Source organism: Sylvia atricapilla, chromosome 8 (genome assembly GCF_009819655.1).
Source record: "Sylvia atricapilla isolate bSylAtr1 chromosome 8, bSylAtr1.pri, whole genome shotgun sequence".
NCBI lineage: Eukaryota > Metazoa > Chordata > Aves > Passeriformes > Sylviidae > Sylvia > Sylvia atricapilla.
The window spans coordinates 6,623,516-6,767,694 of record NC_089147.1 but is presented as its reverse complement, the minus strand read 5'-3'; the positions used below and the strand labels follow the sequence as shown (position 1 = coordinate 6,767,694).

Sequence of the window (144,179 nt, the reverse complement as noted above, 5' to 3'; positions counted from 1 at the left end):
TTCATTTTAGTCAGCAGTGCCTGAGACATCCAACAGGCCATGGTACATGGAGCTACATTTCTCTCCTATGGAGGAAAGAGGGGCAGTGAAAGATGCTTGAGAAGGTGGACAGCATCTGAGTAAAGAGGAAAGGTGTGGAATCACATTGTATTTTCGAGCTTTTTAAGCCAGCTTTCATTAATTTCTGCTGAATATGGCTAAAGGCAGTGCACGTCCCATTTGGTCAGACCTTGGTCTTTCCCTCGAAAGATGAGGTTTTTTCCCATGTATAAAAGGATTTCAGTTTCTACCTCACTTGGAAACCTTCCCACATTTCCAGCTCACTAGACGTGACTGTAAGCTGAACATTTTTACACATTAGCATTGTTTGGTGCTTGATGTTTGAAAAAAAAACAGCACAGGCACCTTGGTCAGCCAGGAGAACCCAGCTGAGTCAGGTATTCCATTTGACATAAGAGCTCAAGAGTTCGTAAACTTCATTTCCAACGCAGGGGCCACTGCTTGATCCCCCCAGTGAGAGATGCTCCCTCCCTTGAGCCCCAGCCTCCCACTGCAGCTCTCTCCTGGCTGTGGGCAAACTGCATCCTGGCACACTCTGAACAAAGGCAGGGCATCCCAAGTGCCACCTCTGCCTTTGAACACCCTTGCAGAACACCAGGGAAGCCCAGTGCACACATCCAGACCCCTGCCTGCACGACAAGGGTGCAGGGCTGCTCTGGGCATGTCCAGCTGCCTCTGGGTTTCAGCTCCAAGGAAAACACGTGCTGTCCGTCCAGGTAGTCCCTTTGATAAAAGAGAGACAGAAACAGGTTTGCTTTTTTTGCTTCCTGGGAGCTGTGGAGAGACTTGGATAAGCAATGCTCCTAAGTATTTAACACAAGAACTGGTATCTAATCCAGATTTGGTTTAGACAGGGACAGCTCTGTGCCCACAGTTACCTGTCAGCAGGATTTGTGTCATATTAAGAGATGCCCAGCAAGGCTCAGAAGCATCAGCTGCAGATTTAAGTGACTTTTTTGAGTTGTAAGTCTTTTATATTTTCAGTTACACTGCTTTTAATCAGGAATAAGAGCCTGGATTTACTTAAAAGGTCTTTACTGCAGAGGCTCAGTGTGTTAGCAGCCTCTGGGATCATTTTTGTCCACTGGGCATTACAAAGGGATGCAGTTTGGGACCTTAGCCCATGTCAGAGGTGTGTGGGAAACAAAATTCATCCTGTTTCACTGTAAGCATGACACAAGTTTTTTGCATTAATGCCATGCCCAGATAGTGGATTCTCCCCAAAACACCACTGGGCATGAGATGTTCTGAAAATATGCTCCATTGCCTGCCAGACCTGAGTGCTATATTCCTGATGAGACTGTGAATTGCTGCTGCTGGAACAGTTCTTCCTGTGCCCCTGGAGAACGAGGTGGTGCTTTGCCTCTTGGTGTTGACATTCCCTGCAATGGAGAGGGCACTGAGGCATCCCAGTGACAGCACAACAGGACAGGACAGCAAACACTGTAAAATAGTGAATCCACTCACTTGCCCAAGACTTGCTCTTCCTGATGCATAGGAACATTTTTTTCCATTGAGCTCCAATTAAAAGTCTACAGGACTCTTGCACTGAAATCCCAAAGAAACCTGATGTCATGGATCATCTAATTAATTTTTTTCCAGGGCTGTAAAAGCAATAACTCATCAGAGGGAGGTTAGAGGTACTTGAAAGTAAGGGATTCACCCTATCTCTCCATCACTGCTGCCTCTCCCTTCCTCCTGCCCATCTAAATGTGAGAAATGTGCCAGGTACCTACAGAGCTGGTCTAAAATCAGCCCACAGCCCTCAGGGAGGGCAGGGCAGACACCTCTGTGCAGCTAAGGCACTTCCTTTGGCAGCACAGACCCAACCTCACTGGAGAAGGAAGTTTTTCAGGAGGAATATACATCCATGACAACACAAGCAAGAATTCACAGCTTTCCTTTGAAACAGCACAAAAATATGTCCAAAAGATGGAGGTGCTCCTTTGCCTAATGCAAGGATCACTTCCCTCAAGATCTCTTGGAGTGACCATAACTCTTGGTTTTGCCATTCGCGTTCTTTATATACTTGGTTTCCATGCCATAACCATTGTTGATAAGTTTAGATCTACTAAACTGGAATCTTTTCTTATGGATTCAGTGTACTGGATAAAAACCTGGGCCCATGGCCACTCAGTGTTGCTCAAGTTAGACGCACGTTTTAATTTTTGAAATATAATTATGGTTACAAACAGAACAATGTTCTGAACAGATTTGTTGTGGGTTGAGTTAATAGGTGTCTCTAGCCACAATGCATTCATTTTGTTTGGGTAAATTTTAGTTTCAGTTCACTGTCCCCTTGCTCTACCTGTCTGAAGTTATTTCACCCAAAAGTGCAACTTCCAGCAATGAGCTTTTTGCCCAACTCAGATCTTTTCCATCTGGTGTGGTCTGTGCAGGATCCATTCATACTTGAGCCCTCCTGGCTATTAGCCCAATGAAGTGATCTGGCTAAGATAAAAGAAAATGGTGAATTTACATTTCCCCCTTCTGGCATTCTCACTCTCTTCTATATTTTTAGTAATAATCCTGTTTACAGAAGAGAGGTTCCTAGGGAGTTACTGTATGTTAGACAAAAAGAATAGCCGTGGGCAAAAAAGTTGACTTGAAATGTATTTCAGCAGATATTTATATTCTAGTTAACTCAAAATTTCCTCATAAAATATCCGCTTTTCTCTACTCAGGGAAGGAAGGGATCATTTGAGGAAAAAATAATTTAAATTTTCCAGCCTTTTATTTTTCTGCTAAAAATAGCCCTGGATTTGACCGAAAGAAAAATATATTTTCAACAGAACATCAGTGACCTCTCCAATACACAGATATGCAATAAAAGGATGGCATCTGGCCCAAACAGTGTGCAATCAAAGAGATCTTGAGGCATTTTTAAAGCCCTGGCTATCACAGGAGATAGTGTTGATTCAAGTTCCCTTTCATCTTTCTTTTTGTTTTTTTTTTTTTTTTTCCTATGGTTTCAGAACCCAGCTAAAGTATTATCACAGATGATTCAGGGAAGCTGGAAAGGTACATGTCATTGGGTTCTGGCAATGAACCCTTTATCACCCCAAGAAGAGCTTTTCTGGAATGTCACATTCCTACAGGAGATTAAGAACCACCAGGCAGGAGATGGGGTTAAGCCCCTGTCTCCTCCTGGAGACTTCAAGGCTTGCAGGGAGACTTGTGGTTTTCATTCTGCTTTCTGCAGCAATGCCAGCCTGGGGTCTGAGAGCTGCACATGGACCTCTCCAAGGTCAGGAAACGTGAGGATCCTGTGTTTGGGTTGGGTCTCCTCCTGCTGAAAACGTGTCATTGCCTTCAGTGGGTTGTGATCAATGTGTGTTTAATAAACCACAGGGAGGCGTGCAGCCATTCAATACCTTTCACCAAAGGCTCTGAAAGTATTTCACAAATAAATAGCTGAGTTTTGTAACCATTTCTCATTCCAGGTTTTCTAGATAGTGGGAAAGCTGATGTCCAAGTGGCTTTCCCACAATCACACATCAAAACTGCACCAACTTGTGAACAGAACTAATACATCCCAGTTCCAGCTCTGGTTTCATTCTCAAACAAGATTTGTTATTTCTGCACTTCTTATTTATCCAAAATTGCCATTACTGCTGGCCAGAGATAGACATGATCATTTACACCAATGTGCCACTTTTTTAACTTGAAACTTCTTCCCCTCTTTAACATGAATAAATGAAATGGATAAATTTGAACAATCAGAAGAGGAGGTGTGCAAGGAAGAGTAACAATAGGTTCAAACACCAGCTGCATGTCCCAAACCAGTGCTGGCTGCTCCTGACCTGGCACATCACCTCTGGAGGTGATGGCTACTGCCAGGCTGATCATAAAGCTGAGAAGAGTGGCAGGAGGGTGGAAAGCAAGAGACTGTGTGTGGAAAAGCTGGAGACAAATCCAGTCCTGGTCAAAGCAGATGTAATTTGTGATGAGAGGAGAAAAGCTGAGCACTTTCTCAGCAAAAGTAATTTTGTGGTTGTTCTCTGGGTCCTGAATTCCTGCCCTGCCATGTAAGAATGATGTCCAAGGCCAAATAGTTATTAATAATACTCATTAGTTAATAACAACAGTAGTGCTATTGGAAAATTTCAGGTCCCATACTCACAACTTGCTGCCAAAGTAGTCACTTCCCAAACTGGCTTCTAAATTAGAAACAAACAGGCCCCTTCTAAAGGCAATAAACAGCATTTTAATTGGACTAAAAGCTATAAATCTGTCAGCAGCCAGTTACCCTGGCTCGCCTGTGTGACCAGCAGCTCTGAAAGCCCTTCTGGGTCTGTTCCAGAGGGCTGTGATGCCATCTGATGTCATCACAACAAAGGTGTGACCAAACAGGGCAGTGTGGTCTGGGGGCTCTGTGCTGGCAGGGTGTCCTGGGTGAGCTGGACAGAGGTGTCACCATCCCCAGGGCACAGGGACAGCCTCGTGCTGCACAGCTCTGGCTGTGGCCTGGGGATACATGCACATGGACATGAACTGACACCTCGAGTAACTCACAGCAGGCTCACGTCAAATGCACGTTACAATTCATTCTCCTTAGCTGAACCAGCACCTTTTCATCTGTTTGTTGTGTGATGGCAGACTTTTAAAGGAATTCTCTCATGTTTCATAAAGATGCCAAGTATCAGCCTTGTGACCCATTGGGAGAAGTGATGCCCTGGTAGCATCTCCCCTGACAAGAACATGCTTATAGGGAAAAAAAAAAAAAAAACAACAAATAAATACACAAATCTGATGGGATGAGGAAACAAGCCATTTCTGATCGAGCAATACTGGAGAAAATAATCATGATGCAGTCTCCAGAACACTAGAATTAATCAGCAGTAGCTACAGACATATGCTACTGTTTGCACTTTGCTTACATTTTATTGCTATGATTATCACTCTTGAAAGAAAAATAAAATATTTCACTAAACAAGACTGAGTATTTTACTCTAAACTCCATTGGCCTGAGGCTCTCACTGAGTGCAGGAGGAGAGAGCCCTTTCCATTGCTTCCCAGCAGACACACAGCATCACCTGTCACAAGGCTGGTCACTGGGGTTGACTGGGTGTGAGCTGTGCCATTCACACCACTGCAAAGCTGATCCTCAGCTGCAGATGTGCTCAATGCCAGCCTCCAAAGGAAATAATAAATTTCAACAGCGTGCCTGTGAAAACAACTGATTCTCTGGGCCCTTGAAATACCCTGTATTTATAACAAAAGAGGGATTTAGTTTTTCTTGTCCTAGAAAAACACACTGGAACATTTCACCACCGTTTTTCTTTCACTTTAATTAGCAAGCAAAGAGGGAATGTCAAAGAGCAATATACAAAATATATACTGTGCTGATTAGGGATTTCTTTTTCTGTAGCTTGGAGAAGGCAACTTGAAGTTCACATTAAATCTCTCTCCCCCTCTAATGAGATATGCCTTATCCAACCCAGAAAGATACAATTAACTCAGGAAAGAATGGCAGCCACTTTCTCAAGGGGAAAAAAAAAACAGAAAGTGGGGAAGGAAGGATTCATGTTAAAAGGTGAAGAATGAAAGGCTGATCCTGCAGATCTGAGTGTGTATATGACTCAAAAGAAACATCCTGAGCAGCTCCAGACCTTAAATAAGCCCAGAGTTAACAAGGCCCAGTCCTGGTCCTGAACACTTGTGGGTTAGCCTAAATCACCTTCTTTCTGCCAGAAGTGGGGGGACCATCTTGCTTCCCCTGGCCCAGGTGATGGTTCTTTGGGGACCAGAAATCCAAGAATTAGGAGACTGAGCAGGGGCTGTGAGGACCCCTAAAGGCCACACCAGTGTGGGCTGTGTTCTCTGGGGACTGCACAGGCTGTGAGGGTCCTGACTGACCTACAGCAGCTCTGGGAAAACTGGGCAGGGACTCTTTTCATGGGGATGCAGTGACAGGACAAGGGGGAATGGCTTGATGCTGTAGGAGGGTAGATCTAGATTAGGTATAGGAAGAAATTCTTTACTGTGAGGGTGGTGAGGCCTGGCACAGGTTACTCGGGGAAGCTGTGGCTGCCCCATCCCTGGAAGTGTTTCAGGCCAGGCTGGGCAGGGTTTGAAGGAACCTGGGCTAGAAGAAGGTGTCCCTGCCCATGGCAGGGGGATTGGAACAAGGAAGTTTACAGTCCCTTCAACCCCAATCTCCTGTGATTCTATGACAGCCAGCCCCAGCTGCACCTGGCTACCTCACTTCCCACAGGGGATGGATGTTGCTGTGGGCTGCTCACCTCGCACCTCCGCCCAGGCTTTCTGCTCACTTGTATTACTTCGGCTGTTTTGTTTTGGTTTTTTCCCCATACAATTTGTTGTTATTTTCATTTGAAGAGGCACGGCATCCCACCCTCCCCTCGCCCCTGGCGATGGGCAGAGAGTCCCGCTGCCAGAACGGGGCTGGAGCGCGTCCTCCTGCAAACCCCTCCTCAACGAATAGCGGGGTCACAGGGAAAAAAAAAAAAAAAAATCCAGCAACAACCCAGGAGCATAAATTGGACCCAGAAGGGCAGATGCAGACTGAGCAGGAAGCGCTGGCCCGAGGCGAAATGAAACAGCTGTTGCCATTGTTCTGTCTCTGCGCGCTCCGGCCGCGCCGGCAGCTGCTGGCAATTACCGCCCATGAAAGGGGGGCACGGGATTAGGCGAGTGACGAAAAAGGCAGGGGACCGAGAGATTTATCGCCCAGGGCCCGGCAGAGCTCCGGAGCAGCTCCGGGGATGCTGTGCCCGGCTGGTGGCTCGCACGGCTGAGCGATAAGGATCCACGCCCGGGGAAGTGCCCCGGGAAGCGCAGACCCGGCATCTCCTCGGGTCCGCAGAGCCGCAGCGCATCCTTAATTCCGGTGTGATCCCCCCCAAAGCATCCCACCGGCACCGGGGAGCCACCGGGATAAACCACCGGCAGATTCCATCACCTCTCCTCGGACGAGCAGGAAAACACAAGTGAACGAGAAACGAGTTTAACATTCCTTGTGAAACTACTTCGGCTCTCCCGCATAACCAGAGTTGTAAAATAAAATGAAATAATAAAACAAACCCTCACAGCTTTCTTTTTGCAAGGGGTGATGAGCATAAGAAAGGTTTTTTGGAAGGTGGAGCATGTGTTTGCCATCTTCCCTCCTGATATGGAAACCATATGCTTAAATATACCAAACATACACAATATAACACTCTTTTTTATTAAAGGTGGTTTTATAAAAGCTATCCACCTTCCATCCACCGCTGACTCCCAAAGAGGTCACATATTCTTCATTACAACTATCAATACATATTTGGGATAAATTAAGCTCCAAATAGACTGTTTCTGATTATTACTGCCAAGGGAGCAAGAGGCCGTCTTATTTTCCCTGACTGATAAATTAAAAGAACTGTAATGGGTGATTTCTGCAACCTGTAAAAGGGCAACACCATCTGTGACTCATTTAGTGTTGCTTTAAAGAAAATTTATTTTATTAATTTGAGCAAATATAAAGAAAATATACTTTTTTTAAAAAAAAACCTCCACTGCTAAGGAGGAAGAAGCAGCAGCAGATCGCCCCACCCTTGAAAGTGTTTGCCCCATCCCTGGAAGCATTCAAAGTCAGGCTGGATGGAACTCTGATCAACTGGATCTAGTGAAAGATGTCCCTGTCCACGTGAGGGGGATTGGAACTAAGTAGTCTTTAAGGCCACTTCCAACCCAGGCTATTCTATGATTCTAGAAGAAAACCCTGACTCAGAAAAATTATTTTGCAAATGAAGCCTAAAGTGTTATTAGAAGTGCAGAAGCTCCTGGCTCCCTCTTAGGCAAACAGATCTCAACATGAGATGGCTTTGACTAAGTTCCATGCCATTGGTGAGGGAATAGATGAGAAGTAAAATGTGAAAAAATCAGAGCTGAGATTGAGGCTGCCCCATTGCTCCTCCGTTTTGGAGTCAAAAGGAACCACCAGCCATCCCCTGGTGTGATCCATACAAAGACCCATGTAAGATTATTTCCTTCAGGTTGCGCAGCCAGGAGCAGCACCACTTTGTCAAATGGTTTTTAGTTTATGCAGCACCCAAAACACCAACAAAGGGATAGGGAGAATGTAGAGGGAGAGAGGATGGCAATTTCCCCTGCTTCAAACCAGAGGTAATGGTAGCAACAACGACATGACCACCTTTGCCTGGACTGACAAGCAGGAAGTGGAGAAAAGATCAAAAGCAAGTGGAAATCAAAAGGATTAAGATATTGAAATTCTTCTGTTTTGCCACAGGCTGTCACCCTAGCTCCATGTATCACTCAGCCAGACAGGAACACTCCGTGCAAAGCAAAGAGAAATAGCTCTAGAAGTCTGGAATCTTGCTCCTCTTGAATTTAATTAGCCTGCAGTTGCCCACAACCTCAACTCCCCTGCTTGTAATTCAGAGAGTACTGAATAGTAATTATAATAAAAATTATTAAATCATGCATTAATTTTTATAAGAGATGGCAAATTCTGCGGGGCCTGCTTGTCAAGAGGGGTCTGCCTCAGCTCTGGAGTGCCAAATGATGTCTTTTCTATCAAGGTTTGCACCTGGATGAAGTTGTTGCTTGCTCTTCGACTAGGCTAAGTAGCTTTGGACTGTTTAACCCCTCTGCAAAGACTGGGCATTTTACACCTGTACTGCTCCAGGGTCAGGGCCCAGCACAGCTATGGACCTCTGAGCTTCTGGATCTCCCTTGCAATCCATGACTTATCCAATTGCAGTTTTTGTCACCATTAACATCAGCCCTGGGACAGTCCCGGAAGCTGTCCATCTTACACGCCCAGCATGCCACCTGCACCTCCTGCAGGGTTGGATCCCTGAAGGCAGGGTTGCTCACTGCTCTTTCTACATTTTGGGCTAAACCCCATTTTCCTGGTGGAAAGATTATAAAAGTAGTTATTTTCATGACTTGCTGTGGAAAATGTGGATGGACCTCCAAGTTGTAAGTGAGAAAAGAGGAAAATGTGAGTTTTTTCAGGGCATCTGAGAAACCTGACAGGTTGTAGGATCCAGGTGGGGGTCGGCCTTTCCTCCCAGGCAACCAATGACAGGACAAAAGGACACTGTCTTAAGCTGTGCCAAGAGAAGTTAAAGGTGGACATTAGGAAGAATTCCTTCTCAGAAAGGGCGATCAGACATTGGAATGGGCTGCCCAGGAGGTGGTGGAGTCTCCATCCCTGGAGGTGTTTAAGAAAAGCCTGGACGTGGCACTCAGTGCCATAGTCTGGTTGACAAGGTGATGTTGGGTCACGGGTTGGACTTGATGATCTCAGAGGTCTTTTCCAACCGAAATGATCCTGTGATCCTGTGGTTCTAAAACATAATAATGCCGTGTTTGCTCTTCTGAGAAAAGGGCAAGAACTTGTGAAATACTCATCATTCTTATGAATGAAGTGTTCACCAGCAATGAATTCTTTATTGTTGAAGATCCATTTGGTAAAATATTGCTCATCAAATATGCTGGTTTTCCTCATTAATATATTTAATTTGTGCCTAGTTTACTAACAACTTGAGCCATCATAATTTATTGAAATCATTGTTTCACTTAGTGCTCAAACTTTGACAAATGTCTGGCCTGGCTGTGACTTCTGCAAAGAAAGATTTGATGATCCCATCATGCCCTTTCTTTTCCTTTTGCCACAGAGGAGCTGCAATGTCAGGTCTGGAGCTGCTCAAACCATTCAGTTTTGGTTTTCATACACAACTTGTTCAGGTTTGGTTTGTTTCTCTAAGTGGCTTTTTACTCTGAGCTGTCCTAGTTTTGTCAAGTGGAAGCGGGGGCATAGGGAGGTGGGATTATTACTCGATGTGTTTCTCTAAACCTGATATTTAAAAATGAGTTCTGTTGGTGCAAGAGGCAACAATACACTTCATAGTCATCAGCTAAATCAAGCTTTTCAAAGTGTCTCTGGAGCTACAGGGAAAAAAAAAAAAAAAAAAAAAAAGGATTTTGACTTGACTTTGTGGTAAACTACTTTGATTTGTGAATGATACATTGTGGGTATGTTCATGGTGGCAGTACAGGCTCCTGCCCTGTGAGATAACCATGCTGTGTATTTCCTTATTTCACACTGCACATGGGGAAACCTCCTGCCTAATCTTTGCACAGTGCAGCTGTGTCTTCAGTGAAAGGCTACAGATGTCAGAATTTGCAGGTGATGTAATGGCTTGGGGAATTAAGTCTTATTTTTTCCTTCCTCTTTACCTCCCTCTATTTGCTTCATTTTGTTTTGTGCTGTGTGAGCCTTTAGTCAAATATCCCACATACACACTCATTACTGGGGCAGCTTTAAGCATAATGCATGGGCATGTCTGGGCACTGCATTAATACATCTTCCTCTTGTCTCTCTGTAGATTATCCTCTGTTAGTGTAATTTATAACTCCAGCCCTTTGTGTACATGCTTCCATTCTGAAAATGTAATATCAGTGCTAATTAAACAGTGGTTTAAGGAGTCAGCTGATAGCTCCTCGCTGCATCTAGGAATTAACCTCACTGGGAGCAAGCTGCTGGTTGAGGCTCAAGTGAAGCTTAGATAAAGGCAGGGAAAAGAAAAGACATCAAAGAACTAGTCACCATCAAAACCTCATCCTCCACAAATTCTAGGTGTGGAAACGTTTTTCAGCCATAAGGGATCCTCCCTCCACTGGATTTCCAATAACTATAATCATCAGAATTCCCTCTTTCACCTCCCTCTGGCCTGATTATCTCATCCTTCTCATTTGAACTCGCTTGTTATGAGCAATACATTCACTCCTCTCCTTTATTACTTTGATCCCAAAAAAGCCTAATTTGGCTCAGATGGTGCTAATTTAGCCATGCAGAGCTTAGGGACAGCAGTGTCCTGGTGGGCTGCTGTCACCTGTGGACAAGGTTTTTCCTAATCTAAAGATCTCCTTGGGATTTGTTTTATGTGTCCTTTCCTGGAGCTCCCTTGGAGACCATGGGTCCAAACTGGTGTATGCAAAAGATAAAGCTGTCTGACACCTGACCAGTGCTTGAAATTAATCTAAACTTTGGGAATCTAATATTCAAAAGCTTCCAACTGTTTTGTTTTGTTTTCAGATTAAATATACTTCTTAGCAGAAGACATGGTATAAACAAAGAAATTGCAACTCAAATTAGGCTCATTCTGAGTGGCCTCATGTCAAAAATCCAGATACCAAAACCACTGATCACTCTGGATGTAAATTTTAGGATGTTGACAGAGCATATATTGTGTGATAAAGAGCATAGTATGGATATACAGCTGAGATAAGGAGGTGATTTAATTCTGCAACAGATAAGCAGGGTCAATTCCAGGGGCTACACAGTGAATTCATCCACCTCTGTGGGATGGAAGTGTCACTCCTGGGTATTATTAATGCACATCAATTCTTTCTTCTCTCTCTCTCTCTTTTTTTTTTTTTTTTTTTTTTTTTGTGTGTGTGTGTGTGTGTGTTCACAATCCTTAATAATATGTTTGGAAACTGATTAAACTTTAAACTTACAAATCAAGACTTGGGGTTAAAGGCAACCCTGTCTAACTATCTTATTATTTATAAAAAGATTATCATTAAATATCTTGCAGAGAAATTCTGAACCACTGCAGAATCTGAAAGAAAAAAAAAAAAGTGCATGAAAAAAAATGGCTAATGTGTCTACTTTTTAATTAAATGTAAATATAATTTGTAAGGCTTATGGGTTTTAAACAGAGAAAATTTACTCTTCATAATTTCCTTTCTGGTTAACCTTACAGCAGAGGTGTAAGTAGGGTTATTCAGAAGAATTTTGTAGCTATTAAGCCAGTTACCAGCTCCAGATCCATTGTTGCAGATCACTTTAGACACATCCAAGGTTTCACCTGAAGTGAGAGTTCCTAATTAACAGTGACAACATGGTGATTCCGAGCATCAAACAAACTTTGTTAAACGACCTGGTTTACAGCTTGTTGGGGATGTCAGCAGATTTTTCATCTTTATTGCTGCAGACAGATAACAAGGCTCTGATCTGAGTGTACCTCATGGAATGGCTCAAACACACAAAAGTGAACTCTTGGTTATTTTAATGTGACAAGTAAATATAGCCCAGTTACAAGCACAAAGGCAGGATAAATAGGCCTGACAATACAGCAATGCCTAAATTACTGCCAGCTTAGTATTAAAAGTTCTGTCGTGGTTTCTGGTTCAAAGAGTCCCGTAAAAATCAGAGTTAATTTAAAACTTAGCCATCCATGGGCGTATTCTTATTCACACAATACAGGATCTCTGGCACAGGTCTGTTTATATGCTTCAGCTATGGAGAAATTTTCATTTTCAGTTTGACAAAGTACCCATGATCAGTCCAGCAAAGTTATTAAGCGCATGCATAACTATACACTTTATTTAAGCATGTGCCCATTACTTGTCATCATTTCACCTGTCGCAGCTTTTGAGCCAGTTGCTTCATTGTTTGCTGCTGTTTTCTTTTAAAGTAACTCATTCCTAACAAGATTGTCATACTAGATTACAGTAGATCAAATGTTGTGGAACACTACGGTTTTGTACCAGGTCATGATCCAGCCAATATGGAAGGTCCACTAAGCATCACTGCCTAGAGACACTTGAAATTCCTGACCCACCTATGGAAATCCATGTAAATCTTCCCTAATTTCATCAGGAGAGTCACCTGCCAGTCCAGATGAGTGAAGGAAGGTATTCTACCAGCAGGCAAAGGGTCACCAACCCTAAAGAGACACGCTAGGAAACTAAATGCAAAGAATTACCAGACTGATTTACAGATTTGTGGGCTGGTTGTGAACCACCAGCAGCCCAGGGACAGTGCCCTCCTGCATGGGCAGGTTTCTCAGCTCCAGAAATGGCAGATATTGTTTGATCAGCCCTGTCAGAAATGAAAGATTCTTTCACCAAAAGGACAGAACAAAACAGGCATTCCCAATCCGTATTCAGTCATGCAATTACTGGGAAAAGGGAGCTCTGGAGATCTGCAGTCTAAGCTCCACCTCAGAGTGGGGTCAATAGTGAGTTCACACCAGGTTGCTCAGGGTTTGTTCATCTCAGTCTTGAGAACTCCCAAGAATGGGGATTCATGAGCTTTCTAGGCCCTGCCCCACTGCCCAGTGAGTGCAGCAGCTTTGTGCCAGGAGCAGCACTGCTCACCCCAGGAGCAGCCAGGCTGATCCCAGCCCAGCTTCCAGCTGCTTTGTCCCAGCTCTCAGTTTCCTGCTCTTCTACAGCTGTTCCCATCGACTTCCCCAGCTTTTCCCAAAACTCTGCTGCTGTTGCTGCTTACTTGTAACTCTAGCTCACCCTCCAGAGCCCTGCAGAAGCCAAATAGTTCCTAAGTAGGAACTGCTGGCCTTTCCCACACCAGAGACCTTTCCTGGCGCGCCGTCATACGGATAACACATGCTGTGTCTACACTGCCAGGAAGCTGCAATCCAGAGCCCTGCTCCCAGCTTGATCCCCGTGGTGGGGAAGTGGCTGGAGTGTGTCTCAGAACCCCAGAGCCCTCACCCACACTGGGCTGGGAAGGGGCAGAAGGTTTGGGGATGTGCCCAAACACCCCTGGCACAGAACAGGGTGAAATGGATGTGTGTACCCAGACCAAAGAGCAGGAAATCTTTCCTACATGGCTTATTTTACTTCTCAGCTCCTGTGCCCAGAAACACCAGGGCTGGCACCAGATTAGTCAGAGGAGGAAGGGAGGTCTGGCAGGGATGGATGCTTCACCAAGTATCTCGTGATATCTGCTCCTTCTCTTACCCTGCTGGGGCTCCAGGCAGTGGGTTTTGGTGCCTTTCCCTGAAACCAGCGTCTCCTGGAATGGGATGTTTCCTCCTCAGCCTACACAAAATTGTAAGCCAGGTTCTCCAGGCTTGGTGCACCCTTTGCCTGCTGGAACGTAACTGATGGGGGGAATCCAGGATCCCCCAGCCTGGCTGAGCTCTTCATGGCAAGAGGAACTCCACAGTAGATGCTCTTTCTCCAGACCTCATTCTGCCAGGGAAAATCTCCATCCCAGGTTGCAGAAAGTATTGATAAAAGTCCTTTCTCATATTCTGCCCTCTGAAGGAAGCAAGCAGAAAACTGCTGTGAGGAGTCACCAATAGTCTCTGTCTGGCTCACAGGGGCTCTGCTGCAAAAGGAAACACCTTTTCTCTCCAAGGAGCAGGGAGCCAGGACAGAAAGGCAAGTTCCCAGCTGCTTGTCTGGAAAGACCAGCAGGGCTGTTAGGAGAAGGAGGAGGAGGGTGTGGGAGAGACAGAGGCTAGCCTGTGATCTGGGTGTGAAAGAATCCACAGTTTGAGCAGGATCAATAAAACAGTGCCAAGGCTTGTGACGAAGGGAGCAGAGAATAGGATGGTGGAGAGTAAAAGAGAAGGAGCCCCCCTACAGTTCCTGAGAAGAGAGGGGTAGGTAAAAAGGGAGCTCTGATACCACCAGGCCCACAGGAGACTCAATGGGTTGTCTCATTATTATGGTGAACAGAGAGAGCTCGTGAGCTGGGAAAGATAGGAAGCTTTTATTTATTTTTTTTTAAAGAGCACAGCCTCTAGGAGGGTTTTTGCAGCTCAAACGCTTTTATTTTGTGCCAATTACTTATACAGGGTCTGCATTATTCCAGTAATCAGTCTAAATGAAAGTCAAACATGAAAGATTCCTAACAATGAGCTAATTGGAATGCCATTACCATTTAGATTTAATAAGGTATTTGTAATAATAAACTTGCCTCAGTCTATAGAGTTGTCTTATTCCTGCTCAGATCTTGCAAGAGTGTAAGGGTTGACATTTGTCATTCGTTCTGCAAGACATTGGATATAACCTTCAAAATGTTTTAGTCTTGCAGTGCTTAGTAAATGTCAGGGACAGAAACAAAATCTATAGCCTGCTATTGTTCTGGCTGTGTCAGGCTCAGAGTTTACAGGAATTGTGCAAAAGCTCAACAGCAGATTATATCCCACATATCCTTCTTTATTTGCAGTCCAAACATCTCATGGCTTAGAACAAGTTACTCAAAGTCCTCTTATGCAGCTTCATTCATTATTTGCATTGAGGTCTTGCTGAGGAACTTCGGTCCTGTTCCAGCACTGCCAGGTACTACACAAGCACCAAGAGCCTTGCATAGCTTAAGATCTAAGTAATTAAGTCAACACAGGCTCTATCTTGAAGCCAAGATGTCCCATCTACAGAGGTAAGAGCTAATTAGAGCTCCATGCACAGCTACTTTTGAGAAGCGGCCACAAAAAAATGAAAGAAAGGAAAAAAAAAAAAAAAAATTTCTTGCTTTACGTTTCTGGGCGAGCCTTTTTCACAGAAAGCACATGTGAGCTCAAAGAGTTGGTCTCACTGTGCAGCTGGGGAAGATTTATTCAACTGTAGTTCATGCCACAAAAGCAAGGCATAATCTTGGTAGGTATTTCTTCTATTATGAAGAAAAGGAGCTTGGTACTTTATGCAGTCTGAGGGAATTCCCTTAGGAATAGACTGAAAAGGCAGAGGTTCAGCAGGTGTGTGTGTGTGTGGGAAGCATAAAGACAAAGAAAAAACAACAGAAGGCTCAAGGCAGCGTGGATGATACAGAGAAGAGGATGCCAGGGACATTCTTGAAAACCATGATATTGCTTTCCTCCCTCTTTCACCCCTGAAAGATGCTACAGGTATTTCTCCACCCCCTGAAGAGATCCAACAAGCAAACAAAGGGACAGCAGAATGCTTGAGTTCTGTTTTAACAGGAGATAAACCCCACCAAGTTTCCTGGTGGTATCTCTGCCTGAGGAAGCATTACCTATCCAATAAACCCGCAGATGAATTATGTTCTGCTGACACTCTGTGGTCCCAGAGGCAAGTCCTGAATGATCTGACTCAACAGAAAACTTTGTACAATAGCTCAAATAAACATCAAATCGTTGGAAACTGGCAAAGCTTGTGGAAATTTGGAATGTTCCTTTCTGAGGACAGTCTTTTAATACAATCTGACACTGGGGATTCAGCTGAACATTTATAACGTCCAGGAAATTCTAGGCACAGTTGGTGTGAAATGACCAATGCTCTTATAAACCTACTTCTTTATTTTCCTCAAAACTGTGTGTACTCTTTGCCAAAAGGTTTTTTCAGAAACATAAGCCAACAGTCAATGGCCTTAAGTTAACCATATGCCTGAGCACTGCTGGATTGTTGGAGAAGAGCAAGGAAGCATGAAAATCAATAGCTTCCCTGTATGTTTTCACAGAAGACAGCTTGGCTAAGAGTTAAAATCTCAACCTGAAATTCAAACTTTCTTGTTCTTGATGGTCTGGTTAAATTACTTTGCCTTTTTCTGATCCACTTCATACATTAGGAAAAAAGTGATTTTGTTACTTAGATCACAGCAATGTTGTGAAACTTAATTTTTTGAGAGGTGTTTTGGGATCCTTGTATAGGAAAAAAAAATGCTATAAATATACACATTCTTAGTACTATTTAATTTACTTCCTTTACAATTCCTTTGAGCCAGCACATGTTGCCAAAAATGCAATATTCTCCAAGATGTCTTTTCTTCTTATATCTGTCTGGAGTCCAGGACTTATCCCAGCCTTATAAAGCATCCGATATTGATGTGTCCACATGCAATGTGTATATATATAGCTAATACCATCAGATGGGTTTTTTTTTTCTCCACACAGGGACCCAGACTTGCTCAATGTACAAGCTGGACATGCTTAGCAAATGAGGCGGCTGTTCAGGTTTTATTTTTATGCTCATTGCTTGCTGTGCAGCCACATGTCTCGTGGAGTGCGTGCCATCCAACCTTTGGAGTGAATCAGACAAGGCTCCACCATAACTCACTCACTTGGAGCATCCAGCTCCACCCTGCTCCCTGTTTGACATACATTTGTGATCATGTATTCAGGAACTGGAGCATAAGAAGGTTTTGACTTTGTCGTTTCCAAACTTAATTTTTCAACATCAGAGTTGAGTTTTTTTCCCTGTGGATTTTCACTGAAAATCCCTAGTGATGTAAAACTTTGCAGTGCCAAAATAATCCCCTGAAAGTTGTGTCACACTGTGCAACAGCATCAGTGTCCTGTGGACAGGAGGACACCTGTACCTGAGCATCAGCTGGTCCCTTTTCTTGCTTTTCTGAAAGAAAGAACAAAGACATTTCCAGGGCTGGTTTGTCCTCCTGTGTCATGGAGCACGTGCCAGATATAATTTCATCTACTTGCCTAATGAAGCTTGCAGCAGATCTGCCTGTGCAAGAAGAGATTGACTTTTCAGTGTTTGGTAATAGCAATATTATGACCTGTGCAATCCCCTTTCAGGGAGAGTTAGAGGGAGATGTGTAAAGCATCACCATTTTTATATTCCCCAGGGTTTGAAGTTAAGGGGTTTCACCCTTAAAAGTCTTTGTTCCTTGCTTCTATATCTGGAGATTGTACAGACATCTTTAAAGTTCTTCAAGTTGACCTGGCTCACAAGTGAGTACTTGAATATGTCCCATAGTCCCTAAATAGAACAATGGAAATAGCTTTTACTGGTTAACCAGGAAATTTGAGACTAGACTGGAGGAATGGAGAAATTTGAGTTTAGGGGCAGCCTGGAGAAGAACAGAGAAATCACAGCACTGGATGCAGAGCTCTCTTTTACATCTTCAAACACGTACAAGGAGGTGTCAAGGAAGCAGCAATTTATGTACAGACAGAACAAGAGGCAAAGAGCTTTATCTTTCAAAGGTTTATACATACTTATCTTTAGACTTATGATTAGCTCTGTTAATTTTGGTAGTACCTTGGCTTCTGGAGGCTTCTGAGCATGCAGTACTAGACTATTTCATTAACATGCACTGTGTTAACTGCTGCAGAAAGCAAACTCTAGGAATGAACAAAATATGCTACAGAGGGTCATGGGCTCCACAATTACTGCAGGCAGTCCTGGGCAGAAAAGATAATGTTGTCCTCTTCCTGGTAAATATGATATAAATAATGTTTAACCAGGTATAGGTGGTATTTTTACATCTCAAAGTCTACAAAGTTGAAAGAGGAGCTACAAGAGAATTGGAGAGGGACTATTTACAAGGGCATGTAATGATAGGACAAGGGAGAACTGCTTCAAACTGAAAATGGGTGTGTTTAGGTTAAATATTAGGAAGAAATTATTTACTGCCAGGGTGCTGAGGCACTGGCACAGGTTGCCCAGAGAAGCTGTAGATGCCCCATTCCTGGAAGTGTTCCAGGACAGGTTGGACAGGGCTTGGAGAAATCTGGTCTGGTGAAAAATGTCTCTTTCCATGGCAGGGGGTTGGAATGAGATGAACGTTAAGGTCCCACCTAACCCAAACCATTCCATGATTCTATGGACAAGAGGAGGATGCTGGAGAAGACACGGGAGAATAGGGCAAGTCCCTCACAAGCCAGGGCAGGAAGACACCTGGAGGAGTGCATCCATGTGAGCTGAGTGAGCTGATGGATTGGAGACCACGGGAGTTAGGCAGTGCTTGTCACAGCAGCCCATCTCACCCAAGCTCAGGCTTGTCACAAAGTGGAGCACCAGGGCACGAAGAGAAGCACAGAGTGGTTTTGCAAACACTGCCACTGCTGGTCCTCTCTCCAAATTGTGAATGTGGCTTTCATGTGCCCTCTCATTGTCCCACTGCCATTCCCCAAGGCCTCCTGCCTCCTGCCACCCCGTTCCTGAGGGGATGGCACATCTCCACTCACAGCCCCTGTGCTGCCCCATCACACTGTGCACATGGCACCAAGAGGAGGAACTTCCCAGGTCTGCAGGGTCTGGATCCTGCAGTCCCCACGTCCTTAAGATGCCCCTAATCATCTGTCCTTACCTTAAGAAGCACAATGGAGCCCACTATTCTGACTGGGGCCTCTAGGATCTCTTCTAATATAAATAGTAATGACTATAATTATTAATCATTACTGTGATTATACGATTATAATTAATAATCATAATAATGAATCATCATAATTACTCTACAAAATGACAAGCCCTGCTTCCTCCACTGAGCTTCTGAAGCAGAAAGAATGAGCTGTTGTGTATATAAGGAATCTCAAACACTTCTGGCATTACAAGTCCAAGCTTCTCTGTTTGTTTTAAGGACTTCCACATTGCATTTAATTTGGAAATCTGCAGCTGCCTTGAATCGTGACCAGCTGAGTGCTGCTACCACAGACAAGGTCCTTTGCTTTAAATCCAGCAGCATTATGAACAAACAGGGGTTGGAAAGAGGAAGGAACGTGCATATGGGTATTACTTTAATGAGAATCAGATCTGCCTAATATTTAATTTTTCCATCTTAATTTATAACTGAAAATAATTAATTGAAGAGCATTTTCAGAAAGACAAAATAAAGCAGCAAATGTAAAGGCTGCAGGCACTTGACAGGCAGATGGTTTGCCATGCTCTGCCACGTCTTGGGATCATGGGCACAATTACCTTGGTGCTATAAGCTCAGGACAAGGGAGGGGAATAAATAAAAAACATATTAAGATGATTTTAAATCTCCCACTAAAGTGCAGGGTTTTTCTTCTCCCTTGATGATGTGCATGCCACAAGCCCAGGTGAGTAAGACATGCTAACTGTGAAAATATGAAATACCTGAAATCCGGTCAGGAGCACGTGGCTGCTCCGTGCCTCATGGAAGAGGGTGTGGAACAAGTGCCCTTGGGAAACTGCTGGAGTCACGGTGTGTATTGCACAGTTACCTCTGGTTACTGGGCTGCTGTGAGTCACTCCTTCCCAAGCACAGAGAAACTGATCTTGCAGAATGTAAAATCCACCCTGGAGATGTCATTGTTTAGGTTAACATCTCATTCTGACATGTTCAGAAGGGGCACTGGATGAACATAGTGACAAAGTAGAGGATTTCTCTCGTGATTTTAAGATAAAATGTTTGCTGAGGTTTAGCTGATGTGATTTGATTCACTGCTGGTGACCATAAAATCTCATTATCCTTTGTTGTAGTTGGGCACGTGTGTTGAGGCTGTGTATCTCTGAGTTATTGCAATTACTCTAATGAGAAGGGTGCAGTTAGCAAAAGAGCTGCTGTCACCACTTCCATGTGACTGAGTGCAATGACAATATGTGAAACTTTTGCATTGCCTTTTTTGTATTTTTGGTGCATTTTGGAAGGAAAGGAGTAGAAAAAGGAAAATCTCTGCTTGTGTGTCAGGACTGTCCCAGCACAGAGCTCTCCAAATTAACACTAACAGAAGGTGAGCACATACATGAATCAGCTCCTCTGTAAGCAAATTAAGGAAGAAAACAAAGCTGATGGGTAAGAACATTAAAGAGGTCATTTGGGCTACTCATAACCAGTGAAGTCTATTTTAGGTGTGTCCAATTCTGAGATCAATAGGTGGTTCTAGAATTTCTGCAATCTCCTTGCAGTGATAACCTGTCTAGAGGCTGGGGACACTCAAGGGGCAGAGGCAACTGCATCCTCAGCCACCTTGTGCAGTGGTACCAGCCATCACCCCACGAGAGGCAGGATCATTCCTGCTGCTGCTGGTGCTTCTTTTCAGAGAAGATAAAAACTCATTGGCCTTAAAAAAAACTGAAAAGATAAGTAACTAATATGGCTTAATTATCACAACAGCTCTCAGGTCTGAACTTGAAGCAGAGTTTAGCCATTACTTACCATATTCCTATTTGCAATGGCTGATAGGCACTAGATACTGTATGAAAGGAATAAAAAGGTGAAGTCGTAATCCTGAAGGGTTTTTTTTTTAGTGTCTAATTCCATCAGCTGCTGTCTAGATCAGGCTTGTGAGTTTCTTTTGAGAAAGAAGTGTTCCTTCAGGGAACAGTCCTGAGAAATCCCCAGTGAACAGCCGATAGCAGGGCTGACACCCGCTGCCCTCAGGCAGGATGGGTGCTCAAACCCCACACTCTGGGGTGGTGGGAGCACAGAGGAGATGAGGCCTGGGGCAGCCAGAGCTTCTTCAAACAAATACGTATGTGTATAAATGATTTAATTACCAGACTGTTTAGGAGAATTTCTAATCTCTCTTCAACCACTCGTACTGACATCTCTGATGTGTGACACCATTTAGATGGAAAAGAGAATCCATTTAAAGCCTAAATACTCCAATTACTTTTTTTTAGATGCCTGGGAGCAGCTCAAAGTTCAAGCACATGATGCTCTTAAAACCCTACTAAATTAGAGGCCATGGGGCGTGGGGGAGCAAAAGAATGTTAAAGTACTTATATTTTGAAGTATGTGGTTTTCAAGCTGACATGAACGAGTTTTTAACTAGAAGTGTAACCTAATATGGGTCAAGGTTTCCAAACTGAGGTGTGGATTGTGCCAGATACATGCAAGAAAAAAAACAACAAAAAACCAAAAAAGTGGGGCAGTCCAGCTCTGACCCTCACTGTGAGACAGCCTCCTGTGAACATCTGGCAGTTCCTTGCAGGAACCAGGAGGTCCCAAATCTCAGCTTGCCTTCAAAAATGAGGCTTGCCAAGCACTGTGGGCTGCTAGTCAGCACACACAGAGGTGACTTTGCCTGCAATTGCAGCCTGAATACACAGTGGAGGGAAGAAGACTTTCAGACTGATTCTTACACATCACTGGAAGCTGCCAGTTAGGTTTAGTGATTCACAAATTTGCTGTCTTGTTATAAACAAACATTTCTTTTCATGGTAGTGTCACGAGGACTGAGCTTGAGAGCCTCCCTGTATTTTTTTTTTCCTTTATTCTTGGCATATCAGTACAGTTGAAAGACACACACTCTTGCCTCCTTATACTTCTTGCCAAGCCACAACCACAAACCATCCTTACAACCCCAAAGCGCTTTTGGCAGTTGTGACACAGAACGTATGGCTCATGTGGTAAAATGTGCTGGCAAGTTCCCTGCAGGCCCCATCCAGCCATCACTTATGTGAGAATTTGATGCCAGATAGCAGCTGTTGTGTTGAGGCTGCTCAGTATCACGCTAATCAGTCCTGTCTCATCCTTTCTTTCCACTTCCCTGTCTCCACCTGCTGTTTTCTTTTCCTTTTCATTTTATTTCCCTTTTTCGCATCTTAGATTAAGAATAGAAGTGCTCTGGGGTGGGGACCATCATTTTATTCTGCATTGCTGTCTCTTGCCGCGAGTTTGCTTGCCTGGCACAACAGTAATGCAAAGAATAATGCCAAATAATACAGCTGATGCCCAGCGATCCCTGGCAGGTTAGATGGTGAGTGACTGAAAACTGACTGCTGTGGGTAAAAAACACAGCTCCGGGGGAGCTTTTAATGAACTTTTTGAAGGCAACATGGCACTGCTTTACCTATCTGGAAGTATTTGCACAGCAGGGGCCTGACCAGTCACTTATCCTGCTCTGCCTGCGTGTGCTGTACATTTTGTTTGGTAGCTGCTAATGCTCCCGCTCTGCATCGCAGGACACGTTTATGGCTGAGGAAAGTTGCCCAGCAGAAAGCCTTAAGGGAGCAGTTTGCTGGGAAATGATGACACTCCGCATCCTCCCCGAAAGACGCCTGACAGCAGGAGCCGCGCTCGGGGCTGGAGGCGGAGCTCGCCCGGCTTTGGGCGCAGCCTCCAGTCGGATACAGCCAGAGAGGAAGGACAGCTTGGGGTGGATGTGTCCCTGCAAGCACTTCATCTTTTCATTCACATCACTGGGCTTCCCTGGCCGCTGGCAGGTTTTGATTACGGTGGAGGAGGAAGCTGCATTCCTCACGCCTTCTCTGAGATTCTCCGGCTTAAGGATAACAAATGAATCAGTGTCTGGTGGAAAAGCTGGAAAAATCGAGGCACCCATCTAAATACATCTGTGTATCATCTGATGTGACTGATTTCCTCTGAGGTGTCAGTTTTCTTTCTTCATTTTGTCTGCAGATACAGGTTATAAAGCATCATAGTCAGAAAAGGAATTTAGTGGCAAGCTCTCTCCTCTGAACTCACATGGCCATTTTTTTATGACTTGGTAACTATTTAATTGTTCTAAGTATGAAAGATTTTCCATAGGAAGTATTAGCAAGGCATTTTTCACAGTGATGCAGAAGCTCAGAGAGAAGTTTCAATGTAATTCCTAAACTACATACACAAAACACCTTCACTGTGGCTGCACATCCTGCTTCTACAGCCCCTCCTGTGATTTGATTTTTGACCTTCTTGGTGGCTCTGCCTCTGGATAATGTGCAATGCTGTGTGACAATGCACATGTTCCAGCTGGGGAAAAAAAAAAAAAAAAAAAAAAAAAAAAAAAAAAAAAAAAAAAAAAAAAAAAAAAGAGAAATACTGTTTGAGAGCTATGTACAATCATTGTATCATCATGCAATGTGGTTTCATTTTGCACTCTGAATACCAAGAGACAGTTTACCACTGGCTTTGTCCAGAGTAGAAAACAGCTCATAATCATGCACTGGAATTAGGAGCGTCCTTTTGTCCTCAGCTTCACCATTTCTTACCTATTATTTACTGTAGTGTTGATTCTTTCTTTTCTGGCTTTTTCAAGGCACAGACACTTGTTTTGCCCTCTTACTGAGACTACTGTGCCAAGGGTCATCATCCGTGTACTGAAGAAGAGCCTGGCACAACCGATCCTCAGTCCGTGACAGCTAAATATTACTGCAAAGCAAACAAGTTATCCATAACCAAACCCTTCTCCAGAGAAGTTTTTAGATGCCAAAGTTCAGAGCTCTCTGAACTGAACCTGACTGCAGCGACCAGTGAGATTCATGAGATTCATGAGATTCATGAGAGCTGGTGTTCTTCAAGCGTCTTCCTGACGTTCATATGCAGCTCTAACGCAGTGTGAGCAACAGAGCTGCCAGTAATTCCCCTCCTTTCTCCCTCTCTGTCCTATTTGGGGTGCCCAAAGCAAGCAAGAACCAGTTCTGGACAAGACAAACACCGCGTTTTCAAGGAGTTTCCTGCCCATCAGGATTCTTTACCTCCTCTGCTCCGAGCGAGCTCAGCCACCAGTGGGCACTGTCCGGCCGCGGCTCCCCGGGCGGGCACGGCCCCCGGCGGCCCGGGCAGCTCGGGGAGAAGGGATTGATCTGCCTCTGCCCTGGGCAGAGCTCTCCACACCGACTAAACCAACGCTTCGAGGGCGGCCAGTTTCCGTTCACGCTTTGCAAAGCGTATTTTTTACGTGAATGTCCCGCCCACGGTGGCAGCGATAGCGAAATGGGTATTTGAACAAAAATGATGCTCGTTCCTTTGTCAGTTTGAAAAGCAGTTGTTTCTGGATTTGCTTCTCTCGAGCACACACCCTGTGTGCTCCGTTTGGACGGGCTCTGCCTTTATCCTGACTTCCTTCCAAGTGCTCACTGCTCTGCAATCCCAAGTGTGTCACCTGAAGCTGAAGCTTCTGTTGGAGTCTGTCCATACAGGCTTCACCGTATTTTGGATGTCTCCCGTTTACCAAAACTGTAATATTTTCGCTAATACCTAGCATTTCTAGCAATTAAAGCTGCCTCACAGTTTATTCAGAGACATGATTGTGCTATTTGCTGCTGCCTCCCATTAGGAAATTTGTTGCCTAAAACTTTCCGTGCTGTCCAGCAGAGTGGAATGGGCTTGTTGACGGCGATGCCCTATTTTATTATTATTATTATTATTTTTAACTGCACTGGGATAGAAATGGGTTTGGTAGAATATTTTCACACTGAATTGCAAATGATCCCATGCAGCTATTCTTTTCTTCTCTGCAAATATTTTCCATCTCTGGTCTCCAAACAGTTAAATGAAACACAGCCAGTAAAATGGAAATCTCTTTAATCCTGGGATAGGCAACTGCAAAGACAATAGAGGACACCAGCCTCTTTTATTTCCCATTTAGGATCGGGAGGTGAAAAGTCAATATTCGTCTGCGAGATGCGTCCAGCCAAACAGATGCTGAACGGCATGTGCTCGGTTTTAGTCCACTCGGCAAGTTTATGGAGAGCAGAATATTTACACACCGAAACAAGTCCTCACTTCTCCCAGCCACAAACTTGACTTCCACCCAGGCGACTTCAGTGCGTGGTGCCTGGCCCGCTTTCAAGCGTGTTTACGTGTCCGGCCGGAGCCCAGCCCTGCTGCACGACCCCCCGGCTTCCCCCGGCTCCGGGCTCTGCACAGGCGGCCAGGGCCCGGGCATCGTGAGGCCGGAGGGAGCTCAAATCGACAATTTTGCAAAATGTCTCTTCTGCTGGCGGGGCAAAGCCTCCTATTGAGGTGTTCGCGGCGGCCAAGCGGCCGCGGTGTTTCTGTGGGCCGGACGGAGCTGGGGCTGCGGGAGCGGAGGCGGGGGGCTGAGGGCTGAGGGGCTGAGTGGCTGAGGGCTGAGGGGCTGAGGGGGTGAGGGGCTGAGGGGCTGAGGGCTGAGGGGCTGAGGGGCTGAGGGGCTGAGGGCTGAGGGGCTGAGGGGCTGAGGGCTGAGGGGCTGAGGGGGCTGAGGGCTGAGGGGCTGAGGTTGAGGGCTGAGGGGGAGGCTGAGGGGGCTGAGGGGCTGAGGGGCTGAGGGGCTGAGGGGCTGCTCCGGGGGGATCCCGCCTTGCTCTCGGAACCCCGGCCCCGCAGCCCGGCCCGGCTCCAATCGGCCGCACACGACCCCACAAAGGGCTGGAGCACCCGCAGCCACCAGGTCCCCGCCGGGAAATGCGTTTTGGCCTCGGGGACCTTGTCGGGGACAGCTCGTAAGTCACCGCGGGGACAGAGGGTACGCTTAATCCCAAGGGTTTTATTCATTATCAACTAGTTCTTGCTCTTTAGTTTCTTCTCGCTCTATGGCTTTGCCCGACGTGCCAGAGCGTGTCCCGCTCCCTGCTGTTCCCCAGCTCAGGTTTGGGGCAGAGATGTCCCCCCGAGGTCACCGTGCCGCCCTGTCCGCACCGCGGGCCGTGTGGAGGCCCGGGCCCGGCGCTGCCCGGCGGCCCCGCCGAGGGCTGGGGGGACAATGGGGAACACTCTAAGAGCCGTCCTGCTGATGGAACATAGCCGGGCGCCGCTACCATGGGCTATTTTCCATCAGCCGGTGTAAAGAATGGTTAGCTGATGGCTTGAAAATTCAATTGAATACCTCCACAGACCTAAGTATAATATTATTTTTTAAAAGAACAATACGTAATTAAAACTAATATTTAACAACTAAACGCCTATCCTCTAAGAAATAACAGCCTTTCTTCGCAAAACCTCCGAGATTGACTTCGCTTCCTCCTGTAAAATGAGGCCAGATTTAATTCTCCAAAGATCAGTGAGATCAAGTATTTCAGCGCTCAATTTACAGCTCCGGGGTATGTGGGACCCTTTCCCAGCTATCTGGGCAGGCTAGGAAATAACTCGGGGAAGGAGGAGGGGAAAAGGAAGGAGAATTAATTCCCGAACACCGCAGTAACACCTGTAGTATTTCCTTGACTCAACGTCACGGCGGCGATCGCCGGGAGCGGGTTCTCTGCCCGCGGTCAGATTGCGAGCAGGAAAGAGCTCAGCTCTTGCAAACAATCAGATAAACAGCAAACAAACAATCGTGTTTGGTTGTTTGTAAGAATGCCCTATGTTTGGGAAGATCGCTTCGCCGTCGGGACACAGGCGGGGAGCAGGAGAGGTGCCATCTGCCACCTCCGGACACATCCTCGCCTGGGGATGCGCAGGGTTGTTCGTTGGGACTGGAAGCAGCGAACCACAAACAAACCTGCTAGTGTCACTGAAACCTTAAAAAAACTGTGTATAAAATATATACACTGACTGCGAGGTCCCCGGTGCCCCCCGCAGGGGTCGCGTACTGCTTCCCTGCAGCGCCTCGGCTCCTCTCTGCAGTGTCACACCGCGGCCCGGCTGCAGCCAAACCCTCCTCAGATTATCCTCTTCCTTGCCCGCTCCCTCTTTCTGAAATACAGCCGAAGGGGAGAACAGGCACCCCTGAGAACCTGCCGGGGAGGTGGGAAGCGGGCACCAGGCGGCCTTTCTGCCCTGCCGCCGGCCCCCTTCGCCACCACCCTGCCCTTGCCGGCCGCGGTGCCTCCGCCGCCCGCTCTGCCCGTGCGGGACCGCGGGGAGCTGAGGCCAGCGCTGTCCTTGCGCTTGGCTGCGCTGCGCCGGGGCGCGGGGAAGCTGCAGAGCAGATTTTCAGCGGCGAGGCTCTGCATCGGCACTGCCTGCGGAGCAGACCCCTCGCAGCCGCACGCACTTCTTCCCACAGGGGAGGTCCAGGCTCCTGCTCTGCCTCCACCATCCGCTGCCTTTAGCTGTGGGGAGCAGTCCCGCTCCGGGACACGGAGCCTGCGGGCAGCAGCGCGCCCGCCCCTCGCCGGTGCGCGGTGAGACACCGGTTGCGTTTCCGACCTGCGGTCAAAAAACCACTTTCTTTATCATTAGATCTTCCCCCTCCCCTTTGTTATAATTTTTATTTTATTTATTCCCCCGTAACTGTTCGTGGAAAGTGAAAAGCAATCGGAGGTAGGTGATTTGTGGAGAGAACAGCCGTGTGCGCGCTCTCTTTGCCCATATGGAGAAAATTATCGCTCAAGTTCAGACTTTCGTTGGATCGCAGCATCAAACAGCGCAGACCTGGCGGGAGTCGGGAGAGAGGGTCACTTTCGATTCCCGGCTGCTACTCCTCCTGCAGCCTTCACGGCCGGAAAGAGGAGAGAAGGAACCGTGTCCATCAGCCCCGCTCCGTGCCCGGCCAGCACCGGCCCGGGGACAAACCCTGCCCGGGCAGGGCGCTCGTACTCCTCTCCTGGAATAGCGGCTGTTCCAGCCCGGCCCTGCCAGCCACCGCTGTGTCTGGGTGCTGGCGGAGAGATGTGGCGGCTGTGAAGGGACCGAGCAGCGCGGCCGCGGTGCCCCCGCAGCGCTGCTCGCCCGCGGAGCCGGAGTGCGCGCAGGCGGGAGCCGAGCAGCGACTCCCCGCAGCGGCCTGACCTTTGCCGGGGTTCCTGCGGCTAAAAGAGACGGACAAGCGATGAGAGACCTGCATTGCCCCAGGGGGATGGCCAGCCAAGCGACGCGGGCAAAAGCAGCACCTCTGGCCAGGTATTCCTCATCTGTGCGCTGCACCGAGGTGATGTTTTCTAAAACTCCGAAAAAAAAGGCATTTTCCCTAATTTGTTTCCTTTTCAGGGAGGAAAGAAAGAAAGAAAAAAATTAGTCTGTAAAAGCACTTTAGCTAGGAACTAATCTATGGGAAAAGTTGTTGGATGGAAGCAAAGTAGCGGAGCGGGAAGCCGATGGCATTACACACAGAGTTTGGGCAAAAGCCCCCGTGTCTGTGTTTGACATACATTATGCATGTATAAAAAAAACAACCCCGGGCTTCGGAGGCCTGGAACATCCAGAAAAGCAGCCTAATTTTGCTTTAGGAGTTCTGTTTTATTACACTCTGTATGACTTCCACAGCGTGCACATCCCTGTAAGCTTGAATATTTGGGAACACATTAGCAAATGAAGGAATTCAGTGAGGTTATGCGTTTCAAAGCTGGATGCTTATATTCGTATTCCAGGATGCTGCAACTAGCAACTATGTACTTGAGGTCCTCGGGAAAAAAAAAAAAAAAAAAAAAAAAAAAAAAAAAAAAAAGCATGTTTTAAAATTAAATACGTATTAATTAGTGTCCTCAGTGACACTTTCATGGTCTAATATTTAGTCGCTAAATTTTAGAACTGGAGAGTTATTTGGGAGTTGATAGGTCTCTTCCACTGCAAACTCTCTGTGCCTCATGCAGGTCACCAGGAGAAAGATAACTCGAGTGGACAGACGGGCTTGTGGGGGGAAGCAGAAAGGAATCACTCTGAAAAACCCTCTCTCTCTTCAACTCAATTTCCACAAAGGATGGACACACAAAATTTAAAAAACAAAACAAAAACAAAAGCAACCCCCAAACCTTAAAAAAAACCACCAAAAAATTCCCAGACCATGGAGCAAAGGCAGGAGAGGGAGCTGACCCCCAGTGGCGCTAACTTCGTTCCAGGCTCTCCCCAAGCCAGGTCAAGAGGACTGGAAATAGAGACTACCTTCTCTCCGTTGCCCAGAAAAAACTCTTCGTGAAATGCAAAGCAAGTTTAGGCTGATCCGCGGGATCGGGCTCTCTAGGAGCAAGTTAAAATGGAACAATTCACAAAATTGAATGCCGAATGAGAAACTAAAAATATCTCAGTAGTACCAAAAAGTGTCGAACAGAACTCGTGTTAAATTATACAGGGATTTTCCGTTTTCCCTTAGAAACAAAACTTTTGCTTTTGAAGATACGATTTAGTTTTCTTCTCCTCCCCATCCCCGTACGGACAGCGGTGAGGTTCAGAGGAAAGTTTAGGAAAGTTTGTTACTACAGCCCCCTCGTCGGGCGGGATGTCCCCCGCCGCCAAGGGTCTGTGCCTGCCCTGGACCCCTCCTGGGCTGCGCTGCGGGACCTGCGGGGCCCCCGGGCAGGACGGAGCCCCGCGCCTGCACTGGAGAAACCCGGCTGTGGTGGGGATCACTGCGGGCTGAGATGGGATGGGCAACGAGACAAGCCGGGGAATGCAAAGCAGCTCCGCACGGCGCAGGGCAGAGAGTGCTGCGCACCCGCGGGGTCCCCCCGTGTCCCCCCGTGTCCCCCCTGCCCCGCTCAGGGCACTGAACGTCCCGCCCAGGTGCAGGTTTTCTGTCGCGGCCACGAGCTCCTGTTTTGGTATGCTAAAACAAACAAGCACCAGGTGGAAGAGCATCTCCCGCGCGTTCTTCCCACGCAACCTCCACATCAGTGGGGTCTGGGCACCTTTTCGTTCCCATACGAGACGAGTGGTCTCCCACGGGATGTCCTGAGAGCAGACACCTGCAGTCCCTGGCTGGCCTGCAACTCTGCCTCTCTCTGTTTTTTTTTTTTTTTTTTTTTTTTTTTTTTTTTTTTTTTTTTTTTTTTTTTTTCCTCCGGTCTGACGAACTTTCATCAAGAAAGAGCCCCCGTGTCTGACAAGTTTAGGGATCGCCCAGGTAGCCGGTGCCGGGCAAAGCCCGTTTATCTGCTGTGAATTCAGCACTCACAGCTGGAAACTGGCTGTAACTCTCCGGCGTGCGGGACCGCACGGCCGGCAAGCCAGCGTTTGCGTTTCCGAGCCCACGGGAGTCCCCACGGCACCCATTCCTTCGGGACAGAGCCCGCGGGTCAGCCGGACAGGAGGGGAGGAAAGACAGACGCCTTTTCCAAGCCCTCCCGCCTCTATCGCACCACGAAGGAGAAATCGCAGTACACGGAATGGCACGAACCAAGATTTTGGTCGAAGTGCGAAAATCAGTTGAGGGGCTGGATGCAGAGTTTGGATCCAGCTGTCCCGGTGGCTGCCCCGTAGGGACAGATTTCGGACGTGCTGGGTCCCTCTGGAGTAGCTCAAATCAAGCGCTCTGCCAACTCACCCGGGAGGGCTTGCGGTGCGTGTGCTTGGAGGTGTGTGAGTACACAGGCGTGGAGCTTTCTCAAAACAAACAAACAACAAAAAACAAAACAAAACCGAACAGAAAAAACAAAACAAAATCCCCACAAAATAAATTAAAAAAAAAAAAAAAAAAAAAAAAAAAAAAAGAAAAAAATGAAAAAGTCCTTTGGGCCTTGATTACTTTTATTAATAGACACATTAAGCGCCCTCAATGCCCCTGGCGGCTTTCGGACGGGCCCGGGGAGCTCGGGAGCGGCCGGCCTCTCCCGGGATCCGCTGCCGGTGGCGGGGCCGCGGGCGGCGGGAGCTGCGCGGTGGCCGGCAGGGGGCGCTGCAGCCCCGCGGATGCGCGCCCGCGGCCCCGTGCCCGCGCCCCGCGCAGCGGGCGGGATCGCGCCGGGAGCGCCGGGGACCGGAGTGCGGGCAGCGCTGCCAGCCCCCTCGGCCCGGCCCGGCCCGGCCCGGCCCCGCACACACCCCCGGTACCGCGCTGCTCACCGCGCCCGCACTCAGCTCCGGGGATTTCCTCCCGCTTCCCCCGCACGTGTTGATGTTTAAAGGTCTGGCAGGGATGAGAGCTTCGCGTGTAAAGCCGAGGGTTAGGGATGTCCCGTGTTAATGATATTGCGTCGGAACCGCGAGTCCGACACCCCCCGGACGAAAACGGGGGCACGGCGGGGCCGGGCTGTGCTGTGCGCAAGCGGCGCTGCTGCGGGAGCGGGAGGAGACGGCGCCCTGAATTAGCGTCCAAAAGAGAGAAACTAAAGCAAGCGTGCCCCATCTCTGTGCCCGGGTCGGTGGGAGCAGTCCGGGCAGCAAAGGCCTTTTCCTGCTTCTCGTCCCGGCGCTCTGCCGCTGAGACGGGATCGCGACGGCTCCAGCACTGGGACCCAAAGCGAGGGCTGAGGTTTTCAGGGCTGGTCTCCTCGATGGGAAGGTCCATGGGAAGCATCCCGTGTGTCTGTCCCACTCGGGATCCCAGGATGAGTGGGGAGCAAGGCCGTGTCCACTCGTGGCTCCCGCTGCTTGGGGCCGGCTGCTCGCAATCCACCTGCTCGGGGAGGTCCCGGTGCCCGGCCCCGGTGCCCGGCCCTGGGCTCTCCCGCAGCCCCGCAGCCCGGCCCGGGCCCTGGGAGCCCGGCTGAGCTCGGCTCGGCCCGTCGCTCCTGCAGAGCACTGCGCTTTCGCGAAGGACTCGCAGTAGGTTTAGACATACTGAGTAGGGTTTGGGACGTCCAGAAAATAATTAAATTAGACATTTCACCCTCTCCTTTAACTCACTCAGCCCCACGCCAGACACGACCTGCCTAGATCACCTCTCCTCCGTGCTGTGTGAACGAATCTCTGGGACAGGAGGGGGGAAAGGGGAGGCAGATCCCAATTCGAAAAGAAAGTTAAGGGGAGGCTGAAACTTCCCTCACCGCCACCCCCATACCCGCCAGAGTTCAGCCTGGTTTAGCCCGTGAATAACCATCTTACCCCGAGGTCCCCGCATCTGAGACCTTCCTCGCAATTTCTTCTTGGCTCGACTTTTAAAAGATGAGTATTAGTTTGGAAATCCGGAGCCAGTGCCTTTGAGGCCAGCCATGTAATGTGACTGTGAGTGTAGCGCACCCCTCCTCCGAGAGAGGCTGCCTCTCGGTGCGCTTGGAGCAGATCGGGGATTGCTGGGAAGGGAGCCCCTGCCAGGTTTTCTCCATGTAGGCGCCAAGAGGACAGCGAGAGCAGCCTGTCAAGACCTTGGGTAGGAAAAGTTCAAGAGAAGGGGCTTCGGGAGGTGTTCCCTGGGCAGGCCGGGCCAGCTGAGGCCGGGGCTGCGCAGGAGGCGCCCACCAGAAACGGCGACGAGTGCGAGAATGATACAAAAAATTTAGGGAGAAGAGGAAAATTCCGGGAAATCCCATCCCGAGTCCTTTTGGGTTATGTTCTCACTGCACCCGGCCTGTTTTATCTGTGACAAAACCCAGGGAAAGCTTGTGTTCTCCAGGCTCTGCTGGCGGTTCCTGTGCCTGGATGTATCCCCGCACACACGCACAGCATGCACACAGATATGTGTACGTATGTACAGAGCACAGAGAGCGAGCAGACCTCCGGGGTGCTGCGGCGGAGATCACTCGCTTTTCCCGGAAAAAAATTGGGATTTGGCCGTGGAGAGTTCCCCACTGCAAGCGTAGCCTCCTCCGTTCAGCTCCAAAACAACGGGACCCCACTCCGGAGAGGGAATTTAGGCTAGAGGATATTTCCCCGGCGGTAAAGAAGGTCGAGGGAAATTTATCGATCGTTTTGGAGGTTCTGCGTGTGTGAGCTTTCTTTTCAAACGGATATAATTCCTCCCTCCCCAAGTGCTAAATTACTCGATGCAGTTTTCAAAGGAGCCCCGTGATTATGTCAGGATGTCTGGAAAGGAGGGGGGAAAAAAGGAGTTGAAGTTTTTCCAATTCATATTCATTCTTCAGTCCCGGAGAAGAGTAAATACGCAGATGCAGAACACTGTTCTTCCTAGGAGAAGGAGAAGTTTCTTTCTCTCTCTCTCTCTTTTTTTTTTTTTGTTTTTTTTTTTTTATTTTTTTTTTTTTTTTTTTTTTTTTTTTCTTTTTCATTTTCAGTGCTCTGGAACCAAAACCTCAGTCGAAATCAGCACATCAAACACCCGTCCTTATTTAGGGCACTTTCTCATCATTGCTCGTGTCTAAAACCCCAGGTCTTTTCGAGAAGAGGCATAATGATCGCCTCGTGAGGGGAAAAAAAGTTGCACGGAGAAGGGGTGAGGGGACTTAAAAAGTTAAGATACAAGCGAGGGACACGAGTGGGGCCGAAGGGAAATCCTTCTCTCCCTTGCTCGGTTCTCTCAGCTCAGCGGGGCCGGAGCTCTGCACTCCGGTGTCTTCAGGCAGGAAAGGTTTTCCCAAACGTGTGAGACCTGGGAGCACGGCACCTCGCACCAAAATCTGCCCAAAGACTAGAGTTCTGCCGTGTAAAGCTCACTCTGCTCTGCGCTGGCACGCACGTGTGGCTGTGGATGTCTATACGTGCAGCCGCCCCACGCCTGGAGATCAGATTTACATTTCCTACAGAAAGTGAACTTCTCCCTCCACAAAGTGCACACAGCCCGGGGTACACAAAGGGAAACACGGCCTCGAACAAAGGCGCTAGAACGGCGGCATCTTTGCGTGCCCAACAATGTTTTGTCACTTATATTTAGCCCGTCGATTTGGTATTGTGTTAAAAATATCGGCAAGCTGGGAATAGATGCTTTTAGCACAGAATGGGAAAGGAGAATAGAATTCACCTCGCCCTTTACTGGAAACAACCATGTAGACGGCGAGTTGTTTTTTAGCATAATTTAATGCAGCGAAGTAACGGATTTTTGGTGTATAAAGTGGAAAGAAAATAGAAAACAAAGTCCAGGAGGGAAGGAAAGAAACGCTAGACTGGTTTTAAGACTCCCCCCATCCCTTGGTTCAACAGAAACATTAATTTACATTAGCAATTCCGCATCTTTAAGATAAATTACACAGCGGCGTAATAGATTTAAAGTACGCCAGATTTTTTTATCATTAATTGTAAATGTGCAAAATACCTGCTGGTACTTCACTTTAGAAGAATGTAATTGGCAAAAATGGGAGGCTGATGAATAGATAATAGATCCTTAACTACCAATAAACAGTAAGCACCAGCCAAGAGTATTAGGATGTGATCATAATTATTCTGCTGCTCCAGCCAATGGGAGGAGGAGAACTCAGCCCTAAAATCATCTCCGGACCCAAAGGTAAACGCGAAAATACGGACAAGGCTGGAACCGGAGACTCGATCCCCTGTCCCGTCTGCGAGAGCCCGGCGTGTCCCAGCTCTGCACGATGCGGCCGCCCTGCGCTTTGTGCTCCGCGCCGCGCGGTGCGGGCAGCGCGGAGGAGCCAAGGGGAAATAAATAAGTTCCGAGAAGGAAGACGACCCGTTCTCTCACCGGCACGAAATCTTTCCCGAGCGGGGCATCTCTCCCTGACGCCCAGGGGCCGATCAAGGTAACCTCGCCGGGCCGAGAGTACCCGAGAGGTGGCAGGGACAGGGTTGTCGAGCTGGCCCAGCAGCCCGACTCCCCCCTGCCCCCATCCGAGGGGATGCAGCCCCCCCATCTCCTGTCCCGCCGAGCCCCCCACCCCCGTCCCCCGTCCGCCTACCTTGGTCTCGGAGCGGCGGCGGGGAGGGAGGGCAGCGCGGCTGCGGAGGGGCGCGGAGCGGAGCGGGGCCGGGCGCGGGGGCGGCGGCGGGGCGGGGGCGGCAGCGGCGCGCTCCCCCCGCGCTGGCGGGCGCGCTCCCGCCGCACTCCGATCCGCGGCTCCATCCCTCCCGATGGCGCTGCCCGGCGCTCGCCTCCCCTCTGACGCACTTTAAAGAGTCTCCCCCTTCAACCTCAAGGCGAGTAATAGCGACCAATCATCAAGCCATTTACCAGGCTTCAGAGGAAGCTGTTTATGTGATCCCAGCACTAATTAGGCTCATGAACTAACAAATCGTTTGCACAACTTGTGAAGGGGCCGATCACATCCATGGATTGTCTTTGGACTTAGGGGGGGAGGGGGGGGGGCGCGACCGCCTTTTCCTTGCAGGAGGGAAACTTCTCCCAGCAACTTTTTTTTTGTGTGTGTGTGTGTGAGTGAGTGTGTGCTCGGTGCGTGTGTGTGTGTCTCCCTTTTGGGTACCGCTGGCTGCCGCTGCCTCCTTTTCCTCCAGCCCCTGTCTATTTATGTGTGTATCTATCCCTCCTCAAGTCACTCCCTGCTGCAAACTTCCCCGGATCGTCTCCCGCGCACCAGAGAGAGACGGGCAGAGATTGGGTCGGGGACTCTCGTCGCGGCAGCATGTTTCAGCCCACACCCAAGCGGTGTTTCACCATCGAGTCGCTGGTGGCCAAAGACAGCCCCTTGCCCGCGTCTCGCTCCGAGGATCCTATCCGGCCGGCGGCGCTCAGCTATGCCAATTCCAGCCCGATGAACCCTTTTCTCAACGGCTTCCACTCCACTGGCAGGGGGGTCTACTCCAACCCGGACTTGGTCTTTGCAGAGGCCGTCTCCCACCCGCCGAACCCGGCCGTGCCGGTCCATCCCGTGCCCCCTCCTCACGCCCTGGCCGCCCACCCGCTGCCTGCTTCGCACTCCACGCACCCGCTCTTCGCCTCGCAGCAAAGGGACCCCTCCACCTTCTACCCGTGGCTAATACACCGTTACCGGTATCTGGGCCACAGGTTCCAAGGTACGTGCAACTTTTCTCCTCCTTCCGATGCAGCCCTGCATCCTCCCTCCGTGCGGATGGCGGGGGACGGCGGGTGGGCGGGCGGCCCCTGCCCGGAGCGGAAGGCTCGGCTCGGCCGGGCCCGGGGTCTTTTGTCCCCGTCTCCCCCTCCGCCAAACTTGGAAGAGCTGTCAGAGCCGAGGGGCTTGGGCTTGGTTTTGTTTTGCTGCTTTTCCCGGATTGTTTTGGTTTCCCGGGAAGAGGGGGACAAGCGGGAAGGCAAGGCCGGCTGGGACTTCGTCAGCTTTCTGCCCCCATTAAAAGCAGACGAAAAGGTGGATTTATTTTATTTTTTGTTGTTGTTGTTCCGGTGTGGTAAGAGCTAGAGAGGAGCCCCCGCAGGAAGCGGCGGCTCAGAGCGGGGAATGGAGCGGTGCTGAGGCTGAGGTTCCCCGGGAAGGCGGCGGTGCCCGCCCGCTGCCGGGGCCGAGCTGCGGGGCCGCTGGAAGCCCCCGCCGCCGCCGCCCCAAGTCCGGCCGCTGCTCTTGTTCGAGGGGAAGAAACGAAGCGAACCTCAGAGAAAGGAGGAGGGGAGTGTGTGAGGGGAATTAATCCCAGCGCCGGAGCAGCGCGGGGAGATGGGGCTGCGAAGGACAGCCGGGGAAGGGCGATCCCGACCGTGCGGTCAGCGAGGGGCTCCGAATGCCAAGCCATTAATAACCAGCTGAAGGGAAATAACCGAATCCAATGGCGGACAATCAATAAAACCCCCCTTGTTTAACCCTTTGTAACCGGCGCCGTCTTCTCCGAAGGGTGAGACGATTTCTCCCGTCCAGCTTCTGCCACTCTCATTATGAGCAAACAAACAAACAGAAAAATCAGCCTCCGTTCGCAGGGATCTATCTGCCCTTTTTTCCTCTTTATATTTTTATTTATTAATTGGGAACGAAAACAAACCACCTGCATGTTGCCTTTTCCCCGGCCTTCCACAGCCGGGCCGCTGCAGCCGGGTTGGAAAGGCAGCCACTCTCTCCGAAGCCAGGCGGTCTGAGACACAAAATGGATTATTACCCTTTCAGAACAAAATTACAGGTTTCGCTCACCAAATTATTTGTCGCAGGCACCAGGCGATTGGTAACGAGGGGTAGATGAAAGGCGGAAATGTCCTGGTGTTGAGCCACAGCCTGATTTCAAACACACCCTCCTCCTCCAACGATTTTTAAAGCACTCACGGGGAGAGCCCCTCGCTGCCGCTTCCACCTTGGAAGGACGAGCCCGGAGAAGCGGCACAGGGGCACCCGCAGAGAAATGCCCACCGAAAAGCCCCGGTTTACCACCCCCCGTTCCAATGCAGGCCGGCAGGAATGGGATGGGATGGAGTGGGATAGGATGGGATGGGATGGGATGGGATGGGATGGCAGCTCTGTGGCCTCCTCGGAGTTTGGTTCTTTATTTCCACGGTGGTTCCCAGCACGGCCGAGGCAGCGGGGAGGGTCAGGGGGCCGGGAAGGCGGCGGTGGCAGCCCCGCTGCGGCCAGAGCAGCGGTAGAACGGAGGGAAGAGGAGGGAGAAAGGCTCCGGCCGAAGTTTCGGGAGAGAGAAGCCGAGGCAGGCCGGGGGAGCAGGCGGGCGGCTCTCGGAGCCCGGTGGGCGGCCAGGGAGACTCACGGGGCTCGGCCAGGGCTCCTCGAGAGCCGCTGCCCAGCTGGCCGCGAAGGGAAACAACAAACAAACAGGGAAAGACAAGAAACTCCAATGGTCGAGGAGAAGGGGGGCAGCTGTGAGGTGTAGCCGCAGACACCGCAGCAGTGTTCTGGCCAATTCATTTTTTTCTTCTTTTTTTTCTTTTCTGTGGTACTCCCCAGATTGTGTTTTAGCATTTTAATTTCCACCGGTCCTCTCCTCCCCCTGCTTATTTATCCTTCCCCTTTACGTATTGAACAAAGAAAAATTCAATACAAAAAAGGAGCTGCAGAATTAAAAAAGAGACTGTAGTTGGATTTATCCTGAGGGTAATGGTGGGAGACAAAAATGTTTGAGCTAAAAAGTGCTGTCGAGTACAATTGGGGAAGGTGTTTTACTAATCTGTTTTACCCTGTTTCCCAGGGAATGAAACCAGCCCGGAGAGCTTCCTATTGCACAATGCACTGGCCAGGAAACCCAAACGGATCCGTACAGCTTTCTCCCCATCCCAATTACTGAGACTGGAACATGCCTTTGAAAAGAATCATTATGTAGTAGGAGCGGAGAGAAAACAGCTGGCACACAGCCTCAGCCTCACGGAAACTCAGGTGAGGGGGAAGCAGGGAACGGGCACTTGGGAAAGCGAAAGTACCGGCATCTCCTTCGGAAAACCCACCCGGCCGGGCCGAGATTCGGGCCGTGATAAGGGCAAATTCTAGGGCTGTTTAGGCCTCCACTCCCGAACCGGAGTGGAGAGAGGGATTTCCCCTGGTCTGAGCGTCGGAAAATCCTTTTCCCGTTCGGGATTTCGCGGCTCGTGCCGGGGGTCGCGGTGCCTCGGCCGGGCGTGGGCGAGGTTTGGGGTCCCCGGGGCGGCCCCGGCTGGAGCCCGGCCCCAGCGGCCAGAGCCGCGATCTGCGGCCCCGAGCGTTTTGCTGCGGGACTGGTCTGATCCTCAAGAAGGAGTTCGATGTCAGGAGTAAAAACCACCAAAACAAACGCAATGACAAGGGGAAGAACCTCCCCTTTAAGACCCTACAGCAGAAACACAGTTCCTCGCATGAATTTTCGCTCGTTTCTAGCCGGCAGAGGGGATGTGACGAGCTGGTTCAGAAGGGCAGAAAGATGAAAAATAAAAGCAGAGAAATTATTCACAAGGAATCCCATCCTTTACCCCTTCCATCCTCCCCTCTCCCCCCACCTGGCTGCAGGCCAGAACCGCACCGGAGACTCTTTCTGTCTCTCCGGCGGGACGGGACGCTCTGCGATGGTTCTGCCGCGCTGGTGCCGGCCCGAGGCTCTCGGCAGGAACCGGGGCCGGCACAGAACGGGCCAAAAGCAGCGGCAGGGGCGGGCACAGGCTCTCCCCGACTGCCCGGGACCGGGCCCGCTGCGAGGGCGTTTTCCACGCGTTTTTCTCCCTGCCGGAAGAAAGGCAGGAGTTTGGAGGATTGGTGGTTGTTTGTTGTTGTTGTTGTTGTGTCGGGGTTTTGTTTTGTGCTCTTCCATGGGACGCATGGAGAGAGGGTTCCAGATGGGGATTGTCTCTGCTACAGTATGTGGCACTGTACTAAAAAAAAAAAAAAAAAAAAAAAAAAAAAAAAAGGCAAGAAAGAAAAAAAAAAAAAAAAAAAAAAAGCCAAAATACCCAGCCGCAGCCTAGTTCAAAGTTCCCAGTAAACACAGCGTTCTCCGGGAGGATTAAGTTGTAACACTTTTTTTTTTTTTTTTTTTTTCTTTTTCCTTAACTCCTTTTCGTGGGGAAAGCAATAAAGAGGTTGGAGCTTTGTTTAAAATGTCTCCCTAACAAAACAATAAAAAGGGATCGCCACTTTCATGAGGTTCCTCGAACAAGGGACCGGTCACAGGCTTATTTCTACTGGAAGCTGTATTTAAGGTGGTCTTTGTGCTGCTTGATTCCGAAGCTGGTTGGGGTCTTTTGTCCGGATGTCAAACCCCCAGTCCCCTACAAATGAGCTCCCTTTTGGGAGATCAGCGTGCAGAAATGAACCGTCCTCCCCTTCAATTAGCAAACTAAAAGCAAATTAAACTCACCCCTTGTTCCCCGCTCAGCTTTTTAATGGGGGACTTTTGGAGAATATGAAAATGCAGCAGAGATGTGTGTCCGGCCAGTCAGGTCTCTGTTCTGAAGAGCAGCGAAGCGGTGTTAACCAGCTTATTAAAATGCTCCAGTTCTCTTTCCCCCCCTTGCTGAGGCCTTTATCAGGCACTTTCAGACAGAACCAGAGTTTAAACTGCTTTAAAAAAAAAAAAAAAAGTTTACCTTTGGACGCTACAAGGAGTGTGGCCAGCCCTGGAGATAGCTCCCAGATCAATACTATCTGTAATTAAAGCACTGAAGTCAGCTGCCGGATGGTTCAGTCAGATGTACGCGGCGCTGAACAAAATCAGAGCGATATTTACGATGCCACTTCTCGGTTTGACCGCGCCGCGATCGCTCCTGGACGGCGCGTCCCGGGGAGATGTCGCGGAGAGCGATGGATGTTTTTTCTACTCGGGGCTTTTTTTGGTACATTTTATTCGCTTTTCCGCGAGGAAAAAAAAAAAAAATCCCGTGCGTCCACTCCCCCAGCCCCATGCTGTCAGAACGGACGAGGCCCTGTCTTTGCTTTGCTCCGCCGGGCAGGTGGGAGCTCTCCCGGGGCAGAAGCCGTGGGGAACCGGAGCCTGTCCTGGCGGCGAGGCTGTCGAGGTGACAACCCACGGGACAGCCCCACGCCTGGGCTCCCTGGCTCTGCTCGGGGCTGCGCGCCCGCGGAAGCTCCAAATGCTCATCCCCCGGCGGGGCTGCCCCGCTCCTGTCCGTCTGGGTGCTTTGGGGTTTGTTTGGGGCAGCCCGACCGTGCCTTTCCCCAGGAGGGTTGGGTGGCAGGGTGACAACAGGGCACTGGGGACACGCCGCGGACAGAGCACGGGCCCGGTGGCACACGGAGCATCTTCCCGGTGCAGAGCAGCGGGCGGGCATCCCTGCACGGCCCGGCGTGGGAATTAACAGACGGTGCTTTTCCTTCCCGCAGGTAAAAGTATGGTTTCAGAACAGACGGACAAAGTTCAAGCGGCAAAAGTTGGAAGAGGAAGGTTCAGACTCACAACAGAAGAAAAAAGGGACTCATCACATTAACCGGTGGAGAATCGCCACCAAACAAGCCAGTCCAGAGGAAATCGACGTCACGTCGGACGATTAAAAACTGGCACTTTTTGGGGACTTTTTTCAAAAGCCAGCAAAGCCACCACCGAAGTGTTAAGGCTCCCCACCCCCGCGGCGTGGCGGTGCGGGGAAGGACACGGAGATCTTCATCAACACCGCGATTCCCGCCTGGGATGGAGCTGGGAGCGAGCGAGGGACAGCCAGCGAGGGCTCCGAACTGTGGCACTGCCGCGCCGCTCTGGCAAAAGGGGGATCTGTCAATCAAAGCCAAAACACCGGGACGAGGTGATTGACAGGTATTCCGTTTATCGCAGTCCACTTTTAAAAGCATAACGTAAAAAAAGAAAAAAAAAAAAACACCAAAAAAAGAAAAAAAAATTAAAAATATATAGAAAAAAAATCTTTAAAGAAAAAAAAAAATAGAAGAAAAAAAAAAAAAAAAAAAGGAAAAAAAAAAAAGAGCCCCCAACCAAATCTGAAAAATTAACACCTTACGGGACATTTTGCACTTCACGGTTTTTTCCGTCTTTGAAAGAGAAATTTCCATAAGCAGCCCAAACCCACACCTGTTTCAGAAACTTGAATTGCATGTGTAAAGCCGTCTGGGGAAAAAAAAAAAAAAAAAAAAAAAAAAAGAGAGAAAAAAAAAAGAAAAAAAAGGAAAAAAATTACTCCAGTTCTTAAAGACAAAAATGAATTGTAATTTTTTTCCCTTTAAGACAGGTTCTGTGTGCTTTTTAATTTTATTTTACGAGAAATGTGCAGTCTGTAAACATTTTATGATAACTTCTGGCGTCAAAGTGTTTGTGAAAGCTAAATGAAGTAGCAGTAACAAAGCATAGTGTTCCTTCCGGATGGACAAACACGGTGGGCAGGGGAGGGACGGGAGGGAAAGGCGGGGGGGCGGGGGAGGTTGGGGTTGGTCATAACTTTTACTGAAAAAAAAAAATCAAATGGAATTATCTGCCCCCCCCCCAACTGTATCCCCCATTTCAAAACCGGATGATGATTTTTTTTTTTAAATTAACAAAACACAAACCCAGCGACAGTTTTGGCTGTGGGGACACCTTCTAGGCTGGGAGGATCCAGAGAAAAGGGACTTAAAATCGCGGATTGATTTTTTTTTTTTTCCTAATGGCCATTTTCATTGGGTCAATTTTCAAGCACTGACCTTGTAATATTCCGAGATCATAGAGCTACTAAAAAAAAAAAAAAAAAAAAAAAAAAAAAAAAAAAAAAAAAAAAAAAGTGACAAATGTTTCCTTCATGTCTCCTATACCAGAATGTAAATATTTTGTGTTTTGTGTTTAATTTGTTAGAATTCTAACACACTATATACTTCCAAGAAGTATGTCATTGTCAATATTTTGTCAATAAAGATTTATCAATATGCCCTAAAATTTTTAAGCAATATCTTTTCCCCTTCACCCCCAAATTTCTCGGAAACCGATGGTTTCCCCCCACACCGCCTTGTTTTTTAGCTGCTGAACCCCCGCGGCCGCGCCGCGCATTCCTGCGGCCATGGGCGCATTTTCTTAATGTATACGCTGGCTGCCAAATAGACCTCTAAAAATAAGCCGCAGAGGCGCACTTGCTGTATATAAATACCTAAAACCCCCCGAAACAGAACCAACCAACCAAAACAAAAAACCTCAAGGAGAAACCCAGCCCCTTCCCTGGTTAGAGACTCAAGTATTGACCGGTTCTTGATGGTGAAATTGGCCGGCAGCAGCCGCGCTCCGCTGAGAGAAGCTTTCCTCGGCAAAAAAAAAACAACAACAACACGTGTTTTATTTAACGAGAGAGGATTTGGGGGTGTTTTTTGGCCCTTTTTCCCCATGTTTTCTCTCCTCTGTCCGGGTCGGTGCGATGAGGAGCAGGTCCTGTGAGCAGAGGCTGCGCCCCAGCTGCTGCTCTCGCTGCCGCTCTCAGGGAGCGATCCTGGGCACCGAGTAAAACTCTGGCATTAAAGACGTGGGGGAAAGGAAAAAAAAAAAAAAAAAAAAAAGGAAAAGAAAAAAAAAAAGGTTGCTCTGGGTCCTTGAGGAAACTAGCTGGTTTTCTGGGGGTACACAGTTGTTTTTTCATGCTTCATTTGCTCCTTAGCCTGATAGACTGCATTAATCAGTTTTATTTCCATTGATAGAGAAACCTCGTCTGCTCTGTTCGAGCTACAAAGAATCCTGCAAGCTTTTGTGAAAGTGCAAATCAGTTTAGGCAATTATCATACCAGGAATATGAAGGGGAAAGAGGAGGCATTGCCCAGTGGTCTCCTTTAATCTCTTAATCCGTGGATCCAGGGGGGCTAGTTGGACATAATTTAGGACAATCTGACTACCCTTTACACTGTGATAAGGCGAAGTTACAATGCATCGCAAAAATACGAGCTTTGTTAAACATACTGCCTTGAAAAGTTAAGATTAGACATTCTGTGCACGTGTTGGCTCTATCGGGTACTATGTAAATTTAATTTTTTTAAAAAAAATCCGATTTATTTTTTTTTTAGCATCTCTTCTTATACAATCCCGGTGACTTTCCATTCACTTGTGCTACAAATATGAGAGAGGCCCAGTCAGGGTTAGGACGCATGTCGCAATGCAGTCCCTTCCATTTAAACCTGGGCTAATTATTTAGTAGAGCTATTCCCAAGGTAAACTTCTGGTCGCGTTTCTTGCCTCCTCGAACAGCTGATGGTGCAGATCTGGAAACCAAGCAGGACGCACATTTCCCCCGAACTCGCTCAAGCTGCCTCGCTCGCCACTTCAAACCCGGGCAAATGGGCAAACATTCAACGGGTTGCGGCCGAACAGCAGACTTGGGCCTTTCTAGAAATTATTTCCCATCTTGATAAAAGGCTTATTTCTGCAGGAACCATATACTTCTTCCCCACCCCTCTTTTTTTTTTTTTTTTTTTTTTTTTTTTTTTTTTTTTTTAACCGTGAGGGAAGAGAGGGAGTGAGGGGGAAAAAATTAAGCGTCCTATGTAGCGTAACAGCAATAAAATCTTCAGAGAATGCCATTAGCTTTGAAAAAAAAACCCTAAAAGCTTTATTACAAACCCAGCTTTGAAATAGGGGGGATTAGGAGTCTGAAAGGGTCCCACAATGGTTAGAAGAAAAGGTTTCATGCTAATGAGGTTAATGCCCTTTGTATCTCAGGACTCCACAACTTCATTACTCCCTATCTCCGGCTGCACCAAGCGGCTCAGAACACTGCAATCCACTCCAGCTCTCCCCTGCCTTGCCTAGAGAAGGATTTGATAGCAGCTCTGTTCAAACTAGATAATTATATCTTTTCAAGTCGGAATTAAGATAAAGAAAGTGAAGCAAAGGCGGCTAGCCTTGATCCACTGCAAACAAATTTGGCGCACTTTCTAGTCTCTCTCCCCCTGCCTCAATAGGCAGGACAGTCAGCTTATTAGACCCTCATTTGCTTTATTAATTCATCTATTTAAAGTGGCAGGATTAGAGAGAGGGAGAGAGAGAGAGGCAGAGTCTAATGTGGGACAGTGGATGCCAGGCAACGTGGAAATATAAATATTGGCGAGATGCTATCCGAGCGGGTGTTCAAAAATACATTTTATATTGAATAACTGAGAGGGGTAGGGGGAGGGAGCGTGGATTTCGGGTGGCGAATTGCAGGCTCGGGCGGATTTTTACGGCTTTTTTGAAGGAAAGCTGGGGGACGGCTGCCGGGGAGCGGCTGTCCCTCCGGAGGACGCGGGGCTCCGGGGCTGCGGGAGCGGCGGGGACCCCCCGCACCCCACGGCCGCTCCTGGCAGCGCTGCCCCGTGCAGGGTCCCGGCAGCGGGGCTGAGGGAAGGAGGGTTGTGTGCGTTCCTCCTCCGTGGCTTTGCTCCGTCTGTCGGCCAAGGTCAGCGCCTCCCCCGGCCCCTCTGAGCCCGGGGTCCCCGCCGCTGGATCCTCTCCCTCCGCAGCGCTGCTTTGGCTCGGCGGCCAGGCTCTGACCCCTCCGGCCTTGCCTTTTTAACCCTTTCCCTTCGGACAAAGCCGGCGGCTCCCAGCCGGGCTCGTTTCCCCAGCGGCGGGATTTGCGCTCCCCACGCGGAGCAAACCGGCGCCCACGCAGCCCTGTCTTTGCCACTGGGCCGGGGGGAGGCCGGAGGCCTTTGGAGCCCTCTCTTTGTTGTGTTTTAAGGCTGTTTATTTGCCTTCCTCCTCGGGCGGATCGCGCTGTTACCTGTGAGGGCTGGGCGGAAATTAGCGGTCCCCTCTAATTAGCGCCCAGCCTCGGCGTAGCCCGTAGGAAAGAGGCAGAGCAGCTCGGGCCGGATTCCCTGATGGAGCAGGATTCTCCCAGCCCCTGCTCCCGTGTCCATCGGCGGCTGATAGCTGCTCGGAGCTAATACAGCCATTGATTTACTCCTCCAAAGGGTCCCGCTGCGAGGGGGAAGCGGGAGTTTAGAGAACCTCCTGACCCCGAGCCGTAACCTCTCTCCTCGCCAGCCTCTCTCCCGGTGCGACACTCGCAGCCGGGAAAAGCCCAGCCCGTGGCCCACGCTTGAAACCGAAAGGGCCATTAATCACCTTCCCTCGCCGGCTTTTAATTGACCTTTTGCAATTAGCGCCTGTTGCAGGGAAGGAGACCGGCCGGTTGTGAGGGAAGCCCCCGGTGTCCCCTCGGTCCCCTCTTTGACCCGGCCCAGGCACGGCCGGGAGGATGCTGCGGGCACCGCTCCCGCAGCGGGCTCAGCCCGCCCCGCAGGTGCCTGCCCTGGCCGGAGCAGGGAAGGCAGGATCTGCCTTCTCTCATCCTTCTCTTTCTCCTGGTCCCTGCCCTGGGGCCGCTCGGCCCCGCTGCCTCGGGAGCCCCATGGCCCCGCACGGCCCGGCTGGAGCCCCGGCTGCTGCGGGGGGCTCCGGGAGAGCATTTATAGAGCCGCTCTCCATCGCCCACGGCTGGACCTGACGTCAGGAAGAACTTGATCTCGCCCGCTTTGCTCCTGCTTCTGAAACTGATCCTTGAAATGAGAGAACAGACTCTACACAATTCCCATGGCCTTGACATAAGGTACAGCGATAAATATACACCACTAATGAGCAATTACCATATAATCACCTTCCAATTAGCTCGCATAATGATGAATTAAACATTCTAGTCTGCTGGATTAGGTTTCTTACTTTGTATATTATTTACGAAGGCTAGCTTCTGCTGAGCACCAAATATCAAATTAGATAGGGAATTTTCAGTTGGGGGTAATTAGGCATTCAGAGCATGCCCGGAGTTTTTGTCACCAGCCAACTAAAGTGTATTGGAAGGTAGTGTCCATCCTTTTCTGTCTTTCCTTTTTGATGTCTTAAAACAACAACAAGAAAAAGCACCACGCTTTTCTGCCAATGCTCCGCACGTCTTCTCCCCCGTGTTAATTCTGCTTCCTTCACCAAGGCTGGACAGACAGAAAAACCGGCGGATTTTTTCCCTGGGACAGTTAAATAATAAGGAGCAGGCAGAGGCAGGATCTAGGAGAAGTAAAGGATCTCAGAGTCGCTCATGGTTGCTCCATTCCTGGGAGATGGGAGGAAAGCCAGCCCGTTATCCCGGACAGGTAGAAAAGCCCTGGTCCTCCGCTCGGGGTGCTGAGGACTGGCTGGGCACAGGAGGGGACAGTCCCCACATCCCCAGCCCCGGCTGTTCTTGCACAGACCCCAGAACACCCTCCCGCCAGAGAGGAGAGGGTTACAAATAATAATAATAATAATAATAATAATAATAATAATAATAATAATAATCGAGTCCCGGCTGCGTTTGGTCCGTCTGGGCTGAGGGAAGAGGCAGGAGAGGCTTTGGGCGCCGATTCCCCCTGGGAGGGAATGAGAGGAGAAGCACCAGCCCGTAGGAGGAGGGAAGGGTGCGGGGCTCGGGCGCTCGGGCAGTCCCAGCCCTGACCCAGAGCGGTGCAGAGGCGGCGGCTCCGGGCGGGGAAGGGGCTCTCAGCCGCCCTGTGGAAAGCGGGAACACTCTCGGAGCTGCTTGGCTTTTGTTGGTTTAAGCTGGACCCTTAATGTTTTCTTAATTAACCGTTTGAGTGTGAGTAAACCTCCGCGAGGCGTTTACAGCCTGGCTATAAAGTGGGAGCGGGGGATCTCCCTGCCTCCTGCACTGCCTGCAAACATTCCTCGGGGGCTTGAAGGGGGCAGAAAGCCGCTCTACAGGGAGCAGTGTTCTTCCCAGACTCCTGCTTGGAATTACCTTTTTCAAAGTCCTTTACCTCTAAAGGAAAGGACAAACTGGCAGTATCCTCTTTCCTCTCTCCACTCTCTCCCGCCTGACACACGGAGCTCTGGAAAGTTTCAGGGATTTCCAGTCAGGAAAGGAACAGTCCAGAAGAGCAGAGATGCTCGGCTTCAGCCGCTTTATTAATTTTTCCCCCCTTTTCCCTATATAATAGTGAGGTTTTAAAAATTAATTTTAAAAGGAATTTTAAAAAAGAAAGAAAGAAAGAAAGAAAGAAAATGAATGAAAGAAAGAAAAAGAAAGAAAGACAAGGAAAGAAAGAAAAAGAAAGAAAGGAAGAAAGAAAGAAAGAAAAGGAAAGAAAGAAAGAAAGAGAGAAAAAGAAAGAAAGAAAAAGAAAGAAAGAAAGAATCGAAACCCGGAATGAAGAATTCGGAACAATTTCCCACAGTGAAGGTATTGTCTGAATGAGTGCTGGTGACCTGGACACAAATAAACTTAGATAAGGTGTGGAAACTCATCTGTGGAGTTCCGCACGTCTGGAAGCAGCAGCTGATCCAAGCCTGACTCGAGAGAAGCTGCTGGATTCTGGTGTTTTTGTGGAGTAACACTCGTAGCTTTATCAGTATTTAAACAACCTTTTTGTGGTTTTGCTGTGTTCACAGAACGCGCGGAGTCCTGACTTTCTGCACAGGGCCGGAGAATACAAGCACGGCTGTTATTTTATCTTTAGATCAGCAAGTGGGTATCAGAGGCAGGGAAGAAAGTGCATTCTTGCGGGTTGCGAGACTGAGATATTCCCAGATAAACTCTTCTGTGATCTCATTTATAATCCACGCGATCACGGCTATTTTATTTGGCATACATGTGTCGAGAGGAGGCGTTTGCTGTGATGGGATGTTTAGGATCCAGATATGATTTAAAAACCTTTTTTTTCAGAGAGTTGTCTCCTGTGCCACCCTCCTCGTCCCGGTAAAGCACGTTGCCTTTTTGTAGCCCACACCTTACCTGCTGCTCCGTGGGCTGCCAAATGTCTGCTCAGAATCAAGGAAAAGGGAGGAAAGGGGAAGATGCGATTTGGAAGAGTAAAGGCTGTTCAAATAAACCACGAAAAGGTATTTTCACAAGAATAACGTTATTTTATTTAAATTCCCTGGGAATGCAAAATAATGGAAAGCCAGCGCTGGCTAAAATCTGCAGGGAAACAGAGAGGAAAAGAAAAAGAAATAAAGATGAAAAAATATGCGGATGTGCGTAAGAGATAGGGGAAAAGAGAGAAAAAGGAAGGAAGGAAGGAAGGAAGGAAGGAAGGAAGGAAGGAAGGAAGGAAGGAAGGAAGGAAGGAAGGAAGGAAGGAAGGAAGGAAGGAAGGAAGGAAGGAAGGAAGGAAGGAAGGAAGGAAGGAAGGAAGGAAGGAAGGAAGGAAGGAAGGAAGGAAGGAAGGAAGGAAGGAAGGAAGGAAGGAAGGAAGGAAGGAAGGAAGGAAGGAAGGAAGGAAGGAAGGAAGGAAGGAAGGAAGGAAGGAAGGAAGGAAGGAAGGAAGGAAGAAGCCAAGGTTCCAATGTGGGATTGAATGAAACCATCACAGGGACATTGCCAGGAGTCTGGAGAAGGGTCGTGAGTTCAGCTTCGGATCAACTTGGAAATTCACGCCAATTTGTCTCTAGGAGAGTCAAGGGCTGTCGGAAATCCGCTTTCCTCCCACCATTGTGGGGCCAAGTCCTGAGAGGTTGGGGTCGGTGTTTTCTCTAGGTTTTCCCTGGCAAATCCAGAGCCCCGCTCGGCAAAGCGGAGGGCCCCGGCGGGCGGGGAGCGGTGCCACCGGTGCCACCAGTGTCCTGTGACCGAGGACATCGCCGGGCAGGGCGGCCCCTCTGCCGGAGCCTTTTTCCTTTCCCCAGCGGGCGCTTCTCTTCCCCAAGCGCCCGGTCCCATCCTTGGAAACCCCCTGTCCGGAGTGGGCAGCCGTGTCCTCCGTGTCGGGGACCACCTTCCCTCTGCCACCCCGCGCATCGCCATGGAAACCGCTGCGGCTGCACATCAAAGTTCCCGGAGGCTGAGCCCCGGGTGCCCGGGCAGGCACCCACCAGGGACCCCCCAGCCGCTGTGGGCATTGGGGCACAGCCCCCGATCGACCTTCCGCGCCTCGTCCGTCGGTGGGCAGGAGGTGCTGACTGCCTGGAAGAGCCACTCTGGCTCCTTTTCGGCCCTGACACGAGGGTCAGAGACAGGCGAGGGGTGGCCGTGAGCTGGGCGGCAGCGAACGGGGCTGACAGCGGCCAACAAGCCTCTGCCGTCCCCGCCTTGTCGGGGCCACCGCGGGAAAGGATGGAGGTGCGGCCCGGCAAATGCGGGCTCCGCGCTTGTCCCTGCCCTCCTCTGCCATCCCTCAGGCTTCGCCTCGTCCCTGTCAGCGATTCCCTTGTCGCTCCAGAGTCCCTGTCCCCGCACCCGGTCCCCTGCAGCGGGACCTGCAGCCCCGGCCAGGCGCCCCCTCCCACAAAGAGGGGCTGCTCCTTCTTTTTCGGGTATAAGGGCAAAACTCTGCCAATCTGCCCGCTCCTCCCCGTAACTTAAATAAAAAAGGAGTAAAAGGGAACGTTTACACCAGTTTAATTAAGGAAGGCTCTTGTACCTTGGGGGGGATCGCATCATTTCACATGAAATATTCATACACAGGAGGTTTCCCGAGCTGCTCCGTTTAATCATCCCTGCTGCCAGCGAAGGGCTCTGTCTTTATACACATCTGTAATTTGATTTTAATGTCCCCACTTTTCCATTTTGCACATGTCCGGAAGGTAAGTTCCAGCGAGGAAGCCGGGGCTGAGGAACATTGCCCAGCCCGGGCGGGACCCGCACCCGCGGAGCCTCCGCAGCCTCCCGCGGGCGCGCATCTCCCGGGCGCGCATCTTCCTCGCTCACCACTCCTGCCGTGCCCTCCGCTTCTCCCTCTCCTCCGCTGGACTCTTTCGCATTCAACTGGCTGAAATATTGCAATTATATATCCCCATTTAAAGGCGAAAGAAGAAAAAAAAAAAAGCAGAAAACAAAACACACAGAAGGAAAAGAACGTGGCGTCGATTAATTTAAACCAGTTCGAGTGGAAGGGCTGTGGATTATGTCAGTAAGTGATGCGGCGCTGATGGAGATGTTTCTGGCTGTCCGGGGGGGAAGAGGCGAGGCTCGGGCTCGCAGGTTCGCAGAGGGGCGGGCGGCAGTGGCCGGGCAGGGCCCCGATGCTCTCGGCTGAGCAGGGCCCGACACCGCCATGCCCAGCAGCGAGCTGCCTCCACAGGCTCCTGCTCACCCTGCCTGCATGGGGAAGAAGTTAAATTAAGGGGAAAGGACATTTAGCCCTGAAATGATGAGCCCCACTTTCTCCTCGACGGTACCCAGGCAGTTACCCGTGGATCGCGCTGTTTATTGGGTGTCACCAGCTGGGCTGTGCGGAGACAAGCGCATGTTAAACGATGCCATTAGGCTGCAGAGCAACAAGGAGAGACGAGGTAATTGGCAGCAATTCTCAGAGCCGGTCCGGTGGTGACCTGTTAATCTATTGCCACCAGCACTAGGTCACAGGGGAGGAAAAAAGAAACCAAGGAATCTGCAGAAAGGAGAAAAAGTCCGACTTACCTCAAACCTGGTCAGCTTGTTAATGTTCCACTTGTAAAGAAAGAAGGGTTTCTGAGTGAACTCTGTGTTCAGTCAGGCTGTTACTCCATTTGCTGAATGTAGTATATCCTCCGTGGTTTAATCTGTTCTCCTTCTTTTTTTTTTTTTTGAATTTATTTTTTTCTCTTCTCCTTCTTCATTTGGATCCCATGAGGTTTGGCATCAGACTGCTGGAATTATGGACCAGAGGGTGTCTGCAGAGCAGGAGCTCCTTTCAGGACCTCTGCATTTCCCATCCAGAGGCAGCTGTGTGATTGGAAAGTTTGGGATGTCCATGTAAACCTTCAACCCTGCAGAAACTTTGCTCAATAAACCTCCCTCTGTCATTCATAATAGAGCACAGAAAGAGCTGCTTGTGCAGGTGGGAATCTTTGTGTGGAGGGCTTTACACAACCCCTGCATCCCGAACCAAATATCCACAGTGGCTGGAGATGTGAAATAGAAACTTAAACAGGCTGAAAGCAACTGTTCATAACCAATTCCTTCACAACATTCCTTTGTCTCTGAAATAAAAGAGACAGGCTCTTTGGTAGCTTAAAAGAAAACAGATTTTTAACAGGTGACTTGGAATCAGCTGTGTTTTGAAGAGCTCAGGGTAGAAACAGTGGCACCCCCGCAAATTAAAACTGTTTTATAGAAAGTTGAAATCATGCACAAAACTACCATCAAAATGTATATTTTCAGCATTAAAGAAGGGATATAAAATGTGTTTAAACTTGCTTTATTTTACTTCATTTCAGCCTTCCATCCTTCCCTGATATTTTTATTTGTTTATTTTTAAAATGGAAAGGATTATCAGGAGACCTCCCTAAAAATCATCTTTTGATCTTACTGCAAATATAGGGCTGAAAGCAGCAGCTCTTACTTAACACTAAATCATTTCTGAAATGCCTGCTGGGTTGCACAGGAAGAGATACAGGGTATTTTCCATTATTCATCAATATTTCAAGCAGGTAAATTTAAGACTTTTTGTTTTTGATGAGCTATTCTCTCTCACACACCTGAACACGGACAAGAGCTACTTAGAACACACTTGGATTCAAGTCCAAATCAATGAATAAATTACACAGATGGGTTTCATTGCTTCTATATTTGCTACATGTAACAAATCAGCAAAGATGTTCAGCTCATTAGTGGGGACAATACTGTGTTGGAGGGGTCAGACACGAGAATGAAAGAAGAGTTCATTTTTCCCTGTACTGTGACTGATGTCTGGCTGAACAAGTGTGATTTATACGAGACCTCTCCCTTAATATAACATATTTCTGCAATTCTTGTGAGCAAGCCCAAAACATTAATACATGACAGAATCAAAAATAACTCCCTCAGAAAGGCTAAATTACATGGTTTGGAGAGTTCCAGTCGTGTACATCTCATAACACTGTTTTACTGCTGAAGAATTGTCTTTTTTTCACAGGTGATAACTGCAATCCAGTAGCAGCTAAACCATTCCAGTGGGTATATGTAGCGTATCTGGGGTATATATTGAAGATCTATGTAACTCTATGTGCTCTAAAATAAAGGCTTTGCATTTTATCTCACAAATGAAGACCAGGAAATTGTGCAAGAACTGCACACATATTAAGAGTCCCTGTTCCACTCTGCCACTTCTTAGTTTTCTAGGGGACACAAAAAATCTGTCTTTTCCTGCCTATCCACTGTCATCCAGACTTATTAATTCAAGATAAGGCTGCTATTCTGAATGGAGCCATCAGGTCAAACACTGGAAACTTTTCCACTTCTGGCCCAGGCATGAGGTACCATTGAAAGAGACTGAGTGAGCATTGCTTTGAAAAGAACACAGAAATCTGTGCAAAACTTTCAGCTGCCAGCCTGTGACTGGTGGGAGAAGTCACCTGTTTTGATTTTCCAATGAACAGGACTTGCAGACTGTGATAAATGAGGCTGCTTTGTGTCATGGCTGGTGTCAGAAGCCTTTATTTTCAGTGCTGGGATGCTGTGCAGGTGACCTTATGGTGAGGGCACAGCCAACATGCCATTGCTGAGTTTGAGGTGCTCAGGAGACAAGTGTGGCCTTTGCATTCTATATTCCCATGGCTATTTGAGCCCAGATCTCCCTGTCTGTGCTCTGCTGACTGATACAAGCTCTGTGATGCAAACAGGGCCCAGAAAATCTTCTCTACACCACAAGGACCGTTCCCAATTATGCATCTCTTGGAGCACTTCCACCAAAGGAGAATCTCTTCCAGAGACATGGATCCACTGCTGATTGGTGCAGTGAGTGATTTACCATGTAAATGTTGGTGTGGCTCTTCCATTCCCCTGTACATGACTGTTCCTAAAGGCTGCCCCTGTCTCAGGGACACATGCTCAGTCATGTGCATTGCCTTTGCAGAACACTCAGCCAGATATTAAACTGGTTTCCTCAGAGCATACAAAGTTCCCTTCACAACCTGAAATTTTGGATCTTTTCCTTGCCTAAATTCTATTTAGCATCTACAGTGAGGCATAGATAACAAGCTGGCAGGCTGGAGCTAAAATGACCTTTCTTCCAATGAGTAACAACTGCGTGTGAAGGGAAACAACTGCATGCAAGGGTTTTCCACGGGAACCTGAGTCACAGCCCACTCAAGAAAACATGAAAATGCTTCAGCAGGTTTGCACCATGTGTGCAGTGCATTTTGATGTGTCTTGTGATACAGACCTGGGTGGCAGCTGAAGTCCCCAGGCCCTGGAGCCCTGCTGTGGGTGATGCTGAGCCGGCCAAACCCCCTGCAGGCAGCCACAGCCTGGCGGAGAAATTCGCTTTATGCCGGATGGAAATTCGGCTGGCCCCTGGGTACAAAATATGGGAATTTCAGCTTCAGAGTCAGCATGTATCTTAGCAAAAAGAGCCCCTTTAGCCTGTGAGAAGACAGGACCAGGCAAACCATGCTGCTAATGCCTGTCCTAGACCTCTAGCAGAGAGTGCTGCTCCCTCACTCTGCTGAGATAACCTGAGGAGGTGAATATCTGCTCACAGGTGTTCTCAAGCTACTTTGGCAAAGCAGAAAGACAAATCCTTTTGCTCTGTACATGCACAGCACCTAACACAGCAGAGTCCTGGTGCCTTACTGGAGTTGTCAGGGACTTCCACAGCACAAATAACAAGTATATAATACTGCATCTGCTACAGAGCTCACAAACCTTTCATGTTATTTATGTACTAATCTGAACAGCGTGGGCCAGATTTTGATCTCGGTTATTCTGGAGTAAATGAGATATGGGTTTGGCCTCACATCCATAAGATCTATAGTCAATCAGTGTTTCTAATGTGCTCATCATGGAAATATCTTGGCATTGTGTGGCTGGCCCACTTCAGTGTGACTAGAATAGCAAAGCATTATATTAAGCAAACAGAACAGTTTGATTTATAGATTTGTGGTAAGAATAGTTCAGTTTTCCAGGGTGTTCAATTTAATTAACATTCTCCAGGGAAAAAACTGCTATTGTTTCCCTAACCACATGCCTTCCAATACAAAATAAACTCTTGCTGGTGTGTATGTGCTGCTTAATTATCCTAAATGGTTCCTTTTGAAAGTTGTCTATTGACCTGCTTCTACACTTCACAAGTGGAGCATATCCTATTCACTCAAGAGCGTGTCTCTACCTGCACTTAGCAAGAAAGAGATACCAGACGAATTTTAACACTGCTAAAGTGACAAAACAACCTGCTGCATGCATCATTCCCCAGTGGTGTGTGTGAATAGGGCTTCAGGGGTCGTTTATAAAGCCAAATAAATCACAATAATACCTGTAGGGCCTAAGTCCAGCCACTGTTTGATGGCTGAGGATAAATCTATGGCATGGATGCTGCTGGAGCACAGAGCAGGACAGCAGGGGACATTTTATTGTTTGACCCATTAGGGATCAAATCCTGCTGCTGATATTCACCTTGAGCTACACCTTGATTTTGATCTGCTGGTTTAGGAAAATCAGATCCCAGGCTGAGGTTATCCTTGGCTGCCAGGGCTGTGCAAATCAAAAATTTTTTGCACCAACACAGTGCCTGGCCTGCTGTCTTCATCTTTCTAACTCTAGCAGTTTTTCAAGAGTGCCCAGATTCAGAAAGAGAATATGGTGGAGCAATCCTGACTCCATTTTTTTCCCAACATTTAAGTGGAAACAGAACTGGGCCCAGTGAGAGCTGCAGTGTGGGATGACAGGAGGGCGAGATTTTGTGCAGTTGAGTCAGTAGTGAGAGCTGGCTGTAGCCGGCTCTGGCTGAACACAATAAACAATTCCACTTGCAACATGCTGTACTATTTAAGGGCTCGGAGATGCCAGTGGGAGTTTTGCCTGAAGAGCAGGCAAATAACAGGTCCTTGCTCTCTCTCATGAGGTATCACAGCCCCCTGTGTGCTGCAGAGGCAGGTAAGGGAGTGGTGGAGATAAGAGATGAGTTGGAGAGGGACAGGAGGAGCAGAGGGTCTGTGCCACTCCTCCCCACTCCTGGAGAGAGCCTCCCTCCAGCTGGTGAGCTCCCATCCATGCTGGAGCTGTCTGGAAGATTCTAGGAGGATGGTCAGGGAAACCACACAACCAGGCCCTGGAAACTCTGGATTAACTCTGCAAAGAAAATTACATGAATGCAATGATTCCCTCTACATTTAGCATCTATTCATCTCTGCCCCTGTGTCTCCATTAGCTTTGCTTTCTAACAACTCCTTCTGTCTAAAAAAAGAACCTAAATTTTTTCGTAAATATTCCTTAAATAATAGGGAGAGGTTAGATATAGCTTTTTTCTGCTGTTCAGCGTGTAAGCAATCTATTGAGTAGTCTCAGAAATCCAACTATGTTTCTTTCCTCCTGCAGTACTGCTGATTCAAACATAAAGCAGCAGGTTAAAATATATTCATAAGATACTAAAAAAAATATGAAAACTTGTCAAAACAAGCAGCAGATTTCTCCCTAATATTATGGTATACAATTTTTATAAATGTGGAGGCAGCTTTTCTTAGAAGTGTATTTTAAACTCATCTAAATTATATTAGGAGTCAAGGCCCAATTTGGTTACAAGCTGTGAGACATCAAGGGTTCTTTTAATGAAGAATTCACGCTGGAAAAATGTATGTCACAAGACATATGAGTGGATGCCTCTGTGCTTACTAACCCTTTGCTCCCCATGTACTGATGTACACTGAAATGTAAATGCAGAAAAGGGGGTTCAGATGAAGTCCTTGACTCCAAATGGCCATTTGGGTCTCTCCGTGAGCACACAGCACTGCAAAACAAAGCAGCATCAGCAAAGATGCCTGAGGTTTGATTTGAATTTTGCTCTAGTTGAGTGATACTATTTATACCCTGGGCTAATCAGAACCAGGGCTGTTTCATCATTCTAAATGTCAGGAAAAATATATCATGTGCATCAAGGGAGAAATCTTGGCCCCACTGAAGTCAATGGCAAAACTCCCATTGATTTCACTGGGGCCAGGACTTCACCCTGAATAAAAACTCATGTTTCATACACAGTTTAAATGGCAATGGGTTTATCTGTGAGTGGTTTTAAAAATCGTTCAGGAGAAAAATACGTTACTGAAACGCAATTAGGCATTGATTTAGCCTTTGCAGAGCAATCAACGTTTTCATGAGCACTGTAAAGGAATTTAAGGAGAGGACCTCAAGGCTGAAGTCGTATGATATGCAATTGGGCAATTGTTAGAGCACATAACTCAGTGTGATTCAATGTCTCCAAACACAGTTTCACTAATGAGCTCCTGGGTTTGCGTCTGGATGATCCAAATGTGAATATTTTTTCCTGCTGGGTGACGTAATAACTCACCAGGACACCAGTGCAACGGATGTAACATATTTGATTTGATGAGCCTGTTGGACACGAGAGAGAGCTTGCAGTTGTCTCTCTGAGTTGCTCTCACACTAATGAAATGCAGCCCTGTGGCCTCTGAAGTCCTGCTGGGATGAGCAGCTGTCTTTGGTACTGTCCCCAGCACAGGAGGTGGACAGAAGGTCACTGTGAGCTTTGAACATCATTAGAAAGGTTTGGTGAAGTCCTCATCTCCAGCCTCGTTTTAAATCAAAAGATTTTTGTCTTTCCTCGCTGGCATGGTAAATGGGCAAAGTGTTTGGGTCTGTGAGGTTCTGTGTTTGCTGAGACAGTTCACAGGAAGGAAAATAGCCTTGTTTTCACTGTCTAATTAGTTCACGGTGCATATTTCTTCAGCTGTGTACTTAATACTTTGAAAAGTGTCATGGGACCAGGAAAACAGCTTTGCATTTGAGTCAGAAAAGGAGCCAGTGGAAAAAAAAGCCCTTACATGAACATTCAGCCATTGGAAAACACCACATCCCCACTTAAAAGCGCTTTCAAAAGATATGCTGTACTCAATGAATCTCACTCCTTCCAACCAAAGCCATAAATCTGATGTACAAAATGTTCCCTTATTTTGACTGGATCTATTTGAACTGATTAATTTTTCACAATTTTCTCTGGAAACCACACTGTGGCATGGCTTCAGCACTAGCTGCCCGTCTCGCACAGACACCATCGGTTCCTGAAATACTTGGGTTTCCTGTGAGTTTAGAATGGGTCCCTTCCAAGAATTCACTTTGTCTGATCTTGTTTAAATTATTTGAATGAACCAAATTGTGGCCTTTGATGCTACGTTGCGAAAAACATTTAATCTGTTCTGTTTTCAGCTTTCCTTTGACTGGTACAAGAAACAAAGCCTGGGAAAACAGGCAAATCATGACTTATGGGTGAGTGGCTAGTCACATTTGGAGATAATTTCTTTTCCAAACATTTATACTTCCTAAGAAACAGTTTCTCCAAAAGAATAACTCCTGGAAGTGGCTACAGTAGTGGTCAGAGAAGAGGAAAACATGACATTTGATGTAGTCACATTGATTAAGGTCCTGTCCAATTAGGTTTAACAAGACAGGGTTAGAGAACCATCCTAAAATACACTGAGGAGAGGAAAATATTAAGGAACAAAGAAGCCTCTGGCCTCAAAGGACAAGAGAAAAGAATTTCAAACCATTTTGACGAATCAGTATAACCACAGCTTGATGGAGAGACAAAAATGGGATGACTCTGGCTCTTAAGACTAATGCTGAGATTAAAAAAGCAAACAGAAAAATAAATCCTTTCACTTCCAGACCACTGACTTGAATTCATAAATCAGTTAGTCATCATCTGATAGTTACTGAACCTGTCCTCTCTGGAACAGACTGGTGGTCTCAACAGGAGCTCTAGGAGGCATATGACAATATTCAAGCCAAACAACAATTTCCTGCTTGGCATTACTGCTGGCCATCTCCAGAGGAAGGCCAAAGGAGCAAGCAATTAATAGTGGGAGGAAAATCCCAACAATAGTTTATTACCATTATTACTATTATTACTACTAGTACTATTATTACTGTTATTAATTCACAAGAGGAAATTATACAGTTGTCTGAGTATGGCAGTAATTATGCAGTTGAATGGGATTACTGCAGAGCAGGGCTGAGATGAAGGATGCAAGCTGTGGTTGGATTAGGAAAGCATCTGTGGCTGCACTGACTTGGCCAGGGACAGAACCAGGGCTCTCACTGCTGGAGACCCAAAAGCAGCAGCTATTCTTGCATGAACTGGGTCCTGCTTCTGCAGTCAGGAGCTGCAGCAGCTCCCACCCTGCCTGGAGGTGCACTGTGGTGGGGAGGAGCAGTGGCACAGGCTCACTCATGGGTTGTGTCCTTTCTTCTGGCAGGCCCCCAGCAGATCACATCCCTTTTGAGGGAAGATTCTCCCAGAAGATCACTCACCACTCAGGAAACTGCTGCCAGGAGTTGCACTGAGGCTGAGCAAACACCCAGCAGTGTGCAGTGTCACAGCACCCTGTCCTGGCCCTGGCTGAAAACACAGCACCCCCTAAGAGCTGCTTTCCTCAGGCCTGCCTTTGCTTTCCTGTCTTCTCTGGATGAGCAGAACTTTCATTCAACAGTCACAAAGTCCATCATTGCACTCGTGATCACTTCATCAGTGTTTGAAAAGAGGATCATCACCCAGTCTGTTCTAAGGGTTAGAACATAACACTTCATCTTTGCTATGTTGGCCCTAAGGTGGTAATTTAAGTGAGTTTTTTATTCTGTGCTGATTTATGGTGGCTAAACTAATGTAATAAAACTTCCCGGACCCTTTTCATGTGCATTATTGATAAAAACACTCAGTAAAAGAAATGTGTAAATCCATCTTTGTGAGCTCTAATGCTTGTTGGTGGCATCTGTTTTTCATTTAACAAGATGACTGAAAATGAACGTAACTACAAAAAACTCAAACAGCCAAATGTGTACGTATCATTGTGTAAAAACTGCTATTTCACCACTCACTGATAATCAGCCCTGATTTATTGGAACGGATTTTGAGGTTCTGACTTCACTTCTCACCCAGGGCTTCAGCTCAGAAGCAGTTTTCCTTAGACAGGGTCTTCCAGATCTGACCCAGACATATCCATTTGCAACAACATCCACTGGAGAGGGTTTTGTAAATGCTAATAGCAGAGTGAATCAGAAGAATCGAAGTTTCCCTTCAGTCACAATCTTCTGTGCCTTGGCATACCCTTAGGGCATTTACTAAGTGACTATGAACATCTTTTGTGCTATCTTATGACAAAATGGCCTGTTTATGGAATGACACCATTTCTGGATGTGGAAAAGTTACCTTTTATCACATATCATGTGTAACGATCACATAAGAGATTAAAAACCGGAGATACGTGGAAAGAAGGGAGTGTGCAGTGGATTATTCAGCACCATGGAGATACAACGTGCAGGAAAAGAGGAGAGTCTCTGGAGAGTATCTGGGTTCTTAGCACTGATAAGAACAACTGGGATGTGATGCTGAAGATGGGTGTTTGTGGTCAGGAAAGGCTTTCAGGGGATGCTGCACCTCCCATGTACTGGACAGAGCTTTGTTGGTGAATTTGTCGCTGGCACACAAATAGGCCAGAACAAGTATAAATTAAATAAATCTTTCTCTGTGCAGGGTGATGGAATCCTTGCAGATTGATAAAAGCAAATCCAGCTGGTTATCTACCCAGACACAGAATCTCCCTGGAAAGGAACTGGTGCAGCTCTGATATACCAGTAGGGATCAGCCTCTAAACATGGGCAAGGCAAATACGACTGTAAGTGACAGGAGACATCAGCAGCTTCCCAGCATAAACCCACCTAAATGCCCATCAGCATGGGCTGAGCATTTTATTGGGACAGTGCCTAGGTGTAATTTGCACAAAACTGTGCTGACAGCTCATAGTCATGAGTCAGGAATAATGTGACAACCATGGCACAGTTGCAACCAGGACAAACTTGCTGCCAAATTTGTCACCTCTGGGTGCACAGTGACAAGTGTTCACCCATCTCAAAACAGAGCTAGGAATCCTGGGCCAGTGACTGAGACATCTATTTAGGATGTGCCCCTCAGTCATTCTCCAGCTTTTCCTAATGATACTTTCCACTTCTGCCTAATTTGTAAATTCACAGCTGTATGGCTGAGGGATGTAATAGGGTTATATCCTTGGGAATTTTGGACCTGCAGGCTTCAATGAGCCTTGGGGGAGTTATCCAGGCTCGGAAGACATCCATCAGGTCCTTATTCCAAAGAAATCCTCCACCATCTGCCTCATTCCATATGCCCTGAAGCCAGTGGGAGTCCTACCAGATAATTCAATAGAAATCAGCCCAGCACTCACCTAAAAACACACCTGTTCCTTACAGCATGAAGTGATAAGCTGCAAAAGGTTTGGTTTTTAATTGGACACTTAATACCAGCTTTGGCAGGTGATTAAACTGTGATTTACTTCCAAGGGAGATAAGAAGTAAATTTCTAAGGAATTCTGGAGCGATGGTTTAACAGCAAGGTAATTATACGGAGAGTTTTTTGGAAGAACCAGGCAAGTTAAGGGAGAATCAGACATTAGTGAGTTATTTTTCTTCCTACACACAGAAGACACAGGAGATTAGAAAATGACACACACACACACACAAAAAAAAAATCGAGCAGTGTTTAAGTAGTTTGAAAATAAGGGATTGTGAGTGGACACAAAAGCTGCCCAAGAAATGTTTAATAAGGAGCCAACAAGGAATGTATTTCCACTCCAACTGAAACAGAAGTGGCCAGTGCTATCAGAGCATCAATGTATACAAATCAAACAATGCAGCTTAACTAGCTCCCATGGGTAAAATAAAGAGGCATGAAGTAGGGATTTGTCAGTCATTGAGACCTTTATTAATAACAACTGCCTTAAAGAGCGTGGGTTCTGGTACTTGCAAACAGGAAGCAGCAGCACTCAAACAAGAAATCCAACATTTCACTGCATGTAAAGGGAGATCATAATTCAGAGGGAAAAAAAATTTGTTTTTGAAAACAAATTAAGCAACATGACTGCAACAAAGACTGGGATCCTAATAAAGCATTTTCGTCTTTTACATTATAGAAATACAATATTTGCAAGTATTGTATTTAGAATTGTCTGACTGTTATTGGGACAAATATGCAATGGATAAAGAGAACTGTTCAGAATGGTCAAACAATGAGGTCCATCTCCCACACTCACTCGGCTTCACAGCAAAATTTTTAATTTTTCTAAGGACCTATCAAAGAAGTTTTTCACCTTTAGGCTTCTGTTTGACCAGGGAAGGTTATTTCAGGCCTCTTGTGGTAATGTTAACCATAGTCCTCTATGCAGAAAGCTTTTTAAGCACTTGGGTTTGGAAACTCTGTGAAAGGGAGCAAAATTATTTATCCTAAGCACCCAGACATGGACTGTCCTGCTGAGGGTGTACCCAAAAGTGGCTGAATGTAGCTGCTATTTTTGGCTAGACTATCTCTGCTGAACCTTTCTTTTGCTCTGGTTTGCTCGTGTTCCCACAAATCAGACATGAAAGATCTACTTTGGGGGCCAGTCCTGCCCCTTCAGCAGCACATAACCCTGGGAATGGGAGACAAGGGTCTAGTAGAGCCCATCCTCTCAATGCACCAGAGCTCATAGGCAGCAAAAAAAGTCCCATCAGTCTGTGACACCCCTGTACCCCTCCAAGCAATTCCTTTGTCCCCCTGTGGTCTGACTGGTTTAATGGTAATTGGATCATGACTACTGTGGTTTTTTTGCAATTGTTCTCCATTGCAAACACAGGTGTTTGCTGGGGCTATAAAGTACACACAGCCCCAGACACAGCTCAAAGGGGGGGTTCTACCTGTCTCCTGGTAATTCTAAGTTAACAATTTTCCTTCCACCTGAAAAATAAATATTTCCTCTTTGTCCTTTCCTCAGGAATGCTGAAGAGAAAAGGACTCCATAGTCTTTTGTGTAACTAGGTCAAAAGCTGTAGTAATTATATAATAATGGCTTGGAAAGGCAGTATTTCAGGACAAGGTGTTTCAAGCCAACAACTTCAGTCATAAGAATGACAATGGTATTTATTGCAGGAAATCCCTTGCAAGAAAAATATCTGCCTATTACAGACAGCAATAAAGTAAAAATTTTGCCTTGAGCATATTTCTTCCTAAGGCAGAACAGTAAATATCTGAGCTGTAGAAACATTAAAATACCTGTAACTAGTAAGAATTTACAGTGCTACAAAAAACGTTGTCAACAATGTGTGTAGGTGCTTTAGAGAGAAGTAGGCATTTACCAAAGATTTATGGATTTTGGTGTTCCGTGACATCATAAAATGTGGGGAATCTGAGTGCACGACTGTTTGGCTGCTCAGAAAAAGACTCTTCTTAGACCATTAGGCTGTGCCATACATCATTCCTAAGGTTATTTCCTTGATAGGCCTTGGAAAAGGTGTTGTATATCACAAATAGTCTATGACCCTAGAAGTCAGGCTGGGAGCACCTTTTACTTCATTAGCAGCTGAAGTTAATACCATTTATTTTTTTACAAAGAAAGTTATTACCTCGAGGTTTTAAACGCTTTTTCCAGAATGAAGCCGTGACCTCAACTTTAGGATGATGTTGATGTTTGTAATCAAGCTTATTTCTGAGTTTGGTGATTCATCAGGCACTCATTATATGTGACTTTCTTGTGCAATGGTACAACACATTAAAGGCAAATGAAGTTACATATCCTCATTTAAAATAGTTTGGAAGGAAAATCAGTCACACTCACTGCTGCTTTTGTGCAGCGTTCTTCTACCTTCACTGGCACTTCACTTGGTGAAGTCAAGGATTTCATCTTTAAATTTCATAGCCATATAACCAACAGTGATATTAAATGAGATACATGGGGGACACTGGTATTATGGAGCTCATTTTAGCTGCTTCTATATATTACATTGCCTTGAAAATAAATTAGAATTTTCAGTCTAAGACCAGGAAGGCCAGGAAGAGCAGAGGAAATTTTATAGACTAAGTACAGTAAGGTATTTGGGATGTGTATCCCTGGAGGTGATCTCTCCATTCATAAATTGTTTTGTGTTCCCCATTCTTCCCCTTCTTTCCCTCTCTCCTTCCCAGAGGACCTGGCCTGGGTGTACCTGTCACCTTGCAAAGACCAAGTGGACACCAGGCATGGATCTCCTGGTGGAAACACAACCAGGAGAGATTGCCTGGGAGCCTTGCCCTGTGCAGGATGATGGGACAGGGAAGATCATGGAACCACAGAATATAGAATGGCATGGGCTGGAAAGGATCTCTAAAGGTCACCTAATCCAGCCCTCCTGCAAAGAACTGGGACATCTTCAACTAGACCACGGTGCTCAGAGCCCCATCAAACCTGGCTTTGGATGGTCCTGGGGATGAGATATCTGCCACCTTTCTGGACAAGCTCTTCCAGTGTTTTGCCATCTTCATTGTACAACATTTCTTCCTTATATCTAATTTAAATTGATGCTCTCTTATTTTAAAACCACTACCCCTTGTCCTTTATGCAATAACCCCCGCTGAAAAGCTTGTCCCCTGGAGGTGCTTGGAAGGTGCTCTAAGGTCTCCCTGTGCCTTTCCCTTCCCCAGATGAACAACCCCAACTCTCTCAGCCTTTCCTTATGGGAGAGGTGTTCAATTCCTCTGACCATCTTCATGACCCTCCTCTTGACCTGCTCCAGCTGGTCCATGTTTTTCCTGTGCTGAGGACAGAGTACTCCAGGTGGAGTCTTGCTGAAGTGGGTTAGGGAGGAAGAATCCCCTCCCTCAGCCTCACCCTAGAAATTTAGAGATAAGATCAAAAAGAAATGGAAGGGGAAGTTACTGGAAAGACCATTCTGTGCAGAGATTTCAGCGTGTTTTCTCTCTTCTTTTCATGGAAATGGACATCAGGGGCAAAAAAAAAAAAAAATCATCTTTATTGCTGGGAAACCTATGAAAAACGGAGCAGCAGAGAAGCCATTCGGCACAGAGGGATTGCAGTAGCCAAGGAGAATGCAGGGCTTTGCATATCCAGAGTGAAGCTGCTGGGAAGGAGCTGCAAGGGGATTATGCAAATCCCTGATTGGGGGAGCGGGGGCTGATTGCCAGAGCAGGGATGCACACGCAGCCTGGACCTGGGGAGTGATTATGCAAATGACACCCCCCCAGCCAGGGTCCAGGGCAATTGGCTAAATGAGAAAAAACTCTGGTTCTGCATCAGTCAAGGCTGAGCACTCAGACCAGCCCAGGGGCTGTGCAGGATGAACACAAACACACAGCTCTGCCTCCCCCTGGCCCTGGGACACACCTAACCCTTGCCTACCGGGCTGGCAGCAGATCCCCACCGAGTAAAAGTGGGTGTCCTTTCCCATTTTCTGTGAGTCAGCCGTCAGAGGGACAGAAAATGGAAGCTCAGGTGAAAACTTGTCCGTGTTGCCCGCAGTTTTCTGATCCCAGGAAAATTCTGTTGTTTGTCAAAGAGGGATGCATCTGCACAGTGGATGGGCTGAGTTTTGCACTATAGATGGGAAAGATCTGGAGGGATGTGAGATGTTATTAAAAGATCAGATATTTAATACCCATTCCATGTTTTTTAGGGGTTCAATGGCATCGAAATTTGTGAGAAGATAAAAACATCGCCCTGTTATACTTACAATAAAATTTTAATATTCAGAAGTTTCTTTTTGCTCTTTTTTATTCCAGTGTGTGCAGTTATGTGCCTGTATGTGTGCAATCCAGCATCAGTTCTCAAATCCAGCATAATATCACAATATAATTTAATTTTGTTCTGAACAGTCTTTAATGTTTTCAGGAGCTTCTCACAAAAGGAATCTCATTCCCATGAACACCTAAGCCTGAAACACCTCTATAATTCTCACTGCAGAATGTTGGAAAGACATGACTCAGAAATCCTGGAAAATACACTAATTATATTGTACAAGTAATTACACTCTGCAGTTTTCATAGCTTACTGGCAGATGGGTGATTCAGATTTTGAGATGATTAGGCCGGTTTTATAAGAGAATATAACTGACTGATAGGTGGACATGTCAGAAGAAAGGAAGGAAATTGTCCATCTCATCCTGTGGCACAATCTAAGACCTCACTGAACTGGGTAGCAACAAAAAATCAGTTTATTAGCATGTCAGGATTATAAGAAAATTTCTTGGTGAAGCCCATGCCAGTGAGGAAGAGAGTAAAAAAAGGTCCACAAAGTTTTCCACACTGAATTTTCTCCCTAATTATTCCCCTGGGTGGGCAGAATCTGCTTCTGTGTACAACAGGTTATTGGTGATATTGGCAAATGTTAGTCCCAGGGGACCAATTAATTTTAACAGAGGCTCCACTGAAAATCAGGGAATAAGGCCAAATATTATTCCAGTGAAAATCAGGTGAGTGTTTACATCTGGGGAAAAAGAAAGGGGAAATTTATAAATGTATAAGGCATGAGGGAAACCTGAGTGTGATCTGCAGGAGCAGGGTGCACAAGCCTGGCTGGGGAAAGCCCATGGTTCATCAGTACCTTCTGTCATAAACCAGTTATTATAATTTACCATATTTACTCTCAAAATTACCTGCCCACAGATGGATTTTGGAAACCCAAGCTGTGGGCAGTTACTCCCAGTCTCCACAGGCTGTGGTTGGTGATACAACATGGAGAGCTGAGGAGAGTGGAAGCTGACAGGAGATGTTTTCTGATTAACTGCTTTCTTTTTAATAAGCTAAGAAACATTTGAAGAGCAATAAATCGCAATGACTGATAACTCCTAGGCTATTTCTAGCCCAGTTTTATGGAGTTATAGAACAAATACTACTTAAATAACTTGCATCTGTCATGACACCGGCTTGGTCTCTACCTGCTGGGCTGCAAAGCTGTGTAAGCAGCAGCTTTCAATGAAGTATTGATTCTTGTCGGTTTGCAAAGAGGAAAATAGAGCATGTCAGCCCTGCTAGAAGAAAGACATGGTGGAAGGAGGAAAAAGATCACAGGAGAACTGAGCTGTGCTCCAGAGTCCTCCCCTCTGGGTGAGCTGCAGCTCCTGTCCCCCTCAGCAATGAATGAAATTTGTGATGAGTCAGTGCTGCCTCCTCACCTGTGAAATCCTTTCTACACTGGGGCACCCCAGAGCAGTGCTGCTGGGGATGGATCTGTGCTCAGCCCCCCGTGGGCAGGTGTCCCAGCCACACAAACCACCGTGACAAGTGACATTAATTGGCACCCTTGTTGCAGTCTCCAAGGAGAGGCTAAAGATTTAATGGGCATGGAGAGTGAATTATTCCCAGATGCCTCAAGGTGCTCCCTCCAGGGCTGTGCTGACACACACGGGCAGTGCCAGACATCTGAGCTGCCACCTCTTGTGATGGATTCGCTTATATTTGCTTATTTACTAATATTTTTAAAGGACAAAGACAAAAAGGGAGAAATGAGAAAATTAGAATAACAGGGAAAATAAAAGAACCAGCATGTTATTTCTCAAAGACGTCTTGGAACTGAAGGAAATACTTTTTCTTGGAAAACTGTGAGGTCAAATGTGTGAATGTTTATGTGACTCTTCATGGAGGCAACCACTTCATATCAGCAGATACTTAATACTAAATACTGCGTTTTTTTGTGAGACCTGAATGATTTCACCATCTACTTACAGATGAAACACAGATTTTGTTATTATCTTAAGTAGGCAAGTGTTAAATATCTATATTATTTTCAGATGAAACCTGTTTAAAAACAAACTAAAGAAAACATTCCATAAAGGAACAGTTTTTCAGAATTTCTGAAATTCCCTGGCTTCTTTTTCTTTGCATTTATCGTGCTTTATCCTAAGTGTGAATAACAGACATTTTTTGTGGGCTGCAGGATTTTAGAAATAATAAAAGAATGCTTTGGAAATGTGTCACCTCTTCACAGTTATAACTCAGCAAATCAGGAGGCAAGATTTCCCACTGCTAACTTCTCTCATGTTGGCTACTATCTCCGTCTGAAACAATTTATTTTCAGATCGACTATAAAAACAAGACATCACATAATTGTCTGACCATAAAATATGTAAAGTATTGCACTACTGGGGCTCATTAGCAAAAGCATAGATGCTTTTTAGTAATCCATAAGGTGACACTTTTTAATGAATGTTGCAAATTATTCCACTGACTACCGAAAGATTAATAATAGATATGTCTGCTGCAACAAACAAGTCTCAAATCTCTGGAGAGAAGTAGAGAAAGAGGATAATACTTCGAATAAGAGCACAACAGCTATTCTCATATTCATAGTTTTGATCCTATCAGCTAAATGGTGGTTGTGGTTTGTGTTGTGTCTGTTGTAAACAGACTCCTCTTGGAGCAGGATCCAGACCAGGAACACTCTACACAGCCTCTGGATAGGAGGAGAAGGGATTTTAACTCTGACTCAGGGTTTAATGCTGCCTAATTTCAGAAGGGTTAAACATCTTTGCAAGACCTGAAACCTTACAATTTTATTATCCCCAAGGATGATTGTCCATGCTTTCGAAGGGAGACTGAAAACAGGCTCTCTGTTTAGCTAACTTTATTCTGGACAGTTGACAAGGACTCACAGTTTCATAGTGAAGTTTTTTTCCTTATTGTAGCACGTGGAACTCTGCAAAGGAGGTACAGAGGATAAACAGAGTTTTGAGATGTAATATCCATTATATCTAATAATATGAATTATTAAAAATGGGACAAATATATCTCCAAAGCCCTTGCATGTCACCTCTAAAAGTTTGTATCTCTGAGAGTCCCATCATACTGTTGGTTAACCCGTGCTGTTGCCCAAGTTTTGGAGGATGATGTGCCTCACTCCCGTTCACTTTGGGATCAGAGACAGCCCAGTGTCCATTTTGGCTGGATCTCTGTATCAGCAGGAAAAGAAACAGGTTCAGAAGAGCTTATATGAGTTACCGAGGTCCCTACAGCTGCACTCAGCTGGGTGAAATATCCCAGTGGATCCTAAAAATGAGAACTCCAGGGAGAGAGAAAGGCAAGGACATCTCAGTGGCTGCTGCCACCTCTTTTGATTCTGACCCAGTGTAACCAAACTTCTCTGGGTGTGGTGGGTCCAAGGCCGTGCTTATTGCTTAGAAATGCTTTGTTATGGTGCATCATCTCTGACCTAGGCTTGCTCTAAAGCTCTCAGAATCCATGGGAACACTCTCAACTGACTCCTTTAAAGCTTGGATCAGTTTTATTCCCTGGCAAAGGAAGGCCTGGCAGTCCTCGAGCCCTCGTGAATCCTGCCAAATGGCATGTGACTCTGCCAAAACCTGTGGTGGTTTCTGGAGAGGAGGAAATTCTCCACAGAGAGGAACCTCAGAAAGTTTTTTGTTTTTTTTGCCTTCAGATGAGAGGTGAATGAGAGAAGGAGATGCCTCCTGTTCCACCTGCACTTCAAGCAGTGATTAAAAAATACTCCATCCACAGTAATCCAGCACAGCACAATGATCTCAAACTATAGATAAAATTATTTAAAGGCAATGATTCATGGCTGGCCTGGTATGCAGAACAAGCAGAAAGGCAATCTAATCTGAACCTGTAAGCACACACCAGTCCCTACACAGTGCCCTGCCAAACTGGGTAAGTTCTCTTTTATTTTCTGTTATATTAAAAAGAATTCCCAGAGGGTCTTGTTTAAACAATCTTCAAATAAACACTTTCCTGATCATTTTGTAAGTTGTTATAGCACCTCAGGAAACTCAGTGAGCACCCTCATGGCTGTCAGTTTGGAAATGAATGGTGTAATTGTTATAGCAGCGTTGGGCTGGTCTTTCTGTACTTGGAGCTCTCCCTGGTCAAAAGTTGTGTCTTCCACAGGAGTGACTGACTTTTCAGTGTCTTGTCTGCTTTCTGAAAGGGAGCTGTGGAGTCTGAGGCCATGATAAATTAATTTTTAGGGTGCCTGACCTCCTGGATGCAGCCCTGGGGGCTTCACAGAGACCTACTATTGTCCTTCTGCATCACCTGGGGTACATCTTACCCCATCCTCCACAGCCCAGTTTCTCCATTTGTTAAATTAGAGCATGAGAGGCAGATTCCCACCGTAAAAAAAGAGTCTGAAGTCTGTATCTCCAAGATAAATGTGTTCTCAAGGATGCTCTACAGACTTCAAATCATTGTTAGGCATCCTCTAACTCCTTGTTTGACTTGGATGGCCAGGTAGAAAAGCAGTATTCAACCCTCTGGATTTGATCCTGAACTGCTGGTTCAAGTGACTTGGCAAATCACATATTTCCCAGCACTAGTTTAAAAAGATACAGCCCACTTTCACTTACTAATCCTAAGGAAATCTTGATTTCTGAGGGAAACTTCCCTACCCTGACAAAGCTCCGGGGACATCACAGTATAATTGGCATAATCAAATTCAAAGTCAAAACCAAATATGAGCATTCACCAGAAGTTCAAAAACATTTAAATTATAAGAATTCAGTGGCTAAAACCATAGGGAGCTTACTGTTCACACACTATTGAAAGTAAAATAAAAAGGGCACTTCTTGATTTGAAAGTGTGGGCACTTTTTATTTTTAAGTAGGATTAAGTATCTGGACTTCCAATTACACAATGGAAAATCCCTTTTTTATTGGTAAGATTTTAATTAAGTACCTTGATTTCTGTAAATGGGAGCTTCATTTGACACTTGTGGCCAACTTTGAATAAGTGCTAATAGAAACTGTGTAAATTCTGCTGAACTACATAGCTCTGAGTACTGCTCAAAGAGCAGTCTGCCTCCAATTTCAATTCCTTTAGAGAAAATCTGAAATAAGCACATTGAAGTCAGTGTTGCACTGGTAGAAATCAGAGTAAGAATAGAGCCATGCCTAGGCCTGCACTAGTTTGTGCACAGTTTTGAAATATTGTGTGGTGGATACCATAGAAATGTCTATAAAAATGAATATATTTTTAAAGTCCTGTTACAGATGACTTGCACAGGAATACAGTTGTAAAAGCCTGTCCCCCATTGCAGCTTTCAGCCAAGCATCTTCTTTTCTGGTGGGGAGGTCTGTTGGGGAGAATAAAATACATTGCATGGGAAGCAGTGGAAAAGAAGAAATCATCCTGCATTTCTACCTTCAGAGATGGCTTTTGCCTTAGATTTCTGAATTATATTACTTTTCTTAGCCTTGAGTTTTAAACATGAGGTAGATACCATGACACATTTATTTTGTTAGAGCATCTTTTAGCATCCTTTAGCATGAATATATTGACACATTAACTTGATGAGACTTCTCACCGTGTCTTTCTCAGACAAAATTGTGAAAAGTAGCTATTTACAGAACATTGACTCTGGAATAGTCAATTTTCATATTTTCATATTTTCATATTTTTATGTTACTTAAAGACATAGCTAAAGAAGCATTTAATAATTCCTGAAACTTTGTTAACATGATAATTTTAATTATGTTAAAGGATAATTCATAACAATCAAGAGTTTTCACCTTCCAGTCAAAAACTGAGCATTATAATTCTTACATCACAAAAAATGAAAACTAGAGACACTTGATACATATTTTATTAAGATAAAATTTTGTTTATGCCCTCTGTTGCTTACTTTTCCTCTGAATTTGATGCAATATGGGTAATGTCCTTCTCACCTAGTTTTAGCTGCATGAAATTCAGATATCTTCCTCTGAGCTGTTTTTCTGGTTGGAGAGAATAAAATACATTTCTACTTGCACAAGAACCAGTGGAAAAGAACAAATCATCCTGCATTTCTACCTTGGTTTACTGGAGAGATAGTTTATTCCCTCAGATTTCTGAATTATTACTTTAATTATTTCTGAATTTTAGATTTTTTTTTTGTAAGATGGGTTGCCATTGCAGTATTATTTAATTTTGATGAAACGTTTGGCAAGTCACTTGCATCTGGATGTCTACTTTTAACTGCCCACTTCATGGGATTTCTTGGCTTGTTTGCAAGGTGTGTACATTAGTTAATGCCAATTACTACTTTATTTTCAAAAAGACCCATGGGCTTTACTGGGAGGAGTTGTCTGACTTAATTTGAAACTGAATGTATGGCTTTGCAATAATTCATAATTTTTCCCAGTATTTAGATTGCATTCCCATACACTCCTCTCATCCTTTTCCATCCCTCCCCCACCATACACATCCTGTGTATTCTGCATCTCCTGTGTGTGGTAGCACCATCCTTTCCCTCCCAGATGGCTCCTCACCGTGTACACAGCTTTAATGAACTCACAACTTTAATGTCCTGAGGTGCCTGGGAAGAAACTTTCCCATGAGCTTGGAAAAAAAAGTAAGAGATAAGAAAAGTTCTTTTAGAAACTGGTCACTCACAAATTTCTTGGTGCACAGCTGCTGTTTTATCAAAATGAACGCGGAGATCCTGAGAAATAAGTCATTCGCTGTGGCAGCAGTTGTAAAGTGTTTTGGCTGATAGCTCCAAACAAAACACTGAAGGAAAAGTGTCAATGATAATAAAAGTTTATTTAAAAGAAATGAGACTATGAGACACTAAGAGCACTGTTTATGCTCTCTGCTGAACAGTATAAGCTTGATGGAGAAAGCAGGTGACATCATGTTGTGTACAATAAATAACTTATTCAGCAAAATTTGTCTTTTTCTTTCTTTCTGACTGTCTCTTGGCAGATCTAAAAAAAAAAAAAAAATCCATTTTATCCATAAGAGATTTTGTGCTGCTTTTCTCTTTTGGTGGAGAGATTTCACTGGTTATTTCATAGTCAGTATCTGAGTTATGTGATTAGTTGCCTATATCATATAGAATGGGTTTTAATCTCTGAATTATTTGCTCCTGGGATCGAGGAGAAGTTCTCCGGAGGCTGAGACCTCACTGCTAGATGGGAAAAAATAAGAAAGAAGTAGAAGGAAACTGTGTGAACCAATCTTTTATCTAATGAGTATTTCTAGAAATATTTGCATAGAATTATTTCAATGTTTTTCCTGTGATATTTGCACAAAATAACTGGGTATATATCATCCCAGTGTGTAAGGATAGGGAAGAAGGGATGACATTCCTCCTTGTGTTCAGCAAGAAAATGTTTTCCCAAGTCCTGGTGGACTGGAGTTACAGGGGGAGGGAGGAAGTGTGGCACAGGGATGTGTGGGATTGCCTGCTTGGGATTTGTGCATAATGAAGTTGGTTAATCAGTGCAAACTGAATTGGAAATCCACAGATTATGTGATACAAGTATTGTCTGCAGCACTTCTGAACCTGCTCTAATCAAAAGCCAGGTTGAGGGAAGATAAAACAGATTTGTGCTAAAATGAAAGAGGGAAAAATCTGCTCTCTCTAAGCAATAACCCATCTTGATGAAACCAGAGTGATCCTGTGAGCAAGGCTTTTGTGAGCAAACCAGAGTGAGCTCACTGCAGTGAGCTAAATGGAACTTGGTTGTCTACAGTGGTCATTACAGCTTTTCTTTGCATATTAGACTTCATTTCTATCACATGTGCATTAAGAGCTTTGGGCAGGTATTGACAAAAAAATCTGAATATATTGCACCTCTGCTGCCTAATTACAGTGGTGACAGCAGAAGACAAAGGATATACATGAGATCTGAGCGAGGTGTTAAATCATAATAACATGTGTTCACACCATGCCCCATTCCTATATATGGGATGAAAAAATCCCACTAATTAAGGTTACTTTGTTAGACTGATAGGTAATTACCAGAGCAAAACTTGTAATCTCCCAGCCCTTCGTAGGAAAAGGTCGAAAATAATGGTGTAGTCCTTCATAAATCTGGCATGGAAAAGGAATACCAAGTAACGTAACACAGAGGAATTTTTAAGTTTCTATACACACTCTTTAATGCTTCTTAAAGAGCACTGCTTAGATTTATATTTCTTTCAGCTTACAGGACATTCTGAATTTAATCTCCCCGTAGCCACTCGTCTACAATGATTTCAGCTGTGGGTCACAAGAGTTAAACCTGATAACAGCTCCATTGCAGCCCTTCTGCTTTAGAGGTCAATGGAAAGTTTCTCAGGAGGCATCGTTCAAAAATAATATCTACTTCCACACGAGAGATTTGAGTCAGAGTTTGATTTCCTCCCTCCTTTGACTTAGAGACTTTTCTTTGATTAAAAATGAAGAGGAGCACTAAATGCTGAGCACCTACAGGAGAACACATCTCTCTTAAAGAGCCACCATCACCGAGCTCACATCTATAATATGAACCATGATTTTGTTGGTCCAACAAGAAATAAACATTGCAGACAACTGTTAGGAAAAACTGGTGACATTAGGGGGCCTATTAACACTCCGTCAAATTAACAATATATTTCTAATTCCCTTGAGTGTCATATGTGTTTTTCTTATAATATTGGCTGATTCTCTCCTGCATTAATGAGGTGGACTGCTGCCAAAAATATGCAAATGGAAATCCAGTGGACCTGCCTTTCTAAATTCAGATATCTAGGAATTCACACTTAAATGAGAGTTGAAAAACCCCTAAACTAGACAGTCGTTTGGTGGCAAATCCTCTGCTGTTAGATTGCTTGTACCAGTGCTGGAAAACATCAATATGTAAATACCTTGAACTCTAAACTCCTGAAGTCTGTATTATCTGAGTTTTTACAGTGGAGGTGTCAGGTCCCCTTTAGACTCTCTCCCACATTTAAATACAGATCTGCAATCAAATTATAGAGCTTTCCCTAGGAAACAGCAAGTCATGTAGTTCCCAGATAATGTAGACAAACAAATCACATTTCCCTGGCTCTCCCGCCCTTTCTGAATCTGAAAATTACTTCTGAAGCTGAAAACGGTGTCTTAAAGCAGAGGAGAAACACATGCATCCTTACACACATACAAACCCTCTATTTAATATAGCAACAGATTGTAATTCTCCCTAGAAACAAAACAAAGCAACAACAATGCTGCACAAAGCACTGGCAACCACACAAACTCACTCAGTGGCCTCTACTAAATCTGGGGTTAGGCATTATGACACAGGGTATTGGAAATCACCCCATCCCCGCCTCTCCACAGCCCTTTTTCCATATGTTCCCTATTTCTGGTTACCTTCCAGCTGCCAGATGTTCCTCCCCACTACCACCATCCTGGACCTGCAGACCCCCCTTTTTCTGGGCAGAAATAATAGCATGCAGATTTCAGGAATATTTGCCTTTATTTGATGCTATTCTTGTCCCGCCCTCGCCGTGGCTCCAATCTCGCTGAAAATTACATGGTGGATGATCTTCATTTATTGGGGCATGTATTCATAGATTTTTAAGGCAAGCAGGGACCAATATCACTGTTTAATCTGGATTTCTGCGTGACAGTGCTGTAGATTTCAGCTGGTGGTGCTGGTGTTGAGTCCAACAGGAAGAACGCATCTTGCAGCCCCACGCTCCTGATTGTGTGCAGGCTAAAGGACAAACTGGCTCACATGGATAAGCTCTAAAATTTAACCCTTCTCCCACTAAAATCTTGGGTTTTATTCCATGTGAACAGAGAGGGTCCCTGACCAGCTCAATCCCTATGAGTCCACCTTCCCAAACTGATTCTAATCCTCAGCTTTTTCCCTTTATCCAGACAGCTACCTTACAACTCTTAACATATGAGAGGGAGAGAGTAAAAAAATCAAATAATAATGCAATTCTTCATTTCTCTATTCAGCTTCTGGAGACCATCATCTACTTTCTGCTGCTCTTATGCAGTAGGATCTAAGCCACTCTCATTTTTAATGAAAGTTTAATGTAAATCATGTGAAAAGTCATGCAGTGTTTCCCTGAAGTGTCCACGCTAAATTGCCATTCAGGAATTCATACCTTTCAGTGGGAAAAAAAAAAAGAAAAATAAGTTTAGTTCCTATTTGAGACAAGTGGTTGTGATATAAATCTCAAACAAGAAATATAAAATAAAAAGACGGAAGAAACAAAGTCGTATTTTTATCCTATTTAGGTACTCAAGCTGCAGCTAAATGTGTAATAGAGTTTACAAAAGCACACAAGTGATAAACTATGACTTCAGGAATTTAAATGCTTTAAAAGTTTTCTCATAGTAAGGGTCCTTATTTAATAGGATTGAAGCCTTGTCCAGGTACTCGCTCACTGTGTTCTGCATTTCTGAGGACTCCAAAACACAACCACATGAGCAGTTTTATCAAGACTTGCATAATTTCACATTTTCAGTAAACAGACATACAGGACCCAGCTGCTTCTGGGGTATATCTGTGCATGTTTGACTTTTTTTTCCCCTGTATAAAACGCAAAGCAAAAATGAAAAATACTGTTTAAAGAGGGAAAATCTTCCAGAAAGCGAAATAACTAGTAAAGAGAGATCCCGTTTAGGCCAGTTGAATATCAATTGCACAACTGTAGAATGTAAAATAAAATTGATTTATTGGACAATATCTGATTTCAGTGGCTTTACACCAAGGATGCATTAGTTGAGCCAGTATTTTGAGTTAAAGAACACCAAAAAATCTTTTATGTTTATCGCACACCTGGCCATAAACCAGCCCCAAACTTCCCTTAAATTAACTTGTCAGAAATCCACAAAGCAGCAAAATGCAACTCTTGGGGTAGAATCTCACAGCGCAGTTGAGCTCTATCAAAAATCAAAATTTAGGCCATGTGTTTCCTGTATGATGTTGATCTGGTAATTGCTTTTCTTGCTGCTTTGGGTGAGATTCTGATATCTACTATATCAGTTTTCCAGGTGTTATATTAGTCATCTTCCCTTCACAAATAGAAATAATTTCTTCTTTTGGATTGCATTAAGCCACACTTTAAATGAGCTCCCTACCTGTCTTAACAACTGCAACCACTGAGTGCTTGCAAGCAGGTACCCTGAGCAATTCAGACCTTCACATGTATTTATAATGAACCATAAGCCATGACACAGTTATTTTTAAAATCTTTTCAGATAATCATCACTAACTTCTAAGAACATTTAGTCTGAAATAAGAGCTTTTCCTTCTTCACTCATCTCCTTGTGTTCTGTCCAATGGATACCCTACTAGGACTGTAATGGCCACGTGTGTAAAAGGTGAGGAGACCAATCAAAATGGCTTTTAAAGTATAATTATTCAAACTACCAGAGGATAAACCTGGCTTTTGAGGAGGGACCACTATAGACCCACCCGATGCTGAAGTTAAACCTAATGGGAATAGAGAAAATTACTTGAAAAAAAAGAGAATGTGCTGTGAAAACATCCATTTCCCCACTTGCTTTTCTCAAGTCTGCATGTGCCCCATGCAAGGATCTCCATTTTCTAGGAAACTGATACCTGAGATTCTCCTCTAAGGGAGCCCTGCAGAGACCCCAGAAAGCTCCTCCTGGGCAAGATCACAGCGGGCTACATGAAACCAGGTGCTTTCTTCCCCTTTTTTCATCACTGATGGTTTTTGGGGGATTTGGAGAAGTGGAGGCAGAAGAGAAAATATAATGTTTGCTATATATTTAGGAGAGTTCACTCTCTGAATCTTCTCTTTTGCAAGAGGAGTCTGGAAAGAAAGTTTTGCCTGCCTGTGTGCTTCTCAGAGTCACAGAATCACGGAATGGGTAGGAAGGGACATTAAAGATTTCCTTATTCCAACCCTCTGTGGTGGACAGGGACACCTCCCACAAGACCAGGACATTCAGAGCTCCATCCAGGCCATCAGAGCCTGGCCTTGAAAAGGGATGGAGCATCCACAACTTTTCTGGGCAATCACTTCCAGTGCCTCAGAAGTGTTACATCTTCTCATGATAACCACATAATTTCAGTGAAGCTCCTTAAATGCAGAGAGGAGATAAAAAGAAAAGCAAGAACCATTGTCAATCTGTTTTTTCCTCTCTTTATGGCATTTTGGGTACCAGATCTGGGCTCACACACCTCTGAGTGTGTGAGTGTGCAGCTCTGTACTTTATGGTTTGTTCAGGCATCACCTGGCCCCTGGGATAGCAGCAGCTTTGAGACCTCCTTGGAGTTATAGTTATATTTGTTATACGTAAAATAGTTATATTTGCACTCTAAAGACTGTGGAAAGTTGAAAACAGGAATAGTTTGACCCATGCTGCCCACAACTCTGATCCTCCTCCCTGTCATCTAGTTTATCCAGAGGTGGGGCACTATCAAACTCTTTAAAGAACCCCAAAAAAACCTCAAAAGATATTGCACAAGATGGCCATAAGGCCACTGACATTTTTGAATCTTGTGTGGTGCTGGCTCTGTGTCAAAAAAAGCTACATTGAAATAGATTATACCATAATTGTATAATATCATCTCAGAAATACATGTGTAACTCTATAAATATACCAGATTAACACACAACATTACATTGAGAATTCAATATTGGAAACAAAACAAAAGTGAGCAATTCTGAATTAGCACAGTGGTATCAGGATCTGATATTATGCCTTTGTTTAATACTGTAAATTAAACAGGAAATGTAGTTTAATTTTGTGTGTGCTTGTAAATAAACAACATGTTGTAGATTTCATCATGCTCATTATATGAAAAATTACTCCACTTTTTTTTTACAAGAGCTTATGATACAAAATCTTCTGTTTATCTCAGTGATTTTTTTTTCTGAATGTAAAAAAAAAAAGAAATGCATTATGCATCCTAACATCCATATCTTTAATTCTGTGAGCATCCCTTTTGTTTACTGCACACAACATTGTTGTAACAAAGACATTTACGCCTTTGGAGTCTGAAGCATGAAGTCGTTCTAAATCTGTGCCCACAGGTAATAATTACTTCACTCATTAACAGATCTCCCAAGTCTCTCATAAAACAGCTCTGAAAAGGTCTCTTGGGACAGAGTCAGGAAGTGTGTTTTATGATCATTAATATGGTACTACCTTGGAAATACCTAGTCTAGCTGGTTTAGCCCCAAAGCTACGTTTATTTGCACAAACCCAGCAGGTTGCAGTGACAGGGAGTAAACTGAAGCCAGCCCCAGTGGTTCCTCTTCATCCTCTTCATGCATCAGAGGGCTGAATCACATTTTACTCTTTGGCACTTAGTCCCATTACTAAGAGAAAGGGACAAAGGAAGGCTAAATAATGAATAATTTATGTCGGGCATTCAACAGGATATGAGAAATAAAGATCAAAATGTAAAACCTCGTGGCAATTTTGTGTGTGCATGTATTCAGGAAATTTTCAAATTATTGTCCTAGGCAGAAACAATCATTTAGATAATTTGTTAATGAGAGTTCAGGGCTGACAGTCAAACATAGCAGTAGTGTAAGGACGCAGGACCTCACTGAAGTATGTACAGCTTGGTTTAACTCCACGAACAAGGAATCTGGGTGTCTAGATCTGCTATACTTCAGTTAAGTACAGTTTTAATAGATGATTAATCAATTTGTATGAAGATTTTGGCATGCTAAGGACAATGCTACAGAATGAAAAATGCCCTTCAGGGAGATCTAGATCATTCACCAAGCTAGACAACAACTTCACAGAGTACCCAGTTTATAAAAAAATATACGAGTTTGGATCAGTCTGCAGTGGGTTAGGAGAAAAGCACCAAACAAAATGTCCAAGGTCTGTAGAACTGGAGCCTGTCTTTGTATCCCATGAGTACCAAAATTTGACACAAGTCAGTTGAAATTTACCACTCATTTCTATGGAAAACCAGCCTCAATAATCTCAGAAAGTTACTAAGATGGTGTTTCTTACACAACCTGGGATGCTGTGGAAGATCTACTGTCCTTCCAAGCTAGAGAGGAAAAATACTGAGCACACAGACTGGGATTTTCCTAATGTGTCCAGACTTTTCCTGGGACTTGGCCATGAAAAGTCCTACCAAAACTTGTATGCCACCAAAGAATCTGAAGAAAATTCAAGGTAAAAAAAGGCAGCTGTCTGCTACTGAAGAAAGAAGGGTTGTCTTGCCCCAGAGTATTTGCAGCACATGTCAGAACTGTCTTCTTTAGGTACTGTACTCACTTGGTACATCAAAAAGATCTGCCACTGTGTTATATCATCATTCAGAGATGCCACTTAGGGCTTTCTATTTTCTTTTTTTAAACAGACTTCATTTTAGACACCTCAATCAATTTCCCTCTTGTGGCTTTTCCCCTTCAGGCCAAAAGCATCCCAATTTCAGTACTAATTATTCTTATTACAAAAGTCCCTCAGGTCCTACTCAGACTGCTGTGCTTAGGGGTATGCTAAAGACTGACTGGAAACATTCCCAGTGCCAAAGAATTTACAAGTAATTTAAGGCAGGATGCAACAAGTGGGTATGTGAGACAGTAATTAAGGTGATAGGATTGGAAAGGAAACCCATAGTAGCACTGAGTGGTCACACAGATTAGCTCCATACAGTGGTTTAGACTCAGCTGCAATCTGTTTGGTTTTTTTTTTTGGGGGGTTTTTTTTTTTTTGGGTGGTTGTTTTTTTTTTTTTTGTTTTTTTTTTTTTTTTTTTTTTTTTTTTTTTTTTTTTTTTTTTTTTTTTGATGCTGAGGTATAAACAACTAAAATGGAAACAGTTGTGATTTAGAGCTTAAGTGCTTTAAAAAATCTGAAATGCGTGGTTTGCAAAATTTATCGGTTATGTGTATCCGAGTATCAGCTGAATTCTTCATTTTAGGACTTAGGAGGACAGGTGGCTGAGGCTGGGAAAACTCAAAGGGCTCTAGAATCACCTGATAAACTCTCAGTAGGGCAGCAGAGTTCAGGCAAATCAGGCAGTTTTTGTTACCAGCCCTGTAAGGTACTCTTCTCTAATGGACGCTTGAGTGAGAGTTTGGAGCCATGAAAATACAGCCTAGAATCATAAAAGTCCTCCCTAAAACCTGTAGAGGATAGTGAGAAACACTATAAATCCCACTGTTGTGGCCCTATCCAAAATTAAGTGCTTGATTTTCTGCCCCTGGGAGAAACTGGGGCCAAAACTTCCCCTGCCTTGCGTGGTGTAGCACCAAGATCTTTGTCTGCTCAAGTGGTGTCACACACATCCTCTCCCAGTGGTAAATTCAGTCCTGTCAGGCAGGGAACAGATCTTTGGCCAATGTAAACTGGCACAGAGTTGGAGTAGTTGAGACCATCTGCAGACCTGCCAAGGGAGAAATTTACTCATTGATTGCATGGGAATTGGGATGGAGAGTACCACAGACAGAGAAAATGAGGGATGGCGAGGGCACATGTTTGCAATATCCCAGCACAGGGGAAATCAGGACTTAAATTAGCTTCTCATTTTCAGAGGGAAGGTGGCTTATCCTGTGGCCATCGAGACAGGTTGTTTGGACATGATGAAAAACTGAGACAAGCCGTGAGGCAAAATGGCCCCATGGAATCCACTAAACCCAAGGAAAGTGATCTGCAAGAAGCTGGAAGACGAAAACCATATTCATGTCTGCCACTCAATATAATTTAGTGTAGCAAATAGCAAACACTCAGACTGAACATGTGAGAGTAGAAACAGTGCAGGTATTAATATATCTGCTCTTCCCACAGATTGGCAAGCAGCCTAAATCCACTGCTACCTGAAATTATGCCAACCTGTTCAGCACATCTGAATTTAAAACTAATCTCTTATTTACAATCAAAGCATCTACAAAGCTGGTGCTTGTAATGGGTTTTATTATACTGCATTAAAGATTGTTGTTGAAATTTGCATTTCCAATGACCAATTAGTATATTTATTTATTAGAATTTAGTCATGCTATTTCTAGTAAATGAAATGTAGTGCATAAGAACATAAATAGGATTATTAGCTACATTCCTCTCTTTCCTCTTCTATGGACTTCATTATTTTTGCACAGATGCCAGGATTTTACTTTTTTTTTTTTTCAGTGAAAAATTAAGATTGCATGAAGACTTGCCCACTCTCAAAAGCTGTGATGACATTCAGTGTGATTGCAAGTTATACCACATTAAAAAAGACGTTTCTCTGGAAGCAGTGGTTAAAACCCAGACGCCTACATTTATTTACATTTGCAATGCTTGCGCCATGTGTATAGGATACAGTGAACTGCTAACTTTTGGAATGAAAATAACTTGTGTCTGTGTTAAATGTCACAGGAAATTGTAGCACTGATTAATAAGTAAAGAATACATAATTAGAAAAAAAAAAGTTGCTTCTTGTAAAACTGCTGCGCGTGTTTAAATTCTCATTCAGGTTTTTTTCCCCAGGAATGAGCAGATTAAAACAAATAGAGGGATCACATAATGAAACTTGCTCTCCCCTTTAATATGAGTGTTCAAGTTTCAGGGTAACATTGTTCCTTAACAATTTATTTAAAAGAGGAGGCAGAATATTTCCATTGTTACCTGGTTGATTAAGCTTCCAAACACAAAGAAAAAAATACTTCTTTACCTCAAAATTACACTTAGTATGAATTAAACAACAGCTTAAATGACTATAGAGTAAAGGTTATAATCAAAGCTATGATAAGCATTTCTTCATATTTTCCTCAGTTAGATTTCTGCAAATAACAAAAATTGGGGAAATGGAAGGGAGAAGATTCTGATCCCGATTGGAAAGTTCATGAAATTCAGGAATTTCATTTCAGCTCCCAGTTTCTCTGGCCTCTTGTAGCTTCTCCTTCTCTGGTGCTTTACACGAGGGTGTTGGTTTGCTTTTCAAACACAAATAAAATGTAACAGAATAAATGTAGATATGAGACTAAGGAAATGCTTTTCTCAGATTGACATGCTAAGGCCGATGAAATCACCAAAAGCTAAAAAAACTTTGGAATCTTTGTGAGCTTTGATGCTGACTATAATTCCTTCTTTTAATAAAGCTTTCAAAAACAAGTGGACCTATTCCAAGGTAAGTTCTTCATCTGACAAAAGCTTTTTGAACCTTTGGTATTTTGTCATTCCTCACACAGATGGAATCTGGAGAACCGTTATTTATGTAAATTGATCTGCAGTGTATCTGTAATAATCTATTTTGATTAAAATGGTTAAACTTGTTGTTAAAACAATGGACAAAATGGTACACCTCTACATGCTTATAATTTGAGATGACTGAGCTTGCATTTTGGTCAAAAGTGAAGCCTTGGTAGGACAGATGAAAGTTTTAAACAGAGTTCTCTTTTTACATCTATTTCATCATGACAGTGTGTATTCACTAGCACTGTACTGAACACCTGCTTCACAGAAGTCCACAGCTGTGAATTACATCAAGAATATAATGTACTCTGCAAGCCAAGGGTCTCTTTCTTCATTCTTTATTGTAGTCAGGTAAGAGGGTCTTGCTTCAATTCAAGCACTAGGTCACCTTCTCTGGATAATTCAAGCGGTTTGTTGTTTCTCTGCAGCAGCCACGTTACAACCAGAGCAGCACTTCCATTTCTTATCTCATCACCCCCTGTGCTCACTTCAAGGCAGTATTAGGGAAAATGACATTTCAACACTAAGGATTGCTCCTTTGCTTCACTTCCTATATCAATATAAGCCAAGAAATGATGAAGGGTAATCCTTATTTAAATTCAAAACTGATTTTTTTGGATATATCAGTTCTAGCATGAATATTCAAAGCCATTAGTCTCTTTTCTTGCAAATGCAACTTGAAATCGTTTAGGAATGAAAACAACCAAAGAGAAAATAATTCAGCAAAGCCATGCTTAGATTTCAAGACAATGTTCAAATGGATCACCATGAAAGAATTTTTGGAGTACAAAGCACTAAGTAAGCACTTTGCTCTTTGATGACCATTGCTCACAACTTTGCCAATTACATATATATGAAAATAGGCATTACTCCACTGGTACAGCTCTGATAAATTCACCCAGGGATGTTTTTGTGTTAGCTGCTAGAGCTTCCAAGTGACTTCTGTGGTGTTTGCAGAGCTCATTAGGAGCTGCTTTGAAGAAGAGTCCTGTCAAGTGAGCAAATGGCTCCTGTCCTTCAGTGTGCACTATCCATGTAAACCTTCCTGTGCTTTCCACACTTCACACAATTTCCCTGTAACTTCCAGTGCTTTGACCAACTTCAAGCTGACCACTTCCAGAGTGCTGAGCAGTGTTGAAATACTGTTGAACATCTTCCAGCACCCCACTTCTCATGCTCATCACTCCTACAGGCATGTTGGTGACAGCAACAGGGACAGTACACTTGTCTCACTGCAAAGTGGAGGTTTATTTTGAATATTTTGATCTGTTTTCTGAATCCAGCAAGCGTGGTGGTGTCTGCAGGGGGTATTATACCACATTTCTTGTCTGACTTCCTCCTAAGTTTTGCTGACAGTCTGTTTTCCTCTCAGGTACAAACAAATCTTCTGTGACAAAGCAAAACCTCCTGGCTTCAGTATTCACTTAACTGGCCAAATTGATACTTTCCTTTTTTATTGTCTGCTCAATGACTTAATACTCTTTACTCTTTGAAATTATTCAAGCTAGTAAAGATGATAATCAGATTATAGGAAGAGTTTGTAACACAAGACACAACCTAATCTGAATTGATTTTCACCTGAACTTGTGTTGTATCTCTTTTTCAGGTCTGGTACAAGTTTGTTTTTATCTTCCTTCTGGGACAGCAAGTTATTCAAACATCATCTGCCTATCCACATTTATTATGTGTGGCAATTTATTATTTCTGAGTGATACAAATGCATTTGTTTTGCTTAACAACTGTGTTTGATCTCAGGCTTCACATTATCTGTCTAAAGTTACAGACCCAGTGACATGCCTGAAACAGCAGCTGGTCTGGAAGAGGAAACATATAACTGGTGGAAAAATTATAATATTGCAGTCAAATTTCAGTAGTGGCAAATACAACATCAGTGCTGAGGGAATATCCTGTTCTTCCTCATGCCCCATCTATGCCAGCCTGAAAACAGCACGAATGAAAAGAGTTAATAGAATTTAAATACTATAAACACCCAGATGCTCCATGTGCATCTGGACGTGAGAGGACAGCAACAGAAGCAAGGAGCTGCTAATGCATCTGGCCTTGCTTTGTTTGCCTTTCCACCCTGCTGAGAATGTGATGCAGCTTTTGGAAATGTCTGGAAACTTTCAGGCAAAGCCTTGTGAGAAGCTCAGGAGCTTGCCAGTGTCACAGGGCTCTGTTGGACATGGAGTCTCTTGTAGCACTCCATCCTGAGCTTTCTCCATTGAAAGTTTATTTCTTGGTCACCTTTCTCAGCCCCCTTGGCAGGGGCGTTGGATGCTTTTTAGCAGGGATGAAGGAGCTGGTTGTGAGGAATGGAGAGATGTTAGAGGACAGGTTTTGATCTACCAATCCCTCGCATGGTTCCCGTTCTAGACCAAGTTCTTCCTCCCTGAATTTTCCTGACAACTGTTCTGTGAGCAGAGAGCTTGTGGAGACCTGAGTGAAGATTTTCCTGGTGGTAAGCAGAGGAATATTTATGTGGATCCTGCGTGGTTGCTTCCCATACTGCATTCACACATATCAAATTTGCTTCTGGGCTTGCTGTGGGCAAGGAACTCCAGAGATTTCATTTCCATTGACCAGTAAAATGAGAAAATTTGTGGGTTGAGATAAGAATAGTTAAATATTCGAAATAAAATGACAACAATAATGTCACTACCACCACCACCACTAATAATAATAATAATAATAATAATAATAATAATAATAATTGAGAAGCCAAATGACTAAGTCTGGTGTAATTTCAAAAGTTGGGACACTTATTTTAACCTTTCTAATTCTGAACCATAGTTCTGGACCACAGATTTCTGACCAGTTCAAATAGTTCTGACCAGTCAAATTTCTGGCCAGTGATTAAAAATTCGTTAAAAACTATTACTGCCCCCTTTTTTCTCCTTAAGCCAAGCATGCATCTCATATTCAAACACATGGGAAGACGGACATATTTATTTTTCATTGGGATATGCATCTTGAATCCCATGACATTTCTGCCAATGCTTTGATGAAATAATATAAGTTTATAATTATTATATAATTATGTAAATAAATATTGCATACATTTAATATATACATTATATAAGTTTTGAATTTTTTATCTTTGTTAACACTGTGGTCATGACTGCAAACCAAACAAAAAACCATGTCAGGCCTTGTTCAAAGACAAAGGAGCTGCCAGTCCTGCTCCAAAGAATCTACAAACATATTAAGTTCAAGGTAGTCAAGAAAACCAGGTTCTCTGTATTAGCATTTACAAATAATTATATGAAATTTTGTTGACTGTGTTTCTGTATTTTGTAAAATTTTGCTGGTTCACCATCACATTTCATGGATACAGTTATTGACTTATTCCATTTCAAAGTGGGTTGTTTGCCATTTTTTCCTGGTCTGGGGTGAATTATAATAGTCCATAAATCTCCAAATTTCCTGGTTTTTTATGAAGGGCAAACATCATAATGAGACTTTCTAGACTTCATAAATAATTACTGGATTTTTAAAGCCTTGTTAATTTGTAGGGGCTCTTCACTGTCACATTTTTCTAATCATAGAATTCTAGTTAATAAATTGTGTCAGTGCAGAGAATAGTTCTTCCACGTGAATTAGAAAATGAAGACCCATGAGTCAATAGTTTATTTCTCAGCACTCTACCAAAAATCTTGTTGGAGTCTCTTGGTAGAATAGATTTCACTTTTCTGTTCCTATTTTGCCTTTTACGTCAAGTTCTTGGAAAGCATTTTATATCTTTAGGACTGTGTGAACTTTCAAGAAAGTAATTTATTTAGCAATGCCTGTTACTCATCCTACATGGAGAGATAATTTGTGGTGAAATCAGAAGGAGCTCCAAACAGAAATCTCAACTCTAAACTCAGAGGAAAATTTAGATGTTTTCTGCAGCTGCATGACAAAGACTTACAATATTTGAAAATATCTGCATCTAGGTCAAGACCTGACACTCTAGTTATTTTAATCAATCTGTGGGATCCATGGAAATTTAGATGTTTTCTATAAAAGCTGTTGCTAATATATTTTCTCACATGAATTTCTAGACTTTAACTTCCAGTACAAATTCCAGTGCCTCAGACCTTTGTATTGAAGGTAGCAATGTTCATACTTGATCCATGTGTTTTGTGGTTTATAAGTTGTATTTCCTTCTGTAGAAAAACCCAAAAAGGAAGTATTACAGAATTACAGACTGGCTGCTTTAATTGCTGTAGTGTGATATAGGTGTCTGCCATAAAATATTTTATTACTTTTTTTAATAGCTGTTTAGGAAAATACTTTCTGGGGAAAAACAAGACATGAGAAATCCTAACTAGTAGTGTTATGTATGAATTTAGAAATCATTTCCAGCAGAGTCAAAGTCTTTTGTTGTAGTTTCTTTCCTCCTAACTTTTAAAAATGATTTTTAAATTTTTAAAATGCCAGATTTTCTTTACTTTTTCTTAAAATGCGGCCCTTAAATTTCATCATTTTACTCTGATAGCCTCTGCTGTGACTTAATGCCTAATCATGCTGAAGCAGTGCCATCTCTGGAGTCCTTTGAATCTCACCTGGCATAACTTCCCATAGATAAATAAATGACAGCAATTTATGCCAGCTAAGAATTTTTTTTCAAGATTTGTTGATTTCTGTTGTTTATGATACAATCAAAACTTTTACTTATACATACAAAAGCAAGCAGTTTGGAAAAGTGCTATTTATGCCACTTTTAATTGCCTCTACTAACCAACAGAATAGATGCCATTCAGTTGGTGAATACACAAAAAACCCTCTGTGCTGTCAGAATGGCTGCCAGTTGTACAATTCATTTCACTTACATTAGTGTCCATTGCTCCTCATTTTGTTATTTTTGGGTACTAATGACATGTAGGCGCTAAAATTACATCTGTGTAATTAAGCAGTGTCCACAGCAAGAGTTTTTCAGCCCTATCACTGTTGGTAGCTGCTTTCCATTGTCCCTTCAAAAAAGGTAATTCAGACTGTTTACAGCCTGAATTAACTTTTTTTATTTTTAGTGTCGATATAATTTATCTCTGGAAATTTGCATACCGAAGTGATTTTTAGTGGCCAGCAGCTCTTTGTGATATCTTTTTGACCTCCTTCTGAGAAGCCTGGCACTGTAAGTAACACAATTCCCCCAGGATTGCAGCTTCCCATGGCAGTCACAGCTAAGCTCGTGGCTCTGTGTGTGATGAATGTCCTAGGCCTGCTCAGACAGCAGCGTGGTATTAAACAAAGATAATATTTCCACCAGTCAGCTCTACAAGAAAAACCCTGCTAGATTACCTAAATTTCTGTACCTCTGTAAAATGTGCTTTTTGTAAGTGTTTATTTCTTAAGGCTGTATATTAGTCCTGTTGTAGTTATAAAAGTAAACACACACAACACACACGTCTGATAATTAATCTACTATTATTTCATTTTTACACCCACAAAGAGCTGCAGTGAGGAAACCATGAATGGAAGCTTTTAAGATTCCTGTGTACTACTTTCACAAAAGCATTTTTAATGCACCCCTTGCATAAATTGTAGACAACAGTATGTGGTAGTGCCATGTCTGTTGGCAGGTTGATCTACAGTATCCAAAGAATTTTGGAACAGAAAAAATCCCTTAGGCATATGAGCCCCAAATTATAAAATAATTTTGCTTCAGATGTAAAAGCCAGATTAACTCATGGCAGCTGGCTTGTAAATGTATTAAATGGACAGAGGCATAGTGAATGTCCTTCAAGATGAATTTCTTGTCATCTTTTCTTGTGAAAAGAGGTTTATCCCATCCCTTCAAAATCTGTAGGGTATCCTATTTTTTTAGTCTCAAAAATATATTTGGTTTTCTTTGAAGATGAATAAAACTGAGATGCTATTATATTCAGTTCCTACTTTGCAGCATCCAGAAATTCCTTTGCTATTAATATGCCAGAGAAACAGATTTCTTTGATTTTTTTCAGTTTAGAAGATCAAAAGCTGTCAGAAATTGTTTCAAAAGAAAAAATAAATCTTTGAGAAGTTGGATTTGAAATAATGAGTCTCCAGCATGTTGCATATACTGTACTTAGAACTGTTTAATGGAAGATGCTGTTATAATTGTGGGGTTTGCCTTTTTACAAGTATCACTCACCTAAAAGATATTTCAGCATTAGTTTTGCTTTTTCCTAAAGTAATTATTAAAGAATTGGATATTAATGGTGTTCCTTTTTTGTGACTTCTTACAAGTACTTATGTAAAAGAAAAAAACAGCACACTTTTAGACTGAGAGGAAAAAGTCTTAAAACCAGTTTGGGAGTTTTCACAGACTTTTGTGTTCATGTAAAAGGTTTTCATTATTCTATTTGCATGTAGAGAAACTGATCATGGCACAGAGGGGGAATATCACTTTTGTTGTTGCTGGAATTGCTCTGGGAGCACCTGTATAGTTCAGGGGTGGCTGTTCTTTATTAACCACCCACCAGACAGGATTGCAACAGCTCTAACATGTTCAGAAAGGCCTTGTTGTGCCAGAGAATTAAAACCTGGAAGCCTGGCTTTCTGTTTTCATCATCAAGAGACCGAGGCTGGTTTGGTTTGCCTCAAGAACCAGGGTGTGAAGATATCTCTGCTGCAAGGGCTGAAAGAGCAAGCAGTGAAAAAGGAGCTGAAACAAGAGGATGAAATATTGGTAAACACCATTTGGAAGCAGCCCCCAGTGCACACAGCCTCCCCTGCAGCTGAAGATGTCATTGTGGCTTTCAACTTTTTCATAAGTAGAGCTCTAAATCAATTCTAAACCTATAACCCACCTCTATTATTCTACATTTGTAACAGCCCGTCGGGAACAATGTTCACCAATTCATCAGTGCAAAAACTGTCCGGTGATTGGGCTGGCAAATAAATAAGTCAAACATGCTCTTTTGGAAGGGGAGTGAATACACTTCCAGTTCCAAATTAAAATATTTGGTTCTGTATAAAGCAGTTGCTATTTAAACTGCCAATAATGTTTAACACGAATTTACTCACCACTGCCTATCCTCATACTGTATAATTTATAACACTAAGCCCTTTCAATACTCCAAAATGCCAGATAAACTTTTCTCATTTGCTCTTAATTTGGTCACGCAGGATAATACCAACATCTGAAGGCTCTTTAAACTGCTTTTTAAAATGCATTCCTGAAAGCACCACCAATGCCACCTCTGCTCCTTGTCATCTTCCATAATTATTTCCAATCCAAAGCGGTCCTTAATGCGCTTATTAATCTGGCATTCTCCTCAGTGTGAAGCACATTCAGCTCTATTAATTTTTAAAAACCCTTTTTTATGGTGGACTGCAGATGCTTGGCTATTACTGAAAAGCTATTAGAAGTTAACACCTTTCTCTCCCCAGGGACTGGCATCATCCTATGCTTCCAAATGCCACCCTATTTTACATTATCAGCTGCTAAGACTGAGTATTAGAGACTTTTTTTCTTTTTACTTCTGAACTGTTAATGCTATTATTAGCTAATGGCAGAGCTCCGAACAGAGTATAGATACATATACTCTCTCAATGTCTACAGCAGATGGGGTTTTATTTATCTGCCTTTCAACAAGGAGACTTTCCATTCCTGCCATCTATTAGGAGAAAACTCACATGTAAACAAACCACAAATCTGATATCCAGGGACTGAGATTATTTTTACCTTTTCTCAACTTCGATGTTATGATCAGGTGAATATTTAGTAGAAAAAATGCGAAAGAAGCAAAGCCATCATCCATCAAGCCTCAAAAGGGAGCTCTTTCCCTTTTCCAGTGTATCTATGTCTTTGTGAAACACAAACACCCCTTGTATGAATGGAAGCTAAAAATTGTGAAAAAATATTACAGAATGTTATTTCTGAGCTGGTAACAACTATAAAAATTGAGAGGGTTTTGAATTTTCTGAAAGAATTATAGGTCTCAGCTGATTATTCCAGGATGTGACTACTGTTGTGAAAATAGAACAGAGCTGAGCCTCAGCCACAGATTCTTCTGTTCATGAGTTTTTAAGAATCAAACCACTGAGGTACAATGGAGAGTGAGTTTGTGTCTGCATTCTGTGTTTGCAGTATTTTCAATGAAATTCACCCTCCTGCTAATTTTCACTGAGGATCTCAGCTTTGATCTGAGTAATGACAAGGAATAAAAATTAGCATTGGTTCTTCTGACCATTTTGAGCTGTGATGACTAAAGACAACAGACTAACATATCATGGCTTGGAAATGCTCAGACTGTGCTTACTAAACCCAAAGTACTATCAAACAAAATATTTCAGAGATCATGATATAGTCACATTAGTAAATTTTCTGTATTATATTTAGTAAAAATCTGTATTCAAAGATTTCGAACAATTGTCTCCAGAAGACTGAAGCAAGTTTGTCAGCAACACTAAATTTAGGTCTAACCTGCCATGAAGAGATCCAGGAGCCAGAACATCAACCTGGATATTTACACAGCCATTACTGGGGTTCCCTGTCTCAAAGTCAAGGCAATGTAGAGGCTGCAGGGAAGTCAATTCCAACATTCTGGCAAGTGTTGTGAAGAGAATTTCTTGCCAGAATTTTGATAATATTTGAACTTTAGCCACTATCTTTTAATATCTTTTGTTAGCATCTGAAGGACTCAGTAAGGGCCAGGGCAGTAGCTCATAAATGACGAGGACAAAGAAAGTTCCTTCCTAAAAATATTTGTACTTTCTCTTCATAGAACTATATAAAATACACAGAGAACAGACCAATTGAAGAAGCTGATTACAACATGGTCTGACTGTGAGGCTGGCTGGCAGTGAAAACTCGCTGTGATGCTCGTGAAATGAGTGTTGACAGTAGATGTGTATCCATGTCATGAGGAACAAATTCCCAAGGATCTTTGTTAAGCATGAATGTTCAGTAGCATCTTGAGAAATGCAAATATTACATCAGTGTCATGCAGAATGGAGCTCCTGCTCTCCAGAAGAGGCATGTGGATGCTTTTGGTGAGAGCCAAAATAACTTTTAAGGACAGGCTTGTTTTGCTGCAAATCACAGTTGCCCTTCTTTAAATGACTGCCAAAAGAATCTAATGTATCCTACTTCAACATTTTTTATGGTGTCTGCCCAGGCTTTTCATGTTTTATTTTTTCACCTTTTCCTTCATTATTTTAGAAGACATTAGTGCAAAATCCAAGTTGCCAAGTCCTGTCTTAGATTTATGGAAGAACGCCACTGTGTTCAAATAACAATGCTGGAAAATAAAGTGGAAACATTGACACTAGAGAAAATTATGATTGAAATGTGCTTTAAAACACACAATGACAAAGCTGGGACACTCTGACCTGGACTAGCTTAAAAAAAAAGCCATGAGGAGTGGTGGCTGCTTTAAATGAGAATTTGCTGGCAGATTTTTGTTTTCCTGAAAAAGGTAAACCTGATGCTGAGCACCAGAAATATCTCAGCAAAGTTTGTGGGTTTTTAAGGAATATGGAATAAAGACATTGATATAACTTCAATATTTCAATTTTTAAAAATCGTTAATTTTAAAATAAAAGTCTTTCAGAAAAAAAGGTGTCAGAAAATTTGAGTATAAGCCTCAGCTTCACCTTAAATGTGTGTCCTCTTTTGCTGTGCAGCATTATTAATGTACAGAGGCTGGAAAGCTCTTTGGAAGGTTAGGGAGATGTGCAATTAGTTGATCCTCTTTAATGGATATTATATGCTCAATAGACCTGAGCTGCTCCCATGGTGTCCCTTCAGCCTGTCCCAAAAATATCAATCATGTGCTTTTCCATTAATGAAGTGGTTTTCCTCAGGTGTTCAGTGGAACCCCATCCCACTGTGTGGCAATTCACTCTGGCTGCTCTAATGGCATTTCCAAATGTGCAAACCCAAACGAAAAGCAGAACAAAGCTCTGGTGCAGCCCAGGTAACCAGGACAGAAGAACATTTGTGAGAGCTGCCCTAAGCCAGGGCAGGCTCAGAGGTGTCCTTGAACATCCCTGGTGTGCCTGGGGAGAGCCATGAATAGCCACGGCAGGGAGATTTTCATCCTCATCTTCCCCTTTGCCCAACCCATCCAGCACCCATGAGGGCTTTGGTGCTTCTCTTCTCTGGAGACTCACTGCCACAGTGTGTGGTTCTTTGCAAACATTTCACCACACAAACTACTGGTCTAAATTACAGTAGCCCCAAGCCTGCCTATCCAGCTGACTGTGTTTCCAAGGGGCTGTAACAGCAGCTGGGCATTTGCAAGGCACAGGATCATACCCCAGTGATTTCCTCTCCCCTGCAAAACAGCCCAGGGAGAGATGGGGAGATTCATGTCAGAGACCTTCCTGTCCAGGCTTCCCAAGGGAATAGTAAAGACATTCAAGTTTTGACTTGAAAAAACTCATTAACTCCAACAAATTTGGGGTGGCTTTGTGCTGATTAAATTATTTGCCCAGTCCTATTGAACGCTGAATAAATGTAGTCATTCAAATGTTGGATAGCGTAGTAAAGGCACTTTTTCCCTCTCTAAAGGTGTAATTCTTTTGCATGAGATTTAGACAGCAGATATTGACAGAAGAATAGATAATAGATAATTGATGTCAAAGGCTGAATAAGAAAGTTGTCGATCAGCCAGAGTTTAAGTTATCTCTATGTAAAGTAATATAAAGTAACGATGATTTATTGCTTGAAAAAGTTGACAGAATGAAAAAATTCTTTGGAATTGCTGGTGAATGCAGATTGATTTTTCTAAAGAACTCTACCCAGACCTATTTCTCTTCCAGAAGAATGCTGCTGGTTCTAATTATATGTATTTTATGAAATTGCATTTCTAAAAACTTATACCATCAGAACACCAAACACCCTATCTTTAATACTCATGGAAAGAGGAGTATTTTCAGCTGTCTAATTTGATACAGAAAAGAGATAAGAAAAGGTGTGATTTGGCTTTTCAACATCCTTTTAGGTGCTTTGCATCACACAGCTTATAGCAGCTTCTCCTTTTAAACCTCATGGAAACAGAATAAAATGCTTTGTGAAAGCAGCAATAGCCTCTAAGGAACAATTCACTAAGTAAAAGATGAGTATTGGAGGAGTAAAATGTTAGTACTGGAGAAAGGTGAACTGTCTAAAAGGTATTTCCTTAATACCAGGACAGCATCCAGTTTAAGAGTGCTTCTCCTATGTTTCATTTAGCCACTTCTCATGCTGGAAATCTGCTTTGAATCCAGGAAATAATCTCATGCTCTTTCCATAGTCCCCGTGGAAACCCATTGCACACAAACCAGCAGAGGTATAAGTTACACTTCACAGGGATCCATCTATACAGAAAAAAAAAAAAAAAAAGCTCAATATGCTCCTCAACTTAAGTTCTGGATGTTTTCCAGAGTCATAAACATGGCATCCCATCATCTGTGCCTTTACTGTGCCTTTCTATTTTTTTTCCTGTTATCTTTATGAAAAAGACCTTCTCAGTGTTGGTGATATGTTGGTATCCTGAACCCAATGAGATCCATTCCTGACTAGAACACCTTTTTTTGTGTTACTAGATTCTTGTGCTGTTTTCACAGACTGTATTTACAACTCCTTATATTGTTTGGTTTATGCTACTCTAGAATTTCATATATAAATTCAAAGGTGCTTGAAAGAAAGCACAGCACTTAAAATAGCTCATGCCACTGCCCTAAAATATTAATCACTGGTGTAACTTCATGAGAGTTACATCAGGCATGAGTTTAACCCTACTTTTTGTTCTAAATCAAAAGAAATTGATTTCTTTAGCAAACACACCCTAAACCACAGGATCAAAGGCAACTGAAGCACTATAAACCCTCTTATTTCTTTCCCCCTTCCACCTTCCCCAAAAGCTACAGAGCAGCCTGTAAACTGGCTTTTAAGCACACCAATTTTGGAGCAGCTGATTCTGCTAAGAGCAGTCCTCAGCTGTTGGCAGTGATGTCACGGGTTAACACTTCAGAGCCCACAGATTGTTGGAATGATTCATCTTGCCTCTGTTTCTGGATTGAATGAAAGATCCCTACAGAAGTCAATGAGTAGATGTGGCAGTTGGTCACCATATATATATTTATCTGTGTATGCTTATGAAATGTATTGTTTTCAGTGAGCTTGCACTCATGTAATCGTTTCTGCAGAGAAAAACAAAGTAGAAATAAGAGCTTTTATTCAAAATAGAAGAATATTTAAATAATTAACGGATCACATCTTGGTATCCCAGTGCATTTTCAAGAAACATGTCATAAAGAATTCTGTAAGGGAATACTGTATGGACAGGAATGAAGGTTAATGATTTTGGATAAAAATTGTATTCAGATCAAACCTGTAGTAATTAATGTTTTATAATATTGCAGAAGTAAGTTTAAACCCCAAGATTTCCTGGGAACTATTACGCTAAAATTTCCACATATCATACACTCCTTAAGGGTTGAGAAATGTGTTTCCAACACATTTGGTTAGGAGGTGTGCTTCCATGGAGATTTTGTTTTTAACTTTTCATTGCAAACTTTATTCTATTAGAACAAAATAGAAAAAATAGATAGAGGCAAAGTATCAAACACTTTGTCAGACACAAAAGTTAGACAAAACTCTAGAATCAACAGCAGCCATTAAAAAATTCAGAAGCCTCAAATGAGCAGTGCAATGGTGTAAAAACTGAATCAACAAAACCAAAATCAACAAAACCAAAATCAACACGAGCCAAGCGTGCCCATATTCCGATGCTGCGCAAACGCTCGTGCTTGTTTACAGCCCTGGGTTATTTACAGACTGTCCCTGTCCTCTGCCAGAGCTCGGAGCTGGCAGACACCTGATCTGAGAGCTGTGCAGGGATGCTGCCATGGGACAGCCTGACGTGTCCAGACTGACAGGGTCTGCCCTCTCCTGTCGCCCCTGATGGGTGAAGATGGGGCAGACAACAAACAGCCAACCCACTCTGCAGTCCTGGGCTCCACCAGCCCCTGCAGTGCCCACCTCTTGCCCTGCCCCTTTCTCAGGGAAGGGCAGAGGAAAGGATAGAATGGTTGCTGCAGAAAATGCCATCAGACAGGGCTGAGGCTGCCCTGTGCGGAAGGACGTGCAGTCTGCTGAGGTAGTAGTCCTGCTCTCAGAGCCTGAACCGTTTGTGGAGGTAGAGCAACAAGAACTTGGTGCTGTTGTGAGATGGATGTGAGAAGCCTGCTGCATTCTTCATTATCCTTCCCTGAAGCTTCTGTGCTCATTTTTAGCTATCTGTAGGGTTCTGCTGGGCTCTGTGTGGATACCTCCCAGGTGAGGACCCCACACCTGGAGAGTGAGGCTCATGTCCCATTTCCTCCACACATCGACTCTTCTTTTTCCCATTTATCAGGCAGAGGCAGATTGGTGTTGATCCCAGCACTGAATTCTTATCAGTTGAAGGGGGAAAGGATCTAAGATGTCACTAGCAAGACAGTGATGGCCTTTGCTCACTTGTCTCTGCTTAAAAGATGTTTTCTCTCCTGTGAGAGATGCCCTCCCCATAGCCTGGCACTGCCACAGAGAATGGACACTAGACATGTTCACATTTGTCCTTACTGTTCAGTTCCTCAATCTGTACACTCTCCCAGGCTGTTCTGACTGCTGCTGGAGGATTAGAGGATTCCATGTGGGTTCTCAGTTGCCCATCTTTGCAGGGGTAGCTGACAAGCTCCACATTTCTCTTCAGAATGCCTTTTTTTTTTTTTTTTTTTTTTTTTTTTTTTTTTTTTTTTTTTTTTTTTTTTTTTTTTTTTTTTTTTTTTTTTTTTACCTGAAGATGTGCTGTTGTTCTGTGAGCTGGTTCAGCACACAGAATTGTGTGAGTTAATTTAAAAAGGCAAAGAAAATCCTGGAAAGACTTTCAGTGGTGTCATGCACTGAAATGCTGCTACACAGTGTGAATCACAGGGCACCAATATCTTTGCTGGAATGAATCAAAGTAGCTCTGCCTTGTTATGTTGGAGTCATAGTCAAGCCCTTTCTCATATTTCAATTCCATTTTATATCCCCTGTGGTTGTACACAAATTCCACGGTTGAATAAACAGACTTTGGTGATGATTACTTGGAACCTTAGGGGTTAACAGTGTTCTTAGCCTTTTCCTTAATTGGTGTTTACTCTCTTGATGCCTTTTCATGTGCATGCTATAAAATATTCCCCAGAAAGAGTTTAGCCTAGTGCCAGGATGTAATGTCTTGTAGTGGATGAAATTCCTTGACAGAAAGTTGTGAAATGTACCTGTTGTAGTGCCATGATAAAAATCTATGAAAAATACACCTGCTACAGAGCACATGCAGCAGGCTGAGAAATGGTTTTGTGTGCTCAAAGAGGGCTCTGCTCACACTGCAAGGCAAGTGCATTTGGGTGAGTTCACAAAAGGATTTTAGCATTTGAGTCTACACCACTAAAGAGAGATTGTCGTGGGGAAGAGCTGGCCTGAGGATATGAGGTAGTGTGGAAGAGAGGGTTAGCACAGAAATTAAACTTTGGCCTTTCTGTGCTATATTATGAATCTGAAGAGGTGGACTTTGGAGAACTCAGAAAACTACCAACCTGTTTCTACCTGAGATCAGTCAGTTCCAAACAAAAACCTTCCTGTGTCTTGCAGCAGTTCACCCACTTGCAATGCAGACACAAATAGCATCTCAGATCCCCGCAGCTGTGAGGCTATAAATCCATGCTCGTATTTGTGCAGCTCATGTCCCTTGTTTGTGCTGAGAACAGATATTGGCTTTCAAGAGGAATCTCCTACCACTTAAAGTCATTGACATGGAGGTGAGAAACATCTTTAATGCTCTCTGCACCCTCCTTTAAAAAACTGGGCTCTGAACTGGTGCTGTAAGTCAAAGCCCACTCCTAATTCTATTAGTATGGAAGGATGTGGCTTGGCAGAGAGGCTTGGTTAAGGCCAACAGCTCTTGATGAGCACCTCTAGCAGCACTCAGACAGCAAGGAGGTCTTAAACCAGTGCAGAGCTCCAGATGGATGGATCACAGAATCACAGAACAGGTTGAGTTGGAAGAGACTCTTCCCCAGGCTGAACAGACCAAGTGCCCTCAGCCTGTCCTCATACAGCATCCCCTCAGGGCACTTCACCACCTTTGTTACCCTCCTTTGGACACTCTCTAATTACTTAATATCTTATGTTGTGGTCACCACAACTGCACATAACATTCACTGGGTATGGGGTTGTAAATCTATTAGACAAGGAGACTTCCTTCTGGAGGTTGCAATTAAAAACGTCATCATCTTGTCTGCTTCCCAGCTTTCAGAAAAAGCGGCTGTGATCCAGCTGACAGCGTCCTGGAGAATGCACACATAAGGAGACCACTTGGTTCTGTTGGGAGAGGAGCTAGGAAGTGTCATTTGGAAGGTGAACACACCAGCTTTGAAATAGAGATTTCTGCCCCCATCAGATCAGTCTGTGCTAACTTGTTGCACTGTGAACTTGCATCTGAAATTCAGGAACAGGGGAAGCTTTGTCTGGCACCTTAATTATCTGTAAGTGTACAGGTGGAAGACATTTCTGTGCAAATAAAAACAATGCTGATGGGCTAAAAAGAACACATAAGGAGGAAACTAGTATTTATATATTTATTGATGATTTATTAAACAGTAATTTTATTCTGTGATCTTATCCAAATATAGGCATATATGTAATCTGTCAGCATACTTGTTGTTGCCCCTTATAACTGATGTAACCCATTCACAGACTCTACCTCCTTTCATATTAAACTCCAGCTCTAACTTAAAGTTAAAACCACCTCTTCCTATTTACTCCAAGAGCACACATATAATTTAGATAAAAATGGGCTTAACTAAACTTCACATTAAAAAGCAAGAAGAGAATGCAAAGATCTAAAAAACGTGCATGGTCTCAAGTTTAAGGAACCACCCCCAAACAAGATTGACTGAAAATTTTGCAGCAAGGCTGTTTTTGACAGAGAGCTAGATCTTGTTGAATGATGTCCCTTTAATTTCTCTACCCCTTCTGCCCCCAGAAAAATCTATTTTCCGCGGAATTTTGCCTGGCTGAGAAACTGAACATCTCTCTATTCTCCAGACCTCTGTTTAAAACTATGTGCTGTCAGTTATAATTGTGGCTGGGGGCTTTGCACTGCTGTTTACTCTTTGGCTCTGGGCTCCTTTCATTATCCTCCACACGGGGGGATTTCTTGGATGCACCCAACCAGGTCAGCGAGAGGTAGAAGTCCCCATGAAAGAAATAATCTTTCTCTCTTTGTTCCTTGTATCTTCACTCCTTCCTCTCTCTAGATTCCAGCCCTTTGCCTTTTATTTCTTAGTCTTGCTCCCTGATTTCCCATCTCCTCACATTGCACAACAAGAATTTCCCTCTCGTGCTGCCTCCTAACAGTAGGGAGACCATCAAGAATGAGACTGTTTTCTTGGCTTGCTGGTAACTCCAAAACAAACAAGCCAAATCATTGTTTAAAAACTGTGTAAATAAAAGGATATTCTGAGTATTTTTTTTCCAAAATTCTGAGAAATTGGGAAAACAAACTCTTGATGGATAAAAGTATTTCTCTTGGCCAGATGGGACACAATTACTCTGGAAGCACATGAGGTTTTTCATACTGAATTTCAACACTTATTTTTCAATCAAAGTGAAGGAAATTGTGTAATTAAAAGTGGTTTCAGACATAAAAACTTCTGAACTGTCATTTTGGAAGATGTTTCAATAGATTTCCTTTTTTCAAATGATTTTTTTTTCACAAGAAGACTTTAGCAGAAAAAAAAAAATCTTTTAGACATCTCTATCCCTGCTTCCTTACCTCGAACAATGAAGCAAAGCTTCAGAAAACCCAGTTTATTCTGGCTATATTGGTATGCAAGGGCAAGCAGACCCATTTGGGCTCCATTCAAGTGCTTGGTATCACAGTTGATGTGGCAGGGCTGGTGAAAGAACCAGAAAAATCATGAGGAAGCAGGAAGAGATGAACCACTCCATTTAATTAATATAGATGCTAGTGTGATGTGCTGCTTGAACATATGAGTCTATTTGGCTTCAAACATTGGGTTATGTAAAGTCCATGCACCCAAAATTTGAAAGAACAAGGAATTTTGGAATTTGTATCTCAGCATACATTCCCATCATCTTTCATTCTAGTGGTGAGAATGAGACTTAATAAAGTCTCAGTCCTGAGACTGAATTCCTGCCTCTCTGAAGTCAATGGGAATTGTGACCAAACTCACCTTTGGCTGAACTAATTTGCAGGATTTGGCATCAAAACATGTAGTTCATTATTTCAGTGAAGCTGAGTAATCAAATTACTACAAATGGCTATTTAAAAAAGACAAACGGAACAGAGAACTTCTCTGTGGGTTGTCAAACTTGCCTCATAGTACAGACTTCCAGGCTAGACTAGAACTATATTATCTCCAGTAAAATAGAAGCAGAGAGTTTTTCTAATGGCTTTTCAAAATCAGAGGTTGACTGGTTCTGTGTCTTCACATTTCATATAGAAATGTCATAATATTACTATATACAAATTTCCTGGCTCTTTTTTTGAATGAACTTTTAATGATTCTTTGGAAGATTGGTACTTTTGTATCAAGTATCAGCTTGCATTTTGGACATCCTTAAGGTATTACCAAAACTGACAGCTAAGCTAAAACATTTAGTCACAATCTTTTAAAATGATGGCTCCGACTTAAATTATGGCTGCACTGTGATGTTACCAGGATGAAATGAGAGATGTTAAGCTATTCCAAGGTGGACTTCATAATTGCATCTCTTTATATCAGGCTAGTGATTTTCATTAGCTTTAAAAAGATATTTTTTCACTGAATACTTTCCAGAAACTGTTTAATGGATTATCAAAAGCAATTTGGTTATGGCAAAACCAATGGCAGGATTCAATATAAACATCAAATGAACCTGATCTTATATTGGTGGGAATCAAATTCCTGGAGGAGCAGTACCACAAATATGTCAGTCACTGTAGTGATGCCCAAATTCCACATGATGACAATCATATGTTCCATTATGAAGAAAACTTTAACTTTGGTCGTGAATACTTCTCCCTGGTCATGCTTAAAGTACATTGAATTGAACGTTGACCCATGGGCCTACTAAAAAGAGGAATTCCTTTAAAGAAAAAAGATATAACACATAGTTTCTTAAAACGTGGCAGAGATAGGATTTATAGAAATCAACTCCTCTCTAGAGTTTAGTCTCATAAGAAAGAGGAAACACATTTAGCGTGGAATGAAAATCTGGAAACCTCAAATGTCCTTCAGGACTGTCAGTCCTGGACAGGATTTCTGGAGCTGTATCCAGTTCTGGCCTCTCAGTTGCCCCTATCCAAAACATCGGCTGGAATTTGCTGGAGGTCTTATTTCCCTGTGCATGAAGACTGTCAATTAATATAATTCAACATAATACCTGAGATAATATCTGAGAAGGACAAACGTTTCTGTATACATGGCCCAGAAGAAAACCAGACTGCCTTTTCACTGCTACTCACACTCTTTCAAATGCTGTTCCAAAGAGAGTCCCCACTCATTCAGCCCCAAGACAGATGTGTGTGTCTGATATCACTGATCTACAGACTGGCATTTATGATAATTTTGGTTTTCATACACCTCACCAGCATGACAAATTTCCCACTGGCTGTAAATCTCAAAGATTTTATACATTAACCAATCTCATATTTCTGAATTTGTCATAAGAGGAATTTTAAAATGTGGTGAAAAGCTTTTCACGTTTCAGGTTAGATCTTAGGTGCAGGAATATATTTTTATGTTTTCTGGATCAGCCCCATGGTACAGGAGCTATTTATGGTGTGACTAAATAGTGAGAATAGAAATAGATAAACTGTGACTCACTTTCAAAAAAAATATTTGGTGTCTGACATATGACCTAAAATTTGCCCAAACAATTCCCTGGCCAGGAGCCATCTATGCCATATCTAAAGCTGAAGATATTTTATTGTAATTTGTAGCAGTGGGAGGGAAAAACTGGATTTATGACAGAAATAATCTTAACCACAGTTATGATAGAGCTGCCACCGTCTCATTACAAACTGCCATTTTTTTCCATGTTAATTTTTGCTTTTCTTTTTGTACCCTATATTCATAGAATGAAATCACATTTGAATCAGTTGTGCAAATATTTAAATGAGCTAAGTTTCTTTCTGTCAATTTAATTTGGATTTCCTTCATCACCCATCTCCACAATAAGTGAGCATTTAGTGCCACTACAAAATATCCCCAAACTGCCTCTGTGAGTTAGCAATTACTGTCTCCTGAATAGGTGTTCAATGTACAAAGGGAATATAATAATTATGTTCTTTCACCTTTTGTTTCCCTGCTCTTCAGAAAAGGTGAAGGACAAGGGGATATGTACAGAAATAGATGTGTAACTGGCAGGGCATTTGGAGAACCCTTTTTCCCTGTGTAGAGCAGGGTGAAGGTCTGATTTTTAATCCAAACTGACTGTTTCTTTACAATGTTCCCAGCCATCTGATTCCTGAAAGGGCCAGCTTCACTGGGAAGGTTCATTTGTTAAAACCGAGATTTTAGTTATTTTAATGGACCTGGAAGCTGTGTGTGAGAGTAGTCACCTGGTCTGTCACCAAATTAACAGGGAGTGCTCAAGGGGCTATAATGATCAGACTGGAGTGATGCTGTTCTGATGTATGAACATGCTCCTACAGAGGGGATCTGCAGAACCTCCCTCTATTGGCCACCAAGGAGAGGTCTTTTGCCTAAAAACATTTCTAAATCAGACACGTTGAACTTCAGGAATTCCCCTTTCTTCTTATTTTGGTTCTGATCCACCTTACCTCCAACCAACCAGCCAAATGTGAGTTTTACAGTTAGAAATAAATTTATCAACATATCAACATTTATCAACAATATTAACATTTATCAACATAATTTTATAACGACCACATGCATAATTGTGTCAGAGGCAGAGCTGCATTAGATGGTTTATGTCATTTAGTCTACTTCTTATTGGGCTTAGAGGATTCTATTGCACTAGAAGTAGAACTGCTCTGATAAGTTCAGGCAGAGACAGATACTATGCAACATCCTTCGAGCCTATGTCTGTACTAAGAAATGTAGATCAGCAAGTAATATGTTTAAACCTTTGTGTGCTATAACCTCAACATGCTATCTTCTATACAACGTAATTTTCTTGAAACAAAAATAAAATAAGCTTTTGCTTTTCTTATTATCTTCTGTAGATTTTCCTCCATGTATTTCACTAAATGTTGTATCACAATTTCAATGTTCTTTGAAATATATTTCATCTACGTGTTTTTACCAGATATTCTTTCACTTCTAGTCCCTTGTATTTGATTCTTTATTCAGGTAGAATACTTGTTAATATTGCACTCTTTCCCACCTCAGATGGCCAGTGATTCATGGAGATCACACCTATCACCCACCTGCCTTGTATTATCAGACACAAGAATTTGTGTCTCATTTGTCCCAAAGCAAATTTCTCTGCAGCCTCCACAGTCCTTTAATTTTGTCCACTTCTGCTTTAGTCTCTGTTCTCTTGGTTTCTGTCATGAAAATTTACCTCGTCATAATAGCATGAGATAATCCCCCTAATCTTTCTCAAAATAGTTTTTCTCCCCACACCTACAGAACACTACTTGCCCTGATGAGGACTATTGCCCCAGTTTTACAGGTGGGGAATTCAGGTTGTATTTAAGATTCCTATTCCAGCTGCTAAAAAAGGCATCAAGGCTGCTTTCCACTGGCTGTGGAGAGAACCAGAATTTGGTAGTGCTGCAGCCTGTGCAGTCTAAATAACACTGCTCTGGACCCAGGAGTGATGCCTAAGAAAGACTGCTCCTGCTGTACAGTGGTTGTAGAGATGAGATGTTTGTCTTCCCACTGAATACTGAAACTCAAATCTCTTTAGTGGAGTAGGACTTTTAAATTCTCTGTGCTCACTGGGCAAAGTCTCCCTGGTCTCTTGGAGCCTGAAGCTCCTGAAGCCTGAGAAAGGACAGCACAGGCACAGGGAATTGATGTGTGGATCTGGCCTGGGGCACACAGGCATGCTGGAGAGTGAGCAGAACCTCACCCAGCCCCAGCTGGTGTCTGTGCAGCTGGCCTGGCACACCCTGGCAGCTCAGGAAAGTCTGCCTGGCTTCAGACCAGGAGTGGGCATTTCTCTGCTGGCTACCTGGCCACCTCTGACCTTAGCACTGTGCTCCATGGGGCAAAAAGCAAGACTAAAACACATCCTTCTTGCTTCCTGCTCATGCCAAGCATGGCTGAGCCATGCTTGGGACAGAGACACTGAAAGCCACACAATGGGGAGTTTTTCCCATGTAGTTCATCATGTGTGCTGCTGCAACCCTGCCCAGGCTGCTTCTCATCCTAATTTTGCAACCATTTAGTGGATATTTTCCTTGAATCCCTGTTTAGATTGTTGCAGATTCTTTTAGCTGATTCACCCCAGAGCTACTATCAGGATAAGAAGAAAGTGTTCAGGGAAGATGGGAGGAATTTAAAGCAGCCAGTGTAAATGTGATGTAGGCACACAAGGAAATACTGCCTTGAGTGAGAGCAGATCAGTGATGGTGTCCTTCAGGAGAAGAGAGCTTAGAAGAACCAAAGCCCGGCTTGTGCACACAGCTTTGTTGGGTTTGAAGATGTGCAGTCCCACCCCAGTTCTGAATGTGTTGTGGGGGTAACCCCCTTGCCTTTAACAGTGTGCTGTTTCTCAGCCCCAGGTTGTGATAAAGGCTTAGTGTAGAAACCTTAGAAATGGAACTGTTGAAATCTGTAGAGGTGCTGCACTGTTTTGTACACATATGCCTGCACTTTGCCAGCACTTTCTACATAAATGATTCCCAGATTTCCAATTGCATTTTGTTTATAGACACGTTTTGCTTATCATAAATTGCATATGGTTTTACCTCTTTACTTTGGGTCTGATCCTGCCACAAAGAGCTTGGCCAAGAAAAAGAGTAGGCAATCCACTATTTGTTAGCAGTTCATTTTACATATAACTGTAGATGTATGTGTATAGATATAGATACATCTCAGTGGGATTCATACTGGGAGGTGCTGAGCTCTCTTAATCTCTTGTGAAGTCAACAGGAGTTGAGGGCACTCAGCACTTCCCCGAGGTGGTCAGAAAAGAGCAGTTTTGGGCAACCTCTTGCTTGAGATTTTGCTATCCAAAGTAGCAAAAAAAAAAAAAAAAGAGAGATAAGCTTCTTAAAGCCTCCCTTAAATGCTGGCACCTCAAGATTGTAACTATTTATGTTTTACCACTTTTTCACATGCAAAATGTGTTGCATATATTTTTTTTTTTGTTGGAGTTTTAAGGATCAGATTGATGAAGGAGAGTTCAGAGCCAGACGTACAGCATAAGAGACAAAGGTTTAGTAATGAGTTCAAAATTTACAAAACACAGAAGCAAATATGGCTTTAATACATGATGTGACCCTTTATAAGGCTTGAAATTACTCTTCAAAAATCATTCTGGCTTGACTTCAGAGCCGAGTGGATTGTGGGATACCACAGATTGACTTTGAGTAGTGGGTTGGTATTGCAGGAATTTTTTAATTTCCTGTAACTCACAACAATTTTCTTCCAGTTAGACCTTATCCTGCTGCAGAGTATTTACTGAACAATTTAGTACAGTGTATAAGCCAGATCAGAGGCACATGCATGCACTCATACGCTTACACACACACAGAGAGTAAGGAAAATTAAAGTATTAATAGTCAAATTCGAAATGATCAAAAGAGAAAGGTTCAGTGTAGTGATGTTTACATTTTAATGTGCATTTTATGTTTAATATCTAACTAGTGATGTAAGGGGGAGGAAGAAACTTTGGGCTGAAACAGATTTTTTCTATTTTTAAGAGAATAAAATTTGTTCAAGCTGCATTAATGAACAGAAAATAAATTAGGAAATACTGGTTATTATAATTTATAACAGTCTGTTAATTATTTCTTCAAACACATTTTCAGAAACTCTCCAAAGATACTCAATTTGCAGGATTTAAAAACGAAATAAAACTCCTTAAACTGATGAAGCTGCTTATGTATTTTTTACTAGTAAAGCAGCAATAAAAGGATCCCTGTAGATCAAGGGGAGAAATATTTAATACCACAGAAGTTCATGTCATTTAATTTCAGTTGTCTCCCAGGTATTGCAGAGCAATTAATATAACAAATTTGGAAGTTTAAAATACAACACAGGAGGTGTTTTGTAACAAACCCCCCCCAGTATGGATGATAGCAATGCATTTGTGTCACTGGAATTACAGATAGAGATTTATATCTACTATTGATTTAAAAAAGCTTCTTGGTGTGAACGGGGTATGTATATATATATATATATATTGTTAAAAAAACCATTTACCTAACATGGAAATCTAACATGGTTTGCAAGTGATTTATATAGGCACACATACACATGCAGTGCTTATGTATGTGAATTTATGACATGTTTTATCCCTTATCTAAAGTCTATTAATGTTCAAGGAAAGCCTTTGCAAAAAAATTGTAATTAGGTTTGCGTTGGGCCTTGAAGAAATGGGAAGAGTGCATAAAACATCTGCATGTTATGATGAAAATAGGATATATATTATCACCATAATACTGGAAGGAGAATGTTTGAAAAGGAAGAATAAATACAGTACTTTTAAAAAATGCTTTCTTAAAATTGGTGGTAGCAACAGTGTTACCTGGTCATGCAAATAAAAAAATCAAAATCTAAAAAATGATAAGTCTGAATCCCCCAAGTGAAATAATTTAATGTTTCTTTAAACTTCTGTATGCCAAATAGGGAGGGATCATAACCTCTAGCATTTTAGAAAGCAGGATGTATGATGGGATTTATTACCAGATACAGAGTAAATAATGCTTTTTGAATTTCAAGGTTACTCTATTTTTTGTTACCTACCCGTGAAAAAGTCTGTTTTGAAATAACACTCATTAGAAATTGGAGGTTATACTGGCAAAACAGAGATGAATCCTTCAAAAATAGCCCCTAGTAAAAGTCATAGAAAGATCTGAAGCCAAGCCTATGACAAAAAAAAAAAGAAAAAAAAAAAGAAAAAAAAAAAAGAAAAGAAACTTAATATGCAGGGAAAGTTTTTAATATGTGAGCCAGACACAGAAATATTGCTCCTCTTTGAAATGAGTAAGAATTTGATGAAACACTAAAGGGTTTCCTATATTTTACTTTATTGGAGAGCAACAAGTAACTCAATGAAAGTATATCCTCCAATGGCCGAATGCTTCTCAGTATCAGCTCGGTGCCTTGACATGCAGGCTGCCCTACAACACAGGAATATTCCCACAGAAACACACAGAGAAATAAGTGACAGGAACTGTGTGTAAATGACACCCTCAGCTCTTCACCTAAACCCCAGCTGGAGCCCTGCTATTGACTTAACGGGGCTTTGGATCAGGCTCCAAAATAATGAAGGGACAAATCCATTGAAGTCTTTATTTATGTCTAGATTGTTTTCCCTCATCAAAGGCTCCCCCGAGGCTCTTCCTCCTGCATTCTCCTGCTCAGAGTTTGCGCCTCCCTGTAAATCAAGCCTCATCCCTGCTCCCTGGAATCTCACAGATGAAACTGGGATTTGCCTCTTCCTTGGTCCCATGGACTCCTTCACAGCTGCTCATATTCCTCTTAGATCTTCGAGTTGCTCAATCAGTGGATTCTTGCCTGTTGCAAGTGTTGGCATAGCTAAAATATTAGAGTGTCTAAAATGAATCACTCAAAGAAAAAAAAATTGTGCTCCAGTAATGCCAAGCAAAGAGAAAAAAATAAGGGGCTGTTTCTGCCTTATCTTGGACATGTATAAGGTCCAAGTAGAATGAAGTCTTTGGATCTACCTTGACTTCTCTTTCTACTTGGATGGCTTGGCATCTCCACTTGCCAAGAAAAGCACTGTCCCACCATTAGACTATTAGAAAATTATGCCCAATCTACTTGGCCACAGAAATCCAGGGATTTTTTGCATGCAGGCCAGATGACGGTCTTTGGCTGTTCATGAAATGGGTATTTACCCTGCTCTAGGCTATGAATCCTATGCCCTATATACAAGGTCACTGTGCAATGGATTCCAGTTTTAGGCTGGGGTCCTAATCTCTTAATGTCCTAGTAAATTATCCCACAATCCTGCAGAGTGTAAGGTGAATACAGCGCTAGGAATCATTTTGCCAAATGCATCCATGAGGAGACAAAAAGAGTCATGAAGCATCTGAGATCTGGAGATAGCACTTGCTAACAGGTCAAATTTATGGGGTAAATTCATTTAAAAAATCAGGTAAATCCAAGTTTTAAACATTTTTGGAAAACATTTTAGGAATTTCTTCTTTCATAAGGAATTTTCTGGTAAATGATTGGCATGGTGTTGAATCTCCTTCTAATTCTCAAAAAGCCCACTGAGTTTACATCCATTTCTCACCATTGCTGCTGGATTTGTTCAAGGAGAAGGAAATACATGAAAATTTATTAAAAAATTAATGAAAATAATGAATTCTGCAAGGAAAGCACTATGATACCACATCGGTGTATAGCACATCTTGGGAATTTCCCAGGAGTAACTTTTGTTTTCATTTGGATAAATTCTCCATGATCTGCTCTTCTTCCACAGGTGAGTTTCCTACGGGAAGTCTCTTATAAATCTCCTCCTCCTCCATTGACACAGTTCTTGTGTGAGACAACATATATACAACACAGGTTCTAAAAAAATCATATCTGATAAAATCCCGTGCGCTGTGATTTCAGCAATCTTCACATGAGCCACTCAGCATATCTGAAAGACAAATGAGAATAAGGGAAAGGACTGTCAAATAGAGAAAGAACAGAACATCAAGCTTCAAAAGAGGGGCTGGCCTTGTGCATACTGCCCTGCATAAGGAGTCAGGCAATCTGGATTCAATTCCCTGCCTTTCCACAAATCTTTGGTGAAAGTAGAATAGGTTTTTTTTCTTTCCCCTGATGCTCTTCGTCAGTTATTCAAAAGCATCTGGGATGTTCCCTGCTTTTCTCCAGCAGGGAAAAGGCAGGAGTATTATCAGCCATGCTAACAAGTCAATTTGACAGGTCATTGTTGGATGAATAAGCTGCTCCTGATGACAAGTGCACCAGCTCACTTATGACTGTGAAGCTCTTGGAGGGTTCACTCATCAGAGCATTTGGTTACAATCACTGCCTTCGAGTTATTTAATCAGGATCTCCTGTCAGGCCAGGAGGCTGAAAGGAGGTAGAAAAAGATGACCAAAAGAGATGACAATTCTTAATTATCAAGCTGTATATTTAGTCCTGAGGAGTCCCCAAACAGCAGAGGGTCAGCTTAGTGATCACACTGGAGCTGTGCTCTGAGTTTGATATCTTAAGCAAACTCTTTCAGCCAGCGGCAGGTTCACAGTCAGGGAACAATGGGAGCAGGGGCTGCTTCACATTTCTGACATACCAGTGATGCCAATTTATGAATTCTTCTAGAAATCTCTGGAGATACAAACCATCTGTAAAGAATAAAAAGACAACAACATTTATGCATTTGGTTACACATAAGAGCAGTGAATATGTTTTGTTTAGACAATTCCCATGAATTCCAGTCTCAAGAATTACTGACAGCGTGTCTTGTTTGTGAGTTCTAAATAATGACAGCAAAGCAGAGTTTCCAGATAGCTATACAAAAACATAGATTAATAAGTGACTGCCTTCCCATCTGTTTTTGTTACTGTGCCTTTTAAAGGGGCAAGTTACACCCTATTTGAATATGCTAGTGGCTGAGCAGAAATAAAAGAGCTTATCTGCTAATTTAATTTTATCTCCTAAATCAAAAGCAGTTATTATAGGAGCATCAGTTAAGTCTTAATTGTATGTTTTTGCTTCTTGAAACTCCTTCATAGAAGAAGTAATAAACAATGAGGTATGTGATGGACTTCAGGGTATTTTTCCAGGTCTTTTATCTTCCTTTGACCTTGGAGGTTATGTGTACAAAATATATTGCAGGATTAGGCCTGAGAAAATTAGGATTTATCATTTTATAGTAATACTTAGAAGAATTTGCCATTGTATGGGTATTATTTTTCAGTGCTTTGCCAGGTTTCAGGGACAGAACCTATATTTTATTCCTCAGAATGACCTCCTACCATGTCTAAACAAAAAGACAGCCTGTCATCTGATTGACAACATACAGTGTTACCACATGTTGTTTTTTTTTCTTAAACTCAGAAAGGCAAAAAAAGGGAAGGTGAGGGAGAAAAAACCATTTATTGCTGGGTTATAATGAGTTGGGAACACACCTCTAGAGTAGTGCTTGCTTAGCCTGAGCTGAAGAAGTTCTGAATTGCTTAATGATATCAATGTACCTTAACAGAAATTCTTTTATAGGAAAACTTGGTTCATAGCAAAATTTATCTCTTCTCAGTGCAAGTCCATTCTAGTCTGAGCTGCAGCTTTGCTACATGTAATAAAGAGGAAACCATTAACAGACAAATCTGTGGAAGGATTTGTGGCACAAGTCTGATGAGGAGTATTTGAGGGAGCTGGTGGAGCTTAGCCTGGAGAAAAGGAGGCTCTTGGGGGCCTGATCACTCTCTAAAACTGCCTGACAGGAGCATGGAGCCAGGTGGAAGTCAAACTCCCAGGTAACAAGTGACAGGATGAGAGAAACTGGCCTCAGATTGCAGCAGGGGTAGTTTAGATTGGATATTGGGAAAGATTGCATCACTAAGAGAGTGGTCTAGCATTGGAACAGCTGCCCAGGTCTGTGGTGCTGTCACCGTCCCTGGGGGGATTTAGGAGACTTGAGGATGTGTCACTTGGGGATCAGTGGTGGGCTTGGAACTGCTACTGGATCTTAGGGGTCTTTTCTAACCTAAGATTTTATGGTTCTGTGATCCTACTTCTCTGATGGGAAAGAGCAGTTGACTCATTATTATACCTGTGCTGCATCTAATAATGGTTGAACAGCCTGAGTTATTTGACCTTGCAATAATTTTTCCTAATTTTTCACCTACATGCAATTCCCTTCTGTCCTCATACCAACAACTTGTAATTGGACAGCTGCACTGGTGTTAGCACCACTGTGATTTCTGCCAGGCTGTCCTGCCATGCAGACAGACATTTGAATCAAAGTTGGTTCATACTATTTTAATCTATATCTCAGCTGTATGTATAGAACCACTATAATTACTCGCTGCAAAATACACTGTCTTGCTGCAAAAAAAAATAGACATATTACTTTTCCTGTTCTCAGCTCAGGAAGACAGGGAATAAGCTCAGGGATCAGAGTGTATGATCACTCATACACCTTGGGGAGTGCATGTAGACTTCAGGTTTTTGTGGTGTGTAGGGCAAATTCCCACTAATCCTTAGAGCTGTGTGGCTTGCAGTGTGGTAGCTTTCTGATCCTTTTGGTCAAGATGCACTTAGGTCTGAGATACTCTGGAGACTGGTGTCATGACTTAGCCAAGGAGAATTAAAAACACCGATGTGAAGATAGGCTGTGAAGGCGAGGATATCCACGGGGGTATAGGTGTCACACCATGAGAAAAGCAGCAGGATGGAGTCTTTGCCGTGAGGAATGACCTGAAAATCCAAGGCCATTAATGTGAATTTGAGATCAGCTTTCCACGGCTTTACCAAGGAAGGCTATAAAAAGGACAAAATGCTTCGGGCCACGCAAGAGTGCAGATGTTAATGAAAACAAAAATCAGAAGTTGAAGCATAACCAATTTAATGCCTGTCCGAACTTGTACATGAGATATCCACTTGCAAGGCAGGAGGCAGGAGCCTGTGACCTCATTTCCCCTGGCACACGGGGAGAAAGTGTTCTTTTCTCATGCCATCACAGGGAAACCGGAAGCTTTTCTTTCCAAGTGATAACTTGAACAGATGCAACGTATTTCCCAGTAATGCAGGCGGCAACATGTGTTGCCACTGCAGTTTGAAATGTCCATTAATTTAACAGTAAATCCCTTATCCCTGTAAAATGAAAACACCATATTCTACACGGACAGAGAGGAGCGTATAACTCTGCTTTTCAGATGTTTGAACCTCCAGTGGACAATTGTTCACCAATTTCAATTTACACAGCTGGCTGTCTCATCCTGAAAAGATGCCTTAGGACTGAGAAAGCATGGAAAGTAAATTACCATCTCATTCCAAACAACATCATTTCCCTCTCCCCCAGGCTAAAATTGAGGTATGTTAATACAACAATGTTAGGAAGTCAGCCCTGCTTCTGTTGGCACAACATTTGACCTGTGTAAAGAGGCCAAAATTTTCTGAATCTGTAGAAATGAAGTTTTGTAGATACCAGAATCTTGTTTGTCTTACCTATAGATGATTATGAGGAAAGGACTGAGATACACAAAGTAATGAAAGATTTCATTGCAATTAGAGAGAAAATTAAAAAACAACCCTGTCTGGCAGAGTTAAAACATGTAAGCAAAAAATGAAGTTTCTGCTTTAGGTTAAAAAATGACCATATTGAGTATTCTGTTCTCAAATATTGCCAGTTTTTCTTCTCCATGTAATAGAGCAGTGGAAAATACTAAATTCAAGGCAGTCCAAGTCTGTTTCTGGCATTATCAACAGTGGGAAGGGAATAATCTGACTCAGCAAGTTCATTATCGCTAAGTGCACTTGAGCATGCTGAGTTTATAAATTTGATAATGCCTGGTTTATGAGTTTGATTACTGAGTTAAATTATAGCTCACAATAATTAGCCCAGTTAATGCTCTCTCTACCACTGTGCTGGAAAAACTAACAAAACACATAGCCAGATACTGACTGTGAGTCACATATGACAGCAAGTGGGAGATGGGGGCTGGGGCACACCCCCTCCTCCCCCAGACTCTTTTCCATCCTTACTTCACTCCTGTCAGATTATTTTAACATTTTTGAATGGTTTTCCATTCAGTATACCATACAGTGGCAAGGAGTCTGGAATTGATGCAGTCTCAAGGAATACTGTAAAGTAATATGGTTTTTCTATTAAAGTTTGATGCTTAGCAAAACCTTGAAATCCATCCAGAATTATGTTTTTCTAAATGATCAGAGTTGTTTTCCTTCTTCCTGAAAGGGGCATGAGTCAAATAAACAATGCCAGAGGATGCTATTCCAAGGCATGTAAGAAGTTCTATGAAAAGTTCAATGCTACTGGGAGGCTAAGTCCCCTCTGGCCTTGGAAATCTCCTCCTTCATACCTTGAGGCACAACATCAGCTATAGTAATATAGCCTGAGAGGTCTCACATCTCAAGTAGACTTTACCAGAAGTGAAAGGACCTTTATCCTTTTGGAGCAGTGCAGCCAGAGGTTAGGCAATGCTAAGTGCAGTTCAGTGAGGTCTCCTCAGGTGTGGGAACTGACATCCACCCAGCCCCAAAAGTGTTCTCTCTCTCCATCTATAGGCTGAGATGAAGCTGCCAGAACAGAACCATGCAGAAAGATGTGCTAAAGTGTTTTTTTGCACATTTTTTGCACGTTTTTGCACATCAAGATGAAGCAGAGAGAGGATGATTTGTTGCACTAGTGCTAACACATCTCTTAGGAGGAGTCATCACCCTGGTACTGCCCTCAGCCCCCACTGTTTGTAGTAAGGTCTTACTAAATATGACCTATACATGATCCTGGGAGCAGGACTAAGGGGTCACTCCCTCTCTGCCCTCCCTCACCACCAGGCCATTGTAGAAAAAACCTGGTGTGAGGAGGCAGCAGACACAGCCACGGTAAATTCCAAGGACAACGAAGCTTTTTTGCAGTTCAGCATGGGCTATAGGGGCTGCAGGATTGTTCAGGGGATGCACAGAGTGACACAAAGCACGTGTGAGGGCTGAGCTGAGGTACTTCCAGGCGCTGCCAAGATTAGGCAGGCACTGGAAAATTCATCGTTTTAATCACAATTTCGGTCTTAGCTGTCCCTGTTGTACCTGGGTGCTGCGTGGACACATCAGCCATGTAGCTGATGCTCCCAATTCCTGCAGAACACATGGGTGGATGTCTCTCTCACTCAGCTGATGATCATCCCCTGCTTTCCCCAGACTCCCACGAAAGCGTGAAAAGCGCAGTTATTCATGCACAATAAGGCGCGATCGTTATCAGGATTTGTTTCTGCAGATGTTGTTAAAACAAGGCAATATCTGTAACCCCACAAAAGATGTGCCTTTCTCATGCAAAGTATAACATTCCTAGCTGAGTTGAATGCTGTGTCAGAGCTGGGCGAGCAGGAATATTCCAAGTGCACACTCCTCCAGTGTGAGACGTGTTTATCAGCCAAGGAGAATGCTATCAACAAAATTCAGTAGCTAGAGTGGTTCATCATCATCCTTTTTGCAAATGAGGCATAAATTTCAAAACTGCCATCAGCTATAGGAGGGTTGAGTTTGTATTGATTGTTGCTTGTATTTAAACCGCCCCCTCCCCAAGGAGTTTGTCTTTAGCCATCTGCAAAACCCTGCCCACATTCATATTGCTATGTAAATAATGTTATAAGAAACATAACTCTGTAAATGAAGTCTGAGGCTTACACCAAAGGATCGGCTATTGGGAGATATAGAAGAGCTTAGATTTTAAGACTATCTTCTTCAGCTATCTGGCCATTTCTAGAATTTCTATCTCTTGATTTTCAAAGACATTTTATGAGCAGGGAACCTCCACTTTGAGCACCAGCTTGCTCAAAGCCCCGTCCAACCAGGCCTCGAACAAAGAGATCTCTGATTCACCCAGGAGAAGGATTGTCACAGCTGCTTTTAGAGGTTATCCAGTATGTCCAGACCTTGTTTGGAGTGTGGCAGCTTGATTTGTCTTCTATTTGTCATTCCACTGGTTCTGGATCTTTAAATGGTCCTGAGCTGCTTGAAATATTTCTGGGTGCCCACAGGTATCCCCAGGTTGCTAATAAATTGGGTATTACACGCTAAAAATCAACAACTGGTTTTTTTTAGGGAAACAGGGTACAGTAGAGAAATGAAGCATCTCACCAAATGCTGTGTAAATTACTCTTTTAGCTCCATATTACTTCTACTGAGTTGTGGGTGGATATGTGCACGTGGAAGCGTAAATATGATGTCTTATCTCCTGCTCCACCCAAACACTTTCCCTCTCTGTTCAGGCAGCCAAGCACATGGTTTAGAAAGAAATTAATGGCTAAGCAGTCAAAGATCTGTACACTCTGTGTGCTTACATGCTGGGTCTGCCAAAGTCTAAGAAGGCAACTATCAACTATTCAATTCTAATGATTGCTGAAAATGTTGATATCTAATGATCTGAGCTTCCTCTGCTGTAAATTAAAGCACAGTTGCTTTTAAATCAATTGAGTTTTCCAGTCATGCTGAAAATGAGATATGATATCAAAAGGATAATAAACCGCAAAGGTATTAAGTGACTTTTATCTCTCTGTCAGATGTGATCACCAAATTGATTAATTTCCTTCACCTGATATAGGCAGTAGCTTCTAAACTAAAACTACATTTCCTGGGACATTATGTACAGTCCCTTTCTGTGAATACAAAACCAACCAATTATTGAAGAGGGGCTTGGAAACTTTTCCTTATCACAGTGTCTGTTGAGCTCTGATGTGTGATCAGTGATTATGAAATGAGTCTTTGCAAAGATCCCAAGTGTGCAGGTATTGCACATAATCATCACCGTTGTTTATAAACTTTTTCCCCTCAGCCTGGCAGAACATGGGATTCTCTCCCTCTCTTTTCTTCCCAGACCTCAGCCCACTGACAGCAAAACCAAAATATGAAACACTTGACAACATAGACAGTTGTCTAGGCTAAGGCATTTCATGGGACATTTTCCAGAACTTTTCCTCATTTGACTGAATCTATTTAACCAGCTATTTACCCACGATGAATTTGGTGCCTTTGCAATAAGTCCATGTTGCATATCTTATTTAAATTTCCCCGGCCTCTGACTTGTGAGCTCAGAATTTTTTGAGTGTTTAGCCTCAGACCAGCATTGATTGGGCTGTGTTCTCAGAGCTCTGCTGAACCTGAAAAGAGACCCCCTTGTGCTGCTCAGAGGATGCCACCAAGAGCTCCACAGGAAGGTGCTGAGAGCATGGGCAGCAGTTCCCTCCATGGCCATTTGGTGCATCCAAGGTGTCCCACCAAAGACACTGAGGTGGCAGCAACCAAAGAGCTCCCTCTGTAGTAAAACAACCCTGCTGAAAGGCGATTTTTCTTCCTTGTACTCGCAAAATGACAATTATATCAATTCCATTGCGGCCGTCAGTTAAGACAGGAATACCTGCCAGGGAAATGCCTATTTGATATCTTTTTTTGAAGTCAGGATGGCTGAGTCCATTTCAGACATGCATGAACACATCTGTAAAGGATTAGCCCCATCTGGGCAAACATCAAGATGCCTGTATCGCAGGCAGTGGCTGGAGGCACAGATAGAGCTGAGGGACCTGCCAAGAGCTACAAGCAGAAGTGTCAGGCAGCTTGTTGGAAGAGACTGTCCACCACCAGAGTCCAGGAAAGGACCAGTGGAGCCACCAGACCCCTCACACTCCATTCCTGAATTTCTGAGAACTCAGAAACGAGGTGCCTGTTTCTGTAGCTCCAGGCACCTTTCTACAGCCATACCTTCTCTTGTGCAAACAGATACACCACACAGCTCAGAGGGAATGCCAGTGAGCCTTGGAATGAGGTGTTAACACTGAGAAGATTGATTATTTTCCATCCTGAAGAACTTCTTTTTCCCTATAATTTAAGTTCCAAGCCTCTTGTTTCTGTCTGGACTGGGTTTCAAGAAAAGCTTGTATGATACTGAAAAACAAGCCCTGTCTAGCTGGCTAATTCATTTTAATAAAACAAAACAGCTAAAGCATCAGTTTTTAGAATTTACTCTTCTTCTTCTTTCTTCTTCTTATTACTTCTATTACATATTAAACTTCTGTAATCAACAGTATTTATGTAGAGCTATTGTGAGATCATTCATATTCTGTACTGTCTGGCCAGGTAGTGGGCAAAGGTTTAATGCAGTTTTATCACATTTTATGGCTTAATAAGGTCAGCTACAGATTTATACAAATTCAGATTAATATTACCTAATTAAGCCCTTAGAGGATGTGTTTCTTCAGGCCAGCTTGTCCTTTCCTTTCCATGGAGAGGGTGATAAAAGCTGCTAACATTGCTCAGCCAGGTGAAGCTCTGTGGCACTCAATTTTGCCACTGATGCCACAAAAGGAGAAGACAGAAGCAGAAAACCTGAACCACAACATCAAAGTGCTGTGGCCCAACCCTTCAAACTCCATCAAGCAGGAAGGGCATGGATCATCACATCTCTGTTCTGAGATTACTCACGCATTCTTACGTGTGAAGGAGTGAAAGCTGGGCTGTAGTCAAGTGCTCAGAAGTGGGGTCAGGGCATCCCCATGGTGCTACAGCCTGCAGTTACATAGTCACACAATATTCTTTTTTTGTCAGCCTCTGGGCTTATTCAGGGCACCAATTTAGTACTACATTTTGCTTATTGAACATGGGTTCCATACCTAATTTACTGCACTCACTGAAATTATCCTCTGAGATGTGACTGATGAATGTCCTTGGAGGTGAGACAATCGTATTTGCTTTGCTTTGTCCAGAAACATTGGCAAAATTATTTGCAGAGTGACAGGAAATATTCACTGGATTGCCAAAGTCCATTTCTTTGAGTTACAAGTCCAAAAGGTCTGAATTTTCAGAAGGCACCAGAATTGCACAATATATTTGGTACCTGAAGCTCCTCTTTATCCCAGCTCTAAGTTCAGTGTGCTTTGCAGTTTTGAAGGCTGGGCTTGACCCTGTGTTTGTGTCCGTGTTTCTCCATCAGTCATTTTTGTTTTAATGGTTGTGCTTTCATCCTCAAGCAGCTTTTCCAAAATCTCTGTCCCTGGGTCTGCACCTTGCACTTATTTCTCCTTTTCTTTGTGGCTCTGAATATTACATCTTGTGCCAGGGCCAAGCACCCAATAGTGAAGCATTTATGGGAGCTCTGGGGTCTGGTCTCCTCTCAAGGACAGTAAAAGATGCTGTGCTTCCTTCCCCTCAATTTATTTAAATTTCATGCTGTGCTCCAAAACATAAGAGAGTATCCCTGCCCTGCCTCTGATCTGAATGGTGATGACTAAAATAAATAGATTATTAACTAGAAACAGGCAGATAGCCCAATTTCAGTCCAAATAATACAAATCCACCATAGCTAAAAAAAGAAAAGGAAAGAAAAGAAGATAGGAAACCTAAAATAAAAAGGAGTTTCTTTCAGTAGGAATTGCCAGGTTGTCTAAGAAGAGTTGGCTAGTCCAAGCTACAATGTCAGAATATACTCATATAGAATGTTACAGGGATAAATATTGTCAAGTCATTATCAGTGTACAATGAAGGAAATTTAATAAAGTCAAATGAACCCATCTATCTATCCTTGCAGATTTCCGAATTTCATACACTAATTTCCATGTTCTTCTTTGACACCGAATTTTTAGGAGGAGAATTAATTCAGAGAAATGCCACTTAATGTAAAATTTAATCATAGCTTCTTCAATGAGTGTGTAATTTTTTTAAGAAATAAAATGTGATGTGATCTACATTTTTGATTAAACAGGGAAAATGCTTATAGGCTTTATCCTGATAGAGCCTTGATTCCTTAAGCAACACATTATGAGATGTTAATTAAATGACAGTAACGTGTAACATAGCTCCCGCTTTTAATTTATTCAGGCTTCATATATTTTCCACACCGAGGGGATATTCTCACCTTAACAGCAGCACAGCTCTGTGAGAGGCAGAGCTGATGAAACCTGGTTTCCTCTAAGATTTGTGGCTGTGGGTTGGGCTCAGGCTCATGGATCATGGAGCATCCATGGGGAACTTACACCTGCTGCAGCCTTCCCTGGTGTGGGGCTCTGAGAGCACAGTGGGGATTTCCTCAGACAATGCTAAAGGTGCTTTGGCTCCGCTGTTAGGGAACTGCATCCATTGAGGGTTTCTGGACACCTGGAAATGCCAGATCTTCTTGAGTAGGTGCAGACCAGAGACACACAGAAGGTCTGAGTGGCTCTGGATGTAGAGACTCATTGTGTTTTCAGCACATTTATCACACTGTCACTGTCAGAAACGCGTCAAAACAGAAAGAACACGTCTATTTTACTGAGTGCAATAGCAGCACAAGAACCCCCAGCCATTCCCTGGTGCCACTTGTTCCATTTGTTTTCTCTGGTATTTCCTACAGGAGAATAGCTCCACCAGAACATTCCTTCACCAAGCATAGCCCTGGTATTGAGACTGATCAGCATTCCCCTTTAGAGGCTGCATCCTCTGGATCTCTCAGCTAGCAGAACACCCTTCCCACTTCACTTCTCCTCTGCTGGCAGGTGAGAGCTTGAATTGACTAGTGACTTAAAAATTTCCAAGGGATTGCTGAAAACAAGGCAAGAAGGGAACATGGAGAGTTCAAGGAATCAGTTTTCAAGCTGTCTACACCTGAAATCCAGTCTTTCCAGCATTGATGATAGAGGGAGCCCTTGAAATTTAGTCTCCTACCAGTGGGTGAACAAATCCCCCTGCTTCACCTGAGGTCAGTGAGACCCTTCCTGTTCTTGCAGAAATTTGGTAGGATGGTGCTCCTGTTGAAATTTATGAAGCATCATCAGGAAGCTGTGGCTGCCTTATCCCTGGAAGTGTTCAAGGCCAGGCTGGGTGGGGTTTTTAGCAACCTGGTCTAGTGGAAGGGGTTTGGAATTAGTTGATCTTTAAGGTCCTTTCCAATCCAGAGCATTCAGAGATTCTGTGATTCTATGAAAAAAACCCAACAAGAGCACACTGCTGAACAGAGCAAGTGATATGCACGCAGATATGTTCTCAGAGCCATATTGAGCAGAAATCTAGACAGAAACCAAAAGGAAGTCTTTGGTTAGTCTATGATGATTTAAAAGAAATGTTCTCTTCTTGGAAGCAGTGCCATGTATTAGGTTGGTTGTTAATCTAAATTTCAATATCCTTAATTATGCTAATTTTTTTCCTGGCAGATAATTAAAAGAAGATTTTTAATGAGTTAGATGTCTTAAGATCCTAGAGAGAAGGAAATAATGGGAGAGAGAGGCTGGTAGAAAAGCAAAATAAAACAAAACTGAGATGCATTCAGTGCTACATTCCCCCTGCCATTTAGTAGGCAGATTAATTTCCTTGTGTTGTCCTCTGACAGCATTTTCTGACTCTGTGCATCCATTATAATTTATTTGTAGTTTTGACTAGGAGCTATTTGGGGCAGACGCAACCTTTTCTTCTCTGCCTGCAGAAGAAGGGGATCCAGGGGTGTAGCTTGCACATTAGTACTCTTCAGGAGAAATAAAGCAGGAGTGTTCCTGCAGACAGAATCCTGACCCACTTTGGAACTGATCACTCCACAGTACTTTTATCATTACCCGCCGATGTTGTTTTCCAAAGGCTTGGTCTCTGACCTATTTTCACACTGATTTCTGTGCTAGGGAGGCTTTTATCCTTTAAGTTGTTGGATACTTGTTCATGTAAATACAGCACAAGTTTTGCTAACCAAACAAGATTCACTGTTTCTGCTGGCAGGAGGCTGTTTTGGTGTTAGAAACTGAGGTGTGTGCAACGAATATTATCTTCATTTTAAGTCTGATATACCTTGGTGCATTTTTCTTGAGATGGAGATACTGGAACAAACAGAAAATGTATATAGAGCCTGTGAAACAGTAAACTGATGTGAAAAAAGAGCCTCCTCCTGTAGTCTCTAAGCCAGAATTTTTGCAGAATACTCAATCACAGACAAGAGTGGAGGAGGAATTTTAGGTCAAGGCTTTGGTCATACTTTTGCTTCAGCTGATTCTGGAGAGAGCAGCCAGAAATTTCCAGCAAAACCCATCCAAAACCCCGGGATAAGCATACCCAGAGCACCCCGAGAACTGGCCACGCGCCGCCTCAGCCCAGTCCCTGGCAGCCTGATAATCCTCCTTACAAAAGCCATTACCTCAACAGGTGCTGGTAGCCCCCGCTGTCCTCTTCATTAAGGGGCCAAAGACCATGTGATTATGGAAACTAAATACTCACTTATCCCTAGGTGAAGTTCAACTCGGTGGCAGCAGCAAAGGGCGGCCGGAGGAGGAGGCAGCAGCATTGTGCTGCTCTCTGGACTCCATCCTGCAGCCCTGTTAACCCATCACTTTGCACAGCACTAATCCCCCATTCAGCAAAGCCCTGCTTAGCTCCAAAGCTTGGCTGAACTGGGGCCGGAATTCATTTTGACAGCAGGGAGAGAAAAATTAAAAATAAATCTACAAGAGATCCTGGAAATTTTTGAAGGTGATTTTTAGGCAGTGACTTGCTGTGTGTGAACAAAGGTGCTGTTTACACAGTTAATTGTTATTCTAATAACTGTGTGTATACGTTCATGGATATATATTTATATAAATATATGCTATATACATTAGTGGATATATATTAATAAAAAATATATATACATGCACACATCCCTTTGAAAAAAAAATAAATGTAATGGAAGTTGCTCGGAGCTCTCCTTAGATCCAAGTTTTCTGCAGGTTTGGTTAGCTACAAAAGGGAGAGGACCACTAACTAAATAAATAAGCAGCTTTGTTCAGTTGTATCTCCAGCAGGGATATGACTGTTCATTACGAATAGGGGCTGAAGGCTTCACTGCTCTATAGTTTATAAATACTAATGAGTGACATATTGAGAAAAATTGTACCTACAAAAGCAAAGTCTTCTGCCATGCAAATCAGGCCCCAATTCCCCACAGATAAGGATCTTTTTGATGGAACACATGCAAAATCTACAGCTCTTAATTCTTTCATTAGTATTCCAGGCAGACGATTGCCAAATAACAGGGAAAACTGTCTGAATTGCTGTGTCTGAAACCTAATATTGATTTGTTTAATAGTGTCAGGAAGTCAAAATTCACAAATCTCCTGTCGATTGTTTATGAGGCAGTTAGCACAGAATTGGATGCCCCTGCTTAATTAATAACTCATTACTGAAATTTGATTATATGCTTGAATGGTTTAAATGGGCTCTAATTTAGTATCTGCAAAGCAGTGTTGCAACAAAGTAAAATGGATCTAAAAGCTTGTTTTTTAACACTATTGCTGTCTGTATTTCATGATCTCCAGTGGTGAAGAATATGCTGACATAGTTGCAAGGGCAGACCTCGTACTACATTGTTAATTGACACAAAAATGTGTTGTTTCTAATGATGTTATGAACTGCACTACAGCTAAATCAGATGGATACTCTAAGAGAAATTACACTGATTTGAAAAGAAAAGAACCCTAAAGGCAATTTTTTAGCATATGATTAATTTTCCAGTGATGGAGATGGGGAGTAGAAAGATATTTCTACCATTTCTTTTATTCAGAAGCCTCTTAGGGATTCGGGTTTGTATGAGGGGGGAATGAGCTCTTCAGTAGCTTAGGTGCTTTTAAAACTTCTGTCCACCATATTTTATGCCTTTTCTGGCACTTTCTCATCTCCAGTATTAATGGAGGGAAGAAATATTCCAGGTGTAATTTTGCAGTTCTGAACATCACTGAATGAACCTTTCCCCATTTTCAGCATCTGTCTACACTAAAATTTCTCTCTTGGGGAGAAACATTTCTAGTTTTTGACAAGCCATAACAAAAAAGATTAAAAAATATAGGTTCTTCCACATTTTTTGAGACAGAATGAACTAGAATGAGCTGTGTCTAAGGCTGGGTAATCAGGACACTTATTTCTGGCAATACTGGGAATCCCCAATTTTCCTCAGCTACAAGTAATTATTATCTTATTGGAATATTGAAAACGGGTTTGTCTTTGCCGTTATCTGTTTAAAGAATGTCCACAGGTGTGTCATTTGCTGTGAGAAGGATTCAGGAATATGTTTAAACATGTTATTGACTGTTCATCTGGGTTTTGGTCAAAAAACAGGAGCTCCTGCTGAAGATGGTGCTCACTACCTGTAGGATGGACACGTGCTCCAGGGTGACTGACGAGTGTATCAGGAAAAATGAGTAACAAACAGGAGAATGTGAAGAGTTCCCAGGCAACCTGATGTCTGAATATTATGTGCCCAGACTCTTTTAGCAAAGTTCAGGAGGCTCGTTTAGCCAAAAGCAGTAAAAAAAATTAATAATTAATAAGATTCCAGCAGATATGTTCAACCAGCCTCAATAAGATAAATCAGTGAAATGCTCTGGGAAAAGCTGTTCTCATGAGAATTCCAGGTGTGGCTGGAAAAGGTTTGCATAATTTGGGCAGTTTTAGAGCAGCCTAGACAGGGAACACTGAGCTGGTCAAAGCTGGCCCTAGAGGCAAGAACTTGACCCATGGCAGTAATAAATGGCATCATTTCTCTGAAGTCTGTGAAGCTGAGGATTTCAGATCAGATCCTCAAAGCAACTTAATCCTTCAATCAATAAAATATACTTCTTTAAATATCCCCAAGGAGCTGGACCTTGGAACTTGGACCTTGATCCACATGAAGTGTTAGCACCCACTTGGAATACACCTTTCTGGATACTTCTACAAAGAATAACCTGCTAAAGACTTGCAAATTGATGTGACTGGACTGAGTTTTAATCTCTCAGGTTAATAAACAGATCTGTTTGATGAGCAAACACAAATGTCCTGAAATATATGTATTTGTATATATAAAACCAGAAATCAACTAGCAATTCCAACTGGAATAAAATTGACTGAAGATTGAAGTGCAAAATACTACCCAATATGCTAACTGAATCTAAATGTTTGGGATCTTTGAGGGCTGAAAAAGCAGCAGATGACTGAAGGTTTGTCTAGAACTGTCCACAGTCTTGTGCAGATGAATAAGCAGTGAGTTACCAGTCCCTGTACTGTGTGGGCAGTGACTGTCTGGCACAGTGGCTGAACTCCCTGGTATAAACTGCGACACATTTTGTGCCAAAAACCTCTCTGGAAATGTGAATTGCACTATATTCTTTATTACAAAATGGCAAAGTGTTTATTAAGCTCTCTTTTCCTGCACATCTTGTGTGGGCAGGGGAAGCAACTTCTGATGTCCTTGTTTGCAAAGGGTAAAAGCCCTGGTAGATTTAGCAAAAACACTTTAGAAAAGCAGAAAATAATTTTTAAAAAGTCTGAATTTTTGTCCCTTTGATGTGGTTTTTCCAGCCTTTGAATTGGGAAATGCTGCAGGGTCAACCTCCTATCCCCTGTCACTGAGCACCATACTCTTGCAGCAAGATACAAGTGCTATTTCAGGTTATTTGAAGACTTTGAAAACAGTTTTGTATTTATCATAAGTACAGCCCATCAAAACTGAATCAAAAGAGGTATTTAAAAGAAATTGCATTATCCATATGTTAGAATTTTTTTAAAGGCTGGTATTTTTCTGCCTTTTGCAGACAGGTTCTAGTGATGTGCCATACAGATTTTTTTCCATTGGAGTTTCTGATAACTAGAACATCCTTATGATTGTTCAGCATGTAGATTGCTTAAGCTGTTTAAGAGGAAGATTATTTTAAATTTTCACTCTTACATAACAGAGCATATTATCAGTATTATACTGAAATAGTCAATAATTATAACTAACATTAAGTAATACCCTCAGGAGTTCATTTTTCAAGCAAAAAAAGGAACTGCTGTGTGTTTTTATACATGCAGCCAAAAATTGTGGTTCACAGGTTGGCTAACTTCTTCTAGTGATGGGTAACTTTTACAATTAATTTGAGTTAAATAATTAAGCCTGGACAACTAAGAACATTTTTGAGCCATAATTAAAGACAAAAAAATGGCTTTTAAGCAATGTTTTAACTTGTGCTCAACAGCAATCTCAGGAAAAATGAGGGTTTCTTTCTGCTCTGGGCCGATTTGTCAAAGTACTATTAAGAATTTTTAGTTATAAAAAAAAAATGCAGTGAACCTTTATTTTTCCTCCTCTAATTTATTACGGTTGATTACGCAGCTGGAATGGGAAGGTAGCTGCTGTTTGTAGTTAAATAACTCCTCACAATTTCTTAAAGAAATGATCTTCAAAGCTTTAATGGGTCAGTGGCTCAAGTACAAAGGAAAGATTGATTTTCATACTCCCACTCTTTGTTCCCAAAGTTTAAAACAGACACGTTCTGGTAAATTAGTTTGTCTATGTTATTAATGGAAGAACTTATTAAACTCCCATAAATACATGGTGGTATCTTACTTAAAACACAGAATGCATTTGCTTTGGAAAAAAAAAACCCCAAACCAAAACATGTTTAAAAGTAAACAGGGGTGTAATATTTTCATTTGATTTCAGAAATGCCTTGAAAGGCAGAAAGCAGGAGAATTGGGGGTTTGCAGAATGTATTAGCTGTGCATAATGATGAATGGCACAAAGAGCGTGGGCTCGCGCGGATACAAAATGTGTGTTTTGCCTCTAATGAAAAGCATTCCCGTGCTGGTAAGTGGCAGTGCTGTGGGGAGAACGACTGCTTCAAGCAAGAAATATTGTCTGGGTGAAATGTTTCTTTCAAGTGGGGCTCATGTGCATGTTCCTGGGCTGAGCCTGGCGAAGTTGCGCTGCCGGCGCAGGAACGATCCTGGGGTCGGGTCAGGGCTCCAGCACTGGCTGAGAGCTGCTGCCAGAGGGATCATTCAGCCCCACGGAGGGAGCAGCACTGCTGCTACTCGAGAGGGATCAGGGGAGTGCTCCTGAGCCAACACAAACTGCCAGAGCTCCTCCTGCATCGGCTCAAGGTCGGCCCAGGTCCGTCTTCTCCTCCGCAAGCGGAGACACTTCTGATATATTCTCATGGCCCCTGAGGTCACTGAGTTCCCCCTGATGAGCTGCCTGTCTGTAGAAGGATGTCTCGCCACACTTAATCACCTTTTCTTTCACTCATCCTACAGAGTTTAGTTTTCCCTGTGAACAAACCCCCCACATCTCATCAGTTCACAGTTTCACCTTCAGAAATGTTCCCAGTTGACCCCATCAGCAGCTATAGGGGTTCCTGTATCAGATGGGCTCTACTTAACTAGAAATTCACTACCAGGGCTCTTTGCAGTGGAAAAAGCACCTGTGAGACTGGAATTCACACCAGTGCTGCCTGCCAGTGGAGGGGCAACCTGTCTGTCTGTGAGAAGCCATTGGGGTAGTACTGGGGTCAATAACTAAACAGAGCTGATCTGTGTGTTCCCTGCTCCCACTGAAGGCAGTGAAGCTTATCCTGGTGGTGTTCCTTCTGCTTTTAGTCCTACTGAGCATTCTCCTTATAAACTTTAGCCCAAAGGTCAGAGACATAGGGTCAGTTGTGGGAAGATCTGGAGGTTTCATTTGGTTTGTGATGCTCAGTGGATGGGAAGTGCATTTGGACTTTGGGCAAGTGAGCTTTCCATGCCTTTTTTTTTTCTTGTTGCGTGTTTGTTTGTTTTTTTTTTTTTTTTTTTTTTTTTTTTTTGTGTTTTTTTTTTTTTTGGTGTGTTTTGTTTTGTTTTGTTTTGTTTTGTTTTGTTTGTTTTTGTGTTTTGGTTTGGTTTGGTTTTTTGCTTCACCAGGGATATTTGACATGCCCCCCAGTACAATTTGAGAGGGAATCAAATAACTGCTTTGACAGAAGGAGGTACAAGGTGTGATCAGGGTCCAGCCAACATCACCCATACCAGCATCCAGGGGAAAGGACAAGCCTGTGTAGAAACACCCTCCTGTTAGAGCAGGATAGGAGGGGAAAAGGTCTAAGGTAACTTTTTTTTTTTCCACAATAGACTATTTCCTTCCAAAGTAAAAGCTTTACAGAGGGGATTTACACAGCCACTGTGAAGTATCAGATTGGAGGATTTCTAGAAAATCTTCTGGGCTCCGAAGTATTTTGATTTCCTGAAGACATTTTATTTAGCAAATGTGTACTACACATTGAAATGTAAAGAATAAGGTCAAAACTCTAACAAGAATAATGAACTGATCAATGTTTGAATCTTCTGTTCCCTGTGTACTCATCCCTCCCTCTCTGTGTTTGTGGAAAATTTCTAATGTTTTCATTTGGTTCTAGAGCAGAAATGAAAGCGAAGCTTCATCTGCTTCTTCAGCAGTATGAGCTTGGAGTTCTCCAGCACAATTACCTCCCCTAGTCCCAGTGAGAAGGCTTTTCCAGAGGCATGACAGTTTCTCACTGTCATCCACGAGTTCTGTCTTCTAGAAAGGATTGGGAGGCTGATCCTGCATTGCAGCAAGTGGGGAAATAAATCAATATGTGCTCCATACCAGTTCAGAGCAGAGCTGCAAACTGAGGCGTTTGCCTCTAGTCCTGGTCACACAGGACATTGGGGTACTCATGAACAGATTTTTGTGCTGTTTACTTATATACAGCCTTTGTAAACCCTCAGTACAGGAAAAGACACTCCCTGTACTGGGTATCAATTGTTTCCTTGCTTCCCAGTGCATTAAAGCTCACTGTGCAAAGTGATTGCCTTTCCTTGCAACCTGTAATTTGGAGATTGCGACAGATCCTTGATCCTTTTGGAGCAAGGAGGTACTTCCAATTCTAAGCCTCCACTTATTTATTCATGACTGGTTTTATACTAATTTCTTCCCTTTTAAACATTGCAGCCTAGCCCATCCTGCAGTACACTTCAGGCACATTTTTTTCCAAAGCAGAGCAAGTAAGAAAACTTTCATCTTCTTTCATAAGACGTGCTCCATGGACAAGAATCATCTTGGTAATCCTCCTCTGACTCATTCCAGCTTGAATTGCTGTTGCTTAAAAAAGGTGCCTTAACAGCCACATCTTTGATATTTGACCATTCATTACATAGAATTTTTTATTTAGACAGGAATAAGCCTTGGGTAAGTGAGGGGGTTGTGACAACAGAGATGAGTAGGATACTGAAAATACTACATCCTTGAATTACTTTTAGCAATGGAGATGAACAGAAAATACAGACAGGAAGGAATACATACACCAAACTTCTCTCACTATGGATCATCAGTGGGCTTAAGACATCCAAAATCTGACTCTGTCTAAGCCCATTTCTACAGTTTTTGCATGAAGAGCTATGCTTTTGGAATGAAGAAGATGGAAAAATAACATGAAAAAAATGACTGCTTTCAAATGCCACACAAAAAAGTTTCTAAAAGATAGCAGCCACCTGCGCTAATGGTACTGAAATAAAATACACAAGCTCAGCATTGTACTTTAAAATATGTGTCATTAAAAACCTCTTTTGCCTGCTTGTTAGGACAGTCAGGAACAGAAATTTGTGTGCACAGGGTAAGGGATTTTGCAGCTGCAAATGAGCTGTTTGTTTCTTTCACCTAGAATTTTCAGCATCTACTTCAGCTCTGATAATTCGCAGAGGCAGAGGGGACACCCCTCTGCAATGGGGCAGCTGCAGAGGGTGACAGTCCCCATCATAGGGGACAATCTGGACAGGATGGGAGCCCAGACAGAGCCTGTCCTTTCAGGTCCCACGCGTTTATTTATAAAATGAGAGCGTGTTTCCTGGCTCTGACACTTCGAGCCATGCACTTTGCTATTGCACACGGGCTGGACACTGTCTAAGGGAGCTGTGGGTAGACGGAAAAAGAGAGGAAAATATCGCTGGAGCACTTTCGCCTTTTTACCAACAGAGGGATTTGAGAGCCTCTCTCCATCTGCGGGCTCTGGCGGTGATGCAGCCGAAGGAAACCAGGGATGTGTGTGTGCTGTAAAAATGGCCCTGTGGATGCTGTGCCGTGTTCAGCCAATGGTTTTACACCCAGCACATTTTCCAGGACAGGCTCACTGAAACACAGGCTAAGAAATCTCTTCCAAGGCACCAGAGAGATGGATCCGCTGTTGGACTGGAGCAATCATCTGCTTAACAGCTCAGAGCTACACACACACACACATACACACAGAGATTTGGGTCAGGAAGTCAAAAAATAACATTACACCAGATTGAATTCAAATTGTATGAGGGTTATAAGCACGCAGAATATTGTTGTGGTGCCTGGGTTAGTATTTCCTCTTTTGGGAAGCACTGCAGGATTATTAATGTATATAAGTGGTTAGGCAGGCGCTGCTTTTATAGCTCATCTGTAAGGAAAAGCTTCCAAAAAGCCACTGGCTTTTAACCACAGGCTCTACAGAGAGATAAGATGCCAGTTAGGGATGAAACAGCCCTGCTCTCCTAGCACAGGGTGTCTCCCCTGTGACTGGATATCCAAGGTTCTTCCACCCACATTTCTAATCTGACCCACTGTAGCTCTCACTCCAAATCAGTTCATTTGTCCAAATATCTGTTTACTGTCTCCCAAGTATTTTAAAATGGCAATAAGCCCCCAGCTTGCTGCCTTGCTTTCACCATGCTGGAGGAATGGCTTTATTAATGCTGTGGCTGTAAAGCTCTGTGTGTGTGTGTGAACACGCCTGTGCATGTGTGCTGAGCTCTGACAAGATTACAGCCAGAGATGGTCTGACTACAGGCTACATCCTATTTAGGCTTCTGCAAAGATTAGGCAGAGAAATCTCCCTTTTGTCTTTGAAGCATGAGCTTTTAGCAGTCTGTAAACTGATATGGTTCCTATGAAAAATAACAGCAACTTTTGAATTAATGATTTACCATTAAAACAAGCTATTAAAAAAAAGTCCCTATCCCCATCCCGTCTCCCCCTTCACCCAGCTGAACTGTACGTGGATATTGAATCTCTTTTGTTGGCAGAAATCACAGTAATCTCTAAAGGACGTGCTTTTCCTGCCTTTTCAGCCTACCTCACTGAGGAGAATTCCAAAGATTTCTGGAAAAGCTTTTTAGTGTGGGCAGCAGAGCTCCCCTCCTTGTACCCCTTCCTCCAGCATCATTATAATTTACAGGATTCATATGACCATGTAAATACCTTGTGATTACACGGAAAATACCTCACAAATACATAATAATTACGAGTTCATGCAGATTACTTAGTAAATACATTTGAAGCAAGAAAATAATTCAAAGATTAATTATCCCTCGACTCAGAGTATTTAAATTATTTCCCCCCAAATGTACAAATATATTTGTAGTGACTTCAAGGCCGGCGGAGAAGGGGTTATGATGGTTCTGATCTGAGAGGAAAAAATGAAATTTGACAGGCATGGATTATTTAAAGCATGCAGACGTGAGCCATATAACCATTACACTTTGATGCAAATCATAGGGGAAAGCACAGGAGGGATGGCCTGTACAGAGAAGTAGTGGACAAAGTTAGGATTTCCTGCCATCGACTCGAAATTTAAACAAGTAATCATTTAATGGCAGTGCAGCATTACATTTCTTGTTGCATGCATTAATGTCAGCAACCGGGACAAACATTTTGACAATTCTATTAAAATGCTTCACCATTCCCTATCTAACACCTGTTAGCTCTAATTTTCTTTCCTGAGACGTACATCAGTAGACAGTGCACATTCCAAATCATTTATCACTTTTAAAGTGCTTCCATATGAGCTTTTTGGGGGGCTTATCTTGGCCTTAGGAAAACCTTTTCTGATGTATTAAAATTCAGTACTTAGAGGGGGAAAAAAAAGTGTAGACATCAATGTTTCATAGCATTCATGTCTGGTAATTATTAGCCTAAATTATGGCTTGCACATGACTTGACAAAGTGGACCATGCATTTAAAAAAGCTGCTCACTAGACATGCACTGCTCAATATGTTCCAAGTTATTGAGATGTCAGTCAGTAATCATAAAGCAAACACCCCTCACTGAAAGGACCCTGCTAAGAGGGCTATGAGGCCTGGGGGACTACCTAAAAATGTCAGAAATGTTACAGTCTAAATGAATGACATCAGCAAGAAGACGTGTTTAAAAACATGTGCAATTACCTAATACAATAAAATGGAAATCCTGGAACACGACAGACCCGAGGAGCAGTGCTTGGGCAGGAGCATTGAAAAACAAAACAAAATACTCTGCTCTGGAACAAGAAAACCTTCATATATATACATATAAATATGAAAACCATAAAAGATGGTCACGTTGGTGTTTTTACAGCTACACGTTGAGGAAAGGGGAAGAAACACGTTATATTCTTTATCTGCTGGCACATAATAGACTTGCTTATCATTATGTATGTTAAATCACTCCCCGTGTTGCTCCTATCATGCAAAACAAGGTGTTCTGTGAATTAATGCAGTGTTGGTAATCTCTCACCTTTTACAATGCTGACCACAAGTTAATCAGCTTGCAGGGAGATGAGTGTTATGTACAGCATTTTAGAAGTACTTGCCTTTGCAATGCAATATCCTTTATGAAAGATAAGGCCTAACCTATTCCCACTAAAGTGTGTGGGAATTTTGCTGATGATTCTGGTGGGTAAAATAATGGCTCCAACGTGCTGGATTTGTGACAGAAGGTGATGTGTGGGGAAGCAAACACATGAGGCTGCAGTCTGGACTCTGAAATTTTTCGAACTGTGCCCACTGAGAACTTCTGGACGCCTTCGGAGCGCTTTGGAAAAAGGGGTTCCATCCCCTTTGCACTTTTTTAAAGGCACTTGCAGAATGCACACACCAACCCAACCCAGGAAACAAAGCCCCCGGGGCAGCTGGCAGCCACCAGAGCCGTGTACATCTGTGGGCAGTTTACAAACGTCCGTCGGCGCGTGGAAGACGCACCTTTACTTTCACACGTCTGCTGTTTACTAAATAACATTTCAGCACAGTTTTCATCTTACAAGGGAAGTGTTTGAAACTTGGAATAAGTGCACTTAATTAAAGGAAGGCTGTGAAAATGTGCACTAATCTGATATGACTAATAGCAAAGTGCATGAAATTGCTAATTAGAATTTCATTAAAGGTGCTGCTTTATCAGACTGCGAGTATCACAACCTTTAAAATTCTTTCAGGAAAGCTTAATTCCTTTTCAAACAGAAATAGTCTTTAAAGACATTTGATTTGTTCTGAAGGAATTTGTAGCTTAGGCTGAAACATAAAATGTTGCCAGTATTCCACGGGAGTAATATTTAAATAAAAATATGTATCAGGTGTTTTCTTTCATCAGGCAGATGAATAATATTTTTGAAAATATTATTGTTCAAATAACACAATCAGCTAAGAAAAGTAAAGTTTAATCTTTAGATTATTTCAAACATAATTTATTTTTATGCCTATACTGTAGTATTTGATATGCCTTTGCTTTAAAGGAGGAAATAAATGGAAAGCTTGCTTCAAAAGTAATGTATGAACAATGAAATATACAGCTATGAATATCATTTTATAAAAAGACATGAGGTTTGGATGTCCAGAAAGAGAAAATTAATTGTCTACCTTGATTTTTAGAAGTATATCAGAAACTAATATTCTCTGTGAAATATCTTTTAACATCTAAAATGGAAATGTTAAAAAAAAATCTATTTTTAAGGTGTTGGAGAAAACCTCAAACTTTGCACAAATACCTGTATTTCTAGAATTTGGTAACATTATAATTCATTTCGCCTCTTCTTTTTTCCTCTTCAAGCTTCCTGCTTCTTATTTAATTTTTTGCTGCTTGCCTCTCTTGTCCGACAGCAGAGTCCCTCTCCCCGGATTTATTGTTAATTTTGGAAGCACACTCTGCCATCAGGGGTTTCATTTCCACATGGAGAGACCCCTTTTGCTCTTACTGTGAGTGATGGGGCAGTTCCAGGCTCTGGAAATCACCTGAATTTCACGTTCACTTTTTCTCCTATACCCCATGAGCTTTTGCCCCTGACTCTAGGAAATTCCCTTCTCCACTGTTCCCTGATCCCTCCTTTCCCAGAGCAGGATCTCCGTGGCAGAAAGGACTTTCTTTCATCAGCTTTACAGTGAATTCATCCTCACAGAGGGTGCTTTTGACAAAATTCTCACTTATTTGGGTTTCACACTGTGATTTTTGGTCCAGCAACCACCAGGCTTGCTTGCATAAGCAGAGGAGGGTTGGGGCTTAAATAAGTAACAGCAAAATGAAAGATCCTTGAAGCAGCTGAAGTTTGTGTGTATTTAAAAAAATATCCATCAGGGCTCTCCATTTGTGGGCTGCAATTATTGTTATTAATATTAGTGGGGAAAAAAAAAAGGTAGTTTTGCTGGAATTAAGTATTCAGAGCACATTTTTAGAAAGTCAAATTAAAAACTAATCAATGCAAATTTACATGACAAAAAGATTCTTGGAAATGGATAAAGAGTGAACAGAAGAATCTTTACTTACGAGATAGTATATTATTACTTTGAGCATTTTTTAAAATCACATGTCAATTACAGTTTGGTGTGATTTCAGCTCTTGTTATAGGTATTTTCATGCCAGTAGGTATTTTATCAGTTGGACAAAGCAACACATAAAAGTAATTTCAGCTTTCTTCATAAATATGCCAACTTTCTTTATGTACATTTGCTTTCTACAATAAATACATTGATAAAAAATCAGTCTAGACTCAAATAAATGAAAATTATGCTTATTAAATCTAATGTCTGGTGTCAAAAGTGAGGTGTCAATCTTACCTATCTTACTTCTAAGCAAGGCAAACAAAGCTGCTAATTATAATATTTAAGTTTAAATACAGAATTATTGTTCAAATATGGGAAACAATGGTGTGGTTGTTCTTTCTACAGCTATATGATTAAGACTACTTATGTCTCATTTTATGCAAAATAAATGACACATGATTGTGATTTAATTCATGTTAAGTAAATGTCTACAGGGATTTATGACAAAAAAAAAAAGAGCAATAACAATTCATACCTTGTTACTTGTCAATAACTGCATTCAGAACAGTGGGGAGCAGGGAAAAATAAATAATTACTCAGAAAAAAAAACCCAACCCCATGCATATACGAAAGAAGCAGCATGCAATAATTTACACCACGTTACTCTAAGGCTGCTGGTGGTCACACAGTGAGTATTTATAAATTTATGTAGTTCTGTGCTGTCCTGCTGTACTTTATTTAATGCCATCACTCCCAGATTGGAGGTGCCTCAGTCCCCATCACACCAAGATTAGTGCTCTCCATAAACACAGGGCTACGTTCAGTAAAATGTTTGCTGAGCACAGATAAGGTCCTGACATTTACAATTTCCTATTTAAGAAATTATAGGATGGATAGGTTTTGGTGCGCAGAGGAAAACAAGAGCAGGGAGAGCCCCTGGTCCTCCTCTCTCCCTGGTGAGATGAGGAATGGGTGGTGCAGGTTGGATTTGGGGTCTGCTCTCCAACACTGGCAGGAGATGTCCCAGCATCCCTCTGAATTTGGCCATATAAAGAGAAAGTAATCAGGAAAGTCTTGATGTGTCAATTTTAAGTCTTGATGTGTCAATTTTAGGTCTTGATGTGTCAGTTTTAAGTCCTGAGGCTACTCAGTGGCAGAGGAGCAGCTGTCACCAGCACGCCCTGGGGGCCCATGGGACCAGCCCCAAGCACCTGGCCTGGCACACCCCATGGAAATACAAACTTCCCATATTTTGGGGTGAGACTAAAAGCCATATAACTGCCTGCCTGGATTGCTCAGCCTGTGCTGGTCATGAAGGATGATGTGAGGCTGTTCCCAGCTTTAAAAGGAGAATTTGTTCGAAGGTTGACTTTAGTGGGTTGTAGGTGAAGAAATGGTGCTGAGTCTGGCTCAGGGTAAAGAAACCAGATTTGTTTGCAGGATTTACAGAGTTTGCACTGGTCTGGAAGAAAGTTGTCCCCTTTGCTCACAAGTCCTGTGCAGAGCCAGGAGCTGAACTTGATGATCTTTGTGGGTCCCTTTCAACTCAGCATGTGATTCTGTGACTGTGATTCTGTGACTCTGTGACTCTGTGATTCTGTGATTCTGTGATTCTGTGACTCTGATTCTGTGACTCTGTGAATGTGTACACTTGTGCTGTGGCCAGTGTACCAATCTCCACAACTCTGTACGGCTCCCCTCAGCCATTTAGAGGAATTTTGTTCCTTTGCTACTCTCATTCACTGTTTGGATTGACAGAAAAATATCAGTCACAAAGAAAAGCATCTCTCTGGTTTTGCCAAGAAGCACTTTTTTATTACCTACCTCCTGTTCACCAGACTTTGCTGGGACCCAGAAGATCATTACATGGGACCCATGATCCTAATGGACATACAGATATTAAAAATTATCTATCTCCATCCCATGCCATGGACAGGGACACCTTTTGCTATCCAACCTGGCCTTGGACATCTCCAGGGCTGGAGCATCCACAGCTTCTCTGGGCAACTTGTGCCTCACCACCCTCATAGGAAATAATTTCTTCCTAAATTTCCTAATTTCTTCCTTCTAAACCTGCTTTCCTTCAGTGTAAACCATTCCCCTTATGTCCTGTCACTCCATCCTCTTGCAAAAATCTCTCTCCATCTTTCTTGCACGCTTCCTTCAGATACAGGAAGGCCATTATATTACCCTGGAGATTTCTCATTTCCAGGCTCAAAAATGCCAATTTTCTCAGCCTTTCCTCACAGGGGGTGTTCTCCACCCCTCTGATCATCTTGGTGGCCTCCTGTGGCCTCACTGCAGCATGTCAGTGTCTCCTGTGCTGATGACCTCCAAAGATGGACACAATATTCCAGGTGGGGTTTGCCTTGACCTGCTGCCCACGGTGCTTTGGATGCAGCCCAGTGTCATCTCATGTCCAGCTTCCCACCCACCTTCCAAAAGACTGAGATTTAACCCCTGTGCTTCACTGAATGACCCGACAGAAAAGATCAGAGATTTCTTGTTCTTCCCTGCAGTGGCAGAAGCATTAAATCTGCTTAGATTATGTTTACAGTGGGCCAATAATCCTACATTTTTTTGTTAGAAGTGATGGCCAGTAGCACAGAACAAGAGAAGCAGGGAGAAAACAGAAATAAGCAGGAACTGCATAAGCTTTGTGAGGCCTTATGAGTTCCCCTCAAGTACTTTGAAAATCTTGCTCTGGTTTTGACTTTGTATTTTTCTTCAGCTTTGCTCTGCATCTTGTTTTAGATTTACTCCTCTGTCTCTTCTCCCCTTGTGTTTCTTTCCTTCTTTATTTCATGCTCTTTCCCAAGCCATCTAAATTAACAAACCTTCAGGATGGTTTCCTCCTGCGCAGACCCAGCACGCTCTGTGTTTTCCTCTTCCTCAGTCCTTGCTGCATGCAGGACTTTGCCATTCTTTTTCTCACATAATCTCACAGCACAAATACTTCCTAAAATTCCTACAAGTATTGGTGCTGCTTAAGTTCAGTGAATGAGTCCCTTTCTCTCTGACCCTTGGACATCTCAAGACAAACCTCTTTTCTAAGTTTTGTGTGAAAAGTAAAGCAGTCTGATGTTTTTGGAAGAAAAATGAAGAGAAAGAAACTTCTTTTTCCTACCCTTTGTTGCATATGACTTGAAACCCCAGCTCTGCACACGAATGGCCAGATTCTGTATTGTTTCATCCTAACTTTTGTGGGTAATCCTGCCAGCCTGCCAAACCAACTGGAGATCATACAGTATCAGACTTTATACTGCAAAGTGCTGCTTTATAATTCCCATAACAAGCTCCTAAATAATTCAAACAGCAAGCACATCCTGCTCTTCAGTGATGGGAACTTGTTTAGATCGACACATGCTCCATCTCCAGGCTCTCCCACACTTCAGGAACCCCACAAAGTTAATTGCTGGTTTCTGGCAGCAGGGAACATGTTGGGAGCAGGGGGATCTATTTCAGCCTTTTGGGCATTTGGAAACATCCCCCACCCATTTTGCCCTTACTTGTACAACACCAGGTACAGGAAGGGGGATGGAAATCACACGGTGAGACAACAACCAGCATTGGCACCACCCCTGCATTGGGTTCATTTGTGAATTCAAACAAAGGCTTTAGTGCCAGTTGTTTTGCCTGTTAGATTTATGCACCATGGCATACGTGTTTATATACATTGTAAAAGTCTAATAAGAACAATCAAGCAATTACATCATTTTGCACTGCATATGGAATGCACATGAAAGGGTAATCACACCGTGGTGCCTCCCACCTCTGCAATGGAGGTACTTTGAAGGCTATAAATAGACAAGAAGCCTCAGAGTAAATTAGCAACTCTATAATTTCCATTAGACACCTGCCTTGTAGTATGGAGGTGCCTAGGTGCTCTTTGTACTTGTATATATATATTTAAAACCAGTGTTTTGATTTCTAAATACCCCACACACTCTTCTGTTTGTAATGTTCACTTTCTGGCTCTGTTTTTAGTTACATACTGATTTCAAATAGTCTTAGGAGGGAAAAAAAAAGGAGGGTGAATAAGTCTTTAAAATAATTTGAGATGAAGTTCTATCCATGAATTCCTGGTCTGATCTAAACCTCCTTGAAGTAATTTAAGAGTTTTGAAGACACTTTTGTGGTCTTTGGCTTGCATGTGTAGCTATATTAATTCTGCATATTAAGGACCACCCAGTTTTCAGCTGGTGTCTCAGCTTCAGTAGAATAATTCTAGCTAAAGATCTTATTCAGAGACAATATATAGGGAAGTGAAATTATTTAACTATACAAATCAGTAAATACTTCTGTTACCCTGAAACTGTGTTAATAACAGCATCAACTAATCAAAGACATTTTAGATAAAAATAACAGTTACATTCAACAGAGTTAAAAGTGATGCAACCCTCAGTTACTTTTCAGAAATCAGCTACTGTAAAAAGTAAATATTTTAAATAGAGAAGTATCCCTTTTTCCCTCTCTAGATACATCACAGGCTCACAGTTCCATTTTTGCAGGATTTTATCTCTTCATTAGCCACTACAACAGTGGGCAGTGTTGCATCAATATTACAAACACATTTCCCAGGCAGAGCTGATGTTCTTTGGAGTCAGTTCCACACATTTGAGGTGCGTAAAAAAACACTAAATTGCATTTGATAGCTCCCAAATTGACTTGTTTCATTTAATTAAAAAAACCCACAAGACTTTGGGAGCAAGCCTGTTCACCAAAACAGTAAAATTCCTCTTTTGTGTGCATGTGTGTGTATAAATATATACATGTATGTATATGCATTTTTATATATATACATCTGGCTAAGTATGGGTTCTTTTCTGCTGTCTAAGATGCTAAATATGGAAACTGTGAAAGGCTGACTAAATTTTTCAATTCTCTTCCAAAGACTGGACCAGCACATTCTGCTCCTTCTGGTATTTTGGAAAAACAGGAGTTTCACATCACAGCACGAGACTGAGTGCATGTTTCCTAAAACACCAATTACACAAAAATATAATATTTTTGCAATGCCTGCAAGCATGTGTGAACCCATGAGGCCTTTTGATTGCTAGAAACAGGAATACAGTAGTGTTACTTGCTGCTGCATCATCAGGCATTGAATAAACACAAAGGTTTCCCATCAGCTATCTCCTAAGTCCCTTGACAGATCAATCTAACATACATTTTACTAATTGAAACCTTTTCACACAGGCATTGTAGTTGAAAGATACTATAATTATGCTCTATTTGGAAATATCCCTTAAAAAAAAAATCAAAAATTCTCAAGTACTTTCATGGCCTTGAGTGGGTACTTGAGAATTGAACAGCAGATGTAACATTTACACTGAAGTGCCTCTCACAGGCACTGGACATGTGAGAAATGGGTAAAACATATTATAAACCTTCTTTTAGTGAGTCAGTAACCTCTTTTCAGTGTGTCAGTAAGGGGTTTAAGACCCTTTTCTGTCCAAAAAGTAGGTGAAAAGGTAAAATCTTGCATGTTTCCTTCTATAGTTTTTTTTTTCTTTTCCCTCTGCAAATATCCTTTAAAAAATAAAATTAAAAAAATTTCATCAGTCTAGCAACATGCACTCGCTGCAATCATGTTTGATGTCTCCTGAAGAATTTGACTGTGCATATCTTGCTGGAGGAAACATGTGTGTTATTTATCAGATAGGCTTGTCTTCTTTCCAGGACTGCCAAGGATAATGTTATGCAATGTTACAGGACGAGATGACAGATTACTGGGTTTCATGCCAGTAAATGATCTCTGATAATGCTGGGAACTAAATATAAAAATCAGGAACTGGAGACATGCAAGGAGTTATGTCTCTTTTGGACTGTTTCATAGTTTACTAGAGAATAGAGAGTTCTGAAACTTGGACTTTAGGAACCAAGGGCTGTGGAATCTAAAATATTAGGCACCCAGCAGAGGTTTTATACAGTAGTTTCCCCTAATCTCAGAAACATCTGTTCATTTTTAGAAGTAAATCTGTATACAGTTTACGTTTCAAGGAGGGTCAGATTCCATTCTTCAATTTCCTTTTTTTGTGTGTGCCTGTGTATCATTTATTGTGTTTGCAATCATTGTGGGGTTTATCCCTGCTTTCTTTTTCCTCCTGGTGTTGCCTATTGCCTTGAAATAAGGCTGGCTCATTTTCCAATCAAATAATGTGTAAATAAAAATGATTCCAGAAGTGTCAGCATGTGATATTCCCTCTTTGTGAAAACTGGGTGCACCCCAAGCAATGCAAAAAAACCAAAAAAAAAAAAAAACAAAACCAAAAACCTTCTGAAGACATGAGGAGGGATTTTCCTTGTACTCAGAAGCTGCAGGACTTCCAGAGCACATCAGCCAATTGATTACCTATTCAGCCTACCCTGTTTTCTTTCATAGAACAAATAAGATTTATGACAATTTAGAGATGAGATGAAGTTTTGAAGCTTCATTTGATTTTTTGGCTTCAAAGAAGGAAGGCCTCCAGAACAGAGGCACTGGGTTCTCACCACACAGAATTGATTTTTCTGGAGGCAGCTCTTCCATTCACCAACTTGACTGGAGGCCCTTTTTGTAGGAATGCCTTCCCAGTAATTCAAGGGCTGGCAGTGAGCACAAGGGATGTTCCCTCCTAAGTTTCTTTCCATTCTCTTAACATTGGTGTTGGTGTCCAGATTGCCCAAGGCACGGAGGATTTGTTTTTAAACAAATTTTCAAAGCAGTCAGTCTGGTTGGGTGATAGCCACAGAAGGGTTGTCAGCTTAAGCTGCAACAAACAATAGGAAATGCTGGACAATCATGTATTCCTTTGGTAATCAAAATGCATTTTCCTTGTGGTAACAAGGGAGCTCAACGCAGCCGGGGGAAAAGACCAACCTGTTTACACAGGCTTTTGGGGTTTAGAGCCCTTAATGAGTGATGCTGTTGGATTCTTCTGATGCAGGTACTCTGTTGGTAGTGCCAGAGAGAATCCTCAGTATGTAATAATAATAATAATTTTTTAAAAAAAATCTTTGCTGGAGAAATCATTACGGTAGTTTAGGCTTTTAAAATTTTTGCTTGATTGGTACATTTGGATGAGTCCATTGGCATGGAAGGTAATGGCTTCATGAAGACTTAAGGGCACGGAATTCTGAACAGAAAAGGCCTGAATTTTAAACAGAAAACCCTAAATTACTGTGTGCCTGTGCTGTGGAGGGCTGACCTTTGCTGTGAAGCAAACAGACTGCTGAATTATGGTTCTTACTGGCGTTTGTGGTTTTATTCCTCTTCACAAATTATTGTCCAGAGCTTCTGGATGGTCAGATCCAAGTGGACCACACCCTTTGGGGCTGGTGCAGATGGAGATGATTTTGGCCATCATCACTGCTGTGTTTGGCCCTGCCAGCCAAGGCTGTGTGTGCAAACACTCTGAAAGTGTGTCAGGGCTGGTTTGCAGCTCCAGGTCTGTAAGGGACCCAAGCACAGCCTCTCCTGGCTCAGCCCAGCTGTGAATCCCCACGCTGGCTGCAGCAGAGCACTGACAGATCTGGGAGATGCTGTGTCTGATAGCAGGGGGATGTACAAGCAGGTCTAGCCTTCTAACTCCTGGCATTTCAAACCACTCTGTCTTTCTTGTTCTTCCAGCAGCCTCCTTGTTGAACAGTATCAGGCAAAGGACAGAGATTGTAAATCTTTGCCTGCAGGAACTTTAGAGATGTAGGAACAAATGCTAAGAATGCTCAGCCTTTCAGAAAAGGCCCGAGGTCCTTCAGGACTTCAACGTTTCTCCCCAGAAGTTCTTGGAGACAGGACAAAAATCTTTGGCAGCACTGAATGAATCAGATAATGCAAGGCAATCCAGAAAGATGAGTGTTGATTTACCTGTTTCTCCCTGAAGAGAAGGAGGGGACAAGCACGGGAAATGTTTTCCTTGATCAAAGGCCATGGTGAATGACTGCAGTAAAATGTATCAACTTTCATGCTCCATTTAGCTACTGCAATGGCTAATGAGAAATGTAGAAATTTGGTAGTTCTTTGACAGCTCTGGGAGCTTGGAATCAGGTTCATGAGGAACCATTGCAATGCTAATCAGAAATTGTTAACTTATAAAAACTTTATCTGAAGAGATTTTTTTTCCCATGTTGTTTGGACGACTGCTTATTTTAGAGCAGGTGACTGATTCCACCGTGCAAGAAGATGTCCCTAGCAGAGTGGTAAATCTCATATATCATGTTGGCAAAAGGAAAAACAGAGTTCTGATTGTACTCTATATGACTAAAAATTGATATTTTCTCTCTCGTCCCCACTTCTCCCCTAGTGATAGATAAACTTTCCCTGGATAAAGAGGAGCTTCTCTGTTCACTGAGATCAGGGTCCCGAAAAGTAAAATGCAGAGTAGCTTCTGAATAAAAAGTTACCTTCCTTGTTTGGATTCAAAGTATTCATATTGGTTGAAATATTTAAAAAATCCTCTAAAGTAAAAGAGGTCTTTTTCTAATGCTGGAATTTTCCTTGGGCAAAGTTAATTGGGAGAAATTTCCTCATAAAATAATCTAAATGAAATATTTTTACCTATGATTGTAAGTAATGACCTCATATGACCCCTTCTATTGTCAGAGAAAAAAAAATCAGCCCCTCAACAATTTTCTAGATGAAAACTGGAAGACAATATAACTTTTTTAAAAAATGTCCCTTAATTCTAAAGTTCTGCAACATCCCTCATGTTCTGGTAGACTGGATAAGGAGAGATCTGGATTAAAACTGGTTTTACAAAAGCAAACCCAGATTAAGAAGGTTGATGAGTGAAATGTAAAACCACCTCAGTTTGCTCAAAACTTTTATCTGTTTCTCTCTTCAACTCTAAACTTTCGTGGATGAGATAAAATAGGAACTGAATCCAAACAAGCCGGTTTTGCAAAAGCTCCTCAGCTCTTCTCTAAAAATAAGATTAAAGAAATCCTCTAGACTGCAGGAGATGACTTTATCTTGTTACATTGCAAACCTCATTCCCTTACTTTAAATCTTCTTCTCTCTTACTAAAGATAACTAATAGGGAGGCTGAGAACCATTGTATTCTGTTGACATCTTTAAACATAAAGCAAGCTATCAATATCTGGCTTTCAAGGGGTCTCTCTGCTACCGTTCCCAAGTACAAAAGTTTATAGTCATATCATTATGAGAAAGACATATTTCTACACATGCTAATGGAATTTACTTTTGTGAATCTTGTTGAGGAACCCGGGACACCAAGGACATTACTGAGCTGTGATTTGTGCTGGTGTAACACCCCTGACTTCAGTAGAATTACATGTGATTTCCTCTCTGCCATCCTGCAGCAGACAGGGGTCCAGAGACACTGGGGCAGGCCATGGGCAGGAAACAAAAAAATTCTGTGCCTTTTTAAGACAGTTTATACTAATGAAATATGATAGCTAAAATCACATCCCATTACCACAGAAAATTATGGCATGGTGACTTTCCTGGAGCTGCGTTCAATTCTTTGTGAGGTGAACTTACTGTGACAGGTTTAGACATTTGTCTGGACAAGCCTTGCATATTGTTTATAAGAAGCCTTGTTTTTAAAATAGTACTGGTGGCAACAGTTTGCACAGAGCTATCAATATGCAGCATTCTTGGCAAAGATGCATCTGGCAGAGAGGGAAGAGGCAAATTCTTTTTTTGTTTGCCACAGTGAGAAGTTAATGGAATGGGTCTAGATTTGTAAATCCTTGAGATGAGATTCCGGCTCAACATCCTTTGCACAACTCACTGGAAATGCTGACCAACACAATAACTTAATTAGGATCAACTGAACTCATCTAAGTCTCTGAGTAGTTTCCCTGATGTTTTTCTTTGCTTTTATTTAGCATGGCGTGATGAGCCCGTTTCACTATCTGACACCCTCTGGGCCCAGTGCATCCCTGCTGTAACAAGATCTCTCATATTTAGAGAATTACTTTGGGATGAATGTGGTCTCTTGTGTTTGCACTAAGTATAATGCAGACACTAAACTGTGGATTATTATTTCCTAGTGGGAGATCTGTGTCTTGTGATGAGATTAAGGAGGATGCAGCTGTGAACGGGACCAGTCTGGCAAAGTTGCTCCAAAAAAATTTAACTAGAGTAACTTTGGTTTGTGAAAAACTGGCTATGTGCTATGTTCAGAATAAGCTCCCACATAAAATCCTTGCAAAGCATGTGCAAAGCTCCTTTGTGGTAAAACAGAGCTGTTTTGACTAGCCATATATGTTTCCTGTGTAAATCCGCCACATCCTGGTCTACAGCTCACTTGCATATCAAGTTTTCATGTGAGTCAGATTCCCAAGGCATCTTTGCAGAATAATAAAGTCATACATGACCACGTAAATGATACCCCTGAAAAAGCCCCCTCAGTCTTCCTTTCAAAGTCATTTCCAAGCCCAGATTTACACATTCCAGTTTCCAAAGCTGCTCAGATAATTGCCAAAACAAGAGCACTCCACTGTGGTCATCTCTAATTAGTAAAATCTGACTTTTGTCTTCCTGTGACAATAGCTTTGCATGTCTCTGAGAAAACAGGAGATTTATAGGATATTGGCCATACTTACTTTGAGATGGAGTTTTGTTCATCATTTCAATACAGCCAAATTAAAGGCAGTATTTCTGTTCATTTAAATCATAATTTGTGCATTCCTTTTATCATTGCAATCCCTGAGAATGTGGAAGATACAAAATCAGTATAACACATTAGCAATAGATAATACAGTCTAAATAAACATAATAAGCTTTCCTATATGTCTCTAGACCAAACCTTATCTAAAAATACCCTAATGAAGCTGAACCATCCAATTACTTGTTTCTTGGAGGAACCCCTTATTAATGACATTGCAGTGAGGGAAAAACATTAATTATTGGACACAGTGGGATCTTTTACATTCTGTCTAGTCTGAACAGCACCAATTAATACAACAATAATTATCAGCTAGCATGGCAGGCTAGCTGAGCACAGCTCCTATCTGCTGATTGGGTGGGGAATGTGGGACAGCTCTCAGGCTGTGCAGATTTCTCAGACTTAGACCCCTTTTATTTTTTTGCACTGCTATGTGAGAACTGAATCCTAGAGATATTAAAGCAGGTGGATTACCCCATTGAGGCAGGGGCTGTTCTTATGAGAGGCAAAGCACAGGTGCCACTGTGTGAGAAATGCCATTCCCTCCTTCATCTCCCACCCACCTGCTGTCTGACTCTCTGTCACTCGAGGTTTGACATGATCACTCTTTGATAAGGTGAGTGTGATGGTGCAGGTTTTTAGAGTTGTCTGTTTGCTCGCTCCCTTGTCCTCTCCCCAGCTATCTCAAAATGACAGTTTACAAATGCAGGAGCGAATGTTGACATGATTTATTGCCACCGCTGCTGCTGCAGCCTTGAAAGCAGAATGTCTCTTCTCCATCAAATTCAACCTGAGGCAAACATCAAGTATGGGAAACTTCAGCTCAAGAGGTTAAAGTCTGCAAAAGTTATAAGTGACTAGAGAGGGAACAATGGAAAGTGTTAGACAACCTGAATAACAGGCGTTACTACTCCACTGCCTATAATAATAATAATTCACCTTTTATCCATTGAAGATAAAAGGACACAATGTGGGAAAATTAAGCTGTATAGACATCTTGGGGATATCTCATCTGAGATCACACGCCACTTCTTTCTTGTGGTTATCATGATTTTATCAGAGCCACTTTGAAGTCTATATAGCCTTATATCTCAGTTATCTACATTTCATCCTGTATGTATTTATTGCAGATGGGCCTAAGCTGCTAAATTCAGATCCAAATCCAGATTCTGATTTTGAATTCCCTAAGGTCCGTAGCTAGCTAGAAGGGAGGGTTTTGGTTTGGAATCATCTCTATTTATGGGTAAGAGAGAGAGGTTTAATATATGCTCTCCCAGACTGCACAGCTCTATATATGTGCACACAGAGTCACTCTACCTCACATGTACATCTAGGAAAAACAGAGTGTGGCTATGTAATTAAAAGCTGCCTACTCTGGTATTCATACCTTAGAGAAGGATGGATTTATAAGTGAGCCTCAGCTTTGACATTTTGTGCTTTCTGAGTGCTTTCCTTTACAAGCCTAACAAGCTTTTATCCATGTTTTAACATCTGGAGCTCCAGCACAGACAAACACCCTCAGCCCTCCCTGGCATACAGGTAAAAACTACAGGCAATACAGGGTATTTTACAAGTCTTTGTGCACTGGGGTCTGTTTTTCTGTGTAACCTGTAGCCTTGACTCCAGCAGCAAGCAAACGATGGCACAGATGTAAATAGGGATATAGAGAACCAGGCTGCCACTTCATTTAGAGCTTAAGAGGAATTCCCAAGGGGAAGGAGTGTCCTGTTCACAGGGAGGGGACACCAATCAGCTACACCAGGAACAAACTTCCCTTGTTCTGAGACAACAGTGTGTAGGATAAGCAAGCCCTCTGCGACTAAAGGGAACCAGAAATGCTTCTACCTTTTGCATAATACTGATGTGCTAATTAGGGCACTGATATCCTCAGAGGGCAAGCTCAAATCTGATGATATGTACAAAACACACACTCTCCCCTCTCTCTCTCCCCCTCTCTCTCCCTCTCTCTCTCACATACAGGCAAGGCATAATCAGATGGACAGTGGCAGCAGAAATAAAAAAAAAATAAAATA

The 144,179-nt window shown here is 43.3% G+C and overlaps 1 protein-coding gene and 1 long non-coding RNA gene across 4 annotated transcripts; both read left to right on the top strand.

Moving 5' to 3' along the window:
* Positions 1–32,902: 32,902 nt before the first annotated feature.
* LOC136363998 (uncharacterized) lies at positions 32,903–95,182 on the top strand. The gene is made up of 2 exons (XR_010744094.1): positions 32,903–32,987; positions 95,100–95,182. It is a non-coding gene; the product is annotated as an uncharacterized lncRNA (long non-coding RNA).
* On the top strand, positions 34,169–40,511 carry EMX2 (empty spiracles homeobox 2). Of its 3 annotated transcripts, XM_066323510.1 has the most exons (4): positions 34,169–34,404; positions 35,152–35,632; positions 37,718–37,902; positions 40,333–40,511. In XM_066323510.1, exons 2-4 carry the CDS (start codon positions 35,242–35,244, stop codon positions 40,498–40,500), a joined length of 744 nt encoding a protein of 247 aa, XP_066179607.1. In that variant the 5' UTR covers positions 34,169–34,404; positions 35,152–35,241; the 3' UTR covers positions 40,501–40,511. The 3 variants fall into 3 exon arrangements, with proteins under 3 accessions (XP_066179607.1, XP_066179606.1, XP_066179608.1); XM_066323509.1 differs by lacking the exon at positions 34,169–34,404 and having other exon boundaries at positions 35,018–35,632; XM_066323511.1 differs by lacking the exons at positions 34,169–34,404; positions 37,718–37,902 and having other exon boundaries at positions 35,018–35,632.
* Positions 95,183–144,179: the final 48,997 nt, after the last annotated feature.

Excerpts from the sequence above, each read along its gene's own strand:
- EMX2 (XM_066323510.1), top strand. The coding sequence starts at position 35,242 with ATGTTTCAGCCCACACCCAAGCGGTGTTTCACCATCGAGTCGCTGGTG. Across the intron at positions 35,633-37,717 it reads TCTGGGCCACAGGTTCCAAG|GGAATGAAACCAGCCCGGAG; the intron begins GTACGTGCAACT and ends CCTGTTTCCCAG. Across the intron at positions 37,903-40,332 it reads TCAGCCTCACGGAAACTCAG|GTAAAAGTATGGTTTCAGAA; the intron begins GTGAGGGGGAAG and ends TCCTTCCCGCAG.